At 45.4% G+C, this 144,179-nt stretch overlaps 1 protein-coding gene across 2 annotated transcripts; it reads right to left on the reverse strand.

The window, feature by feature from the left end:
* Nucleotides 1-13,175: 13,175 nt before the first annotated feature.
* TMEM198 (transmembrane protein 198) lies at nucleotides 13,176-105,809 on the reverse strand. 2 transcript variants are annotated; one of them, XM_082260946.1, is made up of 5 exons: nucleotides 105,254-105,809; nucleotides 60,218-60,475; nucleotides 50,241-50,816; nucleotides 24,158-24,357; nucleotides 13,176-14,175 (listed from the first exon to the last, which is right to left on the reverse strand). In XM_082260946.1, the coding sequence occupies exons 2-5, from the start codon at nucleotides 60,378-60,380 to the stop codon at nucleotides 14,032-14,034; spliced, it is 1,083 nt and encodes a 360-aa protein (XP_082117072.1). In that variant the 5' UTR covers nucleotides 60,381-60,475; nucleotides 105,254-105,809; the 3' UTR covers nucleotides 13,176-14,031. The 2 variants fall into 2 exon arrangements, with proteins under 2 accessions (XP_082117072.1, XP_082117073.1); XM_082260947.1 differs by having other exon boundaries at nucleotides 105,083-105,809.
* Between the last annotated feature and the right edge of the window lie 38,370 nt (nucleotides 105,810-144,179).

Genomic DNA, 144,179 nt, shown 5'->3' on the forward strand with positions numbered 1-144,179 from the left:
TCACATCCACTTCTGAGGCCTTTTAGCGGCCTCCAGCCATTTTCTCAGGGCCTATACTCACCTCCATTACTCGCAGGCCTGCTAGCGCTTCACCACTCCGGCCTCATTGCATACCTGCCTGCTCTGCTCTCTTCCCGACCGGACTCCAGGTACTTTCACACGGCTCCATCTACTCACTGTATAGCTGCAGCCCATGAATATGAATATTAAATAAAGGTTCCCGACCCGTGAAATATAGTGTATGGCTCTCACGGAATTACATTAGAAAATATGTGGTGTTCATGGCTCTCTCAGCCAAAAAGGTTCCAGACCCCTGTCCTAGAGGTTCTCTGTACCCCTCAATGAGTTTTTTCAACTTGAAGGAGTTAAAGTGCACCTGTGCCCAGACTATGGACATACTGTATTCATGTTCATAACAAGCTGGGAAAGAAGCTTTTAAACAAGCTAACACGGACCTCTCTAGATGCAGGCATTGTGTAGAAATTCACCTCCAGACTTCACAATTGAGCCACTGAAATCACAGCTCCTCCCTGCTTAGGTCCCATTCTCACCTGAGCTACAGTAAGTGTCTTTGGTTGTTTTTCAGAAGTTTTTCGAGCAGTCATTTTTGCACATCTTTTGGGCTTTTCAAAATATTTTTAGCCAATGGAAAACTAAGTTGCTAGGTAAGAAAATTCATGTTATTATGGGTGTTTTCAGATGCTCTCAGTGAAATATACTCAGGCCAAAACACACAACTCTAGCCTAAAAGAAGCCTATGTACATTTTCAAGCGACCAGCGTCAAGCATTAATATGCTCAGGCGTGAAAAGGTATCATTGACTATAATGGAAAGCCTAGTGTTGAGCGTTAACACATTTTTGGTGAAGCTTCAAATCACACTTCAAATTTGGTTTTCATCATAATCCTGACTTCCCTACCTAGTGAGGCACTGACCTGGAGATACTAGCTGAAGATCCCAGGAGCTTCACATTAGAACATGCTGTGTGTAGACAAATGGCAGTCACATCCTGGACCCACAACAGGCCACGCCCCAACATGTTTCACTCTGCCCACTGAAGCTTACTCATGTGGAACAACGGCTCTCTCCCTCCTCACTGGGAAGTTTGATAGCATTGGGAGCCATTGGTTCCAGCTGCTGTCAATCAAAGCCTGTGAAAAGAGAGAGGGGGCGGGGCCGAGACACCCTCTCTATGTGTATAGACCTAGACAAGGTGGCTCGGGGGTGAGGCCGTGTGAGTGCCTCCATAGAAAATGCCAGCGGACCCCAGAAGAAGAGGATCGGGGGCTGCTTTGATCAATAACATTGCACAGGGCAGGTAATTATGACATATTTATTAATTTAATTTTAAAAAATCTGAAGATTTAATATCACTTAAAGGGTAATCCACTTTTGTGGGGAAAAAAATTAGCAAATAAAGAAAAAAAAATCTAGGGCATACAATTGGGATACAAGTCATATTGTAATCTAATGTTATTAAAAATTACCTTTACTTTTCAAACTGCAGTGCTGTAATTCTCTGTAAAATGCAATGCAATATGGCGACCTAGAGGCTATACACAGATAGTGTACAGAACGCCCCCCAGGTATGTAATTTCCTGCTTGTGTGGTTGGCTCACTGACTTTCCCAGAAGTCTGCACTAAGATACAAAATTGATTTTGTTCTAAAAATCAATAAAAATGATTGAAAATTAAAAATTGATTTTGTGCATCCCCTGCAATAAAAATTGCATTTTTGGCAAGATATTCCCAAAGAAAATAACCTCTAAAGGGATGGAGACTGCAATTTTCCTCACTAGAGCCATGTAGGTGCAGCAGCTGATTGATAATTACAAAAACACTCCCATACAGACTCAACACATGGACACAAACTAGCCGCTATTTCTCCAGAATAATAAAAGGTAGGACACTCTAACAAAGTTTGTTAAAATCCTTGCAATGTACACGGATCACCCAGAGGGGAATATTGATTTCTCAACAAAAGTGGAGATACTCTTTAAAAGCCCAACTCCATCTTTATACTTCAGTTACAAAAACAGCTCTAATGCAGTGCCTCTGATGTCCCCCTCAGACTTACTTCTTTGCGATCTAGCACCATATCCGGGTTGAATAACGCCCAGCATTATCCAACCTGTTTCTTGTGAGCCCAGGCTGTAATGACCCCGCCCCCCAATAAAAAATGGCAATTTTGGTGAGTTTTTCCCAAAGAAAATCACAGCTAAAGGGATGCAGACCGAGCTATTTTCTTCACTAGAGCCCTGCAGGCGCAGCAGCTGATTGATAATTACAAAACCACTCCATACAGACTCACTCAACACATGGACACAGACTTACTACTTTGTGATCCAGCACCACTTCGTATCCAGGTAAACAACGCCCAGCATTATCCAACCTGTTTCTTGTGAGCCCAGGCTGTCATGGCCCCTTCCCCCCCCCCCCCCCCTCTTGCAGATGGGCACACATTACAACCAGAGAGAATGATGCTTACACTTAACTATGTAAGCGCCGTGCTATTCTGGAGTAAGGACTGTTCACCACGGCCAGAGGAGAACCAATGATGTCACTAGACAGGTCAGAAGGCTGTGGGAAAAGTATGATTGGAATTAAAAAATAATTGCTTTGGGGAGGCGTGCATTAAAAAAAAAAACCTGGAGTTCGAGTCATTAGTTAGTTGGAGATACTTAGAACCTGGATTAGGAATTAGAACCTTTCCATACCCCAAGCATTAAGATAGCAGTACCTTAATAATCCAACCATCTGCTGTTTCCTTCTTTTCCCACGCGCAGTCAAGGCCAACTGAATAGTACTGATAGGTACATTTTGACTTTTTGTCAAGAGCTTACAGCTAAGTACTAATCTCCATCTCTGACTGCTCCCCTGCCCACTCCCATGTACAGAGAACAGAGACTCATCACTGTCACGGGAAGTACAAAGATGTCCTTGTTGTGGAAGGCAAAGGTGGGGGACTCGAGTCACATGACTTGACTTAAGTCAGACTTAAGTCAGACTTAAGTCACCAGTTTGAGGACTTGAGACTTGCTTGACTAAAATTAATAAAAGACTCGACTTGACTTTGACTTGGTATTCATGACTTGAGACTTGACTTTGACTTGAGACATATGACTCGAAATGACTTTACTTTTTTAAGTTATTAAATATTTGCATTTTCTCAAGATGTGTTAAAGCAAAATGACCGGTCGAAGGATTTTGAGCTGTTTGGGCATTCAAAGTGTTTCTTTAATATGCCAAGAAAAAAGCACTAAGCAGTTTTGTTAATGTTGAAAATAAAACAAAACCTTTCCTGACCACTGACTTTTAACTGATTTAAAGGTGAAAATTGGGGTAGATCAGTATTTTGACTTGATTTGTGACTTGACCAAAATAAATGACTTGACTTTCTTGACTTCTAGCAGGGACTCGACTTGACTTGCTTGCTTTTTGCCACAGTAACTTGGGACTTGCTTGAGACTTGAAGTTTAAGACTTGAGACTTGCTTGTGACTTGCACATGTGTGACTAAAGCCCCGTACACACGATAAGAAATTTGGCCGGGAAATTTCGTCCGACGACCGATCTGCCGATTTTCGGCTTGTTAGTATGATGCTTCCGACAACCGACTCCGACTTTTCGGCTGAAAAAATTCTAGTGTGCAGGCTATATAATTTTTGTCGTCCATCAACACACGTCCAATTTTCGTCTCATTAGTACGGATTTCGACGGGGAAAAATCTTATGAGCAAGACTAGGCATGCTCAGAGATGAAAGAACACAAAGAAAGCAATCCAACACTTCTGAAGTAGAATTCTGTCGTACGGGAAAATTCGTGTGCAGTCTAGAGCACATTCCAACCAACAGACGCGCACTCTGGACAAAAGACGGACGACCGGTCGGCGGAAATTCGTTGCGTGTGTACGAGGCTTTACTCCCATGTCTGGTGGAAGGTGCAGATGGACAGCTTGACTTCTTCTTCTCTCTGCTGCGCAAGCAACAAAATGTCAGCACCCAAATATGCATCAACTGGACCTTAAGGGATGGGTAGGAACAGTATTTTTTTTTCAATGATTCTGATCTGAAAAGTTAGTTCATATAACCAATGACAAAGGATAAAGGTGTTTTAATTGGTTGCTTTTGCCAACAAAAATGGACAATCCTTCAGGGCTTTTGATAAGTCCCAGGACCTAGGAGACCTTGATTTATGACATAGGCAATTTTTTTTTTAATAAATAAATTGTCAACCATCACAAAAGTGAAAAAGAGACAAAGAAACAGGATGCATCAGAGAAGAGCTGAAATAAATTACTTTAACAATGAAGAACAAGGTCATATTTACAAAGGTCCCAGGGTTTGGCACAGATAAAAAGATTTGAAACAAGAGAAAAGGTCACCCTCCCCGAACAGAACGTTACCGATCACCTTCTCACAAACAAGCCAAAGGCCTCTCATCCACAGACACAGCGACACAGTATACGCGTCCTACCAACGCCTCATTTTTTATAGTAGGATGGAAGTGACAGCAGCCAATTTGTGAGCTGGGCAAAGGCTCGTGAAAAAATGGAAACCTCTACCAATATATCGTACCCAACCGTTCATCATAATAAAGTCCAAATAGAAGATGAACCCATCACAGTACTTGACTTTTGAATAATCGGTAGGTGCTCAAAGCAATTGCTATGGATGGAGCCATTTTTGAAACAAAATAGGAAGATACGAAGCCACCACCATGCCAAATAATTGCAATTCATTTATTTATTGTAAAGATGGCATCAGTACCGGAACAGGTTTGTCCAGCGCCCAGGGCAAGGATGTAGAACTGCGCCCCCCTCCTAATCCATACCATAGAATGGATGTACCACCTTGTGTCCATACTTTGCCCCCTTGCTCCAACTGCCCATGGTTGGCATGGAGGGTGCACGGCCCCTGCATGGTCAGTCACTTGCTTTCTTGTGGCTAGAAGGCAATTGCACATGTGTTTTTGTGTCAGCTGTGGGCAGATCTGGTGGGCAGCCGGTGCGTTGGAGCATGGTGTGACTGCAGTAGCAACACCCCCTTACCACAGCTTGCATGTGGTAAGGGGGTGCCCTGGCTCTGGGTGGCTGCCCCCTCCTGCCCATCCCTTGTCCCAGACCTGGATGGCATCATATTAGTCATAAGAAACTGACATTTTCTGTCCTTGCAGGGTCCCTTCCTCGTAGTATCACCTGGAGGGACTTTATTAGGCACCAAAACGTTGGTTCTTTATGACCAATGAGAAGTTGTCTTCACAATATATGAAATGCATTTATTTGGAGAACTGGTGACTTCATGTCATCATAACTTCAGTATGAATTATCTGTTAGCATTGTATTTTTTTCATGGATAGTTTACATATGGATTGGTGGCTATGGAGCAATACAGGCCTGTCGGTTTTTTAGGCACAATAATAAATAAGGGGCCTAATATTATCACTGAAACTGTTTTTGCACGGTTTTCATTGGGGAAGAGCAGTTTTTGGGAAGGCTTATCTATACTAATTGTTTTTTATTATCCATTTTATTAATAATAGCTAATGCCTCGTATACACGCATCGATTATTGGCCGGGAATTTTCGGCCAACGTCCGATCGGCCGATTTTCGGCTTGTTAGTATGATGCTTTCTACAACCGACTCCGACTTTTCGGCCGAAAAAAATCTGGTGTGCAGGCTATAACATTTTTGTTGGCCATCAACACAACGGCCGATTTTCCGTCAGTCAGTACAGATTTTGGCAGACAAAAATCTGATGAGCAAGACTGGGCATGCTCAGAGAAGAAAAAACACACGGAAAGTAAACCAGCACATGACATCACTTCTGAAGTTGATTTTTGTTGGCCAAGAAAATTCGTGTGCAGTCTAGGCACATTCCAACCAACAAAACACCACTCTGGACAAAAGACGGACGATCGGTCGGCTGATAATCATTGCGTGTGTACGAGGCATAACTCAACAAAATGACTTCCGACCTCATTTGTAGGCAACACATACTATTCTTGGAAGTATGCCCACTCATGGTAAGAGCTGCCATTTTGTAGGCTACCACACTACTTCTCTTAGTACTGATGACCTTACTGAAATAAAAGTCAATGGTACGCAACTATATGTGTGGAGAAATGGTACGGAACTGTCCTGTTACCAACCACCTGTATTGTGCCCAGTACGTCTTTACTGCCAAACACTATTTCCAAATTCCAAGGTCCAACGTTCCTCATGGCTTTCCCAATACAAAATGGCTAGACCAAATGTGAATCAAATGGGGCTTATTCAATAAGTGGTGCAAGAAACCAAGGACAGGAACCTATAACAACCAATCAGTTAACTTTACACCAATACAGAATTGATTGCCACTGGTACTGGATTTTTTTTTTCTTGAACCCCTAAATTGAATAAGATGGATTCTAATCCCTATGAAATCTCAAGTAGAAAAAAAAAATCAGTTTTAGTACATATAGTAAGCCATGGCTGTTGATATCTTACCTGTTACATTGGCGTTATGCCTTGGGGACAGTGTGCAGGTCCATGATTTGTGCATATCTGGATTAGGGTACGGTTTGTCAACTACTATGAGTATACGGGGTAAAGCCCTGTAACAGCTGTTTGGAAACCATATAAAATGATGAGGATAGCGAACCAATGCGCTAACCAATAGGAGAGTAGATAAATGATGGAGAACTGCGCAATAAAAAAAAGCGGCCAATTTTTGCAGTGTGACCACTTGCAATGTAAAAATATCAAAAAAAATATAGCAATATATATGTAAAATCGGCGCTAAAATCACACAGGTAACAATAATCACAAAATAAGATAGTAGTGCATAAAAGGTGAATATTCAAATAGAAATATCAGTCCACTATTATTTATGTTTGAATATTCACCTTTTATGAAGGTTTTCCACGTGATTATTAAATTAAGCACGTCCTCATTGATAAAGTCACTTGAATTTTTGTGCATTTTAGTGTCGGTTCACACTAGGGCGACACGACTTAGTTATGCCGTCGCCTGTGCACCGCGACTTCGGCTTGCAACGACTTCAGATAATGGAAGTCAATGCAAGTCGCTCCGATGCCGCCCCGAAGTAGTGCAGGAACCTTTTTCTAAGTCGGAGCAACTTGAGTCGCTCCTATTAGAATGGTTCCAATTGCACAGCACGGTCCGCTACTTGTCAGGCAACCAAGTCGTCTGACAAGTCGGAACAGTGTGAACCGGCACTAATGTTTTATTCGTTCACTTATTTGCACTGAATTTTATGCATGAATTTTATGAATTTTTATGCAATTTTATTTTACTACTATCTTATCATTTTGTCATTTTTGTTACCTGTGTGATTTTAGCACTGATTTTACATATATATTGCTATATATATTTTTTGATATATATAAAATGATGCGGTGCAAAATATAAATTTTGAGTCAGAGGTATCCGTGTTCTTTTTTTTACCTTTCCTTTTTTTTTTTTTTTTTTTTGCATAATGTTATACTTTGTTTCACTGGGTATAGTATAATAACAGTAGATCTAAATCCCAGCGCTGGCTTTACATCTGTGCGTTGCGGTAACGCATAGTAAAATTCGCATTTTACTGCGTGATAACGCATGCTCAGCCGTGTAGTGCAATGTGGTGTCATTCATTTTGAATGGTACCTCAACACACCTTGCAAACGCACCCAGCACACTTGTATCACATTGTTGGGAATCATCTGTGCAATGAAAAAAAAGGGGACCTGTCTGTTTTGTGCTGTGGTGCATTTTTGCAGTATTTTCACTCTTTTTTTCATTCCCTTTTGGCGTCTCAGTGCTGCTGATCTCCCCCAGCCTCTTTCAGCCACTTCCTAAGTGCAATCACTCCAGTTCATCGTTGTGCTGGACCGGCTTTCTCATAAGAGTGGACCATGCCGGAGCAATGTGTGTTGGCACAGCTGCTGGTAGTCTCCACAAGCAGCACATGGGGCAGGGTGACAACACAGCAGCACAATCAGCAGACAGCTGTCACTCATGAACAGGAAGTGCCTAAACAAAGGCCTTTACGGCAGGATCACCAGATAAGATTTCAACAAAAATGGCTTTTGAAATGACATTAACGTGTTACAACTTATATAAGATTTCAGTGATTGAGTTTTGATCTACTGTAAGGCTCCTTTCACATGGGCGGTGCGCCCAACGCACTTTGTTTTGCTCAGCTGGGATCGCCCCGCTGAGCAGGCGGATGACAGCTCCGTCTCGGTTTACTTTGCAGACACAAACCTGTCAGATCCCCGCTCTCCTCTATGGGAGATCGGATGATACCGGACCACCTGTCCGTTTTCATCCAATCCGATCCTCCAGACGGATGGAAAATAGGGATCCAATCCGTCCAGATTTCACGGATCGGATCGGACAGCAGCGGGTGTCAGCGGAGATGTCTCCGCTGACATCCACTGCTCCATAGAGGTGCATGGAGCATCCAATCAGGTCCGCCTGAAAAACTGACAGGCGGACCGGATTGGAAAGCCTGTGTGAAAGGGGCCTAAAGTGGTTGTAAAGGCTGAAGGTTTTTTTTACCTTCATACATTCTATGTATGGAAGGTAAAAAACATTCTTCTACCCGCACAGCCCCCTCCCCAATACTTACCTAAGCCCCCGCTCAATCCAGCCATGCGCAAAAGAGACTCGGCTGTCCCGGCACTCCCTCTCCTCACTGGTTGAGACAGCAGCGGGAACCCATTTGCCCCCCCCCCTCTTTCTGTTAATCACAGCCAGTGAGCCAATGAGGAGAGAGCTGGGGGGGGGGGGCACCCATGGCTCTGTGTGACTTATGGACACATAGAGCAATGACTCGCGAGCAAGCACGCAGGGGGTGCCCCCAGGGAAAGCAGGTTTCTCTGGGGGTACTGCTCAAAGGGGGAGGAGCCAGAAGAGCCAGCAAGGGACCTGAAAAGAAGAGGATCAGGGCTGCTCTGTGCTAAACCATTACACAGAGCAGGTAAGTATAACATGTTTGTTATTTAAATAAAAAAAAAAAACCCCAAGCTTTAATATCACTTTAAGCTGGCTACACACATTACAATGTGACGGATTTGCAAGGACATTCTCCTGCAATAGGAAAAAATGGCGCTGTCTGTAGCAAAAAAATTGGGCAGCCCACTGGCTCAGGAGTGAGTACTTCTTCCTTGCTGCACTGGGGCTCTCAGTTATGACGCTATCAGCATAGAGATTGCATGTTCTCCCTGTGCTTTTGTGGGTTTCCTCCTACACTCCAAAGACTTGCTGGTGGGTTAATTGGCAGCTGTCTAAAATGATCCCAGTAGACTATACACTCCCTGACAGCAGGGACCTCTGAGAATGCACAGTATTCAAAGTATTGCATAAAATGACAGCACTATATAAAAATCTGAAATAAATAATGGGAGGTGGGGGCTGTTTTTCAAAATGAACTGCGCTTGGTTCTATAATATATACGGCTGTACGGTTTATTAACCACTTCAGCTCTGGAAGATTTACCCTCCCCCCCTTTCATGACCAGGCCATTTTTTGCGATTCGGGCCGGCACTGCGTAATTTTAACTGACAATTGCGCGGTCGTGCGACGCTGTACCCAAATTAAATTGATGTCCTTTTTTCCCCAAAAAATAGAGCTTTCTTTTGGCGGTGTTTGACCACCTCTGCATTTTTGATTGTTTGCGTTATAAACAAAAAAAAGGACGGCAATTTTGAAAAAACCCCAATATTTTTTACTTTCTGCCAAAAAACATAAAAAAAAATGTTTTTCATAAATTTAATTTTTTTTATAAATTGCTAAGCCCCCTCCCACAGCTCTGCACAGGCTATGAACAGCACAGTGATGATGTCAAAAGCATTTGGTGCACACAAAGTGGATTCGCATTTTTTGTAGCTATTAACCACTTGCCGATCAGTCACTGGGACTGTACTGCGGCAAAGTGGCTCGATTCCGTCCAGCGATGTAGACCTACGTCGCTGGACTCCTCCCCACTTCTGGGCGGCTCGCTCCCGCTGTTTTGAGTCACAGCGGGAGTCGGGCCAGGGGAGGAGCGGCGGTGATGACCGCCGCTCTTCCCCGATCGTCAGGGAATCGAGTGTGGAGATCCGCCCACTTGTGTAAACAAAGCGGGCGGATCTCCTAAGTGACAAACAGTGACAGATTACAGGATTCACCTGAACCTGCGATCTGTCCCTGTGTCACATAGTCACCTCCCCCCACACACGTCAGTAAGCACCAGGCATACATTAACCCCTCCCTCTCCAATAAAATTAACCCCTTTCCTGCCAGTGTCATTTTTACAGTAACAGTGCATATTTATAGAACTGATTACTGCAGTAATGTCACTGGTAACCCCAAAAGTGTCAAAAATGTCAGTCAAGGGTCCGATCTGTCCGCCGCAATGTCGCAGTCCCGCAAAAAAATCGCAGATCGCCGCCATTACTCGATAAAAAAAAAACACCAAAAATGACAGAAATCTTTCCCTTAGTTAGTAAACGCAATAACTTTTGCGCAAACCAATCAAAATACGCTTATTGTGATTTATTTTACCGAACATAGGTAGCAGAAAACAAATTGGCCAAAAATGTAAAAGAATTTAGATTTTTACATTTTTTTGGGGGCAAATTTCATATAAAAAAATGTGAAAATATTGTTATTTTTTCAAAATTCACGCTCATTTTTTGTTTATAGCGCAAAAAGTAAAAATCGCACAGGTGATCAAATACCACCAAAAGAAAGCTCTGTTTATGGGAAAAAAAGGACGCAAATTTTGTTTGGGTACGGCGTCGCACGACCGCGCAATTGTCAGTTAAAGTCGCACAATGCCGAATCGCAAAAAGTGGCCTGGACGTAAGACAGCTAAATCCTCCGGTGGTAAAGTGGTTAAGGAATATATTTAAATGGATGTTTGGGGGCCTGGAGTCCAATCACAACTATACAGTGGGAACACCTATCCAAAAATCCATTTGATATACATCCAATCCGCTAGGCTCTCACCCTGTATAGGTGTTGATAAATCTAATGAAGTCTGTACAATCCCATTGTAACATGTGTAGCCAGCTTTAGCCTCAGAGAAGTAGATCAGAATTAAGCATTCAACAGATTTGCAGTGTCTAATAGAAGGTGATATTTGATTGGGGTGACTGCACAGGATACCCAGGCCCACATTCATCAAAATGTCTGAAATCAACCTACCACGCCTAACTGCAATGGTTGCACAAAGGCCAGGTCCTCCTTCAGACAGTATGATAAATAAAGCTGTGCTATACACTAGTAGATTTTCGAACAAAAATTCTCTGTAAAGTCGTAATAGTAAAGTCGATGGTAGGGATGCACCAATATATCGGCCACCGAAAATTATCGGACGAAAATAGGGCTATTTCAATGCAAAATCGCGTCCCATTGACCTCAATGCAAAATTGCGTCCCACTGACTTCAATGCAAAAACACCCCCTAGTGACTTCATTGCAAAACCGCGTCCCATTAACTTCAATTCAAAATAGCGTCCCACTGACTTCAATGCAAAAACACCCCCTAGTGACTTCAATGCAAAACCGTGTCCCATTGACTTTAATGCGAAATTGCATCCCACTGACTTCAATACAAAAATGCCCCCTAGTGACTTAAATGAAAAATAGCCCCCTAGTGACGTCAATGCAAAACCGCGTCCTATTGATTTCAATGCAAAATTGCGTCCCATTGACTTCAATGCAAAATTGCCTCCCACTGATTTCAATGCAAAAACGCCCTCTAGTGACTTCAAAGCAAAACCACGTCCAATTGACTTCAAATCAAAATAGCGTCTCCACTTATTTCAATGCAAAAATTAAGCCTCTTGACTTTAATGCGAAAATCGCGTCCTATTGACTTCAAAGCATAAAAGCCAGCCACATTAATTAAATTTAAAAAAATTTTTTTTTAATTGTCTATTTCGGTTTCAGAAAGGACTTCAATGCAAAAACGCCCATTGACTTCAATGCAAAAACATCCACTGACTTCAATGTAAAAATGCCCCCTAGTGACTTCAATGCAAAAACGCCCCCTAGTGACTTCAATGCAAAACTGCGTCCCATTGACTTCAATGTAAAATCGTGTCCCACTGACTTCAATGAAAAATAGCATCCCACTGACTTCAATGCAAAAACGCCTCCTAGTGACTTCAATGGAAAAACGCCCCCTAGTGACTTCAATGCAAAACCGCGTCCCATTGATTTTTAATGCATAATCGCGTCCCATTGACTTCAGTGAGAAATTGCGTCCCACTGACTTCAATGCATAAAAGCCCCCTAGTGACTTCAATGCAAAAACGCCCCCTAGTGACTTCAATGCAAAACCACATCCTATTGATTTCAATGCAAAATCGTGTCCCATTGACTCTAATGCAAAATTGCGTCCCACTGACTTCAATGCAAAAATGTCCCCTAGTGACTTCAATGCAAAAACGCCCCCTAGTGACTTCAAAGCAAAACCGCGTCCCATTGATTTACAATCAAAATCGCGTCCCCACTTACTTCAATGCAAAAATGAAGCCTCTTGACTGCAATGCAAAATTGCCCCTATTGACTTCAAAGCAAAAACGCAAGCCACATTAATTCAAATTTTTTTTAAAACTGTCCATTTCGGTTTCAGAACGGACTTCAATTCAAAAACGCCCATTGACTTCAATGAAAATATATCCACTGACTTCAGTGTAAAAATGTTCCCTAGTGAGTTCAATGCAAAATCACGTCCCACTGACTTCAATGCAAAAAGGCCCCTATTGAGTTCAATGCAATATCGCATCCCATTGACTTCAGTGCAAAAACGCTAGCCACATTCAATTCTTTAAAAAAATAAAAATAAAAACTGTCCATTTCGGTTTTGGTTTTTGGCCAAGTGCATCCCGAATTTTTGGTTTCAATTTCGGCACCAGAATTTTAATTTTGGTGCATGACTACTCGATGGTTTAACAAATGTTGTTTGAAATTTTGAATGAAAACTTCACTTAAAAGGAAGAATTTTCACCTCGCTGTCATAGAAAACGTACATCAATTTGACTCCGCTAAAATTGAACAAACATTGTTAAAACAAGACGTTTCGTACAAAGTTCTACTAGTGTACGGCCAACTTAAGGCCAGGTTTTCAGTGAGGATATACCGCAACATGCACCTTTCCTGGCAACATGTACTTATCCCCGGATTTACAAACCATCCGCGAGCCATTGCTAAGATGGACTTCCATTTTGTGATGCATATTATAAAATATGAGTAAACTTCCTATATGAGGTCGAAGAATGAATTACATGAGACTGTTAAACTGTGTCTGCGTCTTTTTGTTTTTGGTGATGTCCCTCATCAACAACCACACCGCAACACACACCTGAAACACGCCACGTTCTGCCACCCTCCCCACCCATAACAATAATTTAAAAATCATCCATTGAAAAGCTCCAGAAAAGTCTAATACACCCAACCAAATCAGTCTTGTGGCTTTTTTTTCCTGAAAATGAAGGTTTTTCGCCTCTCCTGTTGGATCCTTCAAGTTTTGAGTCTCCTTATAACTTTGATCATTTTCTGCAGAATATACACGATGTACACGAGTCTGTTTGTACACTGAAAAAAAAAAAAAAACATGCCCCGGAGTTACTATACTTGGCCAGCAGATGACATTGTAATAGGCTCAGGAAAGCAGAAGCTTGGAGACGAAGGTCGATGGGGGTGTAGGCACAAAAGCGTACTGCCTGGCTGGGTCATCCGGTGGATTCAGTCTCAAAGACAGAGGGGTTCGGAGAAGGCCCACATAGGGAGAGGTCTTGAAGTAGCAGTGCAGGGAGGTAGGTAGGAATGGCTATGTGATGAGTTACTGTAGAGAGGTAGGTGGGAGTCAATGCAGAGAGGACGCAGTTTATGAAGTGTCCTGATGCTCCTCGTTGTGCCGGCACAGTTGTCGGAATGTTGCGATGGGTGATGGATCTCCCTGATGGAGTTCTTACAGCGCAATGCCTGAGTGTCGGACTGACCCCAATTTTTGTTTTTCTTCCTACCCTTCCTCCCCGCTTTCTTCATTCTGTGCTATACGCGGACAGCCGAGGCCGCTCCCGCAGTCAGCGGCACGCGGGATCCACAGTCATAGTCCAGGTCCACCACCGTGTGAGCTCCAGTGATCCGGCCTCGAGAAGAACCCGACTGCTGGTCTCGGAAACTCTGAATGTAACTCTGCAGAGGAAGAGGGAGATAAGCATCAACTAAAAACATATTTGATTATTTAGAAACATAGAAAAGTGACAGCAGAAAAAGAACGAGTAATCCATCGAGTCTGCCCCTGTTTGCTTGGCTTTTTTTTGGGGGGGGAGGGGGGTTTGGGGTAACTTTATTGTCTGGGTGCAGATCTATGTTTGTTCCAAGCATGTTTGAAGCCATTTACTGTTGACTGTCTCACTACTGGCGCTTTTCCACTGCATGGAACCAAACGGTTCGGCTCGCTTTTGTGCTTTTCCACTGCTGGTACCGCATGGTATAGTGAAGGAACGGTTCGGTACGGTATGGTACGGCGGCGCTTTTCCACTGCATGGAACCGAACGGTTCGGCTCGCTTTTGTGCTTTTCCACTGCTGGTACCGCATGGTATAGTGTAGGAACGGTTCGGTACGGTACGGTGGCGCTTTTCCACTGCATGGAACCGAATGGTACGGCTCTCAAAAACAGTACCACCTCGATTGTGGTTCCAAAAGGTACCATACCCGGTACCATATCCCACAATCCTTTGCATGCAGTCACTACTAGCCACTGATTGGTCAGAGAATCCCACCCACCCTGTTGTTATCCCACCCACTTAACTTTAGTACTACTTTAGTGGAAAAGCAAACCATACCGTACCGTACCGTACCGAACCGTTCCAACATCGTACCATGCGTTATCAGCAGTGGAAAAGCAAACAGGGCAGAGTAGAGCCGAGCCAGGACTTGCAGTGGAAAAGTGCCATACCTCTACTGGTAGTTGATTCCATGGGCGGGCTCAATTATTTCTAAGGGCTCACTGGTCAAAAACATGTGTTTAGTGCAGCGGTTGGCAACCAGTGGTTTTGGTGGTCCCCAGGGGTTCTGCTGCAAATCAACATTGTGGCGGATGTGTACTGCCCAATGTTGTTTCCAGTGTTTTTCTCAGTGCACGCTGACAGTATTGACTGATTGATATGATACCCGATGCCTCCTCTGTAGTTCTGGCTCCTATGAACTCAGAGGGAGGCCCCGGGAGTCGTGCAGAGAGCAGGAGGTGAAGGAGGAGGGGATTTCCAATGGCAACGCTGATCACAGACGGTGGGAGCGAGCACGAAACTTGAGCACATGGCTGGATAAGGAAGTGAGATCCAATGATGAGTCTGTGTAGGGCAGCAGTGTAATGCAGAGTGCTAGGGGGGGGGGGGTGGGAGAGGGGGGCAGAGAGCAGGAGAATTGTATGTATTAGGCTGTATATTAATCAATCCCAGCTGATGGGACCTGGCCCATATTTCTTGTCAGCACATAACTGGGAAGCTGGCTGTATGCATATATATAATGCAGCATGGCGATGAAGCCCACTGCTGTTCTGCCATATATGCACATGGCCGGCAGGAAGTGGTTAAAGAAGAACTGAGTCCTTCAGCTTTCCAGGCTCAGGGAACCCCTCCTAATAATTACTATATCAACAGCTCATGGTACATTAGTTAAATGGTTAGTGGGAAGAATGCATATTACATTGGTGGTCAGCGGGAAGAATGCTCCTTTCATTGGTGGTCAGTAGGATAAATGTTCCTTACATTAGTGGTCAATGGGAGGAATGCTTATTACATTGGTGGTCAGTGGGAAGAATGTTCCTCACATTGGTGGTCAGTGGGAAGAATGCCTCTTACACTGGTGGTCAGTGAGAAGAATGTCCCTTACATTAGTGGTCAGTGGGAAGAATGTTCCTTACATTGGGGGTCAGTGGGAAGAATGTTCCTTACTTTGGAGATTAGTGGGAAGGATTTCCCTTACATTGGTAAACAGTGGGAGGAATGTGATATGGACAGGGGCCTGGACAGTGCCACTAAAATTGAGGGTGCTGGACAATGTAGTTCAGCCCCGTCCTGCTCAGCCTTTCTGGGAATAAGCTGACCATTTTCTACCAGGGTCAGCCTAAGGTTTGTAATAAATGTAGTGATAAAGGCCACTTTGCATTCTCCTGCACTATCAAGAAGTGCTCACTGTGCCAGGATTTAGGCCATTTGGCCAGAGAATGCACCCAGATTCAGTGCAATTTGTGCCAACAGCTGGGTCATCCAAATAGCCAGTGCCCAGAGGCACATAACTTGCCAGGATTGGAGACTGAGCTGCAGAGGCTTGATAAAGAGGATGAAGCAGCTGAAGCTAGGGAGGAAACTGTTGTTGCCCCTCCTATGGTTTTTCCTACATCTACTGTGCATAGATCCTCCAGACTAGCAGAAGCTGCTGGGGGGGCGGGTTTAGCGGATCTTCCCTCTCTGCCTAGTCCACCTTTAGTCCCTGTCCCTCGACAGCGCAAATGTGGCCAAGAGAGTGTAGGGGTGCTGGATGGTGATGGGGTCGATGGGGTTGAGGGAGGGGTGTCCATGTCCCATGTCTCACCCTCTGTTGAGGAGAATTCAGAGGATGAAGAGGAAGATAAGTAAAGTAATTTCTTCCTTACAGTCAGACCCAGCAGGGGTTCCTCTTGGCAACACAATTTTCTGTTTTATCAGGGAGTGAGTTGGTATCAGATTAGTCTATTTCTTTATCATCTTTGGATGAGGGGGAGTCACATAGCCTGAAGAGAGCTGTTTTGGGTGATGAGAGTGTGGTAGAGATTAAGAAACAACTACCCCAATCATCTTGATGGCAGTTCCCGCTCCGATAAAGGTGGCGACCATTGTCGCCAGCATTAAATCTGCAAGAGCTTGTGATATTGTCTTATTTTTGGTCAGTGAATTTGATGCTGAGATTTTATTTCTGCAAGAGACCTGGCTCAATACTTTGGCCAATGTCCATCTAGCAAAAAGGGAGTGGAGATGCGGTGCCTACGTTTGGTCTCTTGCGGCTGAGCCTTGCAGCGGAGTTGCGGTGCTTTTTGAAACTGATATGGTATAGTGGTGGCGGGTAATTGAGGTAGAAATGGGAAGATGCATGGTCTTAGAGGTCTCTGTTCGGGGGCAGGACCTGCGCCTGATCAATATCTATGGACCGCAGTCAAAATGGGACAGGAAATGCCTCCTCACAAAGATCAAGCTCTTCCTTTTTACAACCCAGCAGGTTGTCTTTGGAGGAAACTTACACCATATACTATAGCGTTTTTCTTAGAGATATGGTTAGACAAGCAGGCCTGGTAGATGTGCACATTAAGCACTGCCCTGGCAGCACGGGATTCACGTTTCAGAGAGGAAATAGTCAGAGTAGGATAGATAGGTTTTTTTTAAAGGAGAACTCCGCTTTCTCAGCTCCTGAGTTCAGGGCGTGGAGTTTTCTGACCACTATATGCTGTCTGTGACTCTGAATGCCTCGGACACTCCACCCAGAGGAAGGGGTACTTGGAAACTGAATTTGGCTCTCCTGGGAGATGCAGAGGTAAGACAATCCTTTGAGGATTATTTTCAGGCACAAGTTTCTATTCTGGACTTTTGCAGCAGTAGGTCAGAGTGGTGGGAGCTTGTGAAACAAAGGGCGATTGGACTTTTCAAGGCCATAATTAAGAAAAAGCAGCTTGGTATGTACATTGCCTACCAGCATTTGCAGAGGAAGCTTTATCTACTTGTCTCGTATGGAGGAGATCCAGGGGAGAAGGTGAAGCTTCTTCTTAGGAAGTGTCAATACGACCGGCATGCCTCCTTGGTTCCGGAGAGAGATTATGGGAAATATCACTCGCCTGATCCTTACCGGAACTATAAGCAAGGCATAGCAGTTAAGATGGTCATAAGCCTGAGGGATAGTACAGGTTCCCTGGTGAAGTCCAGATCAGGGATCCTGGAGATCTTCAAGTCATATTACGCAAATCTTCTGGGAAGAAAGGACCTTAGTCAGGACAGGATGCAAAGCTTTCTGGATTCTTCTCCAGGATTGGGAAATGGTACATTGCCTTTGATAGATTTGACAGAACCAATTTCACTTGATGAGGTAGTTTGTGCTATAGAGTAGCTGGCTACCAAAAAAATCACCTTGGCCAGATTGATTGACAGCTGAATTTTATAAGTGTTTAAAGTCCATTCTAGCTCCCTTTTTAGTGGAGGTTTATACCAGCCGTCTATCAGAGGGTTCGCCCCCTCCCGCCATGAGGCAATCCACTGTGATTCTTCTGTCAAAAGATAAAGACCCTTCAATGATTGAAAACTGGCACCCCATCAGTCTTCTCAATGTTGATAGAAAGATCTTGGCGAAGATTCTTTTTTGGCGCTTGTTGTCAGTAGCAGGCAATTAGTTGTCCAATCATCAGCACTGCTCGGTCCAAGGTAGAAGTACCTTTTCAGCAGTTTTAGCTGTCCGGGAAGCTTTGGAGCGATGCAGGGCTGCTGGATGGAGAAAGCACTTTCTGGCATTGGATCAGGCTTTTGATCAAATCAATCATGAGTACCTGTATTTGCTGCTTGGTAGATACGGCCTGCAGGGGAGGTTTATAAATTGGCTGAAAACATTATATAAAGGGGCTGAGAGCTTCCCACTTGTTAATGGTTGGGTTGGACGGCCTTTTGAGGTTGGCTCTGGTGTGAGCCAGGGGTGTCCTTTGAGCCCCCTGCTATATGCATTCCCAATTGACCCCTTCATAAGAAGGTTAGAGGGTGTTAATTGTGCGGGGTGCCTTTGGGCATTACTGGCTTGCCATCTTTAAAGGTTGTGGCCTATGCCGATGATGTGTCTGTTATTATCTCTAGGATGGAGGAGGCGCAGGAGGTGGTCTCTGTGATAGAGCAGTACACAAGGCTTCTGGCGCTAAAGTCAACCTTGAAAAGAGTGAAGTTTTCTGGATGGGCGAGGAGGGTGAAAGCTTTAAACTTCCATCTGCCTTCCCAGAGCCCCAGCAGGAAATTAAATTGATGGGCATCAAATTTGGTCCTGGTGACTATGGTCATCGAAATTGGGAAAGCAGGTTGGTGGATGCCAATGCCAAAGTAGCAAGCTGGAAGAAATGGAAACTTTCCTTGATGGAGAGTGTTGACTTGATCAAAACTTACCTGATCCCAATCTTTTTATATGTCAGCTTTGCTGTATCTTGCCAGAATCTCTCTATGCAAGGGTGTACAGCTGCTTTTTCCAACTGTTATGGGGCAATAGGCTGAACCGCATCAAACGCAATGTAACTTACCTGTTCAGGCGGAAGGGTGGCCTAGGAATGGTCAACCCTATAGTTTTCTTTTCTCTGCTCTTTTTAAAGTACACTCTTAGTAATATGTTAGCACTGGCCTTAAGGGATTGCCCAGGCTCCATAATGAGGGAGGGGTTTAATCAATTTGGGAAGAATCCCTTTGAAGTTTAAGGATCAAGCCTAGCTCGCTTTCCATGGAAGGCTCTATGTGAGTGAAAACCTGAAGCATCGCCCTGTGGATGATTGGGATTGTCCTAGAGCAGAGTGTGTTGGTACAGTGGAGTCTAAGGACCACTTTTTGCTCCAGTGTCCCTGTAACATAGAGGTGTATAAAAGGGTAGGGAGGGCTTTAGGCATCCCCTTTCTCTATCACATGAGTTATGCGGACTGGTTGTACGGGGCATTCCCGACTTGCTGGGATTTTGATTTGGATACACTTTTTGTAGTTAGTATAGTTGTCCGTTACTTCACGTGGAATGCACGGTGCCATATTACCCTGCCGAAGAAAGTCCTCCATGTTGAAGTGGTGGTGCACGATATTCTGAGTGAGGTTGGGAAGATTTGGGGTCTTCAGAAGGGCAGGGAGCCTCGAGCGGCCTGGATAAGGAGGTGGAGGAATATCAGCCCTGCCTTTGGTGAACTGTCCATCTCTGGGTGAGGAGCTTTTTTCCTATACTCTTTCTTTCACTCCCTTATCTTTTTTAGGTCAATATCTTCTTTTTGAAGAAGGGCTGCATGCATAATGGGGGTAGTTTTGTTTCTTTACCTCGCAGATTTGATGTCTGGTGTAGTGGTGTGAGTCTTACTAAGATTATTTTCCCCGGTATGACATAATCATGATGTGAGTTTTGTTTTTGCTGTAAAGCCATTCTTTGTTTCAGAGTAGACTTTGCCATATATTTTTCCCTTTTTATGTAAATATGTATATATTTATTTATGTTTATTGATTTTATGCTTATTGATTGCAAGATTTTTAATAAAGAAAAATTGGGAAGAATGCTCCTTACATTGGTGGTTAGTAGGAAGAATGTTAACTAAATTGGTGGTCAGTAGGAAGAAGGTTCCTTATATTGGTGGTCAGTGGGAAGAATGCTCCTTACATTGATAGTCAGTAGGAAGAATTCCCCTTACATTGGTGGTCAGTAGGAAGAAGGTTCCATACATTGGTGGTCAATGGGAAGAATGCCCCTTACATTGGTGGTCAGTAGGAAGAATGCCCCTTACATTGGTGGTCAGTAGTAAGAATGTTCCTTACATTGGTGGTCAGTAGGAAGAATGCCCCTTACATTGGTGGTCAGTAGGAAGAATGTTCCTTACATTGGTTGTAGTGGGAACAATGTTCCTTACATTTGTGGTCAGTAGGAAGAATGTTCCTTACATTGGTGGTCAATGGAAAGAATGCTCCTTACATTATTGGTCAGTAGGAAGAATGCCCCTTACATTGGTGGTTAGTAGGAAGAAGGTTCTTTACATTGGTGGTCAATGGAAAGAATTCTCCTTACATTGATGGTCAGTGGGAAGACTGCTCATTACATTGGTGGTCAATGGAAAGAATGTTTCTTACATTGGTGGTCAGTAGGAAGAAGGTTCCTTACATTGGTGGTCAATGGAAAGAATGTTCTTTACATTTGTGGTCAGTGAGAAGAATGCTCCTTAAACTGGTAGTCAGTGGGAAGAATGTCCCTTAAGCAGTGAGCTGGACACAGACAGTCCATTGCTGGCCATACACGTATAGTTTTTTATTCGGATATTTTCGTTTTAAGAAAATGTATTTAATTTTCTAATCGTTAGCGGGGTCAAATCGATGTCTGTTTTTACAGTGATGGGAAAATTCTAAGGGGCAGAAAGGAAAACTTTTCTTGATCACCTAATTTTCGGGAAGTGTATGTGGTTATCGCTCAGAAATTCCATTAATTTTAAAATTGAATATTAAAAGCAAAAGACAATTTTCGAACGTCATTTGTCTATTCATAGAAAGTTCAATACAAACATTCCTGTTCAAAAATTTATGGCCAGCATATGGCAAACTGCGATCCTCTGAGTGAATATTGATGACCCCAGGAGGAGAGGGACTGAGTAGAGAAGATGGCTTACTAAGATGTTCTGTGTGCTGCTTTCACATGTGACTGCTGCGGTTCATCCACTTAATGTGACTGACAAAATGCTGTCAAGTGACCCCGTATAGTATTTCTATGTGATGTGATTGTAATGCTATATTAAAGTAACTTCAGTAAAGTATAGTAATTCTAACATTTTGTGTGAACATCCCTTCCTTGGGATATAAAGGTCAATGGTCAGGAATGACGTCAGAATGCCTCTGGCACAAGATGGCGGAGGGTTAAAACTTCAAGCAGGAGGATTATTTTTCTGGTAGAAAGAAGAAGTGAGGCAGAGTCTTGTGCTCTTGGAGAAATTAAACATACATTTGCAAGCCCTCTTACACACTCCCATACAGAAAAATTCCCCTCCTCGTTGGGGACAGCAGACACCCTAAACTGGGTAAAGTCAGCCATACCTCTGTGTGATGGGGCCCCATAGCAAAACCATTAGGGGCTTCTTCTCTCATCTACATCTCAAAGATGGTTTGGGGCTTTCTTACATGGGCAGTGGGAGAGCTTTAAAAACAGTTGGCTGAGACACGGTTTTACCACCCCATGACATTATACCGTACACAGGCATTTTTAAATCAGCATGCAGAATTTGGCAGGCGGCAGCGGAAACGCTCTGCAACTGCAAACCAATTGCTTGGTACGCAAATGCAGTGCGATTTTTTTTTTTTTATTCAAAATCCCCCTTGGGATAAAAAAGAAAAACAGGAGGCTTGCAGCATCACCTCCTATACGCCTGTCAGCCCCTTCTATACCAGGTGGCATATAGAAATAGTATGGTAATCGGGCCAATCATATAATTAGGTCCTTATCTTTCCATTCTGTTCCCATTTTACCAGTTCTGCCAGTACCCACTATCCCTCCTCCTCCCTTCTGTAGTTCGAGCTCCCAGGGGCTTGCAAATAGAGGGTCTCCTAGCAACCACATTTTGGTAGCCTAAAATTACTTTAGTCGTGGGAACCCATCTATAAGCAGGAGGCACCTGGCGTCCGGCCGGTCGTCCATTTTCTGGCACTTTGTAGTCTTGTCTTCTGTTTTTTTGTTGCTCCTTACTTGTGGCATAGGTTTAGCAACAGTGAATATCCTATCAGGCTTTTAACCACTTAAGCCCTGGAAGATTTTACCCCCTTCCTGACCAGGGGGTTTTTTGCAATTTTTTTACTGCGTGAATTTAGCGGACAATTGCGCGGTCGTGTGACGCTGTACCTAAACAAATTTCACGTCCTTTTTTTCCCACAAACAGAGCTTTCTTTTGGTGGCATTTGAGCACCTGTGCAATTTTTTGATCATGCGCTAAAACAAAAAAAGAGCGTCAATTTTGCAAAAATAACAATATTTTTCACAATTTTTTATATGAAATTCCCCCCAAAAAAATGTAAAAATCAAAATTTTTTAACATTTTCGGCCAATTTGTTTTATGCTACATATGTTTGGTAAAAAAAATCGCAAAAACAAAGGGAAAGATTTTTGTCATTTTTGGTGTTTTTTTTTTTTTAACGAGTAATGGCGGCGATCTGCGTTTTTTTTTGCGGGACTGTGACATTGCAGCGGACAGATCGGACCCTTGACTGACATTTTTGACACTTTTGGGGTTACCAGTGACATTACTGCAGTAATCAGTGCTATACATATGCACTGTTACTGTAAAAATGACACTGGCAGGGAAGGGGTTAACTGTATTGGAGAGGGAGGGGTTATGTGTGTCCTAGGGGCGTGATTCTAACTGTGATGGGACAGGTCTACTATTGTAAAAACAGAGATCAACGGTTCTACATAGTAGAACCGTCTGATCTCCATATTTACACAGGGGAGAATGACAGGCGGCTTGTTTACATAAGCCGCCCGCCTTTCTCCCTCTCTACCGACGATCGTAGTGTGACCGGCGGACATCCGATCTGCCGGTCACACGCGCGGACTCCTCAGTGAACGAGCCGGGGCGGGCGCGCACCTCAGCGGGCGCGCGCTCGCCCGCTATTGGCTCACAAACCGGTCACAGGCTACTGACGTATATATACGTCACTTTGCCTGGCCGGGGCTGACCGCCGCAGTATATCTACTTGCGGCGGTCGGCAAGCGGTTAAAAGTGCTTTGTACTTCTACAATAAAGTCATTTTTATTCCTTATCATTTCCCTTGACCCAATTTTTTTCCAGCAATTTAGCACCTTAAGCCCGTGTCTATACGATACTTTTTGTATACCAGATGGCAGCATTCCGCCAGTGTGAAAAAATTCTAAGTGACACAGAATTCCAATTGTTTCATAGCAATTGGATAAAGATTCCCAAACTTTATATAAAGTAATTTCATTCAAATGTATTTGTCAAATGCCATCGCTACCTATTTAAATCACTGTGTAGATGGCTGTGGGTCCCCTGTGCTTCTGGGCCCCATAGCACTGGCATGGTCTGCTATAGACATAGCTTCAGTAGGGAATCCTCAGCCCCGCCCGCTGCAGGCAGCTTTCAGACAGGAAGAGGAGAGAGCTGACGGGTCACGTGAGTGGCAATCGGCACTCTGAAAATTGGTAAAGAATGGCTTATTTCTTTAAAACACGGACACAGGGGCACGGGCACACAGGATTATTAAACAGACCAGACAGGATAGTATAAAGTGGCTTAACAACCACTTTAGGGGAAGCTGAGATTCCAGGGGGGGCACCTGGCCTCCCTTGCCTCCCCATGTGGACGCCCATGCCTATATTCCTATATTTCTATCCCATAACCACATAACACAAGGGCGGGGATCAAATAGCACATAACAGATCACTCACTGGGGAAATGACATCGCCATCAAATCGGCGGATAGGAGTGGGCTTCCTCCGGAAGGCGGGCTCGGGCGGGTGGGGTGTTTTGTGCTGAGGATGAGGATGGTGGTGGTGAGGTTTCTTCTTCTTCTTCTTTTTCTCCTTGCGCTCCTCTCTCTGTTTTATTTTCATGAGTTGGACCCGACGCTGCTGCCGGCTAATGATAACTGGTGGGAACAAGGAAGAAAACAGGTTATGTTGTATGTCTTGAATGCATCATGCATGAATACATCATTTACAAATACACGCTCCTAACTGTACCATATTTGGAGGAACTATCCTTCTGTTTAACTCAGTGTTTCTCAAACTTTTTTCAATCAGGGCACCCTTTAAAATTATAAACAATCTCGAGGCACCCCATTCTAAAATGTAAAAACTAATAGTTTTACATAATGCAGCAACATTCACATACGTAGGACACCCAACGTTAGAGGTGATTTATTTTTACAAACCAAATACACTTTTGCACACTGGTACTGACTAGTATTCCAATGTTTCTCTTCTCCCTCAATTTCTCTCCATCAGTCATCTAATGTCACCCCAGTGCTGAAGGAGAGGGGCACAGGAGGGTCAAACAAGGATGCTGTGGAGGCAACAGACATCCTCCTTATCAACTGATGACATCATTGGATGTTAGGATGCCAGTGTCTAGAAAGTCATAATGGTGCATAATGAAAACCTGTGTCTTTGTGTAACTAAAAGTCAGGCTTCATCCACCTGCTGGCTTGTATACTATTTTTAGGGGTTTTGCCAAGGCACCCCTGAAGAAGCCTTAAGGCACCCCTGAAGAAGTCTTAAGGCACCCTGGTTGAAAAAAGGCTGGTTTAACGAAATCCCTCTGTCTTCCTTTCCCTTTCATGGCCCTCTTTGTGGTCTGATATATACGTCTGTATAATAATGTATAAGAGTTTTTTTTTTTTTTTACATGAAACCCTTTATCAAACCTCTGAGTTACTGTATTTTTTATTTTGAATAGCCAGTATAAAGGAAAAGTAGTGGTGAACAACACACTTGTGCGCACAACCAGTCATTTTTTGTGTACGCATTTATTTGTGGTCCGCAGGGGTGTGTCCTTTGCCTACAAACATTGTACTAAAATGTATCCCTCTTTCTCAGAAAGTTGGCCCTGGGAGCCCTTAAGTTGGGGACATTCTATAATAAAACTTAAAGTGGTATTAAAGTCATAATATTTTATCCCTAAATCAAATACTAATAATATAACTTACAGCATACTTATACACTATATTACCAAAAGTATTGGGACACCTGCCTTTACACACACATGAACTTTAATGGCATCCCAGTCTTAGTCCGTAGGGTTCAATATTGAGTTGGCCCACACTTTCCATCTATAACAGCTTCAACTCTTCTGGGAAGGCTGTCACAAGGTTTAGGAGTGTGTCTATGGGAATGTTTGACCATTCTTCCAGAAGTGCATTTGTTAGGTTAGGCACTGATGTGGACAAGAAGACCCGACTCGCAATCTCAGCTCTAATTCATCCCAAAGGTGTTCTATCGGGTTGAGACCAAACTCACTCATCAATGTCTTTATGGGCCTTGCTTTGTGCACTGGTGCGCAGTCATGTTGGAAGAGGAAGGGGCCATCCCCAAACTGTTACCACAAAGTTGGGACCGTGAAATTGTTTTGGTATGCTGACGCCTTAAGAGTTCCCTTCACTGGAAACGAATTGGCCAAGCCCAACCCCTGAAAAGCAACCCCACACCATAATCCCCCTCCACCAAATGATTTGGACCAGTGCACAAAGTGATCACATCCCCTCTGTTCTCAGCTGCGTAAGAGCTGCGGGAGGAGAAATAATTGGAGGAGAGCAGGCTGAGTTCCCAGCACATGAAGTCTGTCTGGGATTACATGAAGAGACAAAAGGATTAGCCAACATCCACAGAAGATCTGTGCTTAGCTTCCCAAGATATTTGGAACAACCTACCTGCTGAGTTCCTTCACAAACTGTGTGAAAGTGTACCTAGACTAATTCATGCTGTTTTGAAGGCAAAGGCTCTGTAAATCAAATGCGATGTCTGTGTGATGCAAATACAGCCATGCAGATTGTATGGCTGAATTTACATCGGATTTGGACACAACTCGCACAGGACCCTTTTTTGGGTCTGCACCAGAATCGGAGCGCACGGTGGTTCACACCGATCCGATTCATGTCCCAACTGACAGTTTACACTGCGATATGTGAACTGATCTGGGTGTGTCAATAACTTTGTATTGACACCCCCAGCGAATCGCATATGGCAGTGTGAACTGCCTGCGAGTTGAATGCATACTTGCCAACTGTCCCGTTTTTGCCTGGACAGTCCCGGCAAATAGGAGCCTGTCCCGGGTAATTTATATTGTCCCTGGAAGCGCCTGTTAATCCGGCTGCCCGTAAATGTTACGCAGAAGTAGTGCAGCTGAATGGGAGAATTATTCCAACTTTGCTACTTTGGCCTTAAGTTTGAAATTCCCTTTTTTAATTTCCTGTAATTCTCTCTATATTGAGTAGACCCTATAATCTGATGATAAGTAGGCGGAGATTAATTATGCGGAGTGGGCGGAGCCTCAGGGAAGTGGGTGTGGTATGTAGTTGATAGCTGTGCTGCAAAGTGTCCCTGGAAATTTTTTTCAAATGTTGGCAACTATGTGAATGCGATGTGGGAACCCGCAGTGGATTCGCAGGGTTCCCGCATCGCATATGTGTGAACCGGGACTTACTCTTCTTACAACCCCTTGCTTCTGGTTTCTTTAGTCAAGGCTTCGTCGGATCGGGCAGAACAGTCTTTCCCTTTATGGCCAGTCTCAGCGATTGCTGAGTAAGGACTAGATCCCGCCGCGCCATTTATCAGCCGCCCCCATAATAGAGCGTACCCTGGCGCCCAATCTTTATCTGAACTGCTGAATTCATGAAAGAGCAGGCCGCACGTTCTGTAATTGAGATATCACCGAGTCTCTGATTGCAGCCGATTTAAAAGGCCTTTCATCACGCTGAAGATTAAGAGATTTGTTTCTTAGAGGAAAGGGCCTGGAGGGCGAATTGTTAGTGGTTCCGGAGAGGCTTGGCCGTCGTGCCCGGTCATTGATTCTGATTAGATTTAGATTTGAGAGCCATCAGGGCGCTGCAATGTTAGCGGAGTCCAGATGAATTAGCCAGGCACTGTGTGCAGCTTGTGGACAGCTGGAACTGTTACCGTAAACCTTCCAGCCGCTTAAAGCTGAACTCTGGGGAAAGTAGAAATGCTGACCTCGCACTGCAAGGGTTAAATGCTTGTTTAGGTCTAGGTGACCACTTGACCTCCGGAAAATTTACCCCCCTTCAAGCCATTCTTAGAGATACGGCACTGCGTTACTTTGCCCCCTTCCTGACCAGACCATATTTTGCGATTCGGCATTGCGTTACTTTAACGGACAATTGCGCAGTCGTGCGATGCTGCACCCAAATAAACTTAATGTCTTTTTATCCCACAAACAGAGCTTTCTTTTGGTGGTATTTGATCACCTGTGCGATTTTTATTTTTTGCGCTATAAACAATATATATAAAAAAATAGCGACAATTCTGAAGAAAAAAAATATTTTTCACATTCTGCTATATGACATTCCCAAAAAAAAATGTACATTTTTTTTTAACATTTTAGGCCAATTTTTTTTCTGCTACATATTTTTGTGAAAAAAAAAAAAAAAAAAATCGCAATAAGCGTATTTTGATTTATTTGCGCAAAATTATCGCGTTTACTAACTATGGGAAAGATTTATGTCATTTTTATTGTTTTTTTTTTTTTTTTTTACTAGTAATGGCGGCGATCTGCGATTTTTTGCGGGACTGCGACATTACAGCGGACAGATCGGACCCCTAACTGACATTTTTGACACTTTTGGGGGGACCAGTGACATTACTACAGTAATCAGCGCTAAAAATATGCACTTTTACTGTAATAATGACATTGGCAGGGAAGGGGTTAACCCTGTGGGTGATCAATGGGTTAAATGTGAGCCTATAGGAGTGATTCGAACTGTAGGGGGGCGTGGCTTCTGAAATGACCATAAAGACATGTGATCCTATATAGAAGGATCACATGGGCTCTGTGACCATTCCAGGGAGAAGGAAGGTCAGCTGTGTTTACAACAGCCGACCGTTCTTCTCTCTCAGCGGGGTGCGATCACGGATGTCAGGCGGCAATCGGACCCGCCAGCCCGCTGCATCAGCTTCCCCACTGACGATCGGGGGCGGGAGCGCGCTGCCGCCGGCGCGCGCTTGTCCCTCTAGCTGCCACCAAGCAAACAACGTATCCATACGTTGTTTTGCCTGTACGAGCCACCCTGCCGCCATATATATATAGTAAGCGGGCGGCAAGTGGTTAAAGTGTCACTGAACCCACATCATAAAAATCTATTTAATAAATGGTGTATTACATGCTGTTCAGTCTATGAGATTCAGTTTATGTATTCTGCAAAAAAACTGATTGATCCTGCTCTTCTCTATCTCCCCCTCCTGTCCATGTCCCCAATTTAGCTAGGAATTTTGCAGAGCAGTTTTGGAAGCTCTACACATGCTCAGTTTTCAGTGTTTTTCTACCTATTCATGCATGTCCTCCCTATCACAGCTAAGCAGCCCATGTGACTATAGAGTCACACATGTGGGCGTATACAGAGTGGTAAATGACAGCCCACTCCCTCCCTCCTCCTCCATGCCCACTACCCAGCTAAACACAGTGGGGGCGGGATATTACATGTAGATTGATGGAGGCTTCTCCTCCCTCTTATTCTAAGACACAGGCTGGAGGGGGGTGTGACACAGCCTGTGACTGGCAGAAATCCACCCACACCATGTTATTGCCAAACAATAATAACGATTTGATTTCAAATACAATATAAAACAGTTTATTGCTATTCATTTATTTTTTTTTTTACTCTGTAGCCCAAAGGCTGTTTTTTTTTTTTTTTTTGTGATCGATGAGCCGCAGAGGACTAGCAGCTCCTCCTGTTTATGTTTCCCTGCAGACAGGCTAGGAAAGATCTGGGTCATGTGACAGCTGTATATGGATTAGGAAAAGTTAATTTTTGACTTTTTTTAAATTAAAATAATTACAGTGCCATCATCCATAAAAAGAAATAGAAAGGACAATGTAAAATAAACAGTGTGTGTTTAGTATCACTTTATTGTACGTTGAATGAAGGATAGGATTTTAAAGGGAATATGTAGCCTTCCCAAAGTTTTGCAAAGCTTGCTACATACTTGCAAAAGCAAGTATTTAACCACTTGCCGACCGCCCGTCAAAGATTTACTGCAACAGGTTGGCTCGGCCACGCGAATTGCCGTACCTGTACGGCGATCCGCAGGAGCGATCTCGGGGGTGCGATCGCGCCCCCATTAGCCAGCGACGAAGCAGACTTACGGGGCCAGCGGCCGCCATTGCCGCGGGCACCTGCAATCACTCCCCGTGGCGAGAGAACGGTGGTCTGCTGTTGTAAACACAGCAGACTGTTGTTCTCTCAGGAATCAATACAGAGCGCCTGTGTTCCTTCTATTTAGGATCACAGGTCTCTGTGTTGATTCCACAAGCCCATCCCCCTCACAGTTAGAAAACACCCCCTAGGCATACATGTAACCCTTTGATCGCCCCTGAGTTAACCCCTTCCCTGCCAGTCTCATTATTACAGTAACAGTGCATATTTCTAGCACTGGTTACTGTAGTAATGTCACTGGTCCCCCAAAAGTGTCAAAAATGTCAGTTAGGTGTCCGATCTGTCCGCCGCAATGTCCCAGTCCTGCTAAAAATTGCTGATCGCTGCCATTACTAGTAAAAATAAATAAATAAAAATGACAAATCTTTCCCCTAGTTTGTAGACGTGATAACTTTTGCGCAAACCAATCAAAATACGCTTATTGGGATTTTTTTTTTACCAATAACATGTAGCAGAATTGGCCTAAAATGATGAAAAAATGTAAAAAAAAAATTTACATTTTTTTATTGGGAATGTTATATAGCAGAATGTGAAAAATATTGTTTTTTTTTTTTCAGAATTGTCGCTCTTTTTTTATTTATAGCGCAAAAAATAAAAATCGCACAGATGATCAAATACCACCAAAATAAAGCTCTATTTGTGGGGGGAAAAAAGGACATCAATTTTATTTGGGTACAGCGTCGCACAACCACGCAATTGTTCGTTAAATTAAAGCAGTGCCGAATCGCAAAAAATGGCCTGGTCATTAAGGGGGTAAAACCTCCCGGTCCAGAAGTGGTTAAAGCTACAGCAAGATCTGTATTCAGCACTTACAGATTGGAACTGAAGTGCGCTTCATAGGGAGCAATCGGGGAAAAGTGACAGCCCATCCCCCTACCCTCATACTTTCACAGTGCTCCCCCATCTAATCCTTGGAGCCAATAGGGTATGGGCAAGCATGTGACCTCCTCCAAATATGCAATGATTGGGGCTGACAGATGGAGGAGAATATTACAAAACTCGTGTAAGCTCCAACACCATGCAGCACTGGTTCAGCACTCTGATTGAGGGGGGGGGGGGGGGTCGGGCATTCAAGAGTACTCTCCATATTGAGGTAAGTTTTTAATCTTTTGTTTAATATCTGCTTTTCTTACAATCCATACCATCTTTGTACTACAATTACAGCACTACGGTTCTGCTAAAGACAAAACAAAGCTGACGCTGATTGCTTTGGGGTTCCGTTTATCTCATTAAAACTTTCAGACTCAGGCCTCCGATAAGGGAGGACTTTTTGAATAAACCGATTTCTTTCACAAAAGCCAAGATTGATTCTGGCTGGAAGGACTACATATTTCTATGTAGCACCCTCCTAGGTAGGTGCTAGGTAAAACATATATGCAGGGGCAGACTGGCAACTTTCAGACCAGGGGGCAAGTACAAACCAGAGGCCCATGGTGCAGTGACTCGGCCCTCCTCCCACTCTCCCTTTTCCTATCCTCCTCCTGACCCCCATTCCAGGTTGAAGCCCTGCTCCAGGTACTCTCTACTCACTGGCTGAATTCGGGTTCCCAACCTGGCCAGCAGGGGGCGGTTGGAGGAGCCGGGACAGCTCGGTTAGGGCTGACCAGGGGAGGAGAGTTTCAAGTGGGTCATGGACCCGGTCTCTGCTCAGATACAGTTTACACCATCCATGCTGGGGAGGGAGGCCTGTGCTCTGTCCTTGTCTACATCCCGCACTCAGTAGGTCAGTGGCAGAGACTTTTTACTTCTCTTCACCAGGAATCCTTTAGACATGTCTGTGGCAGAAGCGGTGCAGCCTTCTTACAGGACATCAGAGCAGCCCAGGGGGCAATTGCCCCCCTGCCCCCTGGCCCAGTCCTCCCCTGCATATATGTGACCCTGTTCTGCTTATCAGAAGGGTCTGATCTGTTAGTTAGCCTGTCACGTGTTTCCAGGTGTGTTCTGTTGAGTCTTGGGAGTCTCCCCACTGTATCCAAAGAGTACCTTGTTGGACAGTGGAGGAACCCTAGCCAATAGCAAACCAGGGTTTATGACTGTCCCAGTGGGTGGGCATTGCTGCAATGCATCCTGAGACTGGGAATAAATCTGGAGGAAAGAAGGGGGCAGGGTGTCTTTGGGCGGGAAGCCAGGTCCCAGGAGGAGGGTGACAGCTGTCTCTCTTCCTGTTGCTGAGGAAGGTGGTCCAGGCAGTCGGCCTAGGGACCAGGGCATGAGCTGTGCTGTAGAGCAGTGGTCCTCAACTCCGGTCCTCAGGGCCCAATAACAGGCCAGGTTTGCAAGATAACAGGTGATCTCATTTGCTGCTTAGTGATTGCAGTATTCTAGTCTGCATCTCCCCAAGGTAATACTTAAAATCTGGCCTGTTAGTGGGCCCCGAGGACCAGGGTTGAGGACCACTGCTGTAGAGGATCCAGTGTGTTCTGAGCAAGTGGAGCTGTGGGGCAGGATTCTTCTGGAAAAACAGTATGGTGAGTACCTAAGAACCTGCCCAGGGGTCTGCCTAAGAGAGGGGACCACTCCAGAAAGGTCAAGGGGATCCAAGAGCCAGCTAACCCGGAGTGTTACTGTAAAAGGGGGTGCCAAGTTGTAAGCACTGAAGATTAGGGGGTAAAGGGGGCACCAGGAAGGGCCCTGAAGTTGCTCAGCTGTACAGTCTACTTTTGAGGACAGCTACCTCAGGAAAGGAGTGCCTTAGGAATCTAAAGGACTCTTTCACAGTCAAAAGGCAAAGTAAATTAAGCGGCCTAGCCGTGACTAGCTCAACTCAGCGTTACTCAGCATTTAACAAGCGTTAAACAGCATTTATCAGATCTTCCTGCCTATTGTTCATAGTTCAGTTCAGTTGGAGTATCCCACTCATCCCTTCTCCTATCCAAGTTCCGAATAAAACATAAAAACCAAAGAAACTGGACTGGTCCTTGTCTGAGGTAAAAACACTTGAAAACATGTTCTCCTGTTGCTAATGGTAACCCAGGGGAACCCGTCATCAGCAGCTAGTGCTACATCTATATGCAATATATCATATTTAACCACTTTACGACCAGTCACTGTGCCTCTACTGTGGCACAGTGGCTCGTTCCCATCCAGCGACGTAGACCTACGTCGCTGGACTCCTCCCCTTGTGGGCGGTGCCCGCGTGCCGTCGGAGGCTCGCTCCCGCTGTTTTCATTCACAGCGGGAGTCGGGCCAGGGGAGGAGCAGCGGCGATCACCGCTGCTCTTCCCCGATTGTTGGGGAATCGAGTTTGGAGTTCCGCCTGCTTGTGTAAACAAAGCGGGCGGATCTCCTAAGTGACAGAAAGTGACAGGTTGCAGGGTTCAGCATAGCTGAACCTGCGATCTGTCCCTGTGTCACTCAGTCACCTCCCCCCACAAATGTCAGTAAGCACCAGGCATACATTAACCCCTCCCTCTCCAATAAAATTAACCCCTTCCCGGCCAGTGTCATTTTTACAGTAACAGTGCATATTTATAGCACTATAGTAATGTCACTGGTACCCCCAAAAGTGTCAAAAATGTCAGTCAGGGGTCCGATCTGTCCACCGCAATGTCGCAGTCCCGCAAAAAAAATCGCAGATCGCCGCCATTACTCGTTAAAAAAAAAAAAACACCAAAAGAAATCTTTCCCTTAGTTAGTAAACGCAATAACTTTTGCGCAAACCAATCAAAATACGCTTATTGCGATTTTTTTTTTTTTACCAAACATAGGTAGCAGAAAACAAATTGGCCAAAAATTTTAAAAAATTTAGATTTTTACTTTTTTTTGGGGGGGGAATTTCATATAAAAAAATGTGAAAAATATTGTTATTTTTTCAAAATTTAAGCTGTTTTTTTGTTTATAGCGCAAAAAGTAAAAATCGCACAGGTGATCAAATACCACCAAAAGAAAGCTCTGTTTGTGGGAAAAAAAGGACGTAAATTTAATTTGGGCGTCGCACGACCGCGCAATTGTCAGTTAAATTCGCACAGTGCCGAATCGCAAAAAGTGGCCTGGACGTAAGACAGCAAAATCCTCCGGTGGTAAAGTGGTTAAAAAACTTATTTTAAAAAATTCAAAGTTGTTTAGTTTTTTTTTTTAGTCCTGGCAAAAATAAGTATGGGGGGAAATGTTATTGATACCCATTAATGCAGGCTGTAGCTTTAAATGACATTTTAGAAAGCTTTAGCAGGATTTAGCAAGCTTCAAGCAGTGCTGCAAAATGTTTTTCACTCCCAGTCTAGAGCTGAAAGGTATTTTAAGGGCTTTAAGAAAGCTTTCAAAATCTTGTTAAATGCTTTTGTAAATGTTTGTTGAAGCTGCTGCTCTTCAGATCAGTGTTTACAAGCTAATGCCAGCGTGATCCAGACATAAGAACTGACTGCTCCCTTTTACGGTACATAAATAATCAAAATAGGCCTAAAGCCTGGATTCCATAGCAAATCCACACTTCACTAAAGCCAACAACTGTCCTACCTGTAGAATCATTCCTAATGGTTAATGCGATTAGCTCGGCCCTTAATCTAAACGTGAATCGTAATCCGGCTTCTAATTTTGCTCCACCGGCAACGTAGATAATGCCCAATTCTAGAATTATTCTATCAAATATTTAGTTACCAATTTGCACTTCTCTATTTTTCATCACAAACATCTCAAAATTTGTTTCAAAACTTTTGAGGAGTGTAAATAGGTGCAGTACTTTGTAGTCACCTCAAGGTGACGCTCTACACTTCCTAAATTTTGAAGCATGTTCCAGTGACAGCACATAATAGTAAAAATGAAAGCCCTCTTGCAGACGTTACCATAGAACTGCAACCCTCTTAATTAGCCATTCTCAACCTGCTTAGATGGAATCCTAGAGTCCCTCCAGAGGTTCCTAGGGCTTCCTTGAGTTGTGGCTGATTGGCCTCCCATCTGCCTGCATTGTTCCGGCTTCAACGCCACTTGGCAGATGCAGCAGCAGGACACCAGAGACTTTTTATCTGTCTGTAAGAATGGAAATAGGGCCACCACTGTAAGGGGGCATTCTTCCAACTGACCACCAATGAAAGGGCCATTTTTTCCACTAACCCCCAAAATAATGGTTTTATCAGGGGTAATCTGAGACCTGGAAAAAATGTAGGGTTCCTCTGGGGTAAAAATGTTAAGAAAGGCTGTTCTAACTTCTTTTCATTAAAGCTCAACCCATTCCCACTTCAGTCCCACCCTGTCATTCGCACCCCAACCCTTATTACAGTACCCTTCACAGTGGTCTTCAAACTTTCTAAACAAAGGGCCAGTTTACTGTCCTTCAGACTTTAGGAGGGCCAGATTGTGGCCAGTGGAAGTAATAAAAGTCCTGCTGCCAGTGGGAAAAAATAATGTCCCATTGTTTGTTTCAGTGAGAGTAATTGCCCCCCATTATTATTGTTGATGTCATAGGACCTCATTGTTGGTGTCATTGGGAGGAATTGTGCCCCATCATTGATGTCATTGGGCCCCATTGTAGGTGTCTGTGGGAGGAGTTGTGCCTTATTGTTGTGTCATTGGCAGGAATTGTGCTCCTTCATTGGTGTAAGTAGAGGGAATTATGCCCCATTGTTGGTATCAGTGCATGAAATAGTGCCCCAAGGGCTGGATAAAAGCAAGCAAAGGGCCACAATTGGCCCTGAGCCGCAGTTTGGAGACCATTGCTATTACACACAAATAAAAATAAACTATTTTTCCTGGCTCTGTTGGGTGGCGTCAAAGGTTCTCTTTACCCTCTTCTTCCTATGACAGTGGACAGATGCTAAATTCACCTGCCTTGACACCCCGAGCTCAATGGAAGTGACTTAAATGACCCGGAAGGCAACTAGCGCCAGATTGGTGAATGGATGAGTCATTGGGCAACTGCAGCAGAAATCAGGTAAGTATAGCAATTAAAGTGGAGTTCCAACCTAAATTTATACTTACCTCCATCTTCTCGCTCCGGGTCACCTGAAAAACTAATGGATAATCGCATTTTTTTTTTTTTTTACTTACCTCGTATAGAAGAAAATATACTTACCTTACTTCCTTCTTCCTCCCCTCGGCGGCCAAGGCCGTCGTCACTTCCTGGCTTTGCAATGATTCCTGGGAGCTGAACGTCATCGCTCCCAGGAATCATTGCGCCTGCACCGGCCCCGACGTCAGTTCCGGGGCGCGCACGTCATTCCCTTCTAAACAGCTTCTGGGCATGCCCAGAAGCTGTGGAGGGATGACGCGCGCGCACCGGAAGTGACGGCGGGGCCGGTGCAGTACATCGTGGGACCGAAGAAGGCGGAAGAGGACGCAGAAGAGGATCGCGCTGGCTTCAAGCTGCCCACACCTGAGATGGCAGCGCTGGACAATACATTTTCAAGGTAAGTATTTCTTCTTGCAGGTAAGTGCAACCCGGGACAGATCAGAGGCTAGCCATTGTGGAATGCACTAGCCCTGACTGTCCCGGGGGTATTTTTATTAAAAAAAAATGTCCCAGGATGGAACTCCGCTTTAAGGTCAGTATATCAATCTTTTCTTCAAGATCTGCTGAGGGTTTCGTTAGTTTTTGATTGCTGCAAAACCAAATTGGTCTTCACATCTTTGCGTTGCGGTGACACAGTGCATTACAGAAATGCAAGTTTGTGTGTTTCAGTGCCATTTATTTTGAAAGGTACATGTATAGTAGCTGGCAACGACCCTGCACTACAAAACTATGTTACTGAATTTGATGTAGGGACCCTGTCCCCGAACCATAAATTTCAGCAAAAATATTCACATAAGATTATATGAGTATCCACTTTAGCTCCGGAAGGTTTTACCCCCTTCATAACCAGGCCATTTTTTGCTATTTAGCACTGCACTACTTTAACTGGCAATTGCACTGTCATACAACACTGTACCCAAATTTAATTTAATTTTTTTTTTTCACACAAGTAGAGCTTTCTTTTGGTGGTATTTAATCACCACTGGGTGCTTTTTTTTTTTTTTTTAATAAATTAAAAAAAAAAAAAAAACTTTTGGGGGGAAAAAAAACTGTATTTTTTACTTTTTGCTATAAAATGTCCAATAAGGAAAAAAAATCAAATTTCTTCATACATTTTGGCCAAACCGCTTTTTGGTTAAAAAATCCCAATAGGTGTATGTTGATTGATTTGCATGAAAGTTATAGAGTCTACAAACTATGGTGTATTTATTGTATTTTGTATTTTTTTTTTCCTTACACTAGTAATGGCGGTGACCAGCAACTTATAATGGCACTGGGATAGTGCGTGGGAGAATCTGACACTTACTGAAGCTGGGGGGGGGGGGGACTGACTGACTAACTGCCATTGACATCACCAGTGAGACTAATACAGTGACCAGTGCTAATAATATACACTGTCACTGTACAAATGACATTGGCTGGGAGGGGGTAAACATTTAGGGACAATCAAGGGTTTGTGTGCCTAACAACGTTTACTGTATTGTAAGGTAAACCAGATTCCCAGCATCAGAAGACCAGTGCAGGCTTATACTCATAGTCATACGCGTGTGAATTGCTCACATGCTAATACTTCTAGGCAAAGAGGCAATAGATGTATTATTCCAGTTCATAGTGCTTGCATTGATGCACGCGCACGTGCACATATGAAATAGCATGCATACTTGGAGCCCAGTTGCCTATTTAAACTGACCTGTTACCATGAGCAGTTGCTGTATGGTCTTTAGCTTGTACCTGTATTCCTGTGACCTGATCCATTGAACCTGCTTACCTGTGTTTGACCCGGTTTTCTCCTGGATTTTGCCTTTGTTCCCGCGTTAACCTTGTTCACCTGATTTCTCTGACCCTGGCCTGTTTACTGGACTCGTCTTGGCCTGCTGATTCTATACTGCGTTGCCCGGCTGTTACCGACCTTGGCCTGCTTCCTTCCTGGGCTTGCTGTGCCTGCTGACTCAGTCCTTTGTTGCCCTGCTGTTACTGACCTTGGCCTGCTTCCTGGGCTTGCTGTGCCTGCTGACTCAGTCCTTTGTTGCCCGGCTGTTACTGACCTTGGCCTGCTTCCAGGGCTTGCTGTGCCTGCTGACTCAGCTGGTCACTGCCTGCATACCGACTCTGCTACCATCTCCTGCTCTGGTGCCAAGCTGCTTCATTATCCTGTTCTTAGGACTGTGACCCCCAGCTTCATCCACCTAAAGAGCGGACTTCACCAGCCACCTACTCCGGCACTCGTGCCACTCCTTGCCCTTACACTCTCTATGTCCACATTCAGGAGTGTTGGGCAGGAGGTGCAAGAGAGGCCTCCACAACATTCCAGTCATCACCAAGTACGTGATCTGTGTGCTGTTTTTACTAAGCAACATGGCACTTTTTATCCCCTGCTTTGCAGGGAGAAAAAACACGGCACATCGCTGATGTCTGTAGAGAGCCCTGTGTTGTTTACCAAAACAGGGCTCTCTTCAGTTATTCGCTCAGCCAATCAGCGGGTCCCGGCCATAAATCATTGGACAAGACCCGCTGATCGTCTTGTAATGCAGCGCATGACAGCTCAGGTTTCTGGATGCGCATGCGCAAATGGACCCAGAAGAAAGCCCTGACATTCAGGTTTGTTATGGTGCCTGTATGAACTGCCCTATCAGCAAGAGGGTATTTACCATATTTTAGGCGTTATTAACCACTTGCCGACCGCCCGCCGCAGATATACTAGCTGGCTCGACTGCTCGAACTGACGTACCTGTACGGCGGGAGTGGTCCTGGGGGCGAGCACGCGCCCACCCCTACTAGGCAGCTGGGATGATGATCTATGGCAGTGGTCCTCAACTCCGGTCCTCAGGGCCCACTAACAGGCCAGATTTTAAGTATTACCTTGGGGAGATTCAGACTAGAGTACTGCAATCACTGAGCAGCAAATTATATCACCTGGGATGTATTTCAGTTATCTTGCAAACCTGGCCTGTTAGTGGGCCCTGAGGACCAGGGTTGAGGACCACTGATCTATGGGGCCGGTGGCTGCGATTGCCCCAGGGAACCTACAATCACTGCCTGCTGAGAGAGAACGATGGTCAGCTGTTGTAAACACAGCAGACCGTTGTTCTCCCTGAAATGAACACAGAGCGCCTGTTATCCTCCTATTTAGGATCACAGGTCTCTGTGCTCATTTCACAAGTCCCTCCCCCATACAGTTAGAAAACACTCCCCTAGGCTCACGCTTAACCCTTTGATCACCCCTGGTTTAACCCCTTCCCTGCCAATGTCATTATTACAGTAGCAGTGCATATTTTTAGCACTGATTACTGTAGTAATGTCACTGGTCACCCCAAAAGTGTCAAAAATGCCAGTTAGGGGTCCGATCTGTCCGCCGCAATGTTGCAGTCCTGCTAAAAATTGCAGATTGCTGCCACTGATTAAAAAAAAAAGAAAAAAGGACATAAATCTTTCCCCTAGGTTGTAGAAGCGATAACATTTGCGCAAACCAATCAAAATACGCTTATTGGGATTTTTTTACCAAAAATATGTAGCAGAATTGGCCTAAAATGATGAAAAAATTTTACTTTTACATTTTTTTTTTATTGGGAATGTTATATAGCAGAATGTGAAAAATATTGTTTTTTTTTTTCTTCAGAATTGTCGCTCTTTTTTTTATTTATAGCGCAAAAAATAAAAATCGCACAGGTGATCAAATACCACCAAAAGAAAGCTCTATTTGTGGGAAAAAAAAGACATCATTTTTTTTTAGGTACAGCATTGCACGTCTGCGCAATTGTCAGTTAAAGTAACGTAGTGCCGAATCGCAAAAAATGGCCTGGTCATTAAGGGGGCAAATCCTTCCGGTCCAGAAGTTGTAAAACTGCTAGAGGGGGCAGGGCTGTGGTAAAAAAAGAATCTTAATAAAAAAAAAAAAAAAAATGACCATTTTATATTGTGGAGGTTGGGGGGAGTTGCAGAGAGGAAAATGCACTCTTTCAGAATGAAGGTCCACTTAAAGGAACAGCCATGATTTTAGAAAGAGGGACAGATAACATTTGACGTAAAAGAAGAGTTATCCCTTTACATTAGTAATGACAAAGACCAGTAATGTATTATTTTCATGCTTGATAAACTGCTATTAGTGGATACGGCACATTCACAACAAACAAGGGGAGAAAAACAATGTGCTAAAGAAATTCTGCCCTCGTGTCTTGCTGGGAAGTGCGGAGAAGAACAACGGCGCCACGTGACGTGCTTAATTGCACCTGCTGCTCGGTAGACGTATCTCTAGAAATAATTCTAATTAGCTGGCAATTATGAATTGTACAGAACAATGTCTGAAGCGCTGATTATAGTGTCACATATTTTTGTGCTGTATTAAAGATTTCACATTGTTTCAAGATACACTGTCATTTGTCATGATGTGCCGATTCTTTCTTCTGGGTGAACCATTGTTCTAGTAATACATTACACCGATAGACTGATTCAACTTACCTTGAAAGAACCCAATATAAGAGAACTGTAACTGTATCCATTTAGGTTATGTAATATGTATTAGCGATTACTTTTTGTTCACAGTGCTATATATTCTGTCACGGAACCATGAACCAGACGTACAACAACAGATAAGTGAAAATAAGACAGCTTTATTGAAAAACAAGCTATAAAGCAAAAGTCCAAACGGATGGCGAAACCGATGCAGAGTCTTTGCGAAGCCAGGGGTCAGGAACCAGCAGGGTAGTCAGACGAAGCCAGGATCAGGAACCAACAGGGTAGTCAGACGAAGCCAGGATCAGGAACCAACAGGGTAGTCAGACGAAACCAGGATCAGGAACCAACAGGGTAGTCAGACGAAGCCAGGAACAGGAACCAGAAGTAGCAGCAGTCTTAGTAGCATGTGAACACAGGAGGACCAAGCAGGGAACTGAAGCCACAGACCTCCTATATATATGAGCTAGGCATCCAGCTCCTCCCAGTGGGAAGGAGAAGCCGCAGGGTGGGAGGCTACAAGAAACCCAGAAACCAAGATGGCCGCCAGCACATGTCAAACGAAGGAGAACAGCAAGAAGGTAAGACCATGACAGTACCTCCCCCTCAAGGGCCCCTCCTCCGCGGAGTAAAGAACGGTTTCTGAGGGAAGCGTGCGTGGAAGGCTCGGAGCAAGGCAGGAGCATGGACATCTGCGGAGGGAACCCAGGAACGCTCCTCTGGACCATAACCACGCCAATGAACCAAAAACTGCACCCGACCGCGGACCAGGCGTGAGTCCAGGATATTGCTCACCTCATACTCCTCACGATTGCCCACTCGGACCGGACGAGGCCGAGGAACCGAGGAAGTGAAACGATTACACACCAGAGGCTTCAACAGGGAGACATGAAACACGTTGGAGATCCGCATGCCAGGAGGAAGCGCAAGGGCATAGGCTACCGGGTTTACCCTGCGAAGCACTCGGAAGGGACCAACAAAGCGAGGCGCCAGCTTGGGAGTGGGCACTCGAAGGTTGAGGTTGCGGGTGGACAACCATACACGGTCTCCGGCCTGGTAGGAAGGAGCAGGCGCTCGTCTGCGATCAGCCTGGAGTCTCTGGCGCTGCGCAGAGACCTCAAGGGACTTCTGGATCTGTACCCAAGAAGCACGTAGGACGGAAAGGTGATCCTCCACAGCCGGAATATCCTGGGGAGAGAATACCTCCGGTAACACGGCAGGTTGGAACCCATAGTTGGCCATGAAGGGAGACGTCCCAGAGGAAGAGTTCACCGCCGTGTTCCTGGCAAACTCAGCCCAAGGCAGGAGGTCAACCCAATTGTCTTGGTGATCGGAGACATAGCAACGAAGGAATTGCTCCAAGGCCTGATTGGATCGTTCTGCGGCCCCATTGGACTGAGGGTGGTAGGCCGAGGAGAAGGAGAGATGAATCCCCAACTGGGAGCAAAAGGCGCGCCAGAACCTGGACACAAACTGACTCCCCCGATCCGACACAATCTCCTTGGGCAAACCGTGCAACCGGAAGACCTCCCTGGCAAAAATCGTGGCCAACTCCTGTGCAGAGGGTAACTTCTTGAGAGGAACACAGTGACACATTTTGGAAAACCGATCCACAATCATGAGAATGACCGTATAGCCTCGGGATGCAGGGAGGTCCACAATGAAATCCATCCCCAGGTGTGACCATGGGCGCTCCCCGGTGGCTAAGGGTTGCAGAAGGCCCAACGGAAGGTGCCGAGGGGAGTTACTCTGGGCACAAACGGAGCATGCCGCTACATATGCGGCGATGTCGGAACGTAGGGAAGGCCACCAGAACAGACGTGAAACAGCCCAGGACAGCTGATTCTTTCCAGGATGCCCCGCGGTCTTGGAGTTATGGTAGGTTCGCAACAACCGAGTGCGCAACTCCTCAGGCACAAAACATCTGCCGTTGGGTCTCCCAGAGGGAGCACCAGATTGAGCCGCCAAAATCTGCTCACCCAGGGGAGAGGTCAGGCTGGTGCGAATGGCAGCCAGGATCTGATTCGGAGGTATGACCGAAGTCGGAATCGACTCCTCCCTGGACAGGTCGGAGTACTGCCGTGATAAGGCATCAGCCCTGATGTTCTTGGAACCGGGTAGGTAGGAGACCACGTAATTAAAACGTGACAAGAACAGAGCCCATCTGGCCTGACGTGGTGTCAATCTCTTGGCCTCAGAGAGGTAGGTCAGATTCTTGTGGTCCGTCAGGATGAGGACCGGAACCACCGAACCCTCGAGCAAGTGCCTCCATTCTTTAAGAGCCTGCACGATGGCCAATAACTCCCTGTCACCAATCTGGTAGTTGCACTCCGCGGAAGACAGTTTCCGGGAGTAAAACCCACAAGGAAGCAGAGGACCCTCTGGTGTTCTACGCTGAGACAGAAGGGCGCCTACTCCCGTCTCAGACGCGTCCACCTCGAGGACAAAGGGCAACCCAGGGTTGGGATGCGACAGAATCGGAGCCGACACAAAGGCGGACTTTAGAGCCTCAAAAGCTCGGATGGCCTTGGGCGGCCAGACCTGGGAATTACTGCCCTTCCTGGTCAGATCCGTGAGAGGCTTGGCTAGCATGGAAAAGTCCCTGATGAACTTCCGATAATAATTGGCGAAGCCCAAAAAGCGCTGCAGGGAGCGAAGACCACTGGGCTGGGGCCACTGTAAGACAGCCGAAACCTTCTCAGGATCCATGGAGAACCCCTCAGCGGAAATGATGTAACCTAAGAAGGTTACCTGGGATCGGTGAAATTCGCATTTCTCAAGCTTACCGAACAGCTTGTTCTCTCGTAACCGTTGCAACACTCGTTTGACATCCAGAATGTGGGTCTCCATGGACTCAGAATATACCAAGATGTCATCCAGGTAGACCACCACACACTGCTGCAACAGGTCACGGAAAGCATCGTTGATGAATTCCTGAAAGACTGCGGGCGCATTGCACAGCCCAAAGGGCATAACCAAGGATTCATAATGACCGGTCCTGGTGTTAAACGCGGTCTTCCACTCATCGCCTGCCTTGATCCTTACGAGGTTATATGCCGCCCTCAGGTCGAGTTTGGAAAAGACCGTGGCCCCTTTAAGGCGATCGAACAGCTCGGAAATCAAGGGTATCGGGTAAGCGTTCTTGATCGTGATGCGATTGAGACCCCTGTAATCGATGCAAGGCCTCAACTCACCGCCCTTCTTTTTCACAAAGAAAAATCCAGCCCCTGCCGGGGACGAGGATTTGCGAATGTGTCCACGTGAAAGCGCCTCCCTCACGTACTCCTCCATGGCCTCATTCTCCGCTACCGACAGTGGATAGACTTTGCCACGAGGAGGAACGGCACCAGATTGTAACTCGATGGCACAATCGTATGGGCGGTGTGGAGGTAGGGCAACCGCGCGCACCTTATCGAATACATCCCGGTACTCCTCGTATTCAGGGGGCAACAGAGAGTCCGAGGAAGTACACAGCAACTTGACAGGCCCATGGATGCAACTAGTCCCACACTGCGGTGACCACGAGAGGATCTCGGCCGATCTCCAATCGAAAATCGGATTATGCTTCTGGAGCCAGGGGTACCCCAAGACCACCGAGTAGTGTGGAGACGAAATAACCTGGAAGCAGACCGACTCTCTGTGGACGGCACCAATGGCTAACCCCACTGGAAGGGTCTCATGAGTCACGTGTGGCGGCAGAAGGGGTCTGCCGTCTATCGCCTCAAGAGCCAGAGGAGAACCTCGAGCCTGCAGAGGAATGGAATTGGCGGCAGCGAACACACTATCAATGAACAAACCACCAGCACCAGAGTCCACCAACGCCTGGGTCGTCACCGAGCCCCCGACCCAGGAAAGGACAACAGTGATCAGTGGTTTGTCAACACGGGAAACCGGGGACGAGGAGACTCCACCCAAGATCTGCCCCCGACAGGATCTCAGGTGCGAGCGTTTCCCTGGACGGTTCGGACATGCCAACCGAAAATGCCCACCGAGACCACAGTACATGCATCGGCCCTCACGTCTCCGGAGTACCCTCTCCCCCTCGGACAGGCGAGCAAACCCCAGCTGCATGGGTTCACCCCCAGACAAGTCATCCCCAGGAGGCGTGGGAGGAGAGGGAGGCACGGGTGGGACAACAAAGGTAGGCGCCAATCTGTTAGGAGGCCTCCGCAGACTCTCCTTAAAGGAAGGTCTCTCCCTGAGTCTGGTGTCAATCAAAATCAGGAAAGAAATAAGAGACTCGAGCTCCACTGGTAGGTCCTTAGCTGCAACCTCATCCTTCAAGGCATCCGAGAGACCATGAGAGAAAGCAGCGACCAGAGCCTCATTATTCCAGCCCACCTCTGCTGCCAGGGTACGAAACTCAATGGCGTATTCAGCTACGGATCGTGAACCCTGTCTGATGTACATAAGGAGCTTCGCAGCAGAGGCAGCACGAGCCGGCACATCGAATACCTTCCGAAGAGAAGCAACAAAACCGGAAAACTCGGCAACCACCGGATTGTTGTTCTCCCATAAAGGGCTGGCCCAGGCCAAGGCCTTGTCCGAGAGCAGCGAGATTAAGAAGCCCACCTTTGATCTCTCAGTAGGAAAGGCATGTGGCAGCAACTCGAAATAAATGCCCACCTGGTTAAGGAAACCTCGGCACTGAGTTGGCTCTCCCCCAAAGCGCTGTGGAAGGGGGGCAGAACCGGACATACCCCGAAACACCGCGGGCGCAACAACAGGTGTCGGGGTAGACTCTGGCGCAACAACCGGAGCGGCAGTAGGAGCGGACCCAGGAGCGACAACCGACCCATCGGCAACGGGAGCGAAATGAACCGTGCGTTCAAGCAGGGTTTGCAACGCCACGGCGAACTGACCCAACAGGTGATCCTGCTGATCAAGTCTGGCAACCAGCGTGGGTAGTGAGGATGGCCCTGTACCGTCAGAATTCGTGGCCTGTGGTACCGTGCGTTCAAGCAGGGTTTGCAACGCCACGGCGAACCGACCCAACAGGTGATCCTGCTGATCAAGTCTGGCAACCAGCGTGGGTAGCGAGGATGGCCCTGTACCGTCAGAATTCATGGCTTGGTCCTAATGTCACGGAACCATGAACCAGACGTACAACAACAGATAAGTGAAAATAAGACAGCTTTATTGAAAAACAAGCTATAAAGCAAAAGTCCAAACGGATGGCGAAACCGATGCAGAGTCTTTGCGAAGCCAGGGGTCAGGAACCAGCAGGGTAGTCAGACGAAGCCAGGATCAGGAACCAACAGGGTAGTCAGACGAAACCAGGATCAGGAACCAACAGGGTAGTCAGACGAAGCCAGGAACAGGAACCAGAAGTAGCAGCAGTCTTAGTAGCATGTGAACACAGGAGGACCAAGCAGGGAACTGAAGCCACAGACCTCCTATATATATGAGCTAGGCATCCAGCTCCTCCCAGTGGGAAGGAGAAGCCGCAGGGTGGGAGGCTACAAGAAACCCAGAAACCAAGATGGCCGCCAGCACATGTCAAACGAAGGAGAACAGCAAGAAGGTAAGACCATGACATATTCTTGCTCAGGGTTGTTTGCAGTATAGGCCAGTATAGGCCTTGTCCCTATTCCTACCGATCATCTGCTGTGACAACATCAAAACAATCCACCATCCAAAAACCGGGTCACTCACTGAAGACGTTCAACTCCAGCCAATGTATGTTGGGTGTTAGAAATTATGTACATAGCCCTGCAGAACAGAGTTTATAGTCCACATGGGCATTGCTGCTTAACTGCAGACAGGTAATTCTGTACATAGCCCTGCAGAACAGAGTTTATAGTCCACATGGGCATTGCTGCTTAACTGCAGACAGGTAAAAGGAAATGTTATTATACAGAGACAAGACATAGAGTTTACCATGGATGCAGCTACAAACATAAAAACACTGCCATCTACTGGCTGATGTAATTGTTGCACAAAAAAAACATGAACAATCTATTCCAACATCCCCACTCTAAACTGCTCCTTATAATAGTCCCATTTTGGATCTCAGTTCTATAAATGTTTCAGTTTACTAAGAGATGTCTTCTCTTCATCAGCAACTCTGATCCATTTTTGTTTCTAGTTCAATCTTTTTATTGAAGAGTATACAGAGTAAGGTATACACAACTTTGTACAATGGTGCTTTAGATATATGGGTAAGTGGGAAAAAAAGGTAATATTGACAAAATATTGTCTGCATATTGTGATATAATAAAAGTATGTTGCTGTAAAATTTGAAAACATTAATATATTCTATAACAATCAGTTAACTTACGACCGGTAATAGTGCGTGGGCACTTTATGGTATTGTAAGGCCTCGTATAGTCATCTGAGAATTTCAATCTCTTAGGAAATGTTATATTGAAGGGATCACTTAAAGCTTGTCGTGAATAAATGGTTTCATGGAGCTGGTGTTTGGTTGGGTTAGTTTCAATAAGTTGTCACTCCATTTTTGTTTCTTATGAGTTGGAGGTCTTTGCATCTCATCCCATGAATCTGGCTCTGGTTTTAATGCTACGTGAGCAACATAGGGCAGACAATTGTCTGGGATGCCTTTTTTGCTTCTGGTATATTTCTTGATTAATGCCTCTTGTTGGCTGGTTCCTTCTTTTTACAAAATTTGGATTGTCTGCATTAATTTCTATTTCTGTGTCATTTTGTTCCTTATCTTCATGTGACACTGATGTGGAATGTCCCTCAGTTTGAAGTGTTTGTGTTAGTTCATGAAATTTTGAACACACTGAAGTTTCATCGACAATTACACTTCTACTGATTGTTACCTTGTTTGTGTCTTGATGTAGAACTCTGTACTCCTTTTCAGATTCACTGTGCTCCACAAGTACACCTTCTTTTGTGCAAGCATCCAATTTTGGGATGTGCATACAGGCTTCCAAAATGTTTAGATGGTTCAAATTCGGGGCCCTTCCATTCCACAGTTTATATGGAGTTTTCTCTGGAGATTTCTCTGGAGATTTTCCTGGTAGTCAATTCTGGAGATAGCATGCGGTCATAATTGCCTCCCCCCAGTATGTGGTTGTCATATTTTCATCAAACAGCATGGTTCTTCCACTCCCACACAGTGAGGAAGTACAGTTCATTCTTTCTGCAACCCCATTTTGTTCTGGGTTGTATAGTACAGTAGTTTGAAATATTATGCCATGTTTTCTGAGAATCGCCTGTGTGTGATCACCTGTATATGTGTGCAATACACTCAACATTTTGCCAGATTTGTTGCTTGCTTGAGCCAAGTACTGTTCAAGTTTCTCTGGTACTTCACTTTTATTGTTTAACAGATATAGTGTAGTATACCTGGAGTAATCATCTATAAAAGTGAGAAAATACCTATTTTTTCCTGGAGTCAATTTTTCCATTGGACTGCAAACATTTGAATGAATTAAGTAAAGAGGTTTCTTAGCTCTGCTGTTACTCTGCTTTGGGAAGGCTTTTCTTGTTATTTTTCCAGCTGGTGCATTTCATTGTTTGATCACATGGACTAATCTTTATTCCACTTGCATGGTTATTCTCAGTTAATTTCTTTAATATGCCAGGACTTCTGTGCCCACGTCGTCTGTGCTATGTATGAATGCAGTTTGAATGTTTTTCCTCCTTGGCAATATTAAACACTTCACTGCACTTCAGCTGATACAGTCCATCTGTAATTTTAGCCATTGCAAATAAGATATCTCCTTTTGTGATGGCACAATTGTCGTCTTGGAAGGTTCCTCCATTGCCTTGTTTTGTAAGCTTCTTCACTGGCAAAAGATTTGTTTCAAGAGCAAGGACATAGGACAATTTTCAGAGGTATCTTTCTGATGGCACTCTGGGAAATGGGACAGTAAAGAAAACTGTCTCCTATTCTTTCTGATTCCATTATTTGGCCATTAGCTGTGCTGTTTTTTTTCTGTTTAATGTGAATAAACAAATTTCTGTCATTTGTCATTGACTTGAATCTCCTGAATCAACACACCATGCCTGAAAAGATGAGGTGTGACTTTTGGATTGAAAAACATATTTATTATCATGAAGCAAAATACGTTTTTTCCTTCACACTTTTGGCCTTTTGTAGTTCAGTTTGCTTTTGCATTCTAGTTTTCCAGAATTTCCAATTTGCTTTAAATGACCTTGTTTCTTTTACACAAAACATTCACATGTTTCTTGTTGCAGGTCACTGTTTTTATTCCTATTTTTGTCTTTGACTCTCAGACTCTGCAACAGCAGCACCATCACTATTAATGCTTACTGTTTTGCGCTTATAATAATCCACAAACTTGCCCTTAACATATTCCAATGTCAGTTCCTCATCTGGTAGTGCATCAAGTGCTGTGACAAGCATTTTATCACTTTCTGCAACATGAAAATCTTTTATTTCTTCTCCTATACCTATCAGGCGTTCAACCATCTCCAAGGTGTGTATTATGCAATCCTGCATATCCTGGCCTTTCGTCAGCTTGGTTTGGTATAGCTTTCTAATCAATCACAGCTTATTGCTGAGATTAGCTCTTTCATGCACCTTTTGTAATCCTTCTCACATTTCTATAGCAGTTTCACACTTACATATATGTAAGATTTGATCATCTTCTATGCTAAGAGAGATTGTACTTTGAGCTTTTTGTTCTTTCTCTATCCACTCATCTGAAGGGTATTCTGGCCTGATTTAATTTATACATTTCCACAAACCTTCTCTTGTTAGCAGCATTTTCATTTTGAATTTCCAAGACTTGTAGTTCTGGTTTGTCAGATTTGCAAATAAAAGCTTTGTTGCAGCTGTGTTACTGACCATTTTCTTTTATTTCTGTTGCAGACTTTTTTCTGTTCCTGTATCTTGCACTTCTTTGCTGCAGCAGGCTGTGACTGGGTGTCTTAGCTTTTCTCTGGCTGGGTGTCTGGGCTATGTCTGGGCCCATAACCTGTTAGAAATTCTGTATATAGCCCTACAGAACAGACAGTGCACAGTCCACATGGGCTTTGCTGCTTAACTGCAGACAGGAAAAAGGCCATTTTATTATACAGAGAAAAGATATAGCATTTACCATAGATGCAGCTAGAAACTTATAAACACTGCCATCTACTGGCTAATGTAGTTGTTGCAAAAATTACATGAACAAAGTATTCCAACAATTGGAATAATAGTTCAATGCTCACCACCACCCAAAACCATGTCCCCATGACACATGTTTGTGGCATAGCCTTAGGTGGCAGTGAGTAGTGTGCTGCGACTGCAATAAACCTTGGCTGGGGTTGAACTTCTTCAGTGTGAATGGTGGATTGCAGTGGACTCCAGGGCCTTGGCACCGGGCTGATTGCAGGGAATCAGAAAGAATTCAAGGCTGGCCTGAAAGTGATGCAAGGGGTTGGGTTTGTCTAACATCTATACAAGCCCCATTAGATTGTTGTAACTCCACCTTCTGTGCTACTCAGAATGGTTTCTGTCCATGCTCAATGACAACTCCACAGCTTTCAATGAACACTGTATGAATAAAGCCTCTTGAAGTGCTTATTGCTTTCATCCTAACATATTTCAGGCAGCAGCAGCTGGCTGGGAGGTGCTTAGGCAGACCCAGAGGATAGGTAGCATGATGATGCTTATTTATGGCTCGAGGCAGGTAGGTGACATACAAGGCTACAGTCTTGCCACCAAGAAAAGAATGTATCACAAGACCGGCTGAACAGAGTTACATATTTTGCCAGATACAACAGTTATATCTGGCAAAATATGTAATTCAGTTACATATATTAGGTCTGTCACACCTATATGAGCTTGCTGGATAGCCCAGTCCAAAACCCAGTGCATAAAAATTGAATTGCTCTCCCCCATTGCGGCTATACAGCCTCTACTCTAGGAAGGCTTTCCATAAGATTTTGTCTACACAATTGTCTACAGAGTTTTTCTATGCTGTATCATTACCAGTATTTCTCAATTGAAACACCTGAACTTATTCATTTGTCCACATACCTTTGGCTGTATAGGGTTAGTCAAGACTCCTCAAACTTTTGGCCACATGATGTATGTTTTGTGTGTTTATTTTATATTACACTTCATTTTTTTGCATGTCTGCCACTGGTATAGACGGGTGAAGACTGGCTGGTTACAAACCAGTTAGTGACAAAGAATAGTGTGGGGGGCAGAGAGAATGCACATCAGTTTAATACAATGCAGTATATAAGTTAATGACCAATAGCGTTAGCTTACCTTCTGTGTGTGAGTATCCCTCTGCTGTGACTTTCCACTGGACGAGTACCCCCAGTAAGCTGAGCACAGGCCAGATCCCAAGGATGACCCAGCTGTACCAGCAGACAGGCTGCGGAGGGTCAACCTTCATGCGCTGGTACACGTACTGTACCAGTAGAAAGAGCTCAATGAAGTAATCCACAGTCACAGTCATGATGGCACTGCCAAAGACAGCAGTAGAGAGTGTGGTGAAGAAGCGCTGCCACTGTAAGGTCAACACTGCAAACAGCATCCCAATCCCGAGCAGAAGCGCTACCGGAACCCAAACGGTGCGCGGGTGGTAGAACTGTTCCATGACAATTAGCGCGGCTATGGCAAGCAGTAGCCCTAGCAGCAAGCCCACCATGAACAGTCCCACGCTCCTCACCAGCATGGTTACCAGTCCACAAAGAACCCCGATGCCCAGGCCAATGCCAACGCTGGCTTCCACGCTCAACTGCGTGTCCAGAACCCGTTCCTTATAGCAGAGCATGAAGATGACCACCGAGCCAAACATCAGTCCCGTCAAGAACATGACAGCTTTGAAGCAGCGGTAACCTGTGGGGGACAATTGGATAACAATCAGAACATCTTAATCGTGTCCAGATAATGACATCATTACAAAGGATTACCCATCATTTTTTAGTAATACTGAGTAAAAAAAAAATATTAGAGGGATCTTCACATGATAAATTTCTTAAAGTGTGGCACCCATGGACGCAGTATATCACATCCATCCATTCAATGCTACACTTCTCTCAATTTAGATGATCCCTTGATGTTCGCCCTGCAGGACCTACCACTTGCCTTGCTTCCTTTTTTCTACTCTTTCCTTTATTCTTTCTTCCTTTTCTCTTCTCCCTTCTCCTTTCTCGTGTCCCACCTGTGACGACACGTCTTTGTGTTCTTCATCGAATGAATATGCTTAGCTACTGTATTCTCCCAATGGAACTTACTTATGCTTTTTAGTTCATAGATAGTATTGTGCGCATCCATGTTACCTGAGAGTGGGAGATTATTTATCCCCACCCTAGGGTTTCCTTTATAATAGAACACCTACTCATTTAAGAATATGTCTTGTTATATTTCCTTGTTTGTTTTTAGTTGAGATTTTTGTTCATATGTTCCGATTTGCTGTATTCATTCATGTAGAATTGCTGTGTATACTATTTTGCTATACAATAAAAACTTTTGTAAAAGAAAAATATTAGAGGGATGATGATCTATAGTATATATATTTATTAAATTATAATAATTATTAATCAGAGCAATACTGTATCTAAAAAATATAAACCACACAATATCCTCTACCCCAAAATTAGTGCACAAGTGCAAAAATTATGATTAATAGTGAATTGCCGCCCGTATTAAAAAGTCCTCTCACTTCACACCAATAAATATAACTGTAATGAAAATACAGCACAATCTCAACTCATCTGTGTATAACCAACATTGTTTCTACATAAAAAGATCTTTTAGTATCGTGAGTAAGGATCGATACAAAGTGACTAAATACAAAGAACTCAAAGTGTAATAAACATACAATGTATCTATTGCAACATGTTCAAAGGAAAAAAGTCTTTAGTGATATTCAATCAACCCAAAAAATAAATAAACAAAGGAATCCCGTCACCTCTGTGAGGGATAATAAATTGAATCAGTCCAAAGGATCAACTGATAATTCTGCCAATTCTGTGTGAGATAATCGACTCAAAAACAGGTGCTGAAAAAGACTCCACCACCAGTGATTCCTAGCAGCTCACCTCCAGCTTTGACTCCTGTTTCACCAGAAAGTCAAAGAACGCTAGTCCCCATTAGGGATGGTCAAACTCTGAATGGATGGATGGATGTCTCTGGATGTATTCAGGATCCCAGTCAAAGCTGGAGGGCACTAGTAGGGACACTTGGTGACAAATAGGGATTTCATCACTTTCTGAGGATTTCCTCGCACTTACAGTGGGGATCAAAAGTTTGGGCACCCCAGGTAAAAATTTGTATTAATGTGCATAAGGAAGCCAAGGAAAGATGGAAAAATCTCCAAAAGGCATCAAATTACAGATTAGACATTCTTATAATATGTCAAAAAAAGTTAGATTTTATTTCCATCATTTACACTTTCAAAATAACAGAAAACAAAATGGTGTCTGCAAAAGTTTGGGCACCCTGCAGAGTTAATATCTTGTACTGCCCCCTTTGGCAAGTATCACAGCTTGTAAACGCTTTTTGTAGCCAGCCAAGAGTCTTTCAATTCTTGTTTGAGGTATCTTTGCCCATTCTTCCTTACAAAAGTCTTCCAGTTCTTTGAGATTTCTGGGCTGTCTGTCACGCACTGCTCTTTTAAGGTCTATCCATAGATTTTCAATTATGTTAAGGTCAGGAGATTGTGAAGGCCATGGCAAAACCTTCAGTTTACGCATCTTGATGTAATCCCCCGTGGATTTCGAGGTGTGTTTAGGATCATTATCCATTTGTAGAAGCCATCCTCTCTTTAACTTCAGATTTTTCACAGATGGCATCAAGTTACCATCCAAAATTTACTGAAATTTTATTGAATCCATTTTTCCTTCTACTCGTGAGATGTTCCCTGTGCCACTGGCTGCAATACAACCCCAAAGCATGATTGATCCACTCCCATGCTTAACAGTTGGACAGAGGTTCTTTTCATTAAATTCTGTGCCCCTTCTTCTCCAAACTTACCTTTGCTCATTCCGGTCAAATAGTTCAATTTTAACCTCATCGGTCCACAGAACTTGTTTCCAAAATGCATCAGGCTTGTCTATATGTTCATTTGCAAAGTTCAAACGCTGATTTTTGTGGTGAGGACGTAGAAGAGGTTTTCTTCTGATGACTCTTCTATGAAGACCATATTTTTACAAGTATCTCTTTATAGTGGACTAGTGTACCACAACTCCAGTGTCTTCCAGATCTTTCTGGAGGGATTGTGCAGTCAAACGTGGGTTTTGAATTGTTTTTCTCACAATTGTTCTGTCTGATATTTTTCTTGGTCTTCCATATCTTGCTTTAACTTCCACTGTTCCTGATGACTGCCATTTCTTAATTACATTCCGAACAGAGGATATTGACATCTGAAAATGCTTTGCTATCTTCTTATAGCTTTCTCCAGCTTTGTGAGCGTCAACTATTTTCAGTTTCAGTTTTCTAGGCAACTGCTTAGAAGATCCCATGGTGCTGATTGTTGGGGCAAGGTCAGATGAGTCTGGGCATTAAAAACCTTTGAGATTGACATCACCTGGTCTTCCCAGATGATGATTGAGAACAATCCATGACACTGGCAGGTCTCAGCCTTGCAAAGGGGGCAGTGCATGCTATAAATTCTGCAGGGTGCCCAAACTTTTGTAGACGCCATTTTTTTGTTTTCTGTAATTTTGAAAGTGTCAATGATGGAAATAAAATCTAACTTTTGTTGACATATTATAAGAATGTCTAATCTGTAATTTGATGCCTTTTGGAGATTTTTCCATCTTTCCTTGGCTTCTTTATGCACATTAATACAAATTTTTACCTGGGGTGCCCAAACTTTCGATTCCCACTGTACAGTTTTGGCTATGGGACAGGATATGAAGTGGAATCCCCCAATGGGACACAGATGGCAAAAAAAAACAAAAAAAAAAAACAAATCTTTCCTTACTTTATCCAAAATTCTACTATTTTCTAAGTTTTACAGTCTCTGTTTTATCCCTCAATCCTTACACCATTTTGTTATCCTTCTCTGGACTCTTTTTATCCTATTAAAATGTTTTTGTAAGTGAGATTTTCAGAAATGGATGCAGAATTCTAAAGCTGTACTAGTAGATTTTCCAAAGAACGTTTGTATGAACATTAAGGGCCGGTCCAAACTAGTGCAACTTGTCAGGCGACTTGTCAGCCTGACAAGTCGCGCTCCCTCGCGGTCCATTGACCGCTACAGGACCCGTTCTAATAGGAGCGACACAAGTCGCTCCGACTTAGAAAAAGGGTCCTGTACTACTTCAGGGCGACCTCGGGGCGACTTGCATAGACTTCCATTATGTGAAGTCCCTGCAAGTCACTCCGAAGTCGTGGTGCATGGTAATGCACAAGTCGACCCCGAAGTAGTAAGGAGTCGTGTCACCTTAGTGTGAACCGACTCTTAAGTGGAAATGAAAAACCAGTATTTTCGATGACACGACAAATGACGTTTAAGAGTACTTCAAAAAAAGGTTTGCTTTTAACATTCAATTCTAGAGTGAGTGGATGTTCCCAAAGAAAAAACATATTTATTAACCACTTAAGCCCCGGAGGATTTTCCTGCTAAATGACCAGGGGGTATTTTGCGATTCGGCACTGCGTGACTTTAACGGACAATTGCGCGGTCGTGCAATGCTGTACCTAAACGAATTTGACGTCCTTTTTTTCCCACAAACAGAGCTTTTTTTTGGTGGTATTTGATCACCTGTGCGATTTTTACTTTTTGCGCTATAAACAAAAAAAGAGCGTAAATTTTGCAAAAATAACAATATTTTTTCACATTTTTTATATGAAATTCCCCCCAAAAAAAATGTAAAAATCAAAATTTTTTAACATTTTCGGCCAATTTGTTTTATCCTACCTATGTTTGGTAAAAAATATCGCAAAAAGAGTATTTTTATTGGTTTGCGCAAAAGTTATCGCGTTTACTAACAAAGGGAAAGATTTTTGTCATTTTTGTTGTTTTTTTTTTAACGCGTAATGGCGGCGATCTGCGATTTTTTTTGCGGTACTGCGACATTGCGGCGGACAGATCGGACCCTTGACTGAAATTTTTGACACTTTTGGGGTTACCAGTGACATTTCTACAGTAATCAGTGCTATATATATGCACTGTTACTGTAAAAATACACTGGTAGTGAAGGGGTTAACTTTATTTGGGAGGGAGGGGCTGTGTGTGTCCCTAGGGGCGTGATTCTAACTGTGATTGGCTGTGGCTTGAGGTGAAAGGACACTGATCAACAGATCTACATAGTAGATCTGTCTGATCAGTGTTTTAACACCGAGGAGAATGACAGGCAGCTTGTTTACACAAGCTGCCTGACTTTCTCCCTCTCCCCCGACGATCGCCGAGTGAGCGGCGGACATCGGGTCCGCCGGTCACACGCGCGGGGGGGGTCCGTGACCGCGCGGGAGCAGGAGCGCGCCTCCGGCGGCGCGAGCTCGCTCCCCAGAACCCTCCCAGGCTAGTGACGTTAATTAACGTCACTCTGCCTGGCAGGGGCTGACTGCCGCAGTAAATTTACTTGCGGCGGTCGGCAAGCGGTTAATTTTCAATCCTGCTCCTTTTTAGTTTTTATTTGCTACAGTAAAAAATGAATGTCAATTTGACCCCGCTAATGATCAGAAAATCAAAAAATGTTCCTGGGTCTATAGCTGTCCAATCACTTTCACTGACCTTTGTAACGTTAAGTAGAACTATAGGCAAAACTTTTTTTCCATTTTGGATAGAGTAAGGGAGGGTTATAACACCTGTAAGGTTTTATATTTTTTCGCCATCTGTGTCCCAATGTGGAGATTTCCCTTCACTTCCTGTCCTATAGCCAAACAGGAAGTAAGAAAAAATCCCTGCAAATTAAGGGAATTTCTTGAGGACCCCTAGCTCACCAGAACTACTGTCCCCAGTGGAAGATTTCCTCTCTATTAGCTTTCTGGGGACAACCCAAAATCTGGGATTTTCTTTTTCAATGATAATGGTAAACAGGACAAATAGAGAGGGGGAATCTTCCTAATGGGGGCACAGACAGCAATAAACACTGACAAGGGTTCTCATCCCTCTCTTCTCTATCCGAAACTTAAAAAAAAGTTTTGCCTTTAGTTATACTTTAGCCTTCCTCCCTTCCAAATTGTTATACTTCAACTTACAACTCCACCTTAAAGTGTTACTAAACCCAGGAGCCTGCATTCCCTATATCTGATCTCCCACAGTACACAGAACATGGAAATGCAATTATTTAGAAAATATAACCTGCTAAATACCTTTTCTCATCAGCAGTATATAGCATAGCTCCCAACTGTCCCTGATTTGGAACAACGTCCCTCTGTCCTCCTCATTTGTCCCTCATTTTTGCCTGATATGTATAGTTTTATAAAAAAAAATGCACTATTTATCTATCAAAAAGTGTTTCCCAGTGCCTAAACTTTCATCCAATTTCTAAATTGCTGCATTTGTAAATTTCAAAACCCAACATAAAGGAAAAGTAGTTGAAAAAAAAAGCACTTTAAAAAATGATTTTTTTTTTTGTATAACTCTCCTTTAACCACTTTAGCCCTGGAGGATTTGGCTGCTAAAGGACCAGGGGTTTTTTTGCGCTTTTTTACTGCGTGACTTTAACGGACAAATGCGCGGTCGTGCGACGCTGTACCTAAACGAATTTGACGTCCTTTTTTTCCCACAAACAGAGCTTTCTTTTGGTGGTATTTGATCACCTGTGCGATTTTTTGATCACGCGCTATAAACAAAAAAAGAGCGTAAATTTTGCAAAAATAACAATATTTTTCACATTTTTTTATATGAAATTCCCCCAAAAAAAAAGTAAAAATCAAAATTTTTTAACATTTTTCGGCCAATTTGTTTTATGCTACCTATGTTTGGTAAAAAAAATCGCAAAAAGCGTATTTTGATTGGTTTGCGCAAAAGTTATCGCGTTTACTAACAAAGGGAAAGATTTTTGTCATTTTTGGTGTTTTTTTTTTTAACGCGTAATGGCGGCGATCTGCGATTTTTTTTTCGGTACTGCGACATTGCGGCGGACAGATCGGACCCTTGACTGACATTTTTGACACTTTTGGGGTTACCAGTGACATTACTGCAGTAATCAGTGCTATACATATGCACTGTTACTGCAAAAATGACACTGGCAGGGAAGGGGTTAACTTTATTGGACAGGGAGGGGTTAAGTGTGTCCTAGGGGCGTGATTCTAACTGTGTAGGGACATTCCTATTGGTGTAAAAGCAAAGATCAACCGTTCTACATAGTAGAACGGACAGATCTTCACTTTTACACAGGGAGAACTGACAGGCAGCTTGTTTACACAAGCTGCTCTGTCTTTCTCCCTTCACAGGAGCGATCGCAGTGTGACTGGCGGACATCGAGTCCGCCGGTCACACGCACTGACTTGCCTGTGAACGAGCCGCGGCGGGCGCGCGCCTCGGCGGGCGCGCGCCCGCCCGCAATAGGCTCGCAAGTCAGTGACAGGCGAGTGACGTACCGATACGTCACTCTGCCTGGCCGGGGCTGACCGCCGCAGTATATAGTCGTGCGGCGGTCGGCAACCGGTTAAGGAGGCGTGCAATGGGGTGTGTCCTATGCTACATACTTTTGCCTTTAGATGTGCCTCGTTTTCATCTCTAAAAAGTTGGGAGGTAGTATATAGCAGTCTTATGTCTTCTATCAGTGTCTGGTTAAAGCTTGTAGGAGGAGTTTTCATTATAGTCTGACTGTCCAATGAGGCTGCAAGACCCCCGACCCTCTGTGTAGACAGTGCCGATTGGTCCTATACCAATCACATGCATCCTCCCAAGAAAAAAAAAAAAACTCTCTAGCAATACACACCAAACTGAGCATGTGCAGAGTGCCCTCGAGGCACTGTACTATCAGCAGATGGATTGGGGACAGTGGAAGAAGGGGAGGATCATAGAAGACAGGACCAAACAGCCTTTTTTACACCATGCAGAAGATTAACCCCTTAGGTTCCACAGTGAGTATAACAAGAATGCTTTACTGCACAGACTGATTTTACTGTTGTGGGTCTAGTAAAACTTTAACCACTTCCATACCGGGCCATTGTAAAATGACGCTGGCAGGAAGGGCTCGTCAATCCGGGCGGACGTCATATTGCGGCCGCCCGCTCTCCTCGCTACTGCGCGCCCAGCGCGGCGATCAGGGATGAGGCTCGTCACTCGGACTGAGCCCATCCCCGATCAAGGTAAACAGCCAATGAAATTGGCTGTTTACCACGTGATCGGCTGTGTCAATCACAGCCGTTCACATGAGCGGCTCAAGCACGAGCCGCTCGATCTCTCCTCAATACACAGCCGGTCACAGAATGTCAACAGAGAACACGGTAACTAGCTGTCACCGTGTTCTCCTCCTCACACACTGATCCTGTGTGAGGAGGAGATTGTGTTAACAGCTAGTTACCGATTACAGTGCACCCCAAACACACTGATTGCCCCCCCAATAAAGAGGACCTGTCACTAGCCCATCAAAGTACCTGTCACCAGGTTCTGATACCAAGGATGGGGCACTATTCCTCCAGCTGACAACAGCAATGTGGTATAAATCCTCCCACTAACACCAATAATTGGGTACTATTCCTTTTATTGACACCAACAATGGGGTAAAACTCCTTCCACTGATATAAATGATGGAACACTATTCCTCACACTGATACCAAAGGTGGGACACTGTTCCCTCCAATGACACCATCAATGGGCCACTATTCCTCCCATTTTTCTCTATCCTTTATAGCAGAAGTCTTCAAACTGCAGCCTGTGGACCAGATGCAGGCCTTTGCTTGCCCTTATCTGGCTTTTGGGGCACTGTTCCTTCTACTGACACCAACAATGGAGCCTTATTCTTCCCTCTGATAAAAATGATGGAAAACTATTTCACTGACACCAAAGATGGGGCACTATTCTTCTCACTGATATCAACAATGGGGCACTATTCTTCCCACTGACACTGATAGGGCACTATTCCTCCCACTGACACTGATGGGGCACTATTCCTCCCACTGACACTGATGGGGCACTATTCCTCCCACTGACACTAATGGGGCACTATTCCTCCCACTGACACTGATGGGGCACTATTCCTCCCACTGACACTGATGGGGCACTATTCCTCCCACTGACACTGATGGGGCACTATTCCTCCCACTGACACTGATAGGGCACTATTCCTCCCACTGACACTGATGGGGCACTATTCCTCCCACTGACACTGAAAGGGCACTATTCCTCCCACTGACACTGATGGGGCACTATTCCTCCCACTGACACTAATGGGGCACTATTCCTCCCACTGACACTGATGGGGCACTATTCCTCCCACTGACACTGATGGGGCACTATTCCTCCCACTGACACTGATGGGGCACTATTCCTCCCACTGACACTGATGGGGCACTATTCCTCCCACTGACACTGATGGGGCACTATTCCTCCCACTGACACTGATGGGGCACTATTCCTCCCACTGACACTGATGGGGCACTATTCCTCCCACTGACACTGATGGGGCACTATTCCTCCCACTGACACTGATGGGGCACTATTCCTCCCACTGACACTGATGGGGCATTATTCCTCTCACTCATATTATAGACGGGGAACTATTCCTCCCACAAACACAAACAATAAGGTGCTATTCCTATCACTGACACCAAAGATGGGGCACTATTCCTCCTACTGACACCCACAATGGGGCATTATTCCTTTCACTGATACCAACAATAGAGCACTATTCTTCCCACTGAAATAAATGATGGAGTACTTTTCCTCCCAATGACAACAAAGAATGGGCACTATTCCTCCCATTAATACCAATCACTGACCACAGGAACTATATAATTTTTTTGCTTCAACTGACCAATGACCATCAAGCCTGAGGCATTTTCTACTCCCACTGCCCACAGCCCGTCCCCCCTAAAGTCTGAAGGACAGTAAACTGGCCCATTGTTTAGAATGTTTGTAGATCCCTGGATTAGCTAATATTGCCAAACAGTCATCATCATGTAACATTAATGGTGTGCTTAAGGGGTGCTTGAGGTACTGGCAAATACTGTTTATAGGATTGCCTATCCCATTCTCGTGTTCTATATCTATGTTTAATGATTGGTTATGAACATACTGTTCAGATACAAGCTACTTGATGATATGTTCAGCTATGTGTGACAAACAAAAATTGAAATATAAAGTGATGGACAGTTTCTCCAGACATACTCACCAAAAAAGCAATAGATGATCCCGAAAAGGCAGCACATGGCACAGACCACAGAGGGCACCACCTGGTACCTCCTCTCAATCTCCTGCTCGCATTGTGGTGGCCAATCCTGCCCTGGCTCCGGAGCAAACTGCTTGAAGGGAAGGGTTTGCATAGTGGCGGTCATGTCCCCAGGAGGAGATACAGGATGTCCAGGTGTGATTGTTCTTCACAAATCCGTATTACGGAGCCAATTCCATGTACAAAACTTTATCGCTGGTCCTATAAGAGGTGACGAAAGACAAATAAATTAAAAGTTAACATGGTAAGAAGAAAAAAATAGAACAGTGCAAATTCAATACAGGTCATTACTTCGTATGAGATTGGTCAGAAAATCCAACCAAAGTCCACAGCCAAGACCAGCAAAAATCAAATCCAACTTTACTGAGTGATCACCCGGCCGCTGTTGAAAAAGGTTTCGGCTAGCCCACAGACAAGCGAATGTTTCCCAATCCTGTCGTTATTTGCCTATTAGACAATCATCTCATGTTTATGGATTGCCTAAAGCCCCGTACACACGTACCGATGGTCGGCTTACAAATGTTCCTCTTTTCTCCCCGGGATGTCGGTGTCTGCTGAAAAGTGCAAAGACAGCACAAGGACAGCACAAGAATTTTGTCCGCCGACTGCAGAAGTGATGTCATGTAATGGTTAACTTTCCCTGTGTTTTCTATTTTCTGAGCATGCCCAGTCTTGCAAATCTGCGGTCTGTCGGCCGAATTGTGTACTGACAGGCGAACAATCGTCCGTTCTGGTGTCGGCATACAAATATTTTCATGTTTGCACGAAAGACTTTTGTCCGCGGATTGTGCGCAGACATCTGTCGGAGGCACCATACTAACACGCGTACAATCGGCAGATCCTTCGTCCACCGACGTTTGTATGCCGACGATCGGTACGTGTGTACGGGCCTTTAGACTACAAAGAATCACACACAATCTGATTGTTTGATCTCCCATCAACTATATGGTGCAAAAATCTGCTTGATTGGATATAGGTTGATTGGATAGATGAGGTAGGTTCTCATAATACATAGTAACGGCAAATCTGAGGTTGACTGTAAAAGGATTGTAATATGGATTGTAATATGGATGGTGACCGTAAAGCCGGACATAGAAGATTCAATCCCTATATGGACCTGGAGGCATTCTGTACACAGTGTACGAAACGCCCCCAGTAATGTCATTTCCTGCTTGTGTGATTGGCTCGCTGATTTTCCCAGAAGTCTGCACTAAGACACAAGTCAGATTTTGGGCATCCCCTGCAACAAAAATGTCATTTTTGGTGAGGTACTCTCAAAGGGAAATCACGTCTAAAGGTATGCAAACCCTGCCGCTTTCCTCATTAGAACCCTGCAAGTGCAGCAGCTGATTGCTAATTATAAAGTCACTCCTTGCAGCTTCACGACTGGTTCCTTACTGTGTATGCGCGAAGCGCGCTGTGCATTATGAATGGTGTAGCGGCAGGCGAAGGAGGAGGGAGGCCAGCCTTGTGACGTACTTCACTGCAGCCGAGTCCGCCAGAAGTGAGGATGCGTAATTGTCAAAAATAGGTACCGCTCCCCCTCCCCCCAAAAGGTGCCAAATGTGGCACCGGAGGGGGGAGCAATCAGATAAGCGGAAGTTCCACTTTTGGATGGAAGTCCGCTTTAAAGAGTAACTCCACTTTTGTTGAGAAAAAAAACTTCCCTTCTAGGTGATCCATGCATGTTGCAGAAATGTGATCAAACTTTGTTGCCAATTCCTACCATTTGTTATTCTGAAGAAATACCTTTTGTTTGTTTGTTTGTGTTCATGTGTAAAGAGAATGTGAATAGGCTTCACTGCTGGGTTACCGGCAATGGGGATGGCAGCACCTGACAACTGATAAAAACATCGGCTGTGATGCTGACATCTCTGGATTCCAGGACAGGTAAGTGTCCTAATATTAAAAGTCAGCAGCTGCAGTATGTGTACAGTATGTGTAGCTGCTGACTTTTAATTTTTTCTGGCGGCAGAACTCAGTTTTAACCACTTTAGCCCCAGCCCTATTTCGGACAAGTTAAAATCAGTATTTTTTCCTAGGAAACTACTTAGAACCCCCAAACATTATATATATATTTTTTTTAGCAAAGACTCTGGAGAATAAAATGTCGGTCATTGCAATATTTTTTGTCACGCGGTATTTGCGCAGCGGTCTTTAAAACGCCTTTTTTTTTGGGGAAAAATTTTGAAAAATCACATTTCACTGCATTTAAAAAAACTAAACAGTAAAGATAGCCCATTTTTTTTTGTATATTGTGAAATATGATGTCACGCAGAGTAAATAGATACCCAACATGTTACGGTTTAAAATTGCGCACACCCGTGGAATGGTGACAAACTACAGTCAATAGAAATCTCAATAGGCGACGCTTTAAAAAATTTTAACGGTTACCAGTTTAGAGTTGGAGTGTAGCTCTTTTTTTAAATTATTGCTCACGCTCTGGCGATCGCGGCGATACCTCACATGTGTGGTTTGAACAGTGATTTCAATCTCGGCTCCACTTCCATATACGTTTTCTTTCGTGCACGAGCTAACGGCGACGGGGGTGGCTAAAATTTATTTATTTTTTTCCTATTTATTTTATTCTTTTTTTAACTTTATCACAGGTTTTTTTAAAAAAAAAAAATCTGATCACTTTTTTTGCTGTCACAAGCAATGTAAACATCCCTTGTGATAGCAATATGCAGTGACAGGACTCTTTATGGAGGGATCGAGGGTCTTAAAGACCCTAGACCCCCTCCACTACACCTCCATTTATTCAAAACGCAGAAAACGGCATTTTTGAATACACTCGTTTTTTGAATCTGCCGCCTTTAGCAGCAGAGTAACCCGGACGTGACGTCATGGACGCCGCCTCCGGGTTACGTCACTGGAGACCCAATCAAAGCCACATCCGGCTTAGATCGGGACTCCATCCAGCCGGCAGACGTGTGGGACAGGAGACCCGGGCAAGGGAGACCCGCTTGCCGGGGTAACGATCAAGAGGCTCCCGAGTCGCATCGGTCATTACCGCCGGAAAGTCGACCGACGACTCTAAACAACGGTACCGGGTGATGCCTCTAGCTAGAGGCATCACCCCGGTATAACCCCGCAAAGTCAGCCGACGTAAATATACGTTACTTTGTGGTAAGTGGTTAAGACAGTATGCACTCAGGGAAGAATGCTCAGAGCACAGACTGCTTGCGTTCCAAGCATTTGCCCTTGGGGCATACTGCCCTAAACCCTAGTAGCCCTCAGTCTACTGTTCAGACGCAGCAGCTTTCAGCCTCTCATAGAATTTTGTAGCCTGCCACCATTAGGGTTAGAGAGTGGGCCTGTTTTCTCTGCCCACACCAAAATGTCGGAGTCCCCAGCACCCGGACTAAATACCAGTGTGAACAAGGCCTTTAATGTTTTACTAAATGCTGCTTCAAATGAGAAGGCATAGCACAGGGATGGGTGGAGCCAGGTTATCTATGCAGTAATAGTCTCCGCCTCTGAGGGGCGTGTGAAAAGCCTATGACTTCTGACCTCTGAGCTGTGCAGCCTGCAGTGCTCAAACCAAGAGGTCATAGAGAATCTCTGGTCCTCCTGCTACGTCTGCAGGGAAAATATTCAAAAAGCCGCAAGAAACACATATTGGTAAAACTGGCTGTGGATTACTCTTTTTTTTGATCAGCCAGGGGACTGATTGATAAAAACGAACCTGATTCCCCCCATCCACACCAGCAAGAATACACTGATCAGAGCTGCAGCTGACTGGTCGAAAAAAAATTTACCAACAGTCCCATTCGAGAGGAGTCGATCATTATATCGACTCCTCTCCAATGGGAATGGCCACAGATGGATACAATTTTGGCTGGACCCTACGGAACTGGCCACATTTTGATCCATCTATGGCCAGCTTAAATATGTACACATGTACTATTGTAAAGCGGATCTTCACCCATTTTTTTTTTTACTTGGGTCCTCTGCATCCCACCCACCCTCCACTGCACATATATTGGGTTCTTTTTTTTTACTGTTTTTTTTTTTATTAATATTTGGCCCACCCCTTCATTCTCCGTCAATCACCCAGGCACCAAGACATCATTGCCCCTTCTGGGATTTGTGACGTTCATATCCCAGGAGGACCTGGAAACCCCAAAAGGTCATCCATTCATTAATGGAGGAAGGGGGCAGGCCCAGCAGCGCGTCATCGGTAGAAGCTGGAAGAGCCAGCGCTGCCTCCTGATGATGTCACCAAGGAACATGGCGGCGCAGGACCCAGCGGTGGCTGCAGAGCAGAGGATCTCAGTAGGACAACGCTGGATCCTCTGTGTGGATGAGTTTTTCAACTGTGGCCATCTCAGCATCAGGTAAGAAGAAGAAGAAGAAAAGAAAATAATAGAGAGGAGGTTGAAATTCCTCTTTAACTTACATTTTCAGTGTTTTGTAAAGAAAGAGACTTCAGTTCTGTTGAACAGGTGTTGAGATAAGATCATAGCTACACAGGAAGTCATTTGTTTTCAATGAGTCGGCTGACTTCACAGATTGTATTGTGAGAAGGTGCAGTAAAGCACAACCATTGCAAAGCACTGCAAAAGCAGGAAGCAAAAAATGCACGAGTAATGAGGAAATAATAAATTATTGAAATCTTCAAATAAAACAAGTTAAAAGAAAAAGCATTATTATACACATCAAAAATATTATTTACAGCAGACTGATCCCTTTTAGGCCCCTTTCACACATGCGGACCGTTCAGATCCGCCTGTCAGTTTTTCAGGCAGATCTCAACGGATGCCCCATGCATCTCTATGGGGAAGTGGATGTCAGCAGAGACATGTCCGCTGACATCCGATCCAATCTTGTTTGTCAAATCAGGACGGATGGAAACCCTATTTTCCATCCGTCTGGCGGATCGGGTGAGAACGGACAGGCGGTCCATTCTCATCTGATTCCCCCATAGAGAACAGCGGGGATCTGACACCTCCGTCTCTGCACACAGAGCGGAGACGGAGCTGTCATCCGCCTGCTCAGTGGGGATTGGCGGATCGATCCACCGCTGAGCAGAACGGCTCAGTATGAAAGGAGCCTTACATTTATATCTAAATTATGTCAATAAAAAAATATTTTTCCAAAGACCAGGCCTCTTTCTGACATTTGTTGTTTTTCAAGTTAAAATCAGTATCTTTTGCTATAAAATTACTTAGAACATTATATATTTTTTTATTTAGCAGAGACCGTAGAGAAAAAATGGAGATTGTTGCAATATTTTATGTCACATCGTGTTTGCGCAGCAGTCTTAGAGCCGGTTCACACTACCGTGGCACGACTTCGGGGGCGACCTGTGAAGTTGTGTGCACCGCGACTTTGGCGCGACTTGCACGGACTTCATATAATGAATGTCAATGCAAGTCGCTCCGAAGAAGTTAATGAACTATTTTCTAAGTCGGATCAACTTGAGTCGCTCCTATTAGAACGGTTCCCGTAGCACTGCATGGACTGCGACTTCTCAGGCTGACCAGTCGCCTGACAAGTCACGGTAGCGCGAATGGGCGCTTAGAAACGCAATTTTGTTTGAAAAAAATACACGTTTTTAATAAAAAAAACAGTAAAGTAAAAGCCCAATTTTTTGGTATAATGTGAAAGATGATGTTATGCCGCGTACATAGATACCTAACATGTTATGCTTTCAAAATTGTGCATGGTCGTTGAATGGCAACAAACTACGGTACTTAAAAAGCTCCATAGGAAACGTTTTTTCCAAATTTTTTTTTACAGGTTACCTGTTTAGAGTTACAGAGGCGTTCACTTCAAACTCGGAAGGAACGGGGCCCTTTAAATTATTTTTTTTTTATTTATTTTACTTTTTATTTTTACACTGTCCTTTTTTTTATCACTTTTATTCCTATTACATGGCATGTAAACATCCCTTGTAATAGAAATAAGAAAAAAAAAGCAGGACAGGGCCTCTTTATTGCGAGATCTGGGGTCAAAAAGACCTCAGATCTCACATTTACACCTAAAAAAAAAAATTACATTTTATATTTACAAAAAAAATATATATAATAGCCCTTTAAGTCCCCGTTCACACTGGGGCGACCTGTGAGGCGACCTGGTCGCCTCACAGGTCGCCGTAGGTCGCCTTCCATAGGGAAGCTGCGGACCCGTTCTAATAGGAGCGACACAAGTCGCTCCGACTTAGAAAAAGGGTCCGGAGCTTCTTTGGGGCGACCCAGAGCGACCGTCATAGACTTCAATGTTATGAAGTCCGTGCCGGCCGCTCCGAGGTCGCGGCGCGCTGCTGGCACCGCGACCTCGGAGGTCGCCCCGGGAAGTCGGATCGCCCCAGTGTGAACGGGGCCTACGACCGTTAGGCCGGAAGTGACCTCAGATGTGGCTCTGGTCCTCAAAGGCATGAAGTTGAGTGGAGGCCATCTTGTCCAAACTTGACTTCCTACCCATCACTCCAGTGGATCGGACAGTTTCCCCCTTTACCGACAGCTCTGGTAGGCAGGGAAACGATCGGGAAGCGGAGGGGGGGGGGGGGGTGCACCTCTCCCACTGCCTATAAAAGTGATCCTGTGGAGAATCCGCCACCAGGACCTCTTTTATTGGAAGCTGAATCGCCCACTGTATAAAAAAATACCGGGGTTATGGCAGCTATCTGCTGCCATAACAACGGTATATAACGTAAAAATGATAATGTATATATACAGTGGTCAGACCGGAAGTGGTTAAAAGCCCAATAGATGGCTGATTTTTTTTTTTTTTAAAATGCACTTTTCTCTTAATGAATATTTTGCTTACTACCCTCCAGTTCTCTGTGTTGGCAGAGCTGAGTAACAGCCACACCTCTCAGCCTGGTTCACACTATTGCAGGTGGTTGCGGGTGCAGGAATCGCACCTGTTCCTGCACCTGCAACAACCTGCAGCCAAAATGCGCTGCTGTAAAAAAAACACACAGGGCTGCCATGCATTCTTAATGGCACCCCCACGCATCTAAAAAGCAGAGCGCGTTTGCAGGTGTGGGAACCGCCAGGTAAATTTCCCAGCTGCTGCGTTTTGGAAAATGCTGCAGGAATCTTTTTCCTGCATGAAACGCAGGCACAGCAACCCATTTAAACAAATGGGCTGCAGCCTGCAGACCCGCGATAGTGTTAACGAGGCCTTAGCGACTTTATTGTAGAGAGGGGCAATGGGACATGTCCGGCATGGTTTGTGTTGATTACTTAGTGCACTGCATTTAAAGCTGACCATACATGGATCAAAATTTGGCCGGTTCAGCAGGGACTGGCTGAATTTTGATCCCTGTATGGCCACTGTGGTTGAACATATATGTCGATCTACCTGTGATCAATCAACTTCTGTGCAACCTCCCTGTTGCAGAAAAGCTGCTCAATCAGCCCAAGAGGGCTGATCTGTGTATTCTGACGGTGGGAAGTCTCAAAGACACAGTGGGGAGGAATGCTCCATCCACCTCTAATGTGTGGATGGGGGAATCGAGCCAGTTTTTTCATTAAATAGCTGGTTGAATGGAAAAAACTGGCCTATGTATGGCTAGCTTTACTCTGATCCCTAATATCCTGCACAGTATAGGTTTACACTTGTGAAGGTCGGGAACGCTTGCAAAATTGCGCGCTTTCCCGACCCGCAGACAAACTGAGCTGCTCTTTAGCAGATGCACACGGGTGCCGTTAATTCCTAATGCTCCTGCACCATATGATTTTAATAAAATAAGCAGGGACTTTTTTTCCCTGCATTTCTGTGGGTAGGGCCACCCACTGAAATGAACTCACAGAACACAGGTTACGCAAGTGTGAACCTAGAGTTATTTAGACACCTGGCATAACTACTGTAAGAAAAGTGGGGGTAAAATTAAGAAGTATCCGTCTGACTGAATATCTACTTCTGTGACTTCAATTGGGCACTAAAAACTTGTTTTAATAAATTAATAATGGAAAGGTTGACTGTAGGGTTGCACTGATGCCGGTATTGGTGCCGATGCTAAGCATTTGCGCGAGTATCGGTACTCGTGCAAATGCACCAATATCTGAAACCGATACATTCAGGCTTGGTTCTTTCAGCTGTCAGTGGGATTGCCCCACTAACAGCTGAAATGTAAATAAAAAAAATAAAGCTGGCAATCATCAGTTGTTAAGGAGCAGGGCTGCCAGGTCCTTAACAACCGATGACTCATTTAGCTGTCAATGGGGTTCCCCTGTTGACAGCTGAAGTATTAAAGAAGTCTGGTGTCTTGTCGGATAGTGCCCCTCGTTGGATAGTGCCTCTGACGGACTGCGCATGCGTGATAAATGACGTCACTCCAGCTGACTGCTCTGCTCAGCCAGGGTTTACGTCATTATTGCACATGCGCAGTCCGTCGGAGGCACTATCCGACGGTAGATAGAGAGCGGAGGATTATTGCGTATGCGTAGTCCGTCGGAGGCACTATCCGACGGTAGATAGAGAGCGGACAGAATCTATTGTCAGATTCTGCCTCGCTCTCTGCACTATGGGGACGGATCGGATTACAGTGCAGCCTATGCTTATGTGAGGAATGGCGGGAATATTTACTGATAGAGAACACAAAAACACAGCTCTTTGTGTTCTCTATCAGTAAATATTCCCGCCATTCCTCACATAAGCATAGGCTGCACTGTAATCCGATCCGTCCCCATAGTGCAGAGAGCGAGGCAGAATCTGACAATAGATTCTCTCCCCTCCTCCGCTCTCTATCTACCCTCGGATAGTGCCTCCGACGGACTGCGCATGTCAGTGTCATCACCGCCAGCACAGCTGATCTGAGCAGTCAGCTGCGGTGACGTCAGTCCGTCTGAGGCACAATCGACACGACACCGGCATTAGAGCTGTCAAAAAATAAGCAGCCAGGCAATGTTTATCAACAACATTGCTCAGCGGCTGAAACACTAAGATAAAAAGAAACATTGTTTCTTTTTGTATCTTTCTATTTCTTCATCTACAGATCAAAGGGATGAACTTCATCTGCAGATTAAGTCATTTTAAAACAACCTGTCAAGTAAAGAAAAACATTTTTTTGTGTTTTTTATTTTTAAATGTTCCTCTGTTTAACCACTTGATAACCCTTAATTTAGTAGAATCAGCCCTATTTAACTCACTATTCTCCTCCATTTAATTATTATTTTCCTGCTGATTTTTTTTTTACTTCTATTTTATAAGCTAATATTAATTGAAACTTTTTTTTTTTGTTTGCTTTGTTTGGTAATATTTTTACACCTTTAACATATACAGTGGGGATCGAAAGTTTGGGCACCCCAGGTAAAAATTTGTATTAATGTGCATAAAGAAGCCAAGGAAAGATGGAAAAATCTCCAAAAGGCATCAAATTACAGATTAGACATTCTTATAATATGTCAACAAAAGTTAGATTTTATTTCCATCATTTATACTTTCAAAATAACAGAAAACAAAAAAATGACATCTGCAAAAGTTTGGGCACCCTGCAGAGTTAATATCTTGTACTGCCCCCTTTGGCAAGTATCACAGCTTGTAAACACTTTTTGTAGACAGCCGAGAGTCTTTCAATTCTTGTTTGAGGTATCTTTGCCCATTCTTCCTTACAAAAGTCTTCCAGTTCTTTGAGATTTCTGGGCTGTCTGTCACGCACTGCTCTTTTAAGGTCTATCCATAGATTTTCAATTATGTTGAGGTCAGGAGATTGTGAAGGCCATGGCAAAACCTTCAGTTTACGCCTCTTGATGTAATCCCCCGTGGATTTCGAGGTGTGTTTAGGATCATTATCCATTTGTAGAAGCCATCCTCTCTTTAACTTCAGCTTTTTCACAGATGGCATCAAGTTACCATCCAAAATTTGCTGAAATTTTATTGAATCCATTTTTCCTTCTACTCGTGAGATGTTCCCTGTGCCACTGGCTGCAATACAACCCCAAAGCATGATTGATCCACCCCCATGCTTAACAGTTGGACAGAGGTTCTTTTCATTAAATTCTGTGCCCCTTCTTCTTCAAACTTACCTTTGCTCATTCCGGCCAAAAAGTAAAATTTTAACCTCATCAGTCCACAGAACTTGTTTCCAAAATGCATCAGGCTTGTCTTAATGTTCATTTGCAAAGTTCAAACGCTGATTTTTGTGGTGAGGACGTAGAAGAGGTTTTCTTCTGATGACTCTTCCATGAAGACCATATTTGTTCAAGTATCTCTTTATAGTGGAATCGTGTACCACAACTCCAGTGTCTGCCAGATCTTGTTGGAGCAAGGTCAGATGAGTCTGGGCATTTAAAACCTTTGAGATTGAAATCACCTGGTCTTCCCAGATGATGATTGAGAACAATCCATGACATTGGCAGGTCTCAGCCTTGCAAAGGGGGCAGTGCATGCTATAAATTCTGCAGGGTGCCCAAACTTTTGCAGACACCATTTTTTTTGTTTTCTGTAATTTTGAAAGTGTCAATGATGGAAATAAAATCTAACTTTTGTTGACATATTATAAGAATGTCCAATCTGTAATTTGATGCCTTTTGGAGATTTTTCCATCTTTCCTTGGCTTCTTTATGCACATTAATACAAATTTTTACCTGGGGTGCCCAAACTTTCAATCCCCACTGTATTTACATGTTTCACATTGAAAAAAGTGAAAAGTTAAAAAAAAAATAATTGTATTCCATTTGGAAATAACTTTTCAATGCTTTGTACCATTGCTGACAGCTGAAGTGTAAACAAAACAGTTGCGATAAGTATCGGTAATTGGTACCGGCGCGTACTAAACAAAAGTGTAGGTACTCGTAAAAAAAAAAAAAATGGTATCATTGCATCCCTAATTGACTGCAAAATAACGAGATCCTTTATTTCGTTGAATCAAAGGAGATTTCAGTTTCGAATGTCCTGATGGTAAATTTGGTTAAGTACAAAGTGTAAGTAGAACAATGTTTTATATTTCAGGCCTGTTTTAAATACTGTTCTGTAGGTATTGATATAATAGTAATAATAAAAATATTAAAAGTTATATAACTAGTGACCCACTACGTTCCTAACCTACGGAACACATACCTCACAACTGTCACGCTTACCCCTAACGCACGGGGTCAGACAATATAGCTGGCTACTGTGTTCTTCACCTATAGCAGCCCCCTTTCCCATAAGGCAAGCAGGCCTACCGGTACTTGGTTGCCCCCAGGACTTATACACAATGCTATAGTGCCTGGCTACCATGCCAGGGCAGGCGCAAACTGAGCAAAGTAACAGGTACTTGCGGTTGGCAGAGAGGCAGAGTGTTTCAATGACAGTCCAGGTAAAAGGCAAGCAGAGTTCAGGGAATAGTCCGATATCCGATCCGAGGTCATACACAGGGAAATCCAATCTAGTAGAGCAGGGCAGACAAACAGGCAGTTTGATCAGGTATTACACAATCTATTACACTCTATCACAACCATGCATGAGACTGCAGGCTTGGCTAGCTTATATCAGGTTTGTTTTCCACCCAGAGTCTGGCCACAATCAATCACCTTGCGGGTGGACAGACAGGCAAGGAGAATGCCACAGCCAAAACCAGGATGCTGGAATCAGAAGCTATGTTGAAGCATAACCTCCCCTCTGAGGAGGGGCCCCCGAACCCTTAGAGCAGGGGTGTCGAACTCAATTTAATCGTGGGCCGCATCAGTATTATGCTCGCCCTCAAATGGCTGGTTATATCTGTAAGGTTAGATGTCCAGAGCACCCCATGCCCCCCTTACACCCTTACATGAGATGTCAAGAGCCCCCCCACCATCATAATTCAAGAGTCACCCCCCCTTCCTTACATTACAATGGCATGCAGCCCCTTACCTGGTGCTACTACCAGGAAGAAGATGCGGGTGGATCTGGGAAGAAGAAAGTGCAAGGCCTGGAGAAGGACCAGAGGAGGGCTGGAGTCCACTTACAGAGTCTGCTGAATGTTGAGACAGGGGGGGGGGGCAGGGACAAGGTGGTGTTGTGGCTGCACAGAGAGGTGCAGGCTCTGTAGGAGCAGTTCTGCCCTCCTCTCTGACTGCTGGGAGGGGGGGGGGGCGGCAAAGACGAGCCTTTGTGCAGCAGCACATAGAAGCACAGGATCTGGCAAAGGAGTTCTGTCCTCTGCTGCCGACTACTGAGACAAGGTGGGGGCAGAGACAAGGGGGGTGCCACAGCTGCAGGAGAGGTGTGAGGGCCACAGGAAATGGCCTGGGGGGCCGCATTCGGCCCGCGGGCCTTGTGTTTGACACCTGTGCCTTAGAGACAAGCTGGACAGGACCATCAGGCTGGGCATAGGCCAGGGGATCAGCGAGGTCAGGCTGGTTACCAGGGGAGGTGTCACTGGAGTCAAGCTGCATAGCTGGAACACAAGTTGGATGCAGAGTGGCTAGAAGAAAAGGTCAAAGGCCCCACCTGGCCGAATGAGGCAATCTATCCAAAGGATGGGTTGAACCTCTTAGACAGGTTTGAGCCGATGTAGTTGCAGTAGGGTGAGGCCAGAATACTGAAAGTCCTGAATGTGAAAAAGCAGGAGGCTCAATTGGCATGGGCTGAACTGGAATAACTGGTGCAGAGACAGAGTTGACCGCATCAGCAGGTGTAAAGGCAGCAGAACTTGAGGACAATTTAGCCTAGATGTGCATTCAAGGGCATTTAGGGACAGGCAAAGGTAAGGGTAATCTAGAGGGCATGACTTTTAAAGACTTTTGAGGCACAAGCACAGGTTTTGCAAGCCTTTACATAAGAACAGGCGTCCTTATGGAGAGAGGGCCACCAAAGCCTGCGAGAAGCCAAAGCAAATGTTTTAGTCATCCCTGATTACCAAACCATCCTAGCGTTATGTGCTACTGAAAGCACTTTATGCCTAAGGTAAAGGCGAACAAACAGCTTCCTAGTTGGTAGATTGAGGGGAACACAAGACTGAGCCTTTAAAATAGAGTCCAAAAGTTCAGGGGGAAAGGCCCCCATTCCTTTTGCTGGAGGTAAGACATTGTGAGGAAGTTTCCAAAGATGGCTCAAGGCTCCGAGACAGCTGGTAAGTTGGGCCTCTGGGAGCAAAAGATTCAGAATATAGCAATTGGCTGGAGAGGTGGCCTGTATAGGATTCAATAAACTTGTCAGTGTCTTTTGCTGCAACAGAGTCATATAAAAGCAAATGGTTATGCAAACTAGAGTAACACTCGGAAAAATTGTCATAATCAAGATCTGAATAGCACTGTAATAAAGGCACATGGGTGGTACTGGCCACAAAAGAGTTACAAATGGGTAACTGATCAGCAGTTTTAATGCATTTCTGGATGCAGGTCTGGGACCAGGACCTAATCTCTGCCGTAGCCCAATCTATGTGCGGGTTATGAAGTTTAAGCTAAGGATAACCTCAGATAAGGGGATAGGCTGGAGATGTTATCAAGTAGAAGCTAATTGTCTCCCTAATGCCCAGTACACACGATCCGAAAATCGGACAACGCTCCGTCCGTTTTTGTTCGGTTGCTAGGAACTCTCATGCGGGGAAATGATGTCTACTGCTCATGCGCTGTCTACTGCTCACCATTTTTTTCGAACGAACAACATACTGAAAATACGATTATCGTACGATGTGTTATAATACGATCAAAATTTTTATGCTTGCACGACCGGATAATATCGGGCGAACTGTCTTGATCGCCTCTCGTAAGCTGTGTACTAACGATCAGATTATGGTCCGATCTGACCCAATTGGTCAGAGTAATAGGTACAGTGCACAAGGTGACCAGACCCATGGACAACAAAAAGTTATCAACAGCTAAGACTGAAAAGGGTTTGTGCACATTAGTCAAGAGATTTTGTAGACAGTGTGCTAGGTCCCTATCAATGAAATTGCTAATGGCACCAGAATCTATGAAAGCTGAGAGGTGATGAGAAAACGTAGCAGAATTAAGTTATGCAGGAACAAATATTATATCTTGGCGGGAACCTGGCACTGCATAGTCTAAAGAAGCAGACCCCACCCGCATTAGACACTTGGCGTTCCCCAGCTTATTAGGGCAGCTGGAGACAAAGTGGCCATGGTTGCCGCAGTATAAGCAGAGTACCTGGGATCTTCTTCTAGCCTTTTCCCTAGAGGATAAATGAGTAGCGCCAATTTGCATGGGCTCCTCCTGGATAGTTTGAGAGGACCCTGGAAGGGCTTATGGGGAAGTGGCGGGCAGAGTGTGAGGGGGCAAGGGAACAAACCAATCTGCATGCCTTTCCCGTAAAGGCCTGTCTATACGGATGGCTACTTGCATGGCTTATGTTAATGACTTTGGTTCAGGGTAGTGTACTAGAGAGTCCTTGATGGAGTCTGATAAGCCTAATCTGAACTGGCTTCTTAGAGCTGGGTCATTCCACCCTGAGTCAGGTGCCCAGAGGTGGAAATCAGAACAGTATTGTTAATCTGTGCGCTTACTCTGACGTAATGACCTAGGATTAGTTTTAGCTGAGTGGGCACAGTCAGGCTCATCATAGAGTAAACCTAGGGCCTTGAAAAAAGCTTCAACTAACCCTCTGGCTGGGTCATCTGCGGGGAGACTAATGGTGCTTTTCCACTGCATGGAACCGAACGGTTCATCTCGCTTTTGTGCTTTTCCACTGCTGGTACCGCATGGTACGGTGTTGGAGCGGTTCGGTACGGTACAGTATGGCGGCGCTTTTCCACTACATGGAACCGAACGGTACGGCTCGCTTAAACAGTACCACCTCAGTTGTGGTTCCAACAGGGCCACACCGGTGCCATATCCCACAATCCTTTGCATGCAGCCTTGACTGTTTGTCACTACTAGCCACTGATTGGTCAGAGAATCATTGTTATCCCACCCACTTACTTTAGTACTACTTTAGTGGAAAAGCAAACCATACCAAACCGTACCGAACCGTTCCAACACCGTACCATGCGGTACCATGCAGTGGAAAACCAAACAGGGCCAAGCAGGGCCGAGTAGAGCCCAGCCGGTACTTGCAGTGGAAAAGTGCCATAAAAGCCCAAGACTGGGGGTCCCCCTGCAACCATGTAATAATCAAGTTAATCCGCTGTGCTTCAGAACCAGAATAGCGTGGCTTAAGCGTTCACATGCAAAGACAGTTCTTGGACTTGGCATGTCAGATTGCAAAGCTCCTCACCAAATAAACGAGCTTATGTGGAGTCTATTTTCACAGAAAAGTTTTCTTGTTAATAAAGGCTTGTGATACTGTCATGCTTACCCCTAAGGTAGGTGGTCAGACACTATAGCTGGCTACTCTGCTCTTCACCTATAGCAGCTCCCTTTCCCAAAAGGCAAGCAGGTCTACTGGTACTCCACTGCCCCCAGGACTAAACATAATGCTATAGTGCCTGGCCACCATGCTAGGGCTGGCGCAAACTGAGCAAAGCAAACAAGTACTTGCAGTTGGCAGGCAGGCAAAGTGTTTCAACGACAGTCTACTCTAGTTAAAAGGCAGCAGAGTTCAGAGAATAGTCTTTATCCGATCCGCGGTCATACACAGGGAAATCCAATTTAGCAGGGCAGACAAACAGGCAGCTTGATCAGATATTACACAATCTATCACAAGCATGAGAATGCAGGCTTAGCTAGTTTATATTAGGTTTGGTTTCCATCCAGAGTCTTGCCACAATCAATCACCTTGCAGGTGGACAGACAGACAAGGAGAATGCCACAGTCAAAACCAGGATGCTTATCCAGGTGGATTGTACCTTTTTTTTTTTTTTCAATACAAATTGGGCTTTCATTTGCTAGTAAATGGGTATGGATATCTCCTGATTTTTTTATTATAAAAGAGCTGGCCCAAAATTGTAAGAAAAAAAAACATTTTTTTAAATTTAGCTGTATGTTTCTTGTCACTACCTGTAAGAGAACGTTTGCTGTGCAAAGACGTGTTCCCGTCAGAAACCTGACAATGGTCAATGCGCATGCGTGAACTCGCGCAACCGCGCACGCACGTTCGCAAGTACGCAACGTGCGTTAGACATCGGCGCCAAAGGGACTGACTATTTAAACCCAGTCCTTACACTGCTCTAGTGCTACTTTGTCTTCAGCCTTGGATACCTGTTACCTGTTTACCTGCATCTTGTTCCTAGTTCCAGACCCGGCTTGTCCTGACGATTCTCTGCTCTCCGCCTGCACCGACCTTGGCTTGTCCTTCGACCTCTCTTCCTGTCTGCTCCTACTGGCTTCTACGTTACCGATTGGCTCCTGACCCGGCTTGTCTTACCACGCTTCTGTCATTCCAAGATCTGTCCATCCTGCCCAGGAGGCTCATCAGGCTCCTCCTGTTACCCAGGAACTCCTGCTTCCAGCACCTGCTGCATGCTCATCACCCTGCTCACTGGACTTCCCTGGCGACCCTCACCAGTGGCCATCGTCCGCTTCAAGCAAACCTCCAGGCGCTCGTGCTACTCTATACTCCGGTGCCCCCTGTCTGCACTATCAGGGGTCCCGAGTCGGAGGCGCAAAAGAGGCCTTCCTCACAGTATCAGGCTCATTTCCAGGTACGTGATACTACCATAACCTACCACCAAAGATTAACATAAAATAAATTCTCCTGCTCCTGACGATCGCAGCGATATTACATATGTGTATGTTATTTGTTGTTTGTACCCGTAGTACAGCCCAGAAGCAATAGTGCACATTTTGCTTTTTTTTTTTTTTTGTCCTACCTACACCACACTTAAAAAAACCAGGATGCTGATTTTGCTGGACCTGCCATCTTGCAGTAGGGTCATCTGTGAAAAATGATTAACACAAAGGGCAAAAGGCGTGTAACCTGCTATGTGTTCTTTAGACCCCTCCACAAGCCCTGACAACCTATATGTACATCTTCCAGAAGGGTGGTATTGTGGACATCAAGGATACAAGCACAAACTAAAAAGGTGTATTGCACAAGTACTGATATGACAAGACTGGATCTACAATGTACACAGCATTCAATGGATATAGTTGTGAACAATCTTGAGTATGCCGTCCAGTTCTGGTCACTGGTCCTCAGGAAGGATGTGCTGGAATTGGAGAGAGTCCAGAGAAGGGCAACAAAACTAATAAGAGGGCTGGAGGACCTCAGTTATGAGTAAAGGTTACACACATTAAGTTTGTTTTCCCTGTAGAAGAGGCGCTTAAGGTGGTCTAAATTAGGGGTCTCCAAACTTTCTAACCAAAGGGCCAGTTTACCATCCTTCAGATTTTAGATGGCTGAACTGTGGCCAGTGGGAGTAGAAAATTTCCTGGCGTCTGTAGCAACACCCAATCGTTGGTGTTAGTGAGCGGAATAGACCCCATTGTTGGGTGTCTGTAAGCAGAATAATGCCCTATCATTGGTGTCAGCGAGAGGAATAGTGCCCCATCATTGGTGTAAGTAAGAGGAATAGTGCCCAATCGTTGGGTGTATATTGACACTTTTCCACTGCAAGTATCGGCTCGGCTCCACTCGGCCCTGCTTGGCTCTGTTTGGTTTTCCACTGCATGGTAAGGTGTTGGAACGGTTCGATACGGTTTGGTACAGTTTGCTTTTCCACTAAAGTAAAGTGGGTGGGATAACAACGATTCTCTGAACAATCAGTGGGTAGTAGTGACAAATAGTCAAGGCTGCATGCAAAGGATTGTGGGATATGGTACCGGTAGGGCCCTCTTGGAACCACAACTGAGGTGGTACTGTTTAAGCGAGCCATACCGTTCGGTTCCATGTAGAGGAAAAGCGCCGACGTACCGTACCATACCAAACCGTTCCAACAGTGGAAAAGTTCAAAAGCGAGCCGAACCGTTCGGTTCCATACAGTGGAAAAGGCCATATGAGAGGAATAGTGCCCCATAATTGGTGTCAGTGAGAGGAAGAGTGCCCCATCATTGGTGTTAGTGGGAGCAATAGTGCCCCAAGAGCCAGATAAAGGCAAGCAAAGGACATCATCTGGCCCCCCAAGCCACAGTTTGGAGATCACTGGTCTAAATAATAGATCTAAATGGTGTTTCTAGCATAGGTCTAAAACTGTTCAGTCTCAGGTTGCTCAAGAAGACATGTGGTCACTCAATGAAGTTGGATGAGAAACGGCTTAACCTTAAACTGCATAAGGGGTTCTTTTTTTTTTTACTTTTTTTTAATTAAGTTTTGGCCCACCCCCATTGTCTGTAAATTTGCCTAGGTGAAGACATCATTGCCCCCGAAACCTCCTGGGATATGTGACCAGGAACCACGCACGTCACCCCATTCACTAACAGAGGAGGGGGTTCTTTACTGTTAGAACTATAAGGATGTGGAACTCCCTTCCACAATTGGTGTCAGCGGGAAGTGTTGACAATTTAAAAAAACTTTTAGATAAGCATCTTAGTGTAACCAATATACAGGGATTTGAGAAGTGGTAGAGACTTAATACATACACGCACATGTTGAACTGGATGGACTGTAGTCTTTATTATTCAACCTTACCAACTATGTAACAAACAAGTCAAGATTAATATTCTTCTCTATGTAGAGCACATCCACCAATCTAAGAGCAGAGACAGTTCCCAGCAGCATGTAAAGGAAAACAAGAGGAAGATAAAGGAAGCCAAAATGAAGGCCATCTGGGTGGAGCTGAAATGTCAACCAGTCCAGCCAAAAGAGGCTCCCTTTGTCCAAACATTTGGAAAGGGACCTAAACTCTTTGAGACGATTCAATTTGAGCTACCATGCCAAGACTTGTCAGATCTACAATGTCAGCATGCTATGGGCATAATTGTGAGCAAACAAGTCAAGGGTAAGATTCTTGCCAAAAGAATCAATGTCCATGTAGATCACCTCCGCCACCCTAAGAGCAAAAACAGTTCCCAGCAGCATGTGAAGGAGAACGTGAAGAAGAAAAAAGAAAGCCAAAAAAAAAGGGGATCTGACCGGCCCTGAAATGTCAACCAACCCAACCAAGAGGAGCTCACTTTGTCCAAACATATCAAAAGGAATCTGGGTTCTGTAGACCAATTCCATATAAAATTTACTATTAAAACACCCTTTTCTCCCCATCAAAAAAATCAAAATGTCACATTACTTTAACCGCTTGCCGACCGCCGCACGACTATTTACTGCGGTGGTCAGCCCCGTACAGGCAAAGTGACGTAGTACTATGTCGCTCGCCTGAGAGCCTCTAGGGGGCGAGCGTGCACCGCCTGAGGCGCGCTCCCGCCCCCGCCCCTTCCCTAACATGTCCGCCCGTGTGACCGGCGGACCCGATGTCCGTCAGTCACTTGCGATCTCCCGGTGCAGAGGGAGAAAGGCAGACGGCTGATGTAAACAAAGCCGCCTGTCATTCTCCCTGATCTAACTGCAGAGATCATACGGTCCTGCTATGTAGGATTGTATGTCTCTGTGGTTACATCACTAGCCACACCCCTTTACAGTTAGAAGCACGCCCCTAGGGACACACTTAACCCCTGCATCACCAATAAAGTTAACCCCTTCCCTGCCAGTGTCATTTTTATAGTAACAGTGCATATGTATAGCACTGATTACTGTAGTAATGTCACTGGTAACCCCAAAAGTGTCAAAAATGTCAGTCAAGGGTCCGATCTGTCCACTGCAATGTCGCAGTCTGTTCTTACACATGTAGCCACAGCCAATTACAGTTAGAAGCACGCCCCTAGGGACACACTTAACCCCTCCCTCTCCAATAAATTTAACCCTCCACTGCCAGTGTCATTTTTACAGTAACAGTGCATATGTATAGCACTGATTACTGTAGTAATGTCACTGGTACCCCCAAAAATGTCAGTCAAGGGTCCGATCTGTCGCAGTCCCGCAAAAAAAATCGCAGATCTCCGCCATTACTCGTTAAAAAAAAAACAATAAAAATGACAAAAATCTTTCCCTTAGTTAGTAAACGCAATAACCTTTGCGCAAACCAAACAAAATACGCTTATTGCGATTTTTTTTTTACCAAACCTATGTAGCAGAAAACAAATTGGCCTAAAATGTTAAAAAAATTTAGATTTTTACATTTTTTTTGGGGGGGAATTTCATATAAAAAAATTTGAAAAATATTGTTATTTTTGCAAAATTGACGCTCTTTTTTTGTTTATAGCGCATGATCAAAAAATCGCACAGGTGATCAAATACCACCAAAAGAAAGCTCTGTATGTGGGAAAAAAAGGACGTCAAATTCGTTTAGGTACAGCGTCGCACGACCGCGCGATTGTCCGTTAAAGTCACGCAGTGATGAATCGCAAAATAGGGCCTGGTCAGGAAGGGGGTAAAATCCTCCGGGGCTTCAGTGCCGGTTCACACTGATGCGATGCGGGAAGGCTGCGAATTCGCAGCCTGTTCCCGCATCGCACACGCACCCCCGGCAGTTCACACTGCCATATGCGATCCGCTGGGGGTGTCAATGTAATCTTAACAACACCCCCAGTTTGATCGCATATCGCAGTGCGATCGTGCAGTTCGCACAGGATCGGATCGCACAAGTGTGAACCGCTGTGCGATCCGATCCTGATGCGGCAGCAAAAATGCCTCCTGTGCGTGTTTGCTGCGGGTGCGATGCGAATTTAGCCATACAAACTGTATGGCTAAACTCGCACCGCACAGCTGATCGCATGTCATGTCGGAGCAGTGCGCTCCGACATGACATGCGAACCCCCGCACACGCAGTAGTGTGAACCAGGGGGTCAGTGGTTAATCTAGTAATATCCCTCAAATATGAAGTCCCCCCATGGATCATGCTTTATAAATTTTACCAAAACCAAGTATTATATTGGTTCAGTAGGAAAGGTGGCTGCCAATATATTCCTATGTGTTCGATTCAGATGCACATACCCTCGGTCTGTGTGTCTCCCCTCCCCCGTCACATATAGGGATTACTGGTTAAGCTTTGTATCCTCTGCTAGCTGGAAAAGCTTCTTCTACCGGGCACAGCTGTGAGATGAACGGTCATGGCAGAGAGTTAACCTGGTGAGCCTCCTGCCTGTTAATCCTGAGCGTGAACCATAGCAGGTGCGGTCCAGTAAGTAATGATATCCTGCCACTGCCTCCCTGTATAGGACATCACCCCCTGCCCTGACCCACAGCTCAGGAGGGATCATTGATGGAATCTGTTGAGGGATCTATGTTGCGCATAGATCCTGATTACTGGTACAAGTTAAATAACAAAACTTTGCAACATCTTTATTTTTCTTCTGCTATGGTTCTCTTGGCTTTCTAGTCAAAGAATATGTAAAACCACCATTAAATATTTCTAATATGTGGCTGCTGTGCCATGTACTTGTGTGAAAAAGTCTCCCATTCTCTTTGTAGCGCTTCCTTTGTGTGAAATCCCTGGTGTTCCTGCCAGTCCCTCTGCTTTCCTATTAACCACTTAAGCCCCGGAAGATTTTACCCCCTTCCTGACCAGGGGGTATTTTGCGATTCGGCACTGCGTGACTTTAACGGACAATTGCGCGTTCGTGCGACGCTGTACCTAAACGAATTTGGCGTCCTTTTTTTCCCACAAACAGAGCTTTCTTTTGGTGGTATTTGATCCATGGTGCGATTTTTTGATCATGCGCTATAAACAAAAAAAAGGCGTCAATTTTGCAAAAATAACAATATTTTTCACATTTTATTATATGAAATTCCCCCAAAAAAATGTAAAAATCAAAATTTTTTAACATTTTCGGCCAATTTGTTTTATGCTACATATGTTTGGTAAAAAAAAAAATCGCAAAAAGCGTATTTTGATTGGTTTGCGCAAAAGTTCGCGTTTACTAACAAAGGGAAAGATTTTTTTTGCAGTACTGCGACATTGCGGCGGACAGATCGGACCCTTGACTGACTTTTTTGACACTTTTGGGGGTACCAGTGACATTTCTACAGTAATCAGTGCTATACATATGCACTGTTACTGTAAAATTACACTGGCAGTGAAGGGGTTAACTTTTTTTTGAGAGGGAGGGGTTATGTGTGTCCCTAGGGGCGTGATTCCAACTGTGATTGGCTGTGGCTTGAGGTGTAGGAACAGTGATCAACGGTCCTACATAGTAGAACCGTATGATCACCATTCATACACAGGGAAGAGTGACAGGCGGCTTGTTTACATCAGCCGCCTGCCTTTCTCCCTCTGCACCGACGATCGCCGAGTGACTGGCGGACATCAGGTCTGCTGGTCACACACGCGGGGGGGTCCGTGACCACTCGGGAGCGGGAGCGCGCCTCCGGGGGTGCGCGCTCACTCCCTAGACCCTCACAGGCTAGCGACGTAGTACTACGTCGCTCTGCCTGTGAGGGGCTGACCACCGCAGTAAATAGTCGTGCGGCGGTTAGCAAGTAGTTAAAAACTGACTACACTAGACATGAGAGCACAGCGTGGTCAGTTCTCTAACTCATCCGGCTCTCCTCCAATGATCCGCCCTGACATTCCCCCTCCCCCTGCACAGTCATTCACTGGGAAGATTAGTGTGCTCCTGTTTGTCCTCCTCCAGCTTGTGGCTCAGCCAGCCGTTTTTACCACCCATCTAAAAGAGACCTTCCTGTCCACCTGGGAGATTTGTGCATCTCCACCCATCCCCACCCCCTCCTTGTGTGTTCCGACTCCTCCTGTTACATTGCCCATATTATAGGATAAATTAGAAATCCAGCAGGAAGAGGAGGAAAACACTTCTTAACCACTTCAACTCCTGAAGATTTACCCCCCTTCATAACCAGGCCATTTTTGTGATATGGCACTGCGTTACTTTAACGCGTGACGCTGTACCCAAATAAAATGTATGCCCTTTTTTCGCACAAGTAGAACTTTCTTTTGGTGGTATTTTGTCACCTCTACGGTTTTTATTTTTTACGCTTTAAACAAAAAAAGAGCGAAAATTTTGGAAAATAAAAAACAATATTTTTCACTTTTTGTTATAAAACATATCCAATAAAAAAAATTAAAAAAAAATTGTCTTCATCAGTTTAGGCCAATATGTATTCTGCTACATATTTTTGCTTAAAAAAAGACCCAATAAGTGCATATTGATTGGTTTGCGCAAAAGTTATCGCGTCTACAAACTATGGGATATGTTTATAAAGTTTTTAGTAATGGCGGCGAACATTGTCTTATAGGGGGACTGCTATTTTGCGGTGGACAAATCAGACACCTGACACTTTTTTGGGAACTTGTGACACTAATACAATGAATAATGCTAAAAATTTGCACTGTCACTGTACTAATGACACTGGCTGGGAAGGGGGTTAACATCAGGGGCGATCAAAGGGTTAACTGTGTGCCTGACCAGTGTTTTACTACTGTGGGGGAGGTGCTTTTACTCATGGACGGCATGGATCAGTGTTCCTGCTCTGCAGGAACACAGGATCTATGCCTGTAATATCTGCCTTGCTTAGATAGGCACACTGCTGTTCTGCCTGTGTATGAATGATCGTCGGGTGCCAGCAGACATCGAGTCTGCTGGACACGCTGATCGGCTCCTGCTGCGCACAAGCACAGTGGAAGCGAGCCTCCGGCAGCACGCATGCGTGCCCTTTACCTGGTATATATACGTGATCCTGCACAGCATGGCCGCCCTGTAGCAGTAAATCTGCTATGGGGCGGTTTTGAAAGTGGTTAATGGCCACAGCAGGTGTGCAGATCTGGGAAGTGGGAACTCAGCACAGAGATCCCACCAATGGAGTCCCTGAGCGATTGGTGGAAAATGGAGATGTAACTATCCAGCATCCACCAATATCTGAAATATCAAGTTTGAATGGACTGGTCAATTCATATAAATAATCTTATCCAGGAGTATTGTGTACAGTTATATACTCTATATTACCAAAAGTATTGGGACGCCTGCCTTTACATACACATGAACTATAATGGCGTCCCAGTCTTAAGCCCCGTACACACGATCAGATTATTGAACGATCCGTCGTCCGTTTTTTTGTGGCATGCTAGTCTGATGTGGAAAGTGAAGAGGTTATTTTCATATGAATTTCCCCGTACGACAGAATTCTACTTCATTCTAAGTGAGGTCATGTGTTGGATTGCTTTCTATGTGTTCTTTCGTCTCTGAGCATGCCTCCATTACTCGTTAAAAAAAAAAAAAAACAATAAAAATGACAAAAATCTTTCCCTTAGTTAGTAAACGCAATAACTTTTGCCAAAAACCAATCAAAATACGCTTATTGCGATTTTTTTACCAAACATATGTAGCAGAAAACAAATTGGTCTATAATGTTAAAAAATTTTGATTTTTCCTTTTTTTTTTTTGGGAATTTCATATAAAAAAATTTGAAAAATATTGTCATTTTTGCAAAATTGACGCTCTTTTTTTGTTTATAGCGCATGATCAAAAATTCTCACAGGTGACCAAATACCACCAAAAGAAAGCTCTGTTTGTGGGAAAAAAAGGACGTCAATTTCATTTGGGTACAGCGTCGTACGACCGCGCAATTGTCCATTAAAGTCATGCAGTGCCGAATTGCAAAATACCCCCTGGTCAGGAAGGGGGTAAAATCTTCCGGGGCTTAAGTGGTTAAAGTGGTTGTAAACCCTCTAATATACCCAGTAAAGCGCATAGTCTCAGGTGTTACACAGGAGATAAAACAAATCCTTCTACATAAGTTTTACTTGTTTATCTGCAGACTTCTCTTCTCTGCATTCCTTCAAACATGTATTTGTGATAAAATCTTTCTGCATCTGTGAGGAGAAGAGAGGAGGGGGTGGAGAGCTGCAGTTACCGCTCTTATACACTGTGTGAGACCTAATTGGAGAAAAGGGACACACCCCCTCCACAGGAAGGAAGGAACATGCAGAGTTGTTCTAAATAGACAAGCTCCATGCTGAGCTCTCCTCTGCGTCACAGATTTATCTCATGTGTTAGAAAAACTTCTCAGACGTGAGACATGCTGATAACAGAGGAACAAGCAGCAGAGAGAGATGACACTCAGAGCTTTGGGAAGAGATAAGTAAACACTTCAGATATACTGTATGTGCTTTGTTTAGATTTCATGACTGAGGTTTACAACCAATTTAACTGATTCTGGACCGCCCCATGCATATATAAACTGCAGCAGGGTGGCCCTTTAGCGCAAAATTACCTACATGTAGTTCTTTTGGGTCTGGGGCGTGCTATTGTGCTGCTGGCGACCCACTCCAGCGGACCCAATGTTTGCCAGGACCTGGCGATCGTTTCCGAGAGAGGCAGTTCGTTCAGAGCGGAAGATGGAGATCTTGTGTTTCTGCTAAGCAAGAACACGGATCTCTGTCTTCCCCCAGTCAAAGCACCTCCCTCCCCCACACACACACACATGTATTTTAAAAAAATAACATACATGTCATACTTACCTGCTCTGTGCAGTAGTTTTGCAGAGAGCAGCTCTAATCCTCCTCTTCTTAAGTCCCCTGCCTGCACTCTGGGCCCCTTCCCCTTGTTGACACCCCCATAGCAAGCCACTTGCTGTCAGGGCACTCGTGCGTACTCGCCCCTGAGCCAGCTCTCTGCATCCATAAGACACAGAGAGTCTGGCTCAGCCCTGCCCCACTCCTGCCTTACTGGCTGTTATTGACAGCAACGGGAGCCAATGGCTCTGTAAGATTCTGGTACCTCTGGTACCCTTATTTTCTATTTTCTTTTCAAATATGCGTCCCACCTTTCTAGTTAGGTGGTACGCATACACCTTTAAGACGGATGACGTCATCGCCGAGCGCCGCAGAGCGGCTATTTCAACCGCCGACGTTCTCTCTCACATTGTTCGTTCAAACTACCTTTGTGTCCACATGCTTACAAGCTTGTCTTGCTGCCGGAACCTCCAGCTACTTTCTTTACTTGGAAAAGACCGGAACCTCGCTACCGATCCCTGTATCTCGCTACTGGATCACTCCCTTACTACTGGACCCTTCTACTACTAACTTACTAGTGATAAGTACCCCACAGGGGAATCCTCCATAACCTTACTTACACTATCTACCTCTGCACATAAGGACTGTTACTATCTATGCATACTAATTCTATAATCTGCCCTGTTACATAGATTGCTAGCTCTTGAGTCTACTACCATCTATCCTTGCACTGGGTTAGTCTATCCTGTATTTGTCATCTGCTGTCCTTACCACCTGTTACCATACTCGATTACTAACCTATCTGCATTCTACCTAATACCATCTAATACTCTCCTGAACATTTCTATCAAGTGCTTACCATCTCTGTCACTGTTCACACCTGTCCCTTCAGCACATCATCTTCATACTATCATATACATCCTATCACTCCAGGAACATCTTATTGAGTGTGTGTATATCTGTATGCTGAAGCTGACAGGCCCACAGTGATGAGTCTGGAGAGTTGGATCTGGTTATTCAACACATCTCTACATGACTACTGAGTGGAGATTCTGCAGCTGCAAATCCAGCCTACTACAAAAACGCAAGAGCGTTACAGATTGAACGAACCTAAAAAATGGATTCAGCAGAATTAACTCAAGTGACACAATTAACACAACAATAAATGCATTAATGCTTGCTCTTACTGAAGTAAAAGAAGAAAATCAGACTCTGATACAGCAGGTAACCCGTCTTTCACGGCTCACTGCTGCTCAACCCCCTGAACCTAAAATAAACCCTCCTCTAGTGTTTACAGGTGATCGGAAAAAATTTTGTGAATTCAAAAACGCATGTCAATTGCTTTTTTTGTTAAAACCTCGTACATACTCTACTGATCAAATTAAAGTCTGTACCGTTATCTCATACTTAACGGGTGATCCACGGGCCTGGGCAGACTCTCTCTTTGAGAAAAATGATCAGCTTCTCAACTCCTATTCTTTATTCCTAGCGGAACTCGCTAGTTTATATGATGACCCCAACAGGCAGAGTACTGCTGATATTCAATTGAGGGCTTTAAAACAAGGAAGGAGACCTGTAGAAGACTTTATAGCTGAGTTCAAAAGATGGACCCTTGATTCAGGGTGGAATGACACATCTCTGCGAACTCAATTCAGACTCGGGTTATCAGAAGCTGTTAAAGACGAGCTCGCCCGAGCGGATTTACCTGGCACCTTGGATGCCTTAATGCAACTCAGTATCAACATCGACAGGCGACTGCGGGAAAGAAGGGCTGAAAAAATGGGAATGCCATTGTCTAGTCCTTCTCGGATTTCGGCCGTTGACCCTACTCCCATGGAGGTAGGAACCATACGCCCACCTTTATCAACTACTGAACGAGCCAGAAGAAGATCCAGAAACCTCTGCATGTACTGCGCATCCCCGGATCATTTGATAAGCGTCTGTCCCCTTGTCCGCAAAAAAGAGGGTGAGTGTTCACATGTCTTGCTAGGAGGATTAACGACTTCCTTTTCTAACCCCTATCTTTTTGTTCATTTGACATTGCAGTGGGACCAGACTAGGATTACCACCAAGGCTATGATCGACACCGGATCTTGTGGAAACTATATTGATACATGTTTTGTTACCTTAAATAAAATACCTATTACTTCAAAACCTAAACCTGTTTCTGTTAGTTTCATTAACGGTATTCCACTATCTTCTGGTCCAATCACCAACCAGACACAAGCACTCCTTGTCACTACTAACGAGTCTCATATGGAGACCACCACTTTTGATATACTATCTTCACCCCATTTTTCTATTATTTTGGGACTCCCCTGGTTACACACACATCAACCAATCATAGATTGGAAAAGACGGACTTTGTCTTTCCCTTCTCACTATTGTGAGAATACGTGTAACCTCCCATCTTATGGAAAGATCCTGTCTGTGGTGTCAGATGAGATTGCACCACTATGCTATCAGGACCTGTCCGAAGTATTCCTTGAAAAAAATGCTCAAGCGTTGCCTCCCCATAGGGATTATGATTGCACTATCGATCTACTCTCTAACAGAAAATTGCCTTTCGGTCATGTTTATCCTCTTTCACAGGATGAACTTTCTCATCTCAAGGAATACTTGGATGAGAATTTGACAAAAGGTTTCATCAGACCCTCTACTTCTTCCACAGCTGCAGGACTTTTCTTTGTCCGCAATAAGGATTTAAGTCTTAGGCCTATTATCGATTATAGGCAATTAAATACCATTACAATAAAGGATCGCTATCCTTTACCGCTCATCCCTGAACTCATTGAACAAGTGCGTGGGGCTACTTACTTCTCTAAATTGGACCTAAAAGGGGCATACAACCTAATCCGAGTCCGTGACGGAGATGAGTGGAAAACAGCATTCAGAACCAGATACGGATTATTCGAATATCTTGTGATGCCATTCGGGTTGTGTAATGCTCCCGCAGCTTTCCAAAGGTTCATAAACGACATCTTTAGAGACTTACTTGATGTCTGTGTTGTAGTATATCTGGACGATATACTTATCTATTCTCGATCTCTCTCTGAACATATAAAACATGTAAGACTTGTGTTATCCAGACTACTTGCACACAATCTATACGTGAAATTAAAAAAATGCCTATTTCATAAAGAAGAAATATTATTTCTAGGATACATCATATCCAAAACCGGAATTAAGATGGATATGAGCAAGATATCCTGTATTCTGGACTGGCCTATACCAACAACTCGTAAGGCATTACAGCGATTCCTTGGATTTTCAAACTTCTATAGGAAGTTCATCAAGAACTTTTCTGCCATTGTGAGACCTCTCACACAACTGACAAGTATAAAGAAACCATTCAAATGGTCAGAAGAAGCAAATCGAGCTTTCTGCTTGTTAAAATCAAGCTTTACTTCTGCTCCCATACTACGCCATCCAGACCCATCCCTCCAATATATTCTGGAGGTAGATGCGTCAAATATGGCAGTAGGAGCAGTTCTTTCCCAACGACCAACAAATACTTCACCACTCCACCCAGTTGCTTTCTTTTCAAAATCATTAAGCAGCCCAGAGGTGAATTACCCAGTGGGTGAAAAGGAGTTGCTTGCCATAAAACTGGCACTGGAGAATTGGCGACATCTACTTGAGGGTACCCGGTTACCAATACTCATATATACAGATCACAAAAACCTTCAATACCTCCAGACTAACAAAACTCTCTCCCAGCGGCAGGTACGATGGTCATTATTCTTCCTAAGATTCAACTTCTTAGTGACCTACACGCCTGCAGACAAAAATAAAAAAGCGGATGCGCTATCACGATTAACCGAAGATAACTGCGCTGAAATCCCTTCTATTCCTATAATACCCTATGAACGTATTATTGGTGTTGTTCGTTCCCTGAAGGAAGAGATTTTGCACAGTATAAGATTGGATTCACCTCCACCACAACTAAGTACTGATGCAGAAGGCTTCCTCTACTACAACGATAAACTCTACATACCCCCTACTATGCGTACCAAGATCTTGGAGTTATCACATGATGTGCCCATGGCAGGACATATGGGTATGACGAAAACCCTTAATTTGCTTACTAGGCAGTTCTGGTGGCCTGATATGAAGACGTCTGTACAAAAATTTGTATCTTCATGTGACATCTGTGCAAGGTCCAAAATTGACACTACAAAACCATCTGGTCTACTCTGCAGTCTACCAATACCCCAGGTTCCATGGGAAGTTGTGTCCTTAGACTTTATAGTAGAACTACCACCTTCTAAAGGATTTAATACCATTCTAGTGTCAGTGGACCACCTGACAAAGATGGCACATTTCATCGCTATCCGTAGACTACCTTCATCCAAACAAACAGCGGAACTACTGATGAAACATGTGTTCAAGTTACACGGAATACCAAAGACTCTTTTATCCGACCGTGGTTCACAGTTCATCTCCAAATTTTGGCAAGCTCTTTGTCAAATATTACGGATTGAGCGAAAGCTCACTTCTCCCTACCACCCTCAGACCAACAGACAGACTGAAAGAGTCAACCAGTGTATAGAACAATATCTGCGTTGCTACACATCATACCTACAGGATGATTGGGTGAACCTTCTCCCTCTGGCGGAATTTGCTTATAACAACGCAACCCACAGTACTACTAAGCAAAGTCCGTTCTACTTGAACTATGGGTTTCATCCCACACTTCTTCCACCATGCATCCTACCATCAAGTAACCCAGTAGCCTCAGACTATCTTACCCAAATAAAGGACTCCCTGGGTTTACTTAATACCACTATCTCACACGCCCACAGCCAACAAAAAAGGTACTATGACCTACGTAGAAGACCTTCTCCTCAGTATGCTATTGGGGACCTCGTTTGGCTATCAACAAGAAATTTAAGATTAAAGATCCCTAGCAAAAAGCTTGGACCTTTATTTCTGGGACCCTTCCCAATTAAAAAAACTTATTGGAAAAGCTGCAGTACAGCTCACCTTACCAGCAGATCTCAAGATCCATCCCATCTTCCATGTGTCGCTACTGAAGCCCCATGTTCCTAATCAAGGAATAAGGCCTACCATCTTGCCTCCACCTCCAGTACAAGTTGAAGGCGGAGAAGAATATGAGATTAAGGAGATTTTAGATTCTCGTATCCACAGAGGAAGACTCCAGTATCTCATAAGATGGAAGAACTATGGACCCCAAGACGACACCTGGTTGGATACCACTGATGTTCACGCACCTAGACTCATACGAAGATTTCACTCAAAATACCCGGAGAAACCAGTGCTATAGGCCTTCCGGAGCCGGCCTTAAGGGGGGGTACTGTAAGATTCTGGTACCTCTGGTACCCTTATTTTCTATTTTCTTTTCAAATATGCGTCCCACCTTTCTAGTTAGGTGGTACGCATACACCTTTAAGACGGATGACGTCATCGCCGAGCGCCGCAGAGCGGCTATTTCAACCGCCGGCGTTCTCTCTCACATTGTTCGTTCAAACTACCTTTGTGTCCACATGCTTACAAGCTTGTCTTGCTGCCGGAACCTCCAGCTACTTTCTTTACTTGGAAAAGACCGGAACCTCGCTACCGATCCCTGTATCTCGCTACTGGATCACTCCCTTACTACTGGACCCTTCTACTACTAACTTACTAGTGATAAGTACCCCACAGGGGAATCCTCCATAACCTTACTTACACTATCTACCTCTGCACATAAGGACTGTTACTATCTATGCATACTAATTCTATCATCTGCACTATTACATAGATTGCTAGCTCTTGAGTCTACTACCATCTATCCTTGCAATGGGTTAGTCTATCCTGTATTTGTCATCTGCTGTCCTTACCACCTGTTACCATACTCGATTACTAACCTATCTGCATTCTACCTAATACCATCTAATACTCTCCTGAACATTTCTATCAAGTGCTTACCATCTCTGTCACTGTTCACACCTGTCCCTTCAGCACATCATCTTCATACTATCATATACATCCTATCACTCCAGGAACATCTTATTGAGTGTGTATATCTGTATGCTGAAGCTGACAGGCCCACAGTGATGAGTCTGGAGAGTTGGATCTGGTTATTCAACACATCTCTACATGACTACTGAGTGGAGATTCTGCAGCTGCAAATCCAGCCTACTACAAAAATGCAGGATCGTTACAGGCTCCTGCTACTGCATCTCAGCCAATCAGGAGGGAGAGACCGGGAGAGCCTCGGGTTTCGAGCACATCACTGGATCGAGATTGGGCTCAGGTAAGTATTAGGGGGGGCTGCACACTAAAGGTTTTTTAGAATGCATGAAGGTAAATAACCTTCAGCCTTTGCAACCACTTTAAGGCCTCATGCACACAGGACGTTTATGTAACTTTCCTAGAAGCCAGCAGCGTTTTTGCAGGAAAAATGCCTGAAGCTTGAAAAAGCATCTTAAAGAAGAAGTACGGCCAAAGCTTGTTTTGGCTGTACTCTTCCTGTGGATCAGAGGAGTGCAGTTCGTTATGCAATCCTGTATCCCGTTTTCAGCAAAAAGCAAGCTGAAGCCCGCTGTCAGCTGATGTCACAGAGCCGGTCCAGAATGATCGGTTGGAAAAGATCGCAACAATGAAGTCATGATCTGCCCACATGCCTGGACCGGCATCTGGCTCAGCCTCTTGGCGAGCCACTGAGAGCCTGAATGTACAAATAAAACAAAAGACCAGCGCTATGGATAAATTCTCAGAGACTATATTAGATAAAAATAGGTTGCAGCCTCCAACCAACCCCTAAAAATTAGGGGTCAAATGTCAAGTGGGGGGAAGGTAGTTGGAATTGGCGCTACCCTTTTATGTGAATCGTACCAACAGTGCATCCAAACCAAGAGATAGATGACGTTCAACGTATGGTACCGCCCTACGCGTTTCGTCATTGGACGTCTACTGGAACGGAACGTCGAACGTCACTTCCGGTCTGCAGACTGCCGTGTGTGGAACGCGGAAGCTCCCCGGCGCTGCTAACACGTTCTGAGTCGATCAGCTACTGCCTAAACGTGAGTCACTGCTGCTCCCTTGTGTAATGTTAATGTTACATACTACGCTATGAGGTCTTTTTGTTTAAATACTCAGATGGGATCCTCTTGTCCGTAAGGATTATTGATGCTAGATCTGGGGATTTTTTGCTTTACCCTTTGCAGCCAGGATTGTTACCTTTGCTGAGGGGTAAGTGAGACCTCTGGTGGAAGTCGGGACCTTAAGCACTTACAGCTCATCACCATCACAATTTAGATATAATTCAACTATATTTATATTTATTATTTTTTCACCGCTTATTCGCCTATGTTTTTATGTTTCTATAATATTTATTGATTTTATACACTTTATTTTGTCACATTAAATAAATTCACCAGCACTTTGGAATTTTTTATCCAGCCATACATCATACAATTTATATCTCCACTGAGAGCCTGAGCTGGCCGCTCCTGCCCCCTCCACAGCCCAGTGCTCCAGTGAGTGCTGGAGGGGGCAGAACAGAGAGCGGTGACTGACAGTCACCAGCTCTCTGCTCACAGAGCACTGTCAGAGCGATCGGCGGTGTTTGATCGCTCGGTTCTCAGTGTTAGAGCCAGCGGGGGGACAGATGCTACATCCACCTAGGTAAGTAGGATTCAAAAGTAAAAACCAATCCCATATTTCTATTTCTATTTCTATTTTTTTTTTTTTTTTTTTTTTTACATGCTTTTAGAATCTTTAACAGGCGTCAAGCTCTTGTGGGTTAAATAAATAATTGTTTCTGGCCATTGAAATGAATTAATGTTTAATTTTTTTATTATTTTTTTATCCGCAGTGGTGCAAAAAACCTGAAACGAAAAAAACCCGTAAGTGAACTCAAAAAAGTGCATGTAGGCGTGTGCCTTGTCCAACCCCCGAATGAGTAGGACCTCTACCCTGATCCCCCAGGGTGCAAGGCTCCTCTGACAGGGACAAAGGGTTTTGGTTCGCCTAGCCAGAAGGCCTGGCAGACCCTCTTCTTCTAGGTCAGCCGAAGCTGACCCCAAATTCTTGGTTGAGGGGCTCTCCCAAAGTGGCCGTGCATGGTGAACTGGCCAGGCCCTAAGGCCTGGTAACAAAAATTGCCCCCGGACTTTAGCCAAAAGGCCCAGCCTTAAAAGACGCAGTGCAGAAAAAGTGTTTGGCGCTGTGACCATGGGCCGGTTCACACATTGGGGTCCCACACCCAAGTGTTGCTAAGAGCAACTCTGGGGTGACTGCTCCCATAGGGCAGAGACACCGTGAACTCTCTGCCTTCCCAGCCCATGGCCAGACAAGGTAGACCGCTCAAATCAGGAGGTAATAGGCTCTTCCAGCTTTCCCAGCAGAATTTCTCCCGTGCCCCAACTGCCTGTGGGCGCCCCGGTTTCTGTTCCAGCCAGTACTAACCTTCCAAGCCCCTATCACTCCAGCAGGTTTGCATAGCCACCACCCAACCTTGGTCAGGTCAGATGATAGCACAGCGACCCCACTCGATCACTGATAAGAACAGATACTACACTTGATCTTAGCCAAAAGGCCGACTGAAATTAATTAATGCTCAAGCACTAGCGTTTAGGCACGTTTACAAGCGTCAAGCGTTTTTATCAGCCCAAACTCTACTGCTCCTGGACACACTGGCAGTGGGTTTTCTTTGCCTGCCTATAAAAGCTTCTAAAAGCCTTTGTGTGCATGGAGGCATAGAATAACATGGAGAGATGTTTTTAAGCTGTAAAAAAACAAACATCTGACGTTGCTCAGAGCGTCAGGAAAAACATCCTGTATGCATGAGGCTGAAGGCTCAAAGCATCATGGCTGCACCATGTGAACTGCCCCCTCTGGTCGTATTTTAGGGCTTGATCACACATGCTTTGATCTCTGAAGAGCGATCCCTGTTCAGATCGGTCTTAGGAGAGCATTTGACAAGCGGTGAGGAGGCATAGTATTGCCTCCTCACCGCCTGTTTTAACCCCGCACTAACGTGCTGCAACCCTGTGCATTTCATGCAGTTATGGGGAACTTTCAGAGTGGCCCCATTCACTTGAAAGGGTTGTGTTTGGTGGGCGCTACACCCACTGAAAGTGAAAGGGGGCATAATTCCGGCCATGGCATGTGTACACTCCCAGCCACTGCCTTTGCAGCTGAAGAGGGAGCTGATGGGGAGCAGTAAAAATGCGGTTCAACTGCAGGGTTATGCCAACCCTCAGCTGATAGTGTGAACAAGTTTCAAGTGCAGGTCAGCTACAGAAAAACCAAGCCTGTTAACACTGGCATCTCACACTCAGTGGCTTTGCCTGAACACCAAGCCTTCAGTTGGGATCACATGACCAATGCCTTGGCGTTTGGTTGTGTGATATACACTGGAGGAAGATTGGACGAGCAGTATTTTCAGGATAGGTCAGTGGTTGTCAACTTATGAGCTAAAAGGGGCCTCAGATGTGACCCCTGACATCACCAAAGGGCCACACATAATGGTCAGTATATGTAATGCTTGAGAGGACTGTCAGAGACTGCAGACCCAATAGAGGAAATAAGGGTCAGAGAGTGAGGACAGGATACATTGTTGGCTGGGGATACGCTGAAGAGGACAATAGGTAACTGGGAACATGTTACATGAGGCTAGTAGAGATCAATTCTTTCACCCCAATCAATGTTCCTACTACAAACTGGTGAGGTCCAAGGCTGCACATCCTATCCCAAAGGGCCATATGTGGCCCTCCGGCCCCAGATTGGACACTAGAGGGATAGGTGTTTTTCCTCACCTTCATATTTAGGGCAGCAGAAAGGTCAGTACCTAACCTATAGATCAGCTTCCAAAAGCTTTTTCTTTTAGGCACTTTTGGAGCTTACAAAAGGTCCATAACTGTCCAAAAAAGTAACCCACCGTCATTGGGGAACTAAAAGTCCCAGAAAATCAGCAAACACCTAATGTGTTAATCTATATACTATCATACCTTCCAACTTTTTGAGATGGGAACAAGAGACATCTAACTGGGAACATGTTACATGAGGCTAGTAGAGATCAATGCTATCACCCCAATCAATGTTCCTACTACAGACTGGTGAGGTCCAAGGGCTGCACATCATATACCAAAGGGCCATATGCGGCCCTCCGGCCCCAGGTTGGGCGCTAGAGGGATAGGTGTTTTTCCTAACCTATAGATCAGTTTCCAAAAGTTTTTTCTTTTAGGCACTTTTGGAGCTTACAAAAGGTCCATAACTGTCTAAAAAAGTAACCCACCGTCATTGGGGAACTAAAAGTCCCAGTATATCAGCAAACACCTAATGTGTTCATCTATATACTACCATACCTTCCAACTTTTTGAGATGGGAACGAGAGACATCTAACTGGGAACATGTTACATGAGGCTAGTAGAGATCAATTCTATCACCCCAATCAATGTTCCTACTACAAACTGGTGAGGTCCAAGGGCTGCACATCATATACCAAAGGGCCATATGCGGCCCTCCGGCCCCAGGTTGGACGCTAGAGGAATAGGTGTTTTTCCTCACCTTCATATTTAACCACTTTAGAACCGCTCACAGTAATAGTACTGCGGCAGAGTGGCTCGTTATCGTCTGACAACGTAGTATTAACGTCGTCAGACACTCCCCCTTCTGGGCGGCGCTTGCGCGCCGCCGGAGGCTCGCTCCCGCTGTTTTCATTCACAGCGGGAGTCGGGCCAGGGGAGGAGCAGCGGCGATCGCCGCTGCTCTTACCCGATCGTCGGGGATCGAGTCTGGAGATCCGCATAGTGACAGGGAGTGACAGATCGGACTGTTCAGCATAGCTGGACATCCGATCTGTCCATGACTCACACAGTCACCTCCCCCCCTACACGTCAGTAAGCACCAGGCATACATTAACCCCTCCCTCTCCAATAAAATTAACCCCTTCCCTGCCAGTGTCATTTTTACAGTAACAGTGCATATATATAGCACTGATTACTGCAGTAATGTCACTGGTACCCCCAAAAGTGTCAAAAATGTCCGTCAAGGGTCCGATCTGTCCGCCGCAATGTCGCAGATCCGCAAAAAAAATCGCAGATCGCCGCCATTACGCGTTAAAAAAAAAACACAAAAAATGACAGAAATCTTTCCCTTTGTTAGTAAACGCAATAACTTTTGCGCAAACCAATCAAAATACGCTTATTGCGATTTTTTTTACCAAACATATGTAGCATAAAACAAATTGGCCAAAAATTTTTTAAAAAATTGGTTTTTACATCTTTTTTGGGGGGAATTTCATTTAAAAAAATGTTAAAAATATTGTTATTTTTTCAAAATAAACGCTCTTTTTTTGTTTATAGCGCAAAAAGTAAAAATCGCACAGGTGATCAAATACCACCAAAAGAAAGCTCTGTTTGTGGGAAAAAAAGGACGTAAATTTCGTTTGGGTACGGCGTCGCACGACCGCGCAATTGTCAGTTGAAGTCTAACAGCGCCGAATCGCAAAAAAGTGGCCTGGACGGAAGACAGCAAAATCCTCTGGTGGTAAAGTGGTTAAGGCAGCAGAAAGGTCAGTACCTAGCCTATAGATCAGTTTCCAAAAGCTTTTTCTTTTAGGCCCTTTTGGAGCTTACAAAAGGTCCACAACTGTCCAACAAAGTAACCCATCGTTATTGGGGAACTAAAAGTCCCAGAAAATCAGCTAACACCTAATGTGTTCATTTATATACTACCATACCTTCCAACTTTTTGAGATGGGAAAGAGAGACATCTACCAGCAAAAGTATGTAGGCATAGGACACACGCCCCCCTTAAGGTCCGGGTCACACTTATGCGATGTGGGAAGGCTGCGAATTTGCAGCCTGTTCCCGCATCGCAAACGCACCCCTGGCAGTTCACACTGCCATATGCGATACGCTGGGGGTGTCAATGAAATGTTAACGACACCCCCAGTTTGATCGCATATCGCAGTGCGATCTTTACAGTTCGCACAGGATCGGATCGCACAAGTGTGAACCACTGTGCGATCCGATCCTGATGCGGCTGAAAAAAAGGGTCCTGTGCGTCTTTGCTGCGGGTGCAGTGCGAATTTAGCCATACAAAGTGTATGGCTGAATTCGCACCGCACAGCCGATCGCATGTAATGAAGGAGCAGTGCGCTCCGATATTACATGCGATCGCCGCAACCGCAAGAATGTGAGCCGGCACTAAAGGAAAATTTAAAAAATGATTAGTTAAACACACAAGTGCTTTATTTTACCGCTACTATTCCTCTATATTAACGTTTGAAATTTACAAATACAGCCATTTAGAAATTGGATAAAAGGTTTAGCACTGGGAAACACTTTTTGAAAGATAAATAGTGCATTTTATCTACAACTATATAGATCAGACCAAAATGAGGAGGAAAGAGGGACAGAGGAACTTTGTTCCAAATCAGGGACAGTCCCTCAAAATCAGCGACAGTTGGGAGCTATGGTACACTAACACATTACACAGGTCCATTCAAATCATCGCCACTCAGAGAAACCTAAACTCACCGCACACAGTGCTGTATTTTGGCCTAGGCCAACAAGGCCCAGGCCTAGGGCGGCACTTTGCAGGGGGGCAGCAAAAAAGCCCCCCCCCCTCCACCTGAGACTCTATTGGCCATTTGTTGCTAGAGCCACCTCTCCCCCCCCCCTTCTCTCTCATCCCCCTTTCTCTCTCTCTCTCCCCCTCTCTCCCTCTCTCACACCTCTCTCTTTCCCTCTCACCCCCCTCTCTCTCTCTCTCTCACCCCCTCCTCTCTCTCTCTCTCTCTCTCTCTCTCTTTCTCTCTCTCTCTCATCCCCCTCTCTCATCCCCCCACATTCTCATCCCCCCCCTCTCTCCCTCCCCTCTCACCCCCCTCTCTCTTTCATCCCTCTATCTCTCTCCCTCACCCCCTCTCTCTCTTTCATCCCCCCTCTCTCTCTCTCCCTCTCTCCCTCACCCACCCCCTCTCTCTCTCTCCCACCACCTCTCACCCCCCTCGTGTGATCTCAGTGGTTCATGCTGGGACTTGTAGTCCTTAAATTTTGGAGGGAGTCACATCCGATAAAAAAAAAGTGAGGCAAATTTACATGGGGGGGGGGGGGGGGGGCACCCAATTTTAGTCTTGCCTAGGGCAGCACAAAACTAAAATACACCACTGACCGCACACCTTACAATCAAATTGCTCAATCAACTTCAGATCTACCAAAATCTATATTTTGAGGTTGATTTACTAAACAAAGACTGGCAAGTGCAGTTGCTCCAGAGCTTAGAAAAATGGGGTAAAGCTCCACTTTACTAAGAATACCCAATCACATTCAAGTAAAAAAAAAAAAACCCTGCATTTTTGCTTGTTCATGATTGGATGATGGAAGTCAGCAGAGTCAAAAAAGTGGATACCGTGAAATGTATGCCATCATCCCCAAGAAACTAGAACAAAAAACAAGGGGTAGTAGGGGCCAAGAGAGGACCCAAGACAGCGGGACTATACCGGCATAACTGGTGGTTGCAGGAATACAAATACAACACTCATATATGTATAAAAAATATATTCATTTTATTACAAAAGAATAAAAAACATGACAACAAGACATACAGTACATAAAAGATATACCGGTCCGTGTGTGTATGATAACTGTGTACCAAAAATACCACACTACTGGATCCTAATATATATTTTGCAGACTATTGGTTCCTGGATAATCAGACGCGTTTCGCATTCATTGCTTCATCAGGGCATTGCCAAGTCCAAATAGGTACTGCACTCAAAATAGGACGGACAAGATGAAGGCGTCTGCAGAGGAGATATCCCTTCATCTTGTCCGTCCTATTTTGAGTGCAGTACCTATTTGGTCTTGGCAATGCCCTGATGAAGCAATGAATGCGAAACGCGTCGGCTTATCCAGGGACCAATAGTCTGCAAAATATATATTAGGATCCAGTAGTGTGGTATTTTGGTACACAGTTATCATACACACAAGGACCGGTATATCTTTTATGTACTGTATGTCTTGTCATGTTTTTTATTCTTTTGTAATAAAATGAATATATTTTTTATACATATATGAGTGTTGTATTTGTATTCCTGCAACCACCAGTTATGCCAGTATAGTCCCGCTGTCTTGGGTCCTCTCTTGGCCCCTACTACCCCTAGTTTTTTGCGGAAGTCAGCAGAGCTTCCCCTTATTTACTAAGCTCTGAAGCAACTGCACTTGCAAAGTGCATAGTCTGTTTGCCTTTAGTAAGTCAACCACATACTTGCCAACTGCCCCTTTTTCCTGGGACAGTCCCTGCAAATAGGAGTCTCTTCCAGGTAATTTATATTGTCCCTGGAAGCGCCTGTTAATCGGGCTGCACGCAAATGTTACGCAAAAGTAGAGAAGCTGAATGGGAGACTAAGGCTCCATTCACACCAGCGCCTGACAAGTCGCGCTCCCTCGCGGTCCATTGACTGCTACAGGACCCATTCTAATAGGAGCGACACAAGTCGCTCCGACTTAGAAAAAGGGTCCTGTACTACTTCGGGGCGACCTCAGAGCGACTTGCATAGACTTCCATTATGTGAAGTCCATGCAAGTCGCTCCAAAGTCATGGTGCATGGGAATGCACAAGTCGCCCCCAAAGTAGTACAGAGTCGTGCCGCCCTAGTGTGAACCGAGCCTTATTCCAACTCTGCTACTGTGGCCTTAAGTTTGAAATTACCTTTTTAATTTCCTGTAATTCTCTCTTTATGAAGTAGACTCTATAATCTGATAAGTAGGTGAGATTAATTATGCAGAGTGGGCGGGGCTTCATGGAAGTGGGTGTGGTAATTGATAGCTGTGCTGCAAAGTGTCCCTGGAAATGTTTTTTAAATGTTGTCAACTATGTCATCCCCTATGTAGTGCAAGGACCTGCAAGACTGTAAGATGTATGGTGGCCCCAACAGTTCTTCCAAGGCACCCATGGGTCAACTGCAGTTAAATAATGCCAACTAGAATTTGCACAGACCTGGGGGAACCTCGCGGGAACCTGTGATAATTTGGCTGACAAGCTAGTAAAGCCCCGTACACACGTACCGATGGTCGGCATACAAATGTTCTTCTTTTCTCCCCGGGATGTCGGTGTCTGCTGAAAAGTGCAAAGACAGCACAAGGACAGCACAAGAATTTTGTCCGCCGACTGCAGAAGTGATGTCATGTAATGGTTAACTTTCCCTGTGTTTTCTATTTTCTGAGCATGCCCAGTCTTGCAAATCTGCGGTCTGTCGGCCGAATTCTGTACTGACAGGCGAACAATCGTCCGTTCTGGTGTCGGCATACAAATATTTTCATGTTTGCAAGAAAGACTTTTGTCCGCGGATTGTGCGCAGACATCTGTCGGAGGCACCATACTAACACGCGTACAATCGGCAGATCCTTCGTCCACCGACGTTTGTATGCCGACGATCGGTACGTGTGTACGGGCCTTAAGGAAAAAAATAAATAACTGTATGCAGGGCTTTTTTTCTCAGAGAAAAGGTACAGGAACTCCCCTTTCTAAGTTACTTTGTGTCTCCGCCCCCTACCCACCTTCGAGCACTAACCCTTGGTTCCACCCCTACCCACCTCTGAACACCGACAGTTGGATCCACCCTCTACCCAGCTTCCAGTACAGCCCCTTTTAGGCTCCATGTACACGGAACGTTGTTAAAAGTCCCTTTGAATGCTGGAATTTTTAGGACGTTTGAAACGTCCGTTCAGTCGCGTTTGTATTCGCGTTTAGCGGCCGTTTAGGGTCGTTTGCGTTTAGAACCGTTCCTAGAGGTCAAAAAAATGATTCCCCTTTAAAATGGAAAAGCGCGAACGCTAAACGCTGGTCATCGTGTTCGGACGCGTTCGGACGCGTTCAGACGCGCTCAGACGCGTTTGTGCGTTTGAAACGCCGGGAAACACACATTCGAACGCAAATAATTGCGTTCTAAAAACAGTCCCTGAAAGCAACTGCCTGCAAGTGACTGTAAACGACCTGGTGTACATGGACAGATAAGATAAAATGTAGGTGGGTTCAGGGGCTTCTGAAAAAAACGCCCAACTGCTCCTAAACGGCCATTTCCAGCGTCCCGTGTACATGGAGCCTTAGAGAATATAGAGCCAAGTATAATTTTGTAGTGGAATGTATGGAATTTGGTTATGATAACAAGAAAAGCAATAAAATTGATCCCCAAAAGCCAGCAGCAATATATCCCCCCCCCCAGCAGCGATAGATCCCCAGCAGCAGCAAAAGATCTCCCAACAGCCAGCATCAATAGACTCTCTAGCAGCCAGCAACAGTAGACCCCCTCCCCAAACAGTCGATCCCTTCCAGCAACAATTAACCCACAGTATCAAAAGATCCTCCACCAGCAACAATAGATTGCTATCCAAAAATAGACCCCCTCCAGCATCAATAGATCCAGCATCAGTACCCCTTGCCATGGCATACATTCAGTGCTAGAGGTGCCGGAACTGCTTTCCCCCACGTTCCCGCTGAAAAAAAGCCCTGACTGTATGGTACTGGGACTTTTGCAGGAACCAACAGATGTCGAAAGCATGAGAGACATGCTACATAATTGCTTTTTACATGCACACACACACATCTTTCTCATTGTACGCATAAATATCTTATTATGTGTGCAAATTATGGTAACAAAATGGGAGCTGCTGCCCAGAACAACCAATCAGATGCACGGTTCTTATTTATCAAAGTGTCAAAAAACATCATCTGTCTATATTGGAGTACATAACTGCCCAACCTGTGAGCATCAAGCAACATCAAATGCAAAAAATGAAATTATTTGGTGTTGTGTCTAAATAAGGACCTCTGCAGGGACCTCCATGCCCTGGGACAATCCCTTATAACCTAGGACTGGTGAAGGCTGGCACCATCTGGTACATATTGAGTTTTGCTGTCTCCGGATGCGCCATGCTGTCTGCACACATAAATATTATATAACTCCCCAACTACAAAAGACTCATCGTTGACAGCTGGAGGCCAGTGGGAGCCACTGCCCGAAACAACCATTTGCATACATTGGTCTCACTGAACTCCTCTTCCCTCAATCGGCCAATTAGATTCAAACCTGTGGTGGAATCCTAATTGTGATTGGCTGTCCACAGACAATGCAGACCGTTCTTGTGATAAATAAGGCTCAAAGGTCTCATCTAAAAATAAAAGAACCTAGGAATGGTCAACAGTTCCAGTTCTATTCAGTTTGGACTCCCACCGTATGCAGGTGTCCTTTGCATTTGTCAATGTTTGTGCGCCTCGCTGGCACGATACAGTTTATGCGTATTAATAAATAAGTATGGTAACCCCGGGCAACCAACCAGAAACATTCTTTTTTTAGCACAGCTGCACTCAACTGCTAAATGTTGATTTTTGATGTTACAGGCCAGTGAACTGGTCTGCTGGAAGATTGCATACAAGCAATAGAGTAGTGCACAGGCCAAGAAGCATGGCAACAATGGCAATGATTCAAAATGTAAATTGGATAGGTTGCTATGGGTTACCTTAACCTGCACAGCCTCGCAGCAGTTTGCACTGTCTGAATGGCTTGGGCACTTGTCTTGTACACAACTGGCGCTAGATACACATTTCCATGTTCATAACATCGAAGAACAATTATTACTGTATAGGTCAGCCATGCTCAACAAAGGTTCCTTCAGGGGTTGCTAGGGGTCCCTTGAGCTGTGGCTGCTTGACCTTCCATCTAAGGATGCCTGCATAGTTCTGGGGTCAATGCCACTTGGCAGAGCCAGCAACAGAACACCAATGATCTTTCCAGCTGTCTTTAAATGTGGAAATCTGACCGACACCATAAGGGGGACATTCTTCCAACTGACCACCAATGTAAAAGGGGCATCTTCCAACTGAACACCAATGTATGGAAATTCTTCCCACTGTTCACCAATCTAAGATGCATTCTTCCCACTGACCACCAATGTTAGGAACATTCTTCCCAATGACCACCAACATAAGAGTATTCTTCCCACTGACCCCCCAATGTAACAAGCATTCTTCCCACTGAACCCCCAATGTAACAAGCATTCTTCCCACTGAACCCCCAATGTAACGAGCATTCTTCCCACTGAACCCCCAATGTAACGAGCATTCTTCCCACTGACCGCCAATGTAAGAAGCATTTTTTGCAATGACCCCCCATGTAAGCAACATTCTTCTAACTGACCACCAATGTAAGGAGCATTCTTCCCACTGACCACCATTGTAAGGAGCATTCTTCGCAATGAACCCCAATGTAAGGAACATTCTTCCTACTAACCACCAATGTAATGAACATTCTTCCCCATGAACAACAATGAGGGGCATTCTTCCCACTGACCACCAATGTAGGGAAATTTTTCCCACTGTTCACCAACCTAAGGAGCACTCTTCTCACTGATCACCAATGTAAGGGACATTCTTTCTGCTGACCACAAATGTAAGGGAAGTCTTTTCTTTCCACTGATTGCCAATGTAAGGAGCATTCTTCTCACTGACCACCGATGTAGGGAGATTCTTCCCATTGACCACAAATGTAAGGAGCATTCTTCCCACTGATCCCCAATGTAAGGAGCATTCTTTGCAATGACCTCCAATTCAAGGCGCATTCTTCCCATTGACCACCATCGTAAGGAAAATTATTTTTAATGACCCCCAATGTAAGGAACATTCTTCCAACTAACCACCATTGTAAGGAACATTCTTCCCCATGAACAACAATGTAAGGAAACTATTCCTGCTGACCACAGATGTAAGGGAAGTCTTTCCACTGACCACCAATGTAGGGAGCATTTATCCCACTGACCACCAATGTAAGGAACATTCTTTCCACTGACCACGAATGTAAGGAACATTCTTCCCACTGACCACCAATGTAAGGAACATTCTTCCCACTGACCATCAATGTAAGGAGCATTCTTCCCACTGACCATCAATGTAAGGAGCATTCTTCCCACTGACCACCAATGTAAGGAGCATTCTTCCCACTGACCATCAATGTAAGGAGCATTCTTCACAATGACCACCAATGGTGGTAACATTCTTCCCAAAGGCTAACTAAAGGTTTGTGGCAGGGGTTCCCCTAGACCTGATGAATATTTTAATATATATATATATATTATAGATGGTAACCTCATCATTATCACTTTACAAATGCCTTCTGCGTTCCTAGATGTACCTGATGCTGTTAGATAACTTGGAATGACGGGATTGTGGAAAAGACATAAAGGAGCCCCAGGCTATACAAGAGGCAATTCTATTTTCCAGTGACTGAGGCCTGTCCGTGCCGTACACCAACCTCTCCAACCCAGCCGGGGCGAAGCAACGCAAAACACGAGCCCCCAGCGCGGTTATTTACCACCGATAATCAGTGCCCAGAACTGGCAGCCATCTCTCGGCTCACCGGGGAGGAGGGCTTTCTTTAACCCACTGCCTGCCATATCGAGGCCAAGCTGGCACTCAACAAACACCGTGCAATAAGATGTGGGTGATGGTGGGCAGCAATGCACAGATCGCTAATAAGGAAGCCATGGGGGTGATAAGGTTTAATGGAATCCCTACTGGAGAAATAAGTATGGTGCCTAGGTTTAGGGGGGTCATTGGATCAAAGGGGGAGATAAAAGGAAGAAACTTACATTAGATATCAGCAGTGTGTATGAGATTCCTGAACAGCTGATGGTTTCCATTATTCGCAGGTTGGGGAGAACTAGAGAGGGGGGGAGGGCATGGTTGTTATGAAAATAAGGGAGGTCTCTGCTAATCATGGAGTGTTGGTAACCCAGTGTAGGATCAATTAGTGACAGTACCTAGGGTGGGGTGAGTCACATCCGTGGGAGGTGTCCTGAGATGGGGACCATGCATGGAGCTGTCACCCTACGGTCCAGCCGCCAGCAGTCTCCTTCTTGTGCAAAGGCGATGTTGGCTGTCTCTCTGCCTCTCCTGCCGTCTCTCACTCATCCTCAGGCAGCAACGTTTTCTCCGGCTGTCTTGTGAGATCCCTCCAGGGTCCGACCGTGCAGCACGCAGCGGCAGGGTCTGTCACTTCAGTCTTCGGCTCCTCAGCGGTCTCTTGTACGTGATGCTCAAGTGCGTCTCCCCCATGGCTGGGTTCCTGGTCCCGGGCTCATCTTACATGGCCATTGTGCTGTTCTCTCCATCACTCTCTTCCTCTCTTTGTCCCCATCTCTGCTCTCTCCTTCCTTCTCCCTCTGCGGTTGGAGGGGCTTTGTGAAAAGAGACCTCCCCTCCTCCCCTCCCTCAGTCAGCCTTCCCTCTGTGTCTGCTGTCTCTGCCCTCACACCTCCTGCTTTGCACTTTCCTTGGTGTTTTACCAAGCAGCCTGTGCCCTCAGTTACCCCTGTGTATCCCCATTCCATGCCATCTGCCCCCCTCACCTCCACCCTCCCCTGTGTCCGCTCTCTACAGATCTTCTCTCCTTCTATGAGGATCTCTCCTTCTTCTCTCTGTCATGTCTCTCTATTCCTCCCCGGCTCTTCCCACCACCTTCTCTCTTTGTCTCTCTATTCCTCCTTTATGTCTGTCTCTTTTTCTAATTGTACCCCATCTCTATGTCTGCACTCCCTCTCTCTCCTGTTCTCTCTCCCTCTCCTCTCCTTACTGCACTCATTCGCTCCTCTCCTTTCTCATTGACTCTCTCTCTTTCTGCCTTTCTCTAGCACTCCCTCTCTCCTTTTCTCTCTATCTCTCCTCTCTCTCTCTTCTTTCTTTGTCTCTCTCCAGCACTCTGGCTGCACCCACTCCTGTTCTCTCTCCTCTCCTTACCGTCTCTCCTCTCTTCAGCACTCTGACTGCACTCTCTCTCTCCTCTCCTTACCGTCTCTCCTCTCTCCAGCACTCTGACTGCACTCTCTCTCTCTCCTTTCCTTACTGTCTCTCCTCTCCCCAGCATTCTGACTGCACTCCCTCTCTCTCCTTTCCTTACCGTCTCTCCTCTCTTCAGCACTCTGACTGCACTCTCTCTCTCCTTTCCTTACCGTCTCTCCTCTCTTCAGCACTCTGACTGCACTCTCTCTCTCCTTTCCTTACCGTCTCTCCTCTCCCCAGCACTCTGACTGCACTCTCTCTCTCTCTCCTTTCCTTACCGTCTCTCCTCTCCCCAGCACTCTGACTGCACTCTCTCTCTCTCCTTTCCTTACCGTCTCTCCTCTCCCCAGCACTCTGACTGCACTCTCTCTCTCTCCTTTCCTTACCGTCTCTCCTCTCCCCAGCATTCTGACTGCACTCTCTCTCTCCTTTCCTTACCTTCTCTCCTCTCTCCAGCACTCTGACTGCACTCTCTCTCTATCTCCTTTCCTTACCGTCTCTCCTCTCTCCAGCACTCTGACTGCACTCTCTCTCTCCTTTCCTTACCGTCTCTCCTCTCTTCAGCACTCTGACTGCACTCTCTCTCTCCTTTCCTTACTGTCTCTCCTCTCTTCAGCACTCTGACTGCACCCTCTCTCTCCTTTCCTTACCGTCTCTCCTCTCCCCAGCACTCTGACTGCACTCTCTCTCTCTCTCCTTTCCTTACCGTCTCTCCTCTCCCCAGCATTCTGACTGCACTCTCTCTCTCCTTTCCTTACCATCTCTCCTCTCTCCAGCACTCTGACTGCACTCTCTCTCTCTCCTTTCCTTACCGTCTCTCCTCTCCCCAGCATTCTGACTGCACTCTCTCTCTCCTTTCCTTACCATCTCTCCTCTCTCCAGCACTCTGACTGCACTCTCTCTCTATCTCCTTTCCTTACCGTCTCTCCTCTCTCCAGCACTCTGACTGCACTCTCTCTCTCTCCTTTCCTTACCGTCTCTCCTCTCCCCAGCATTCTGACTGCACTCTCTCTCTCTCCTTTCCTTACCGTCTCTCCTCTCCCCAGCATTCTGACTGCACTCTCTCTCTCCTTTCCTTACCATCTCTCCTCTCTCCAGCACTCTGACTGCACTCTCTCTCTATCTCCTTTCCTTACCGTCTCTCCTCTCTTCAGCACTCTGACTGCACTCTCTCTCTCTCCTTTCCTTACCGTCTCTCCTCTCTCCAGCACTCTGACTGCACTCTCTCTCTCTCTCTATCTCCTTTCCTTACCTTCTCTCCTCTCTCCAGCACTCTGACTGCACTCTCTCTCTATCTCCTTTCCTTACCTTCTCTCCTCTCTCCAGCACTCTGACTGCACTCTCCTTTCCTTACCATCTCTCCTCTCCCCAGCATTCTGACTGCACTCTCTCTCTCTCTCTTTTCCTTCCCCTGTGACTCTACTCTCTCTCTCTGCACTCCATCTCTCTCTCTCTCTCCTTTCTGTCACTCCTCTTTCTCCCTTATTTTCTGCTTCTTCCCAGGACTTTCTCTCTCCTCTCCATTTCTTTCCTATTTTATGTCTCTCCAGCACTCTAGGTGCAAATTCTCTTTCCCCTTTCTTCTGCCTCCCCTCTCTCTCCCCTTTTTTTTTCTGTTTCTCTCTCCCCTTTTTTCTGTCTCTCCCCCCCCCCCCCACTCCATCTTCTGTCTGTCTCTCTCTCTCTCTCTCCAATTTTCTGTCTCTCTCTCATTCCTATTTTCTGTGTCTCCTTCTCCTATTTTCTTCCTCTCACTCTCCACCCCCCCCCCCCCCATTTTCTGTCTTTCTCTTTCCTCCCTATTTTCTGTCTCTTGCTCTCCCCCCCCCCTTTTTCTGTCTCTTTCCCCCCCTATTTTCGGTCTGTCTCTGCTATTTTCTGCAATTCTCTCTCCTATTTCTGCCTCCACCTCTCACTCCCTCCCCCTATTTCTGTCTCTCTCTCTCATATGCTTTGTCTCTCTCCAATTTCCTCTCTCTCTCTCTCCTATTGTCTGTCTCTCTCCTATCTTCTGTCTCTCTCTCCCCCATTTTCTATCTCTCTCTCTCTCCTATTTTCTGTGTGTCTCTCTTTCTCTCTCTCTCTTTCTCTACTATGTTTTGTCTCTCTCTCTCTCCCCCATTTCTCTCTCTTCTATGTTCTGTCTCTCTCCTATTTTCTGTCTCTCTTTCTCTCTCTCTCCCCTATTTCTCCTCTCTCTCTCTCTCTCTTCTATGTTCTCTCTCTCTCATTTCTGTCTCTCTCTCTCTCGCTCTCTCTCTCCCCTATTTCTCTCTCTCTCTAACCCCTATGTTCTGACTCTTTCTCTCTCTCTCTCTCTCTCTCTCTCCTATTTCTCTCTCTCTCTCTCTCTCATATTTTATGTCTGTCCCTCTCTCCTGTTTTCTCCCTCTCTCCTCTCCTAGTTTCTGTCTCTCTCTCTCACTCTCCCCTATTTTCTGTGTGTGTCTCTCTCTCTATTTTATGTCTCTCCCCCCCCCCCCCCATTATTCCTCTCTCTCTCTCCCCTATTTTCTCTCTCTCTCCTATTTTCTGTCTCCCTTTCTCTCTCTCTCCCCTATGTTGTCTCTCTCTCCTATTTTCTGTCTCTCTCTCTCTCTCTCATATTTTCTGTTTCTCTCTCTCTCTTACCTATTTTCTGTCTGTCTCTCTCTCTCTCCCTCTCTCTCCTTTTCTGTCTCTTTCTCCAATTTTCTGTCTTTCCCTCTGTCTCTCTCTCTCCCCTGTCTGTACTCTCCCTCTTTACTTTCTGTCTCCCTTTAGATATCTGGCTGCACTTTCTCTCTTATTTTCTATCTCTTCAGCACTGTAGCGGAACTCTCTCCCCTCCTTTCTGTCTCTCCAGCACTGTAGCTGAACTCTCTCTCTCCTATTTCCTGCCTTTATACAGATCTCGGTCTGCACTCCCCCTCTCCCCTTCTCCCCCAACACTCTCCCTTCCTCCCCCAGCACTCTCCCCTCCTCTCCCAAGCACTCTCCCTCCTCCCCTCCTCTCCCAAGCACTCTCCCTCTTCCCCTCCTCTCCCCTGCACTCTCCCTCTCCTTTCCCTCTCCTCTCCCCTGCACTCCCCCTCTCCTATCCCCCTCCTCTCCCCTGCACTCTCCCTCTACTTTCCCCTGCACTCTCCCCCTCCTCTCCCCTGCACTCTCCCTCTCCTTTCCCCTGCACTCTCCCTCTCCTTTCCCCTGCACTCTCTCCCTCCTTTCCCCTGCACTCTCCCCTGCACTCTCCCTCTCCTTTCCCTCTCCTCTCCCCTGCACTCCCCCTCTCCTATCCCCCTCCTCTCCCCTGCACTCTCCCTCTACTTTCCCCTGCACTCTCCCCCTCCTCTCCCCTGCACTCTTCCTCTCCTTTCCCCTGCACTCTTCCTCTCCTTTCCCCTGCACTCTCCCTCTCCTTTCCCCTGCACTCTCTCCCTCCTTTCCCCTGCACTCTCCCCTGCACTCTCGCTCTCCTTTCCCCTGCACTCTCCCCTGCACTCCCCCTATTCTCTCTCCCTCCTCTCCCTCTCCTTTCCCCTGCACTCTCCCTCTCCTCTCCCCTGCACTCCCCCTCTCCTATCCCCCTCCTCTCCCCTGCAATCTCCCTCTACTTTTCCCTGCACTCTCCCCCTCCTCTCCCCTGCACTCTTCCTCTCCTTTCCCCTGCACTCTCCCTCTCCTTTCCCCTGCACTCTCTCCCTCCTTTCCCCTGCACTCTCCCCTGCACTCTCGCTCTCCTTTCCCCTGCACTCTCCCCTGCACTCCCCCTATTCTCTCTCCCTCCTCTCCCTCTCCTTTCCCCTGCACTCTCCCTCTCCTCTCCCCTGCACTCCCCCTCTCCTATCCCCCTCCTCTCCCCTGCACTCTCCCTCTACTTTCCCCTGCACTCTCTCCCTCTCGTTTACCCTGCACTCTCCCGCTCCTTCCCTCTTCCCCTGCACTCCCCCTCTCCTTTCCCCTGCACTCTCTCCCTCATTTCCCCTGCACTCTCTCCCTCCTTTCCCCTGCACTCTCTCCCTCCTTTCCCCTGCACTCTCCCTCTCCTTTCCCCTGCACTCTCTCCCTCCTTTCCCCTGCACTCTCCCTCTCCTTTCCCCTGCACTCCCCCTCTCCTCTCCAAAGAACTCTCTGTCTCTCCCAGCACTCTTTCTGCACTCTCCCTCTCCTCTCCCTCTGTCTCTCCCAGTACTCTGCCTCTCCCCAGTGTTGAGTCTGCACCGCCCTGCCTCCAGGATCCCCCCTGTCCCCTCTTTGTTGTCTCCCTTGTACTCCTCTGGCCCCTCTATTATCTCCATCCAGCTCCCAGCATCCCCCCCTCCCCTCTGCCCCCCTCTCCCCTCCCCTCTGCCCCCCTCTCCCCTCCTGATGCTGCTGGACAGCTCCTAGACTAGAAGCAGCAGGCGGGACAAACCAAGTACTGACAAGCAGAGGGGAGGAGGGGAACCCAGATGGATTGTACCATTCGCCCAGCACAGCTGTGTGACTTGCAGGCACTGCCCAGGCACTGGATTAATGGATTTTTCCACATACGTTTACCATGCTTTTTAAACGTTTTATCTTGTGAGTACCCAGCATTATTATATGTCAAATAAAGTATTGGTTTTACTGCACTTAGAGTGGCGCTGTTCTTATCTTCCAGTATATTGCAAGTTCCTTCTCGTCTTGAGAATCAGCAGCCTTCTGGAGTGCACAGACCGGTGCTTTTTATGGACTTTTTGGACTTTGCCACACAACATCCAGGTCCGTGCATCTTCCCATTAATATTTTCCCAGGTGGTTATTGAGGTTCATTTTTGAGTCCTGTTGCGCCAGTTTTTTTATGTTTGTTTCACAGTAAACACAACCCACCCACATATGTATATTTTTATCATGGACTGGGGGGGGGGGGGGGGTGGACATGTGCCTGATTCTAATTGGATAAATAGTGCATATCTGTAATTATCAGCACCGCCATGGAAGTGTACATTGTGCATTATAATAGTGTTACTGCCATCGCAACAGGTACAGAGACAGTAAACTCATTAGAATCTTTGTATATAGTCAGAAACCTCATTAAGCCTGGGCTCACATCTGTGCATTATGCATGTGCGTGTTTAGCCTGCTAAGGTCACGGGTACAGCAGACTATTCATTTGAATGGACTGCGGTACCCATGAGAAACATGGGGAAAAATTTCCTCTACCCTTTTATCAAAATACGACCGCGTGGAACAGCTGCAGCACCACGCTATTTCATGCAACACAAAAAAGCATGCGGTTTTCAATGCATGAGGATGCCATTAAAAAATTATTAAACTCAAAAGAAAATATTTACCAATTGTTTAATGTGATGGCTGCATTTATTTTCTTTTTCTGTCTTTCTTTCTTCTGTTTTCATCTGGGGATCTGGCTAGTAAGTCGGTTGTTTTTCAAAAAAACAAGCTCTCTTCCAAATGCATTACAATGATTAGCTTCTTTTTATTGATTTAAAATCTTTATCCCAAAAGGGAAAAAAAAAAACAAAGCGGTTTGCTGTAATTGCTTATAAAGTGTTAGCTGGAATTTGGCTTAATTTTGTTGGTGTGTCAACAAATCAACTAGTACATTTAAAACTCTCCTCCCCCCAGATTGATAATGCTGCTGTCTGCTCTGCTTCCTGTGCTCCTTCATCCAGAGTAGGGGCACTCTGATGCAGGACATCAGAGTACCCGAGTACCTGTCACCAGCCCATCAGGTACTCTGATGACAGGTACTCGGGTACTCTGATGGGCTGGTGACAGGTATTCGGGTACTCTGATGACAGGTACTTGGGTACTCTGATGATAGGTACTCGGGTACTCTAATAGGCTGGTGACAGGTACTCGGGTACTCTGATGGGCTGGTGACAGGTATTCGGGTACTCTGATGACAGGTACTTGGGTACTCTAATGACAGGTACTTGGGTACTCTGATGGGCTGGTGACAGGTACTCGGGTACTCTGATGGGCTGGTGACAGGTACTCGGGTACTCTGATGGGCTGGTGACAGGTATTCGGGTACTCTGATGACAGGTACTTGGGTACTCTAATGACAGGTACTTGGGTACTCTGATGGGCTGGTGACAGGTACTTGGGTACTCTGATGGGCTGGTGACAGGTACTCGGGTACTCTGATGGGCTGGTGACAGGTATTCGGGTACTCTGATGACAGGTACTTGGGTACTCTAATGACAGGTACTTGGGTACTCTGATGGGCTGGTGACAGGTACTCGGGTACTCTGATGACAGGTACTTGGGTATTCTGATGGGCTAGAGACAGGTACTCGGGTAATCTGATGGGGTGCAGATAGGTACTCGGGCACTCTGGGCTGGAGACAGGTACTCGGGTACTCTGATGACAGGTACTCGGGTACTCTGATGACAGGTAGGAAGAGGACTATCGACTGTGCGTCTGACAGCAGGACAGCTGGCTTCAGGAGAGGAAGGCGCAGTTGTGGCCCTGGTGCAATTGAGGAGAGTGGATGCATGTCTGGCAAGTGACATGGTCCACTTAGCAGCCACTTCCTTGTGGGCTGGAGTGAGAGAGCATGGCAGGGGAAGAGTTACTGAACCGCGCGGAAGGCGCGCTTTACACAAACCTGTCTAGCAGGAGGAGTCATCGCCCAACGTGGTAAAGTGGTGGAGAGAGCGGGAACATCCAGCCAATCAAGAGTGACCAAGGGAGTCCTATTAATACCCCCCCCCCCCTTCAGGTGTGGCTGTGAGGGAGACATGTGTAGGAGAGAGAAACATGGCATTTGTGAGAGAAAAGAAGAGTGTGACCCCCATTGCTGCCGCCATTGGCGAAGACTCTGCTAGGCAGACACCGGAGCAGATCCACCAGCCGAATCCATCCCTAGTATGGGACACAGGCATCCGGATGGCGCCTGAAGGCGGACTCGCGATGTGCACGGGAGGCGGCCTGGAGTACCTAGGAGCGGTATGTCCTCAATGTGCTAGCATAACATTGAAAGTGCGAGCGTGGGTCCAATGTGGGCAGTATGGCTTTCTGCTGCTCCGGGCTGAGAGGAGCGTGGGCCGGCCCAAGAAGTTGTCTGTCACTTGTGAGTCAGGCCTCAGTCAGCAGGTGACCGGGACAGAATCCAAATTACTCCGCAGAGTCGGGAGGGGCATGTTGCGCTTAATGATGAAGCTGGAGGCCATGCCAGCCAACAGTGGGTCTTTAGTGTATGTAAGAGGGGCTTGGTCGCAGAGCTCCCTAGGGAGGGGATGCATGCCAGCACAAGCGGCCAGAAGATGCATCTACCGCAACTGTAATGGCCAGATCTACTCCCATTGCTATTCAACAGCCTACAAAGACTGCAGTTGTTCAAGTCTCACCCATCAGTACTAGTGGTGGGGAGGAAACAGATACGGTTACATAGAGGAGGGGATTGACGATTGGGGATCGGCTGATGAGACGGAGTTGGACTGGGGGGGTCAGAAGCTGGGAGTAGCTCCCCAGGTCCTGAAAGTTGCAGTGGCAGTTGATAAAGAGGCCAAGGAGGCTATGGAAAGAGAGGAAATGCTACTAACAGAAAAGTACAGAGACTTCTGGAGTGATGAGGTCATTTGGCACTTTTTATTCATTCCTAAGCCATATAGAGACTCACCAGAAGTGGAACTAAAGGAAAGATTCAATGCTGTAAAAGCTCAATGGAACTTTGGGTGCTCTATCTATATTGACAGGGTGGAAGTCTAGATGAATTAGACCATGTCTGGTCTATAAGAGTGAAGGAGGAACAAGGAGCTTATGTCAGGGTTCCCCATCCTGATATCCTGATCACTGCATTTAAAGGAAAAGTGCTCTTTTACAAGAAAAATTTCAAACTGTGCATTTATTGGCAGCTAGCCATTGCAACTCACCAAAGGCTTGTGTAAGAGAAAAATGTAATGCTGAATACAAGTTCCTGTTGAAAATGTTCAAGTTCAATTGCAGATCCCTTGGGCCATCGGGCCAGGATCTTTTTGTGGATTACAAATACTGTGTGAAGAGACATTCCACAGTTCAAGCAAGGAGAAGAAGCAAGCTGATTAATACAAGTTTAAGTGTGTATCTGGAAAACTTTGGTGAGGGGTGCCCTGAGAGACCCCTGTTATAACTTCCCTGACTCAGCAGGATTGCAGGCCATCCAGGCTTCAGTGGCTTGCCCTGTTTCCTGGCATGAAGTACTCTGAGAAACAGCCAGGAGGCGCTGTGTTTTACTTCAAAGAAAAGGACTCTGCATAGTTAGCCAGTGTTAGGGCACAGACTTCATAACCGCAAGGAGTGGACCCAGCGAGCCAAGACACTGGTCAGCAGAGGTAGTCAGGGAAGAGAGTGAGAAGGTCGCCCTGAATAGGAGGGTCTTCTCACTCAACTGTACAGTCAGTTAGTCTTGTATTTTCTTAAATGTATGCAGTTGACTAACTTTGTCTTCCATTTCTGTATAGGTGGGCTCATCATAGAGATAGTCAGTGAGGAAGTGTAAATTGTGTTTGTTGGAAATCCCCACCAAGCAAGTTTGTTTGGTGGGGGGTGCATCCTCTTCATGCACCTAAAACTGTTTGTATATTTGTACCGCAGAGTAATGTATAGCTATATTTTTTTCCACATAATTTATTTGTACATTCGTTCTTTCCCTTTTCCCCCTTTCCAGGTTTGTGGGATACTCCTGAGTTTTTGGCTGAAATTTTTGATAGGAGGTGGCTGCCTTGGAGTTAATGGGGACATGACTCAGCTTGGTGTGGGGTGGATGTAGCACCCTACAAAGTAGGTGCTAGGTAAAGTATAGTGAGCCTTGTCTGCGTAACAGCAGGGCCATGATTTTCAGCTGGGCTGTCATGTCTCCCAGGTGTGGCTGTTGGGACTGGGGAGTCTCCCCACTGTACGTAATCAGAGGGCTCTCATTGGTCAGTGGAGTAAACCCAGCCAATGGTGCACTCAGGCCTGTATCTACCCCAGAAAGGCAGATTCTGCCGCACAGCATTCTGGGAGTGGGTACAAGTTTGAGGGGAGCACATGACGCAGCGTCTTTGGCAGGAAGCAGAGTCCCAGGAGGGAGAGTGCAGCTGTTTCTCCTCCTGTCAGAGGAATCTTTTGTCCCAGATGGCTTGCCTAGTGAGAGGGGACAGAAGGCTGAGCTGAGCTGCAGAGAGGATCTGGTGCAGAGGACCAGCGGAGCTGAGAGGGGTCCAGTTTCAGGAAAGCATTCCCAGTTTGGGAGTATTGCAAACTGCCCCCTGGGGATCTGCCTAGTGAGAGGGGACCACTCGGGAGAAGGTCAGAGGGATCCGGGAGCTAGCTAGCCGGTGCAGGAGCAAGAGTAAAGGGGGAGCCAGTGTTGACCCTGAAGAGTAAAGGGGGTGCCAGTGCGTGGACCCTGAAGTATAGAGAGGGTGCCAGTGTGTGGACCCTAAAGTGTAGAGAGGGTGCCAGTGTGTGGGCCCTGAAGAATTAAGTGTGCAGTGTACAGTGTTGAGAGTTGCAGCAGCAGCAGCAGAAGCAGTTCACAGAAGCCACAGCAGTCAGGAAGGACTGGAGGGAGCAGTATTATGGACTTTTTAGCTACCCAGAGTGTCAGAAGTCAGTTCTCAGTACAGTCCAGGACTTTTGAGCGACCCAGAGTGTCAGAAGTCAGTTCTCAGTATAGTCCAGGACTTTTGAGCTAACCAGAGTGTCAGAAGTCAAGTTTCAAGTGCAGTGCAGCAAGTCAGTATTTCTGAAGCGCCAGCAAGTGTTGGTTGGCCCCCAGCCGGCGTCAAGACAAACAAAACAAACCAAAGATGCCAGACTGTTTTTTGACTCAAATCTCACACTTGGGTATTCAGCTTAAATGGGCTGAAGGTGTTACCGGTGACTAGAGATGTCCATGCGGTTCGTCCGGCGGTCGGTTCGCGGCAAAATTTGCTCGTTCGCTGTCCGCCGATCATGCGAACATATGGCAATGTTCGCGGCTGCCATATTATTTTACATTGTGAAGGACTTTGACCCATGACACATCCATCAGGTGGTACAGGACAGCCAGAACACGCAATCCTTTGCGGTAAAACCAAATCTACACGGGTGCCAACGGTTACAAGCTTGACGGCCTTTAGAAGGTTCACCCAGTGGGCAGTAAAAGTTATATACCTTCCCTGTCCGTGTTTGCTAGACCACATGTATGGGGTCAGATGTATCTTGGCACCGACACTGTGTGCCAAAGATACATTCACTTGCCGCTGAACATGGCCATATAGCTCTAGGATGCTCTTCTGCGAGAAATATTTCCTTCTTGGGACCTTTCATAGTGGTGTTCCTATAGCCACAAATTTTCGAAAGGCCTCCGAGTCCACCAGTTTATATGGCAGTAGTTGGCGGGCTATCAGTTCCGACAAGCCAGCGGTCAACCATTGGGCAATAGGGTTATCCGGCGTCATCATTTTTTTACCCTCGAACATTTGGGTGACGGGAGCCTGCCTTTTTCTAGAAAACGTGAGGACAGAATGATGGAAGGTGGCTTTGTGGGTTCTGACGGCATTGCTCCCACTGGGCTCGGTGATAGGAGTCCAGGTGCCTTCTTAGGCCCCTTTCACACAGGCGGACTGTTCAGATCCGCCTGTCCATTTTTTTGGCAGATTGGAACGGTCCCCCCTATGCATGTCTATGGGGCATCGGATGTCAGCGGAGACATGTCCGCTGACATCTGATCCGTCAAATCTGGATGGATGGAAACCCTATTTTCCATCCGTCCAGTGGATCATTCCTAGGTGAGTGTTGGGCTTACCGCGACTTATGCGTTGACTGCAAAGGCATAGACAGACAGGTGTCCGACTACATCGGGTTAACGGCCGATGTGGACGCTCTGAGAAGTGATGAACCCCTGTACTACTAGATGGGCAGGCTTGACCTCTGGCCAGAGCTTGCACAATTTGCAATGGAACTGTTGACTTGCCCCTCGTCCAGTGTCCTGTCCGAAAGGACGTTTAACGCAGCAGGGGGGGTCGTGACCGATAAGCTCACTCGCCTAGCTCACAGTATGGATCTCTGAGGAATTCAACACATGTGACCAGTAGACCATGTTTGATTCAAATTCCTCATGACAGGCCACAAATATCCGCCACCACCCATAACAATTCATGGTCCCTGTCTTAGGTAAATACAGCTGCATAAAAGGCCTTTTATGTCCGTTGAATGCCTAATTGCTACAGTCTGTCCCAGCTCCACACAGCAACCTCTCCCTACACTGACAAAAGACTTTTGTGGACCTATTAGCTAGCGACTTGTGTCACTATACAGTCTGTCCCTGCTCCACACAGCAACCTCCAGCCACAGAATACAAAGTTGTTTGCTGTCAGGTGAATGCCTGTTGGCTAATTTTTGGGGCCTGTACTGGCCAACACTTACTTCTGTATCCTGTAAATGCCTAATATACCTCCAGCCACAGAATACAAAGTTCTTTGCTGTCAGGGGAATGCCTGTTGGCTAATTTTCGGTGCCTGTACTGGCTGACACTTACTTCTTTATCCTGTGAATGCCTAATTTTTCAGACTGGAATTGAAAAGCAATGGGTCTGTAAACATTCTGCTAAATTGTGGAAGGGATGCGGACCCATTTCACAGACGTGTTAATGGTTCTATATTCATTTGACATGTATTTACGGGCTGCTGTCAGTTCTGGCTGATTTAGAAAAAAAATATATAGATTTTTTTGGCTGAAAAAAAAAAATTTTATGGCAACTTTTCCAATAGCAATACTTCTGGTATGTCAGTGTCCATGTTGTGGGACTATGTGTGCACAGCTAGTAAGTATTTTGTGGCTGCAAATATGACCTGGAGGTTTTTAATGTTCGCCTGCCATTAAAGTGAATGGGGTCCACCGTGAACTTGCGGTTCCCGAACACTTGAGAAAGTTTTGCAGATGGCGTTTGCGAACCGCCCTGTCCGATGTTCGTCCATTACTACCGGTGACCATGGCAGACCCACATCAGGCCCAATGCCTGGAAAACCTGCTACACTAATGTGACAGAACACGAAGCAGAGGCAGACATCTTCTTACACCCATGCAAGTCTTGAATTTTACATTTATTTTAGCAGTAAACTCACCTTATAGACTGAATCGCAGTATTACTTTTGTATTATTATTGTATTCTAGAAGGTATAGAGAGAAACCTGCAGGTAGAAGGTGGTGACGGCCATCTTGGTACACCCCGCACTGCTCAGCGACAAACTGATTATATCGTGAAATTGACTATTTCATTCGGTTGCAGTGAAATAGTCTATTTCAGTATTTAAGGTGAGTTTACTGCTAAAATAAATGTAAAATTCAAGACTTGCATGGGTGTTCATGACCAGGAGTCATAAATGGGAATTCATATCCTCACAGGATGTTCTTGCATAGGCCTCCTGTTGTAAGGTATGTGGGTAGAGGAGCCTCAGATAAGACCTCTTGGGGAGGTTATACCAACATCAAAGGCCAGCTGTTACTGAAAGATGACCTGGGTCAATACCAGTGATTCATGGAGGAATGGCGCCCCTAGTGGAGACTATATAATGCTTCCTGCAAAGATGAGATACTTCCTGTTGATTAGGAAGGATGGCCTCTTATGGATTGTCATTTGACAAGAAGACAGTAGGTGTTTGTGTGGGTGGCGTCTGAGTGTCTGAGTGGACGTTAAAAGCAGTGGCCAGATAGATTTACTACTCTTTGCTCTTTGGCTCTTTGCTCTTTGTCCTGGAGCCTAGCCATATACAGAACCTGAAAGAAAGGGCTTACGGTATTGTATCAACCCTGCTATATACTCTGTAATATTCTTTTACAGTGGCGGCTGGTGCTCAAAATTTTTGGGGGGGGGGGCAAAAAGAAAAATGTAATAGGTATTGCTTCGCGTCAAAAAACGCAGTAAAAAATTGCGTGACTTTGAAGTCATGGTACAGGCATGGCACAGGTGATGGTATAGGCATGGCATAGGTGATGGTACAGGCATGGCACAGGTGATGGTATAGGCATGGCACAGGTGATGGTTCAGGCATGGCACAGGTGATGGTATAGGCATGGCACAGATATGGTATAGGCATGGCACAGGTCATGGTACAGGAGATGGTATATGCCCCCTTTCAATGCAGTGACCAGCGTACATGCCTCCTTTCAATGCAGAGACCAGTGTACATGCCCCCTTCAATGCAGAGTTCAGCGTGCGTGCCCCCTTCAATGCAATGAACATTGTGCTGTGCCCCCTTCAATGCAATGAACACTGTGCTATGCCCCCTTCAATGCAATAAACACTGTGCTGTTCCCCCACAATGCAGAGTTCAGCGTGCATGCCCCCTTCAATGCAACTGTGCTGTGCCCCCTTCAATGCAATGAACAATGTGCTGTGCCCCCTTCAATGCAATAAACACTGTGCTGTGCCCCCTTCAATGCAATAAACACTGTTCTGTCCCCCCTTCAATGCAATGAACACTGTGCTATGCCCCCTTCAATGCAATAAACACTGTGCTGTGCCCCAACAATGCAGAGTTCAGCGTGCATGCCCCCTTCAATGCAATAAACACTGTGCTGTGCCCCCTTCAATGCAATAAACACCGTGCTGTGCCCCCTTCAATGCAATAAACACTGTGCTGTGCCCCCTTCAATGCAATAAACACTGTGCTGTGCCCCCTTCAATGCAATGAACACTGTGCTATGCCCCCTTCAATGCAATAAACACTGTGCTGTGCCCCCTTCAATGCAATAAACACTGTGCTGTGCCCCCTTCAATGCAATGAACACTGTGCTGTGCCCCCACAATGCAATGAACACTGTGCTGTGCCCCCTTCAATGCAATAAACACTGTGCTGTGCCCCCTTCAATGCAATAAACACTGTGCTGTGCCCCCTTCAATGCAATAAACACTGTGCCCCCTTCAATGCAATGAACTCTGTGCTGTGCCCCAACAATGCAGAGTTCAGCGTGCATGCCCCGTCAATGCAACTGTGCTGTGCCCCCTTCAATGCAATAAACACTGTGCAGAGTTCAGCGTGCGTGCCCCCTTCAATGCAACTGTTCCGTGCCCCCATCAATGCAGAGTTCAGCGTGCGAGCCCCTTTCAATGCAGAGCGCCACAGCATTGTCCCCAATCACTGCAGAGTGCCACAGCATTGTCCCCAATCACTGCAGAGCGCCACAGCATTGTCCCCAATGATTGCAGAGTGCCACAGCATTGTACCCCAATGATTGCAGAGCGCCACAGCATTGTCCCCCAATGATTGCAGAGCGCCACAGCATTGTCCCCCAATGATTGCAGAGCGCCACAGCATTGTCCCCCAATGATTGCAAAGCGCCACAGCATTGTCCCCTAATGATTGCAGAGTGCCCACAGCATTGTACCCCAATGGTTGCAGAGCGCCACAGCATTGTCCCCCAATGATTGCAGAGCGCCACAGCATTGTCCCCCAATGATTGCAGAGCACCACAGCATTGTCCCCCAATGATTGCAGAGCGCCACAGCATTGTCCCCCAATGATTGCAGAGTGCCCACAGCATTGTCCCCCAATGATTGCAGAGTGCCCACAGCATTGTACCCCAATGATTGCAGAGTGCCACAGTATTGTCCCCCAATGATTGCAGAGCGCCACAGCATTGTCCCCCAATGATTGCAGAGCGCCACAGCATTGTCCCCCAATGATTGCAGAGTGCCACAGCATTGTCCCCCAATAATTGCAGAGCGCCACAGCATTGTCCCCCAATAATTGCAGAGCGCCACAGCATTGTCCCCCAATGATTGCAGAGCGCCACAGCATTGTCCCCCAATGATTGCAGAGTGCCCACAGCATTGTACCCCAATGGTTGCAGAGCGCCACAGAATTGTCCCCCAATGATTGCAGAGCGCCACAGCATTGTCCCCCAATGATTGCAGAGCGCCACAGCATTGTCCCCCAATGATTGCAGAGTGCCAGCATTGCCCCCCAATGATTGCAGAGTGCCAGCATTGTCCCCCAATGATTGCAGAGTGCCAGCATTGTCCCCCAATGATTGCAGAGTGCCAGCATTGTCCCCCAATGATTGCAGAGTGCCAGCATTGTCCCCCAATGATTGCAGAGCGCTAGCTTTGTCCCCCAATGATTGCAGAGTGCCAGCATTGTCCCCCAATGATTGCAGAGCGCTAGCTTTGTCCCCCAATGTTTGCAGAGTGCCAGCATTGTCCCCCAATGTTTGCAGAGTGCCAGCATTGTCCCCCAATGATTGCAGAGTGCCAGCATTGTCCCCCAATGATTGCAGAGTGCCAGCATTGTCCCCCAATGATTGCAGAGTGCCAGCATTGTACCCCAATCGATGCAGAGACCAGCGTGCGTGCTCCCTTCAAACTTACCTGGCAGTGGGGCGGCTCAGCTTCTTCCTCTTCTGCGGCGGGTCCTTCTCCCTCGTCTCGGCGGCAGGCGGCCTGCTCCCTTCAAACTTACCTGGCGGCGGCGCGGCTCAGCTTCTTCCTCCTCTTCTGCGGCGGGTCCTTCTCCCTCGTCTCGGCGGCGGGAACCGGCGGGCGGCCTCTCCTTTTCTCTGAGCGGCGGTGACGGTGAGTGACTGACGCACGCACTGGCACCGCCCCCATTGCGACGCCAGCGATATCCTGGATGATGATTGGTCCAGGCTGTAGACTGGACCAATCACAGCCAGGATATCAGAAAGTGGGGGTGTCCAATCGCAAAGACTTGCGCCCAGGATACCCCCCTACCCCCCAGAAGGCAGCCAATCGGCGCCTCTTCTGGGACGTAACCCCACCCCCCCCCCCCCCCCCCTAGCCACCAGTTCCTTCAGGTGAGGCCGGCGAACCCAATTTTTTTTTTGTACAACTTTATTTGTTCGTTTTGTTTTTTTTTGTTTTTTTTGTTTTTTTTTTAGGGGTAGGGGGGCGGCGCCCTGGCGCCCCCTATGCACGGGCCGCCACTGTTCTATTAGTGTTTTATGTTAGCATTTCTACTTTCTTGTTTAATAAATTAGATCCTTGCTTATTTAAAGAGGAGTCCCCCCCCCCCCATGAAAAAATGAAAATTAATTAAATTTACAATAGCACCTCCATCCCTGCTATATATTCACGTGACATACTTGTACTCCAAGTTACAGGTATCTATCCAGTGGCTATTTTACCAGAGCCTTAGCCATTTATATTTTACTTTAGAATTTGAATATGCCCACTTGTTTTAATACCTAATTACTCTTAATATTATATATTATATATACTTTAGGACCTCCTCTGCTCCTGGGCCTGCCTTGGATTCCTGTGGGATTTGCCCGTCTGCGGTATCGTGGCAATTTCTCTTTTCATCCTTGCTTCAGCCTCTATACTTTTAGGCCTCAGCTCTTGCATCCTTAAAATTTGTTTGCGGGTATTTCTTACCTGATTTTAATACTTACAGCTCCTCGGTCCATATGGTTATATAAATTGGTATGTATGCATAAATTATATTCCTGATATGTGCTTTCTATGTGATGATGTTTTCAATACAAACTTATAAACTACAATTTTGAACCTACATAAGTAAATTTACACTGTTTAAGTGTCTGACCCCCGAAGAAGGGTTATCACCCGAAACTCGTCGGGTCTTCCAGCCATACATACCCTAATTTTCCAACGTTCAATACCAATCCTAAGGACCATGTTCCATGAGCCGTGATATATATGTAGTTCTCTTTTTATATGTCTTTCTGGTTGAATCGCCATGTCGATCCCAGCGGAGGTTTGCCTCCCCCTCTTTCCCCTGCAGTCTTCTGGGACACATCACAAGTCCCAGAAGACTGCAGGATCATCCACAAAGCAAGGCTTCACTGTCGGTTTCCCTTAGTCAAGATGCCAGCACCTGGACCCAAAGCTGATTGAAGAATCGGCTCAGGTAAGGACAGCTCTGGATCCAGGGGCTGGTAAGTGTCCTTATATTAAAAGTCAGCAGCTACAGTATTTGTAGCTGCTGACTTTTAATTTTTTGGGGAGAGACTAGAGCTTCTCTTTAACCTACCCTGGGGAGGGTGTCAGAAGCCCACGCCACGCCAGGAGTAAAGTGCTGATTAGGGAGTTGATTGAATTGTAGTTAATTACAGGGCTATAGACTCCCTGTGTGACTACACTGATTGGCCCAGCACTGTCACATAGAGGGAGTCACATGCTCCGCCATACATGGAAATACTAGGCATTCCTCTTTGGCTTCCGGAGCTGTGGAAAAAAGCATTGGAAGAGCAAAGGAAAGCTAAGTATATGCCAGCGCTCACCCCCAAAAAGGGTCACTGATTTGTCACAGGTTCCTTACCAAGATTAGTGCAATAGCAGCCAGTCACACAGCAACAGTCTCTCTTCTTGCTCGATAAACAGTCTAGAGGTTCCCTTTATATAATACCTTGCTGGTTAACTTGGATATGGCATAGGGAGCTGTGGTATACTCCATGAATGCTGAGCAATAAATTGAGGACACTCTCCACTGTAATACTGCTTCATAAAACACATGAGCACCATCAGCAAAGTCCCAGGCCAGGCAAGCACTAGTAAAGATATGCTAGGGATATCAGCAGCAACATTTTCTAGGATCCTCCCTTGCTTCTGTACTCACAAAATACTTGAATGCCTCCCTCCAGTATCAGAAAGGCAGTTCATCCATAAGTCTCTTAGACCAGATACCCAGTGAAATCCCTTCACACCTAGGAGCTCGATGAATACAAGGAAACATTTTTAGCTGGGCTACCCAGAGGGGACAAAAACAGGATTGCCTCATACTATTTATGCACGCTCCAGCCACCTACTGGGCAGCTAATCCCTGCAGAAGGGGGGGGGGGGCTGGTAAATAATAAAACTGACATTCCCAGCCTTCTAAAGCCAGAGATGTTATGCTTATTTTCTGGTTTCAGTACTAAAAGTTTGAGGCCTGGGAGTTCTAGCTTAATTTGCTGCATGCTTTATTCCATATCAGTGACTTGCTAAGAAAGAAACAGGAGGATCATCATGTCAGCCAAGAAGGTAGAAGTGTCAAAAGTAGTTGGACAGTAGGGGCATTCCTCTCATTGTGGCTTCTCTTTGAAATGCTGTTTTAGCCCTACAGGTATGTTTTGCTCCTTGATCAGTTTTCTTACTATCTCATGTATTTGATCAAATCCAACAAAGCAAAACAGAAGGGGCCAGCACCTTGCTAAAGAATTTGCAAATGAGGTTTTGATTTAATTTAGATTCGCTATCTTAAATCAGCGAGATGTGTCACTCATGACTGCCTTACCATTTAAGGCACTGAGCAAACATTTCAATAATAGATGGAGGAGACATAGACATCCCACAGATGAAAGACATAGACATTATTTAATAAATGGTGGAGACATAGACATCACATAATAGATGGAGGATACATACACATCATATAGATGGGGAAGACATAGGCATCCCATAATAGATAGAGGGTACATCAACATGTAATAAAAGATGGACGGAACATAGGCAACCTATTACAGATTGAGGAGACACAGACATCCTACAGATGAAAGAGGTGGATAGATGGAGAACACATAGACATTCCTATAGATGGAGGAAACATAGACAACCTATAATAGATAGATGAGACATAGACATCTAATAATAGATGGAGAGAACATATAAATTCCTATAGATGGAGAAGACATAGATAACTTATAATAGGTGCATAAGACATAGACATCTAATAATAGATGGAGGGTATGTAGACATGCTATAGATGGAGGACACATAAACACCCCTATAGATGGAGGAGACATAGAAAAGCTATAATAGATAGATGACACATAGACATCTAATAATAGATGGAGGGTATGTAGACATGCTATAGATGGAGGACACATAAACATCCCTATAGATGGAGGACACATAGAAAAGCTATAATAGATAGATGACACATAGACATCAAATAATAGATGGAGGGTACATATACATCATATAGATGGATAACACATAGACATCCCTATAGATGGAGGGGACATAGACAACCTATAACAGATAGATGAGACATAGATGTCTAGTAAAAGATGGAGGAAACATAGAAATCCCTATAGATGGAGAAGACATAGATAACCTATAATAGATGGAGGAGACATAAGCATCTAATAATAGATGGAGGGTACATATACATCCCTATAGATGGAGGACACATAGACATCCCTACAGATGGAGGAGACATAGAAAACCTTTAATAGACAGATTACACATAGACATCAAATAATATATGGAGGGTACATAATCATATAGATGGAGAACACATAGACATCCCTATAGATGGAGGAGACATAGACAACCTATAATAGATAGATGAGACATAGACATCTAATAATAGATGGAGGAAACATGGAAATTCCTATAGATGGAGAAGCCATAGATAACTTATAATAGGTGGATAAGACATAGACATCTAATAATACAGGGAGGGTGCGTAGACATGCTATAGATGGAGGACACATAAACATCCCTATAGATGGAGGAGACATAGAAAAGCAAGAAATTTGTTAGTTTGACAAAAAAATTCCATCCCGCTTTTTCAAATTTTCTTGTGACTGGATTGAACATCAATTTGGCCCCACTAGCAATTAGAAAAAAAAAACAACCGTTCTTAAAATGAAACATTTTGAAGAGAATTTTACTAGTGTATGGCTACCTTCAGCTTGTCATACGCAACATTTTCAGTGCCCTAAAAAAATGAATAGTGATTGGCTATCCACAATTAGATTTTTGAATATTTGTACAAGTATGCTCAGTGCATTTGATGACTTGAAGTCCTTAAAACTTTTAGAAAAATTGCTTTCAACATTTGATTTTGGAATGAATAGACTTTCCTGAATGACAATCACATTCACTGTTAGGAATTTTCTAGTTGGACAAAAATGTTCCATCCTGCTTTTTCAAATGTTCTCGTCACTGCAGCCCAAAATTATGTCAATTTGGCTCCACTGACAATCAGAAATAAGAACAACTGTCCTTAAAATGTACAAACCCGATTCCAAAAAAGTTGGGACAGTGAACAAATTGTGAATAAAAACAGAATGCAATGATGTGGAAGTTTCAAATTTCAATATTTTATTCAGAATACAACATAGATGACAAATCAAATGTTTAAACTGAGAAAATGTAAAATTTTAAGGGAAAAATAAGTTAATTTTAAATTCCATGGCATCAACACATCTCAAAAAAGTTGGGACAAGGCCATGTTTACCACTGTGTGGCCTCCCCTCTTCTTTTTATAACAGTCTGTAAACATCTGGGGACTGAGGAGACAAGTGGCTCAAGTTTAGGAATAGGAATGTTGTCCCATTCTTGTCTAATACAGGCTTCTAGTTACTCAACGGTCAATCTTCCTCTTTATGATGCGCCAAATGTTTTCTATGGGTGAAAGATCTGGACTGCAGGCTGGCCATTTCAGTACCCGGATCCTTCTTCTACGCAGCCATGATGTTGTAATTGATGCAGTATGTGGTCTGGCATTGTCATGTTGGAAAACGCAAGGTCTTCCCTGAAAGAGACGACGTCTGGATGGGAACATATGTTGTTCTAGAACTTGGATATACCTTTCAGCATTTATGGAGCCTTTCCAGATGTGTAAGCTGCCCATGCCACACGCACTCATGCAACCCCATACCATCAGAGATGCAGGCTTCTGAACTGAGCACTGATGACAACTTGGGTTGTCCTTGTCCTTTTTAGTCCGGATGACATGGTGTCCCAGTTTTCCAAAAAGAACTTCAAATTTTGTCCAGTTTTTTTCCACTTTGCCACAGTCCATTTTAAATAAGCCTTGGCCCAGAGAAAACGCCTGCGCCTCTGGATCATGTTTAGATATGGCTTCTTTTTTCTCTATTTAGCCTATAGAGTTTTAGCTGGCAACGGCGAATGGCACGGTGGATTGTGTTCACCGACAATGTTTTCTGGAAGTATTCCTGAGCCCATGTTGTGATTTCCATTACAGTAGCATTCCTGTATGTGATGCAGTGCTGTCTAAGGGCCCGAAGATCACAGGCATACAGTATGGTTTTCCGGCCTTGACCCTTATGCACAGAGATTGTTCCAGATTCTCTGAATCTTTGGATGATATTATGCACTGTAGATGATGATAACTTCAAACTCTTTGCAATTTTTCTCTGAGAAACTCCTTTCTGATATTGCTCCACTATTTTATGCTGCAGCATTGGGGGAATTGGTGATCCTCTGCACATATTGACTTCTGAGAGACACTGCCACTCTGAGAGGCTCTTTTTATACCCAATCATGTTGCCAATTGACCTAATAAGTTGCAAATTGGTCCTCCAGCTGTTCTTTATATGTACATTTAACTTTTCTGGCCTCTTATTGCTACCTGTCCTAACTTTTTTGGAATGTGTAGCTCTCATGAAATCCAAAATGAGTCAATATTTGGCATGACATTTCAAAATGTCTCACTTTCAACATTTGATATGTTATCTATATTATATTGTGAACAAAATATAAGTTTATGAGATTTGTAAATTAGTCCATTCCTTTTTTACTCACAATTTGTACAGTGTCCCAACTTTTTTGGAATTGGGTTTGTAAAATTTTGAAAGTAGTTCTACTATTGTATGGCTAGCTTCAGCTAGACATGGGCAACGTCTTACCAACAATACAAACAAATGGCAACCACCCCAAACTATAACTGGCTTTTGCAGCAAGGAGCACATAGGAGGGCGACGTATGTCAAAGAACAACAAACAAATATTCCCAGCTCACTTACCAGCCAGCCTGCAACAAACCAAATTGACCCAGTCTAATGGGGACACGCTGGATACATTCCCTGTCATTGTGCTATTGCTGGGTGTCCAGTGCGTCCTTGTACCTTTAAGCAGGGGTGGGCTCCCTCTAGGCAAACCTGCCCTTAAAGTGTTACTAAACCCACAACAGTAAAATCTGTGTGTATATACAGTAAACCATGGGAGAAAGGGAGCGCACACCTAACAGTATCAGAAGTCAAACTTGCATGTTACAGGGCTATGGGATTTAGGGTGCACCATACACCAGAGAGGGCATCTAAAGGCAGGTGTAGGCTGCATGCATATACTGTAGTGCTGTAGCGTAACCCTTAAATTAATTTTCCTTATAATACATTTTAAGAGACCCTGTGACCAACACCAAAGCACAGAAAAAAAAGCATGCTAAATGCTAAAAGTGTTACTAAACCCACAACAGTAAAATCAGTGTGTATATGCAGTAAAGCATTCTTGTTATACTCACTGTGGAACCTAAGGGGGTAATCCTGTGTATTGTGTCTGTAGCAGGTTTTCCAGGCCTGTGGCCTTATGTGGGTCTGCCATCGGTACCGGTTACCCCTCCAGCTCTTGTGAGCTGCGACCCTGGGTGTGAGCACTGAGACATTGATAACTCCGGCATCTTTGTTTTGTTGTTTTATTGGATTTAAAGCAGAGTTCGTTTGCTATAGCTCACTGAAAAAGAAATGGGTAGTTACGATTTTTTTTTTTTAGTTACCTTGTAATTGCAGAAAAATATACTCACCTTTCTTTCACTTCCTCCCTCGGTGGCCGCTGCCCGCGCCGTCACTTCCGCTTTGCAATGATTCCTGGGAGCTGAACGTCATCGCTCCCAGGAATCAATGCGCCTGCTCCGGCCCCGACATCCATTCCGGTGTAGGCGCGTCATACCTTGCTAAACAGCTTCTGGGCATGCCCAGAAGCTGTGCAGGGATGATGCTGCAGCCCCGGAAGTGATGGCGGGGTCGGCGCAGTGCATCGTGGGACCGAAGAAGACGGAAGAGAACGCAGAAGAGGACACGCTGGCTTCAAGCTGCCCACACCTGAGATGGCAGCTCTGGAGAAGAAATTTTAAAAGTAAGTATTTCTTCTAAAAGGTAAGTGCGAACCGGGACAGATCAGAGGCTATCCATTGTGGAATGTACTAGCCCTGACTGTCCCAGGGGTATGTTCATTGAAATTTTTTTTCTGTGGCCGGAACTCCGCTTTAAGGGGATGGGAGAAGGGTATGAGTGGGATACTCCTTTAGGCTTAACTAAATACAATTATGGGACTTTCCTGGCAAAAATGGCCGTTAGCGCTGCCTCGGCGCCAGCTGACGCTAGCCAACGATTCCTGACGCTAGAACACTGTGTATCACTGAAAACTGTGCTGGATCCTCGACTTTAGTCCAGAAGATCCAGGACTGTAGAACCGCTTGATTTGTAACACTGCTATAGCTCAGAGTCACTGAATGGCTCCCTCCAGCACTGCATTGGCTGAGAAACTCCTTGTAAGTTCCTGTACTGCTGCAACTCTCAACTGGCACACTTCACACTGTGCACTTGCACTTCATTGCCCAAACCGCAGGTGCCCCCTTTACACTTTAAGCTCTTCAGGGTCCACTGACTATGTACCCCCTCTGTCACTTCAGGGTCCTCAACCTAGGTACCCCCTTTCACCACTAGCTGGCACTGGATCCTAGAACCTCTTTCGTAAAGGTCCCTTCTAACTTCAGGCAGACCCCCAGGGGCAATCCTCAGTACTCACGACCTGTGTAGGCTTTCCTGGGACTGGACCCCTCTGACTCTCCGCAGGCTCTCGGCACACCGGATCCCCTCAGCTTAGCCCAGCACTCTCTGGATCTTCAGGCAGCACCCCGAGATCCTCCTTCTCAGACAGGAGGAGAGACAGCCGTACTCTCCCTCCTGGGACTCTGCTCCCACCAAAGACATTGTGTCATGTGCCACCCCCAAACTTATACCCACTCCCAGAATCCTTTGCAGCACAATCTGCCTTCTGGGGTAGTTACAAGCCTGGATGTGTCCCCTGATTGGGTTTCCTCCACCGCCCTATGAGAAACCTTTCACAGGAGCCAGTGGGGAGACTCCCCCCTTCAGCGGGCACATCTGGAATCCATGACACCCTACCTAACAAATCACAGCCCTGCTGTTAGGCAAACAAGGCTCACTATACCTTTACCTAGCACCTACCTGTAGGGTGCTGCATATCAAAACACTGTTTTCACATAGTTACATAGTTACATAGTTAGTAAGGTTTGAAGAAGAAACCACTCCAACCTATGATGAGTGTGTATGTGTGTTTATGTCAGTAGTATATCGTATATCCCTGTATGTTGTGGCCATTAAACACTTCAGCCCCGGAAGGTTTTACCCCCTTCCTGACCAGGCCCTATTTTGCGATTCGGCACTGCGTTATTTTTACGGACAATTGCACAGTCGTGCGACGCTGTGACCAAACGAAATTTACGTCCTTTTTTCCCCACAAATAGAGCTTTTTTTTTGGTGGTATTTGATCACCTGTGCGATTTTTATTTTATGCGCTATAAACAAAAAAAGACCGACAATTTTGAAAAAATATATATATTTTTCACATTCTGCTATATGAAATTCTCAAAAAAAAATTTAAAAATCTAAATTTTTTAACATTTTAGGCCAATTTGTTTTCTGCTACATATTTTTAGTAAAAAAAAATCGCAATAAGCGTATTTTGTTTAGTTTGCGCAAAAGTTATCGCAACTATTAAAATTTATGTCATTTTTATTGGGGTTTTTTTTTTTTTTTACTAGTAATGGCGGCAATCTGCGATTTTTTGTGGGACTGCGACATTGCGGCGGACAGATCGTACCCCTAACTGACATTTTTGACACTTTTGGGGGTACCAGTGACATTACTACAGTAATCAGTGCTAAAAATATGAGGTTAAGGGGTTAAATGTAAGCCTAGGGGAGTGATTCTAACTGTGGGGGGGGGGCGTGGCTTTTGAAATGACCATAGAAACATGTGATCCTATATAGAAGGATCACATGGTCTCTGTGATCATCCCAGGGAGAAGGACGGACGGTTGTGTTTACATCAACCGACCGTCCTTCTCTCTCAACGGGGAGAGATCGAGGGTGTCAGGCGGCAATCGTAACCGCCTGACACGCGTGTTGACTTCCCCGCTGATGAGCAGGGGCGGGAGCGCACTGCCGGCGGCGTGCGCTTGCCCCCTAGACTCCCCAGAGCGAGCGTCGTACATGTACGGCACATCTAATTGTTTTTTGAAACTATCGATGCTCCTCGCTGATACCACTGCTTGTGGATGAGAGTTCCACATCCTTACTGCTCTGACGGTAATGAATCCTTTACGCAGTTTAGGGTTAAACCGCTTCTCTTCAAATTTTAGTGAATGGTTTGCGAGTCCTTTTGTATTCCCTGTTACTGAATAGTTTGTTCCCCAATGCTAAGGTCACCAGTACTTTTGCTACCAGTAGCATTTAGACAGAAAAAACGATTGACGCATGTAAACGTGTCAAGACAGGTGTTATCCCTAGGCTTGTCAAATGATTCAACGTTAATTTGTATAAGTGGCCAGAATAAATTATTATTTTGGCCAGTAAAATGAAATAATGCCCAAGCGCATTATTTACTGAAAAGATAAAATGTAAGTAGAATCGCTCACATTTGATGGTGTGCAGACTGCACTTCTATGAGCCACTTATACTCTTTAGAAGCCACGCCTCCAGGACGCGGCATGCCTACTTAAAGCGGTAGTATACTCTGCTATATGACTTTTACCTACAGGTAAGCCTATAATAAGGCCTATAATAAGGCTTTCCTGTAGGTACAATTAATATCTCCTAAACCTGCAGGGTTGAGGAGATATTCAACCTGCATGCAGCCGCTGACGTCTGCAGCGCATGCGCTCTGAAGGTCCGGCAGAAAGTGAAACTCCCACGCGCATGCGCGGGAGTGACGTCATCGCGGCTCCCGCCACTCACAGCGCCGGAGCCGCCGAACCAGGAAGAGACGCCGAGGGATCTTCTCAGCATTGTCCAGACGACCGTGCCGTGGCTTTGTTCTAAGGTGAGTATTTCATAATGAGCTAGTATGTGATGCATACTAGCTCATTATGCCTTTGTCCTGCAGGGTTTGGTTTTTTTTTGTTTCTTTTTAATGAGTATACAACCGCTTTAATGGTGTCCCTGACATTCCTCCTTACATGTTTCATCTCAAGGACTTTAACAGGCGATTTCTAAGAAAACTTTTTACATTGGAACGGTTAGAACATATGTCTGTTTTTTTTTTTCACTTTATGTGACCCTGTATAGTAGATCCCCTACCGCCTATTTATTTTTTTTGCTGTCCATTACTCCAGTTGGTGTACCCTTCTAAAAGGGAGTAACTAGTTCAGGAAGTGAAGGTAAAATCTCCTAGTGGGGACGCAGACAGCAATAAAAACCTGCCAGGGGTTCTAGCCCTTTCCCCACTATATCCAAAACTATAAAAACTGTGTATGGTCATCCTACCTCCACTTCTCCCTTCTAGTTAAAGCGTAACTCCACTTTTTTTGAGAAAAAAAACATTCCCCTCTGGATGATTTATGTATATTGCAGGGATTTTAACCACTTCAGCCCCAGGCCTATTTTTTACACTTTTTGTTTACAAGTTAAAATCAGTATTTTTTGCTAGAAAATTACTTAGAACCCCCAAACATTATATATATATATATATATATATATATATATTTTTTAGCAAAGACTCTGGAGAATAAAATGGCGGTCATTGCAATATTTTTTGTCATGCGATATTTGCGCAGCGGTCTTTCAAACGCAATTTTTTTGGGAAAAATTACGAAAAAATACATTTCACTGCATTGAAAAAAAACTAAACAGTAAAGTTAGCCCATTTTTTTTTTGTATATTGTGAAAGATAAAGTCATGCCAAGTAAATAGATACCCAACATGTTACGGTTTAAAATTGTACACACCCGTGGAATGGCGACAAACTACGGTCAATAAAAATCTCCATAGACGACGCTTTAAAATTATTTAACGGTTATCACTTTAGAGTTAGAGTGTAGCTCTTTTTTCTAAATGATTGCTCACGCTCTGCCGATCGCGACGATACCTCACATGTGTGGTTTGAACAGCGATTTCATTTGCGGCGCGACTTCCATATACGTTTTCTTTAGTGCGCAAGCTCACGGCGACGGGGGCGGCTAAAATTATTTTTTTTCCTATTTATTTTTATTTTTTTTTTTATTTTAACACAGTAACCCGGATGTGACGTCATGGACGCCGCCTCCGGGTTACGCCATCGGAGACCCGATCGAAGCCGCATCCGGCTTAGATCGGGACTCCATCCAGCAAGCGGAGGCGCCGGCAGGTTGCTAGTGTCTCGGTGGGACGGGAGACCCGGGCAGAGCCGCAGAAGGCGGCGGGAGGGGGGGGACGTTCCCTCCCGCTCGCCAGGGTAACGATTGAGCTGCTCCCGAGCCTCATCGATCGTTACCACCGAAAAGCCGACCGCCGGCTCTAAACAACAGTATCGGGATGATGCCTCTAGCTAGAGGCATCATCCTGGTACAACCACTTAAAGTGAGCCGACATAGGGGTACGTCAGTTTGCGTTAAGTGGTTAACAACCTTTGTTGCAGATTCCTATCTTTTGTTGTTCTGAAGAAATCCCTGTTTGTTCCTCTGTGCTCAGTGGTTCAAATAGGAGTGGTTTCATAATTATCTGTGGCAGCTGCAGAGCTCTAATGAGGAAATCTGCTAGGCCTGCATCCCTTTAGACGTGTTCCTATTGGGAGTATCTCACTAAAAATTTCATTTTTGTTGCAGGGGATGCCAGAAATCTGACTTGTATCTTAGTGCAGACTTCTCGGAAAATTGGTGAGCCAATCACACAAGCAGGAAATTATGTTTCTGGGGTGTGGCCAGTATACATTCTGTGTACAGAACAGCTCCAGGCGGCCATATTGCATTGCATTTTCTGAAAATTATAACAGCTGCAGATTGAAAAGGTAAGGTCATTTATAATAACATTCAATTGCAATATGATTTGTATTCACTATATTGTTTTTTTCTTTATTTGCTGATTTTTTTTCTCCACGAAAGTGGAGTTACCCTTTAATATTGTTAGGCAGGACGGAGAGATAATGAACCCTGCCAGCGGTATTTATCACCTGTCTTATTCTGTAATTCCTGGACTAGCTGTTGGAGTGTCAGGTGTGCTGAATGGGAAATGCCGGAGATTTGCTGTCAAACAATTTTTCCATCTATAGAGGACAGTGAAATGTCAGGATAGATACAAGGCCGTGTCAGATCTGTAGGCGGCCGCAGACACATTTCACCAGACAATGAATATCTTTTTCCCGGGCGCTTTATTAAATTGTACAAGAAAAACAGATCAAGATCAGTCATAAAACGTTGGATTATTTCACCGCTCTGCCATTGGCACCCATATCCATGGGATTACTGGTGATCGCTCCGTGCAAGGCCGTTACACAAAGCAGATAAGCATACCATGTTTTTTTTTTAAATCAGAACCTTTAGAATGCATACAAACCAATAATAATTTTTAAACCTTAGTGAGCTGCAAGACTGACAGAGAAGGAAAGAACATTTTTTTAATTCTAAAATTAAATCTTCATTTACACGCCCGTAAAAATTTACTGATGTTATAACACATGCGTTTTCTAGGAGAAAAGTTCCTGCGCAATAATCAGTAAAATACTTACGTATAAAACCGTTTAAACATGCAAGGATGCATATGAATATGTAGCACCCTCCCAGATAGGTGCTAGTATTAGATTGTGTTCAGTGGGGCTGTGTGTGTGTGTTAGGTAGGTGAATTTAGCTTCCCTAACTGTAACCAGTGTGGCTGCAATTTATAAGGCCCCTTTCACACAGGCGGACCGTTCAGATCCGCCTGTCCGTTTTTTTGGCGGATCTGAACGGTCCCCCCATGCATTCCTATGGGGCAGTCCGCTGACATCCAACCCGATCCAATCCGTCAAATCTGGACGGATGGAAACCCTATTTTCCATCCGTCCAGCGGATCGGATCGGATGGGATCGGGTGAGAACGGACTGACGGTCCGTTGACATCCGATTTCCCCCATAGAGATGCATGGGGAACTGTCAGCTGTGTCTCCGCACACAGCGCGGAGACACAGCTGTCCTCCTGCTGCTCAGCGGGGGATCGGCGGCTCGATCCCCCGCTGAGAAAAACGGACTCCGTCCAACGGACGGAGTGTGTGAAAGAGCCCTTAGTTAGATCTGTTAAGTGTTCTCAGCTGCTGGTAGTCTGATAGCTCCCTCTGCTTTCCAGAAATGAGTAGAACTTTCTGGATTATAGGTGTGGAGCTATGCAGAAGTCAGCATGAATATTTATACAGCTCTGGCCAATCCCAGGGAGCAGGGTCCTGAAGGCTGCTGGGAGACTATATATATTCTCTGAGCACACTGAGCTCTGGGTCTTTCCGGGAGAGGATTAGTCTGGCCCAAAGGACTTGCTGCCCTTCAGGGCAGTGCTGTCATGTGCTAGCTGTTTGTGAGGCCTCAGGTGGGAGACCTAAGGGCCTGGATGCTGAAGCTACTGAGAGCTTACTGAAGGGCTGTCTGCTGAAGGTCTAGTCTGGTATCACTGGAGAAAGTTGGAGCTTGGAAGTTGGAACCAGCTTTCTCTGGACATTCTGTGAGTACAGACTGCTGAGAGATCTTAGAGACTTTTGGGCACCTGCCACCCCTCTTGTGCTAGAGAGTCAGCTGTGTGTTTGCTAAAGGGGCCTTCGGCTGGTGTCCCGAAGAGCTCAGTCTATCTAGTTCTCTGTCTAGGGACTCTGCTCTTGGTGCTCTAAAGAAGGAAGTCTGCTTTCAATTGCTGCAATTACAAAGCCAAGTTCAAAGTTTGCTATATGCAAAGACTATGAAAGTGTCCAGTAGGCAAGTGGTTATAGCAGTGCCGGGACAAAGCCATCCAGCGCCCAGAGCAATGATGCCAAACTGTACCCCCTCCTTCCCTTGAGGGTTAGGGTAAGGGTGTCCAGATACCTGCAATAAACTTTTGCACCCAGGGCAGCCACACCCTCCTGCCTACCCCTTGTCCCGGCCCTGGGTTAAAGGCATAGTCCTCTTTTGTGACCATATTGTATGATACACCTTAACTTTAGGTGTAACATTAACCACGCCCTATAGCAGAATGACGGCGGGATTGTGGTTGTATTATCCTGACCGGACGTCATATGACGGCGACAGGATAATACAGCTCTGCGCGCCCCCCGGGGACGGGCAGAGCGGCGATCGGTGATGCGAGGTGTCAGCCTGACACCCTGCATCTCCGATCTCGGTAAAGAGCCTACTGACGTAGGCTCTTTACCATGTGACCAGCCGTGTCCAATCAAGGCTGGTCACATAGTAAACATGAAGAGCCGTTGATCGGCTTTCCTTAGTTTGTGCCTGACAGGCACGAGTAAAGGAGCGCCGATCGGCGGCTCCCCTGACAGGGGGGGGGGGGGTCGGCACTGGTAATCAGATCATTGATTACCAGTGCAGACCCTCGGGGGGGGTGCCACTAGAACCACCAGGGATGCCCACCCATGACCCCAGGGATGCCCACCATGACCCCAGGGATGCCCACTATGGCCACCAGGGAGGGCAATGGGGGGCTCAGGGAGCCCCCCATTGCCCTCCCCATCAGTGCTGCCCGCCAGTGCCCTCCCTATCAGTGCTGCCCACCAGTGGCCATCATTGCCATCTATCAGTGTCGCCCACCAGTGCTGCCTATCAGTGCCCATTAGTGCCCATCAGTGCCGCCCGTCAGTGCCGATAAGTGCCGCCTATCAGTGCCCATCAGTGCCGCCTATCAGTGCCCATTAGTGCCCATCAGGGCCACCTATCAGTGCCCATCAGTGCCACCTATCAGTGCCCATCAATGCCGCCTATCAGTGCCCAGCAGTGCCGCCTATCAGTGCCCACCAATGCTGCATATCAGTGCTACCTATCAGTGCCTATCAGTGCCACCCCATCAGTGCCACCCCATCAGTGCCCCCCCATCAGTGCCTGTCAGTGCAGTCTCATCAGTGCTCATCAGTGCAGGAAAAAACGTATTTATTTACAAATTTGGTGTAGGTACAGTGTTGCATGACCGCGCAATTGTCATTCAAAATGCAACAGCGCTAAAAGGGGAAAATTGGCCTGGGCAGGAAGGGGGTGAAAGTGCCCTGTATTGAAGTTGTTAAAGTGGTCACGAAGGAGGACTATGCCTTTAGAGTTGAACGCTAGGAAAATTTTAGTATGGTCATCTAGATTAGGACTAATATAATTTAGTGCTAATATAGTACCATCATTAGAGCATTTCCTTACTAACATATACAGTATATAGAGAGAGAGCAGGATCTAGAGAGGTCGTTTCTGATATTATCTCCAGGATTGAGTTCTTCTTCAGGGCATTGTCCCTGTCTATGATAGATTATAATAATCTCATGTACTGAAACCAGCTGCATCATGATATATCCTTCTTTTCAACCTTGATGCATAAGAGATTGTAGAAGTTATAGGCTAATTCTATCTTTCATGTTTCATATCAGAAAGGTGGTAACGGTTAGGAGTGTAACATAAAACGTAGTCACATTCTGCAGCTCCCCACCCTCAAACCACCGCCCCTTTTTCACCTGGATTGTGGGGTTCTCCTCCTATCAGCTCCCTGAATCTTTCCTCATTCGGCATGGCGGTCCATGGCTCTGTTTGCACAACCATGTCATTCATTCACACAGATCTGTCAATGGAAAACTACAAATCCTATCTGCCACTTCGGTAGAGGGAAACGTTGTAGTCCAATGATATGTCCTCCAGCTCCATGACTGAAGGCCCTTATGGACCTGGGGCTGGAGGAAGAGTCTACAGGAGACACAATTCACTGAGCATGGTTGCAATGCAAAAAATGTATAACATTTTTTTTTCATATTTTAGATATATTAAATATTAGATATATTTTAGACACATTTATTATAATTATTTTTTTTTTTTCACATAAGGTAAAATATGCCTAAATGGAAATGAGAAAGCGTGTTCAATAGAGCAACAGTTCTTCTCATCTCACTCATAAAAACAGTATTTCATGAATAAAGACAGTTGTCTTCAGTTCCTTAGCAAGCTAAATGTCATCTAATTAGTGTTCAGATCCCAATTAAAAAAAGAAAAAAAAAAAAGAACAGCAGGAAAAGGTTTAGTAATCAGTCAGTTGTTGGTGACAGATATTGGTTCTTAACCACTTGCCGACCGCCGCACGACTATTTACTGCGGCGGTCAGCCCCTCACAGGCAGAGTGACGTCGCTAGCCTGTGAGGGTCTAGGGAGCGAGCGCGCGCCCCCGGAGGCGCGCTCCCGCGCCGTCACGGACCCCCCCCGCGCGCGTGTGACCGGCGGACCCGATGTCGGCGATCGTCGGTGCAGAGGGAGACAGGCAGGCGGCTAATGTAAACAAGCCGCTTGCCATTCTCCCCTGTGTATGAATGGTGATCATACTGTTCTACTATGTAGGACCGTTGATCACTGTTCATACACCTCAAGCCACAGCCAATCACAGTTAGAATCACGCCCCTAGGGACACACATAGCCCCTCCCTCTGAAAAAAAGTTAACCCCTTCACTGCCAGTGTAATTTTACAGTAACAGTGCATATTTATAGCACTGATTACTGTAGAAATGTCACTGGTAACCCCAAAAGTGTCAAAAATGTCAGTCAAGGGTCCGCTCTGTCCGCTGCAATGTCGCAGTACCGCAAAAAAAATCGCAGATCGCCGCCATTACGCGTTAAAAAAAAACAACAAAAATGACAAAAATCTTTCCCTTTGTTAGTAAACGCGATAATTTTTGCGCAAACCAATCAAAATACGCTTTTTGTGATTTTTTTTTTACCAAACATATGTAGCATAAAACAAATTGGCCGAAAATATTAAAAAATTTTGATTTTTAGATTTTTTTGGGGGAAATTTCATATAAAAAAGTGTGAAAAATATTGTTATTTTTGCAAAATTGACGCTCTTTTTTTGTTTATAGCGCATGATCAAAAAATCGCACAGATGATCAAATACCAACAAAAGAAAGCTCTGTTTGTGGGGAAAAAAAGGACGTCAAATTCGTTTAGGTACAGCGTCGCACGACCGCGCAATTGTCCGTTAAAATCACGCAGTGCCGAATCGCAAAATAGGCCCTGGTCAGGAAGGGGGTAAAATCTTCCGGGGCTTAAGTGGTTAAAGCATAACTCTAGTTATAAGTAATCTCCCTGACACCCCTACCTCCTGAATACCCCCCAACCCAATTTTTATATGTAAAAAAAAAAACTCTCTGCATATACCAATTTACTGCAGTTTTCCAGCTGGTCAGTTGTAATAATGGGTCCATTCTCTTCTTTCAGGAGGGCAGTGGTGGGGGGCAGGGCAGGCCTTCCTGCTGGACCAAGCTGCTCTCACATAATGAAGTGTAAATTCCATTCAGTTCTGGAGTTCTGTGAGTGCAGCCTTTGTGACGACACACCTCTAGAATAAGGTGACAAGATTTTTAAAATGAAATCTGGGGACATTATTTTTTTTTTTTTTTAACCACTTGCCTTCTGTGCACTTATACCCCCTTCCCATCCAGGCCAATTTTCAGCTTTCAGCGCTCTCACACTTTGAATGACAATTGCGCGGTCATGCTACACTGTACCCATATGAAATTTTTATCATTTTTTTCACACAAATAGAGCTTTCTTTTGGTGGTATTTAATCATCTCTGGGTTTTTTATTTTTTACAAAAAAAAAGAAAAAAGACAGAAAATTTTGAAAAAAAAAAAAGTTTTTCTTATTTTCTGCGAGTAAATTTAGAAAATAAATACATTTTTTCTCCTTCACTGATGTGCGCTGATGAGGCGGCACTGATAGGCTGCACTGATGGGCACTGATGAGGTGGCACTTATGGGCACTGATGAGGTGGCACTGATGAGGAGGTACTAATATGCCGCACTGATGAGCACTGATAGGCGGCACTGATGAGCACTGATAGGCGGCACTGCTGGGCACTGAGAGGTGGCACTGCTGGGCACTGAGAGGTGGCACTGACGGGTGGCACTGATGGGCACTGACGGGCGGCACTGATGGGCACTGGCGGGCGGCACTGATGGGCACTGGCGGGTGGCACTGATTGACACTGACGGGTGGCACTGAAGAGCACTGATGGGCAGCACCATCAGTGCCCACACTCAGTGCCCATAGTGCTGCCAGTCAGTGCTCATCAGTGCCTAGATGAGCAGGCACTGATAGGCACTGACTGGCAGCACTATGGGCACTGATTGTGTGCACTGATGGGGGGCACTGATGGCGGGCACTGTGGGCACTGATGGTGGGCAGTTAGTGTGTTTGGTGTACCTTGTGTAATCAGGGCACTGGTGATCAGTGCCCTGATTACTTTTTTCTTTGTCCCCGACGGCTGATCTGCTCTCTCCTTCCTCACACTGCAGTCTCCGTGTGATGAAGGAGCGCTGGCGATGAGAGATGATCTCATATGTTTACATATGAGATCATCTCTCATTGGACGGTCCGATCACGTGGTGAATGGCCGCTGTGATTGGCCATTCACCACGATCTGTGATCGGCTGTGTCCAAGTGACACGGCCGACACAGATTTTCCCCAATGCGCGCTCGCGGGAGCGCGCAGGGAGCCTGTGTCTGGGAGGCTGTATAAAGACGGCCTCCCGAAAATGTGAGTCCGCGCTGCAGCCGTACTTCGGCTATAGCGCGGATGGGAGGAGGTTAATAGTAATGGGCGGCAATCAGCGACTTATAGTGGGACTGTGATATTGCAGCAGCCAAAACGGACACCCAGTGACACTTTTGACACTTTGTGGGGACCAGTGACACTAATACAGTGATCAGTGCTAAAAATATACACTGCACAGAGGAAGATCACTATGCCAGGGAAGGTAAGGAGATAGGCAGGCGGCTGGCCAAGACTTGAGCCAAGGCAGAAGAACATGCGATCGGGAGCGGAGTGGGCATGCGCCCAAAACTGAAGAAATAGTCCCTGTGCTCCGACCAGCACATGATCACCAATAAGGGGCACAAATAATGGAAAAAAATACACCTCCTAAGCCAGTAGGAGCTGCAGAGCCGGGGTGTTTATTTAAATTTATTTATTTTTAATTCTGCACTGATGGTCTTTGAAATTGCCCAGGCCCCTGTTCAAATCCATTCCGGGGACAAAACCGGGGACAGACTTGGTTCGGAGACACTGTCCTCAGTCCAGTGACTGTACCCAGAAACTGGGGACGTCTGGTCACCCTACTCTACAGGCAGGCTAGGCTCACAGGATATGTGCAGGATATGCCATGACTGTTGCTGTACCTGAAGAGGGCCAGCGGCATTGCAACAGTGCCGGGACAAGTTCATCCATTGCCCAGGGCAAAGATGCTAAACTGCGCCCCCTTCCCTTGTTCATGATGTGCAAACTTAGGCTATCCTACGTGAAGTAGTCACTTGCTTTTCAAAATCACTGCCGCTGTCATTAATCCTGTCAGCCGTGTAACAGAAGGAAGGCGCCCCCATTCCTACACTAAACCATTGCGCCCAGGGCAGATGTCCCTCCTGCCTACCCCTTGTCCTGCCCCTGCATTGCAACACAATTTTTGACTGTTGGGTTTAACAAAGTTCTAAAAACAGGGGGGGGGGGCACAAAGAAGAGTGTACCCCACCACTGCAATACAAATACACAGAACTTATCCACAGTTCACTAAATCAAATGCTCTAACCTCAATTGAGAGGCAAGAAGAAACCTGAAGAAGTCTTAAACCAGCTAAGATGGGTGAAATGTTTTGAGGGATAGACCTAGGGTGGAAGGTGCAGCAAGATGTCAATAGAGCGTGGCCCCTTTCTTTCTTACACTAACTTCTATGTTAAATGAGCTTTCTCTATCCCCTCTCTATCACCATCTCTAAAAGAACTACAGGATATGTTCAAGCTGGGTAAACTCTATTAGAATTTTGACTGAAATTTGCAATATGGGTGGCCTTTCCATGTTCTACCTTCCGTTTTAAACTCTATGTACATGTATTTTATTTTGTATGTCTTGTCTACTGCAGTCAACATCATTGGCATCATACTAACTCTTCTGCCAGACACCAGTTTTAATTTTGGCAGCAAATTTCAATTTAGTTTAAGCCCCGGTTCACACTTCTGCGTGTGCGGGGTTCGCATGTAATGTCGGAGCGCACTGCTCCGACATTACATGCGATCAGCTGTGCGGTGCGAGTTTAGCCATACAGTTTGTATGGCAAAATTCGCATCGCACCCGCAGCAAACACGCACAGGAGGCATTTTTGCTGCCGCATCAGGATCGGATCGCACAGCGGTTCACACTTGTGCGATCCGATCCTGTGCGAACTGCACGATCGCACTGCGATATGCGATCAAACTGGGGGTGTCGTTAAGATTACATTGACACCCCCAGCGTATCGCATATGGCAGTGTGAACTGCCGGGGGTGCGATACGGGAAAAGGCTGCGAATTCGCAGCCTTCCCGCATCGCATAGATGTGAACCGAGCCTTAGTCTTAAGTCTTAGGACTAAACTTGCATTTTAGTTTTAGTCCCATTTTAGTCTTCTGCAAGTGTTTTCATTTTAGTCGTATTTAGTCGACTAAAACTCCAGTACATTTTAGTCGACTAAATCATCTTACATTTTAGTCGACTAAAACTCATTTTTGTCATCTAAATGGTCATGGTCAGGTCAGAGAGGAGGCCTGTAATGCTGCTGCCTGCAGTCAGTGCAGTGAGTGCACACAGTGCTGCTCAGAGTGCTGGATGGGGGTCTCAGGTTTAAGGGTGGTCTCTGGTCTGACTCTGAACTGAAGTTGTTGAACAGGATGGGCCGGGCGGGCCTCAGCGGCCTATATGCACGCACACAGTCCTGGATGGATGGCGGAATGGGATGCCAGTGGTGACTGTTGAGTGGTCTGAGGGGACTCAGGGATGCAGTAATAGCTGGCCTGGCTGTTAACTCACAATGGGTGCTCTGCTCTGGATGTGGTGGTGGCCGGGTGCCAGTGCCATGTGATGAGTTGGGCCTGGCGCGTCTGGCTGTAGTGCTGCAGCTGCAGTGCTCTGGTGAGGTCAGGTGACTGGTCTCGAGTCGACTCTCTTGTAGTATTCCTTCCTCACGTCGGACGTCACGGGGCAAGCCACGCCAGTCGTCACACAGGCGGAGCTCCGTGAAAACCGGAAGTTGGGAAAAAGGCCCTGCCTCACATTCTCATTTAGTTTTCGTTCGTTAACCAAAACGGATTTGATTTTCGTCATAGTTGTCATTTGACAAAAATGTGCTATACTTTGCGTCTCGTTTTCGTCAGTTGAAAAATGCCGGTGACGAAAGCGGTGACGAAAATGTTTTCGTTGACGAAATTAACACTGCTGTAAACTCCATTGGCTGTAATGTCATTGCACATATTACCTGAACATATTACCAACATTAAATATTAGGGAAAAATATAAGAAAAGCCTTTTTCTTAATTGTTTAGTTTTCAGCAGCTTAGTAGATGCTCCTTACTTATGCGTATGCAGTGGTGCAATACATGTTTAAACTTTAATGTGCTATTATTACAGGCTCTGGATGGAATTGTGTTGCCGATATAGAAATGGCCAGCAGAGGAGTGTTAATTTTGATGATGTCAATTTTTTATTTAGTTTTAGTTATAGTCTTATGCCTAAAATGCCATTTTAGTTTTAGTCGTATTTTAGTCTTAAGACTAAAATGCCATTTTAGTTTTAGTCGTGTTTTAGTCATCAAATTGTTTTAGTTTTAGTCGTATTTTAGTCGACTAAAATTGTGTCAATTTAGTCGACGAAAACGTTTTAGTCGGATTTAGTCGACGAAATTAACACTGCCAGACACTCACATTCCTAAGACCTTGAAAAGAAACTAGCCCAGCTATGTACTGCTTACAATTATAATAATAATGTCATACTTACATAAGCATGGTTATAAAATAAATCCTCAAATGTGCAGAATAAATAGAACCGTTATTTGGAAAGAGACTGGGTGTATCATGTTGTGTCTGTTTCCTCCTGCAGTAGTTATTAATAATTTGGAACCACTGATCAATATAAGGATATTAGTTGGCTATCTATAAAATTTCCAAGACAGAACAAAAGTGCAGGTGCCACAGATACGACCTTCAGATGCACAATGGGAATGACCAGAGGATACCTCCCT

The sequence above is a fragment of the Pelophylax lessonae genome, assembly GCF_965119305.1.
Source record: "Pelophylax lessonae genome assembly, chromosome: 6".
NCBI lineage: Eukaryota > Metazoa > Chordata > Amphibia > Anura > Ranidae > Pelophylax > Pelophylax lessonae.

What these genes read in the sequence shown, in the direction of transcription:
- TMEM198 (XM_082260946.1), bottom strand. Translation starts at nt 60,380, where the DNA reads ATGACCGCCACTATGCAAACCCTTCCCTTCAAGCAGTTTGCTCCGGAG. An exon ending in GATCATCTATTGCTTTTTTG is followed by an intron (nt 50,817 to 60,217) that starts GTGAGTATGTCT and finishes TGTCCCCCACAG; the next exon opens with GTTACCGCTGCTTCAAAGCT. An exon ending in GGGATACTCACACACAGAAG is followed by an intron (nt 24,358 to 50,240) that starts GTAAGCTAACGC and finishes TGTTCCCACCAG; the next exon opens with TTATCATTAGCCGGCAGCAG.